This window comes from Orussus abietinus, unplaced genomic scaffold (assembly GCF_000612105.2).
Source record: "Orussus abietinus isolate OABI.00-Male unplaced genomic scaffold, Oabi_2.0 scaffold78, whole genome shotgun sequence".
Classification (NCBI taxonomy): domain Eukaryota; kingdom Metazoa; phylum Arthropoda; class Insecta; order Hymenoptera; family Orussidae; genus Orussus; species Orussus abietinus.
The window spans coordinates 346,854-481,029 of NW_019394353.1; the positions used below are offsets into that span (position 1 = coordinate 346,854).

General features: G+C 46.4%; 9 protein-coding genes across 18 annotated transcripts; 4 read left to right on the plus strand and 5 right to left on the minus strand.

Annotated features, from left to right (window-relative positions):
• Positions 1-60,176: 60,176 nt before the first annotated feature.
• LOC105703531 (locomotion-related protein Hikaru genki) lies at positions 60,177-88,749 on the minus strand. 3 transcript variants are annotated; one of them, XM_012431992.1, is made up of 10 exons: positions 88,533-88,749; positions 84,509-84,591; positions 78,655-78,817; positions 77,009-77,182; positions 76,329-76,463; positions 73,972-74,115; positions 73,170-73,379; positions 64,912-65,115; positions 61,193-61,282; positions 60,177-60,989 (listed from the first exon to the last, which is right to left on the minus strand). In XM_012431992.1, exons 1-10 carry the CDS (start codon positions 88,612-88,614, stop codon positions 60,964-60,966), a joined length of 1,311 nt encoding a protein of 436 aa, XP_012287415.1. In that variant the 5' UTR covers positions 88,615-88,749; the 3' UTR covers positions 60,177-60,963. The 3 variants fall into 3 exon arrangements, with proteins under 3 accessions (XP_012287415.1, XP_012287414.1, XP_012287413.1); XM_012431991.2 differs by lacking the exon at positions 60,177-60,989 and having other exon boundaries at positions 61,106-61,282; XM_012431990.2 differs by lacking the exons at positions 60,177-60,989; positions 61,193-61,282 and adding an exon at positions 61,297-63,358.
• A 4,620-nt stretch (positions 88,750-93,369) lies between these two features.
• Positions 93,370-97,643, plus strand: LOC105703465. Its single transcript, XM_012431884.1, has 10 exons — positions 93,370-93,469; positions 93,531-93,730; positions 93,836-93,940; positions 94,101-94,265; positions 94,964-95,212; positions 95,996-96,138; positions 96,280-96,426; positions 96,654-96,961; positions 97,169-97,336; positions 97,507-97,643. The coding sequence occupies exons 1-10, from the start codon at positions 93,370-93,372 to the stop codon at positions 97,608-97,610; spliced, it is 1,689 nt and encodes a 562-aa protein (XP_012287307.1). The 3' UTR covers positions 97,611-97,643.
• A 45-nt stretch (positions 97,644-97,688) lies between these two features.
• Positions 97,689-99,814, minus strand: LOC105703533 (39S ribosomal protein L38, mitochondrial). Its single transcript, XM_012431997.2, has 6 exons — positions 99,545-99,814; positions 99,282-99,437; positions 98,760-99,090; positions 98,491-98,649; positions 98,290-98,426; positions 97,689-98,209 (listed from the first exon to the last, which is right to left on the minus strand). Exons 1-6 carry the CDS (start codon positions 99,672-99,674, stop codon positions 97,917-97,919), a joined length of 1,206 nt encoding a protein of 401 aa, XP_012287420.1. The 5' UTR covers positions 99,675-99,814; the 3' UTR covers positions 97,689-97,916.
• Positions 99,815-100,057: 243 nt separating this feature from the next.
• LOC105703530 (pyruvate dehydrogenase phosphatase regulatory subunit, mitochondrial) lies at positions 100,058-105,594 on the minus strand. 2 transcript variants are annotated; one of them, XM_012431989.2, is made up of 15 exons: positions 105,496-105,594; positions 104,855-105,155; positions 104,449-104,661; positions 104,215-104,378; positions 103,952-104,115; positions 103,647-103,830; positions 103,274-103,479; positions 102,817-103,132; positions 102,491-102,648; positions 102,249-102,397; positions 101,832-102,039; positions 101,662-101,751; positions 101,053-101,232; positions 100,694-100,894; positions 100,058-100,565 (listed from the first exon to the last, which is right to left on the minus strand). In XM_012431989.2, exons 2-15 carry the CDS (start codon positions 105,100-105,102, stop codon positions 100,356-100,358), a joined length of 2,691 nt encoding a protein of 896 aa, XP_012287412.1. In that variant the 5' UTR covers positions 105,103-105,155; positions 105,496-105,594; the 3' UTR covers positions 100,058-100,355. The 2 variants fall into 2 exon arrangements, with proteins under 2 accessions (XP_012287412.1, XP_023287737.1); XM_023431969.1 differs by lacking the exons at positions 100,058-100,565; positions 100,694-100,894 and adding an exon at positions 101,516-101,567 and having other exon boundaries at positions 101,059-101,232.
• Positions 105,595-105,725: 131 nt separating this feature from the next.
• LOC105703534 lies at positions 105,726-106,642 on the plus strand. Of its 4 annotated transcripts, none has more exons than XM_012431999.1 (4): positions 105,729-105,903; positions 106,027-106,118; positions 106,208-106,406; positions 106,502-106,642. In XM_012431999.1, the coding sequence occupies exons 1-4, from the start codon at positions 105,763-105,765 to the stop codon at positions 106,511-106,513; spliced, it is 444 nt and encodes a 147-aa protein (XP_012287422.1). In that variant the 5' UTR covers positions 105,729-105,762; the 3' UTR covers positions 106,514-106,642. The 4 variants fall into 4 exon arrangements, with proteins under 4 accessions (XP_012287421.1, XP_012287422.1, XP_012287423.1 ...); XM_012432001.2 differs by having other exon boundaries at positions 105,844-105,970; XM_012431998.2 differs by having other exon boundaries at positions 105,726-106,118.
• Positions 106,635-109,167, minus strand: LOC105703532 (ADP-ribosylation factor GTPase-activating protein 1). 3 transcript variants are annotated; one of them, XM_012431995.2, is made up of 8 exons: positions 108,992-109,166; positions 108,643-108,924; positions 108,101-108,306; positions 107,923-108,037; positions 107,742-107,831; positions 107,543-107,602; positions 107,274-107,440; positions 106,635-107,182 (listed from the first exon to the last, which is right to left on the minus strand). In XM_012431995.2, exons 1-8 carry the CDS (start codon positions 109,049-109,051, stop codon positions 106,969-106,971), a joined length of 1,194 nt encoding a protein of 397 aa, XP_012287418.1. In that variant the 5' UTR covers positions 109,052-109,166; the 3' UTR covers positions 106,635-106,968. The 3 variants fall into 3 exon arrangements, with proteins under 3 accessions (XP_012287418.1, XP_012287417.1, XP_012287419.1); XM_012431994.2 differs by having other exon boundaries at positions 107,709-107,831; XM_012431996.2 differs by lacking the exon at positions 107,543-107,602 and having other exon boundaries at positions 108,992-109,167.
• A 343-nt stretch (positions 109,168-109,510) lies between these two features.
• Positions 109,511-111,903, plus strand: LOC105703548 (eukaryotic translation initiation factor eIF1). The gene is made up of 3 exons (XM_012432034.2): positions 109,511-109,692; positions 109,908-110,065; positions 110,907-111,903. Exons 1-3 carry the CDS (start codon positions 109,665-109,667, stop codon positions 111,051-111,053), a joined length of 333 nt encoding a protein of 110 aa, XP_012287457.1. The 5' UTR covers positions 109,511-109,664; the 3' UTR covers positions 111,054-111,903.
• A 2,278-nt stretch (positions 111,904-114,181) lies between these two features.
• LOC105703563 (la-related protein 4) lies at positions 114,182-121,654 on the plus strand. Of its 2 annotated transcripts, none has more exons than XM_012432054.1 (10): positions 114,182-114,259; positions 116,619-116,985; positions 117,231-117,480; positions 117,683-117,823; positions 118,188-118,412; positions 118,592-118,737; positions 119,565-120,464; positions 120,709-120,922; positions 121,129-121,232; positions 121,411-121,654. In XM_012432054.1, the coding sequence occupies exons 2-9, from the start codon at positions 116,630-116,632 to the stop codon at positions 121,222-121,224; spliced, it is 2,328 nt and encodes a 775-aa protein (XP_012287477.1). In that variant the 5' UTR covers positions 114,182-114,259; positions 116,619-116,629; the 3' UTR covers positions 121,225-121,232; positions 121,411-121,654. The 2 variants fall into 2 exon arrangements, with proteins under 2 accessions (XP_012287477.1, XP_012287476.1); XM_012432053.2 differs by lacking the exon at positions 114,182-114,259 and adding an exon at positions 114,767-114,788.
• Positions 121,655-128,013: 6,359 nt separating this feature from the next.
• LOC111673903 (laminin subunit alpha-like) lies at positions 128,014-132,614 on the minus strand (the record flags this gene model as incomplete). The annotated part of the gene is given in 7 exon segments (XM_023431960.1): positions 128,014-129,113; positions 129,598-129,825; positions 130,037-130,196; positions 130,285-130,527; positions 130,856-131,022; positions 131,164-131,379; positions 132,519-132,614. Coding segments are annotated over 7 exon segments (1,385 nt in total), but the record flags the coding sequence as incomplete, so codon positions are not given.
• Positions 132,615-134,176: the final 1,562 nt, after the last annotated feature.

Sequence of the window (134,176 nt, forward strand, 5' to 3'; positions counted from 1 at the left end):
GGGATTTCGGTGGATATCCATGGAAATCCAGCCGAATCTAAACCCATATGGATCTCGGTGAGGATTTGAAAAGGATTTCTGAAGTCCCTTTCGCAATCTGATGGACGCCGCCATTTTAACACGGAAATAATTTCCGACGTGGAGTTAACGCTTCATTATTAAACATGGCCTCACCACCGGAAAGGGTATGACTGAATTTAAATTTATCGACGTGGATTAAATTTCTAAGCGCCTTTCATGCCACCTTAAAGAGCAGCCGCGACCGAATGCATTACGCCCCGCTAGGAATCATAACCTCATTTCCGGTAACGAGTGCGGGGATTATTTTTAATTCGCCCTCGAAACCGCGAGATCTCCTTTTAACGCGTCCTCGTATAACCCGGAATGGCGGCTTTGAGGGCGTAGGAGTTTAATAAGACGTCTTTGAGAGGACTCGAAGACGCCTCGCTTCGTGGCTGACATTCGAGAGATACGGAACGGCAAAGAGAGAAAATAACTGCAACATTTATAAACTCGGGTGCACCTCGTTACGCCGGCAAAGCTTTGACATTTGGATCCCGTGTGGCAGAAATCAGGCCTCCCGTTTATTTTTCCCACCCCGTTTGTCTTTTCACTTCTATTTTTAAAGTTCCCGCCATGGCGCGACCTGGCGGCCGAAGTTCGAAGCTATGGGCGCGACACGCGTCGGTGGCCCATTAAAAGCCCGTCTTTATGGCGCGTTATTTCTTCTTAGTAGCCACTCTTCATCCTCGATATAACAGAATAAAAATCGAATGACACTCTGTTATCTCCCCGCTGATCCGAGACCCTTAAAAAAACGACGTCCATCTTCTTTCAGAGCTTGCTGGACTTGTTGGCGAAAGAAGCCGTCCTTTTGATCGTCCTGATATATCGACCACTTGGGGAAATCTAGGAAATTCCCATCCTTCGTAATCGGTACGTTTCCTACCGACGTAAATTATTATTCGGAAAGGTCGTGGCAGGAAAATATAAAAGTTTATACCAAGCTTAAGGCGATATGAATGGACGAATACGAGACTGGGTAAGATCGTGGGAGTATTTTAGCGGAAACGTCGAAGATTGCCGCTTCTTTTATTGCCGGGGTCTTCCCCTTCCTCCTTCTTATACTTACCTCAAAGTATAAGAAATTTCCCGAACCTTCAGCCTACTTAAGGCCGGAGGGAAGGCGAAAGAAGCGGCTGGAATTGACAAAAGTTCTCCGCGCAAACTCTAAACGGAAACTTGTTGCGAAGGAGCAAGATAGAGGGGCAAGAAAAAGCGGAAAAGGGGGAGGAGAAGCGATGCGAACTCGCCGTGGAAAACTTTCCCGTTGCTATCTTCCGGTATAGGTTAGGTATCCGCTTTAGATAACGCTGCCCCCCAAGTGATGCCAGCTAGAAACGAACGACTCAAATTGCGAGTGTAATCGACTTCCCGATCCGGTAATGGAATCGAATGCCTAGAGACCTGGAATTCTTCCTTTAAGGCGAGGTTAAACCCCGCTGGAAATTTCCCCCGAGATATTTTCATAAGTCTCGATGAATTATTAAATTTCACGGGTGTAGGGACCTTCCTTCCAACCTCCACATTCACTTTGTGAAGTGTAAAGCGATTCGGTACGGTCAGTTAGGAGAAATGTTTCACGAGCGAGACCTCTGGCGCCTCTTTGACATAACCTTAAACCCTCTACTGAGAGAAAATTGTATTTCCCGGCAAAAGACCAGCTTTGATTGGCCAGACGAGCTCGTGGTATTCATATCTAGGATATAAACGCGCTAAAACGAGTCGCTCTCAAATCTTATTTCATTCGATATCGCTTTGAAACCGCTTCCGCCATTTCTCTCCCCTTTCCGTATCCGACGCGGTCTTCCTCTTCCTTTTTTATTTTATTTTTTTCCCAAGCAGAACGCATTGAATATTCGAGCAGGATGCCGCGGTGATAAATCTATTGCCACGGAAGTAAGGATTCCCCTGCAAGCGTCCTTTCTTCCCTTCTGCTTTCCATCTCACTCCTTCTCTCGTTGCCCCCATCTCGCCGTCCTTCTTTCTCTCGTTCCTCCTCCATCCTCTAGTGCTGCCATCTCGCGGGAGAACCCTCCTCCTCGTCGCCCTTTCCTCGGGACTTTACTTCTCCCATGGATCTAGGAATAAAGAGATGGGGCATAAAGTTAAATTCTAGAGGGGACTGAGAGAGGTTAGGGGGAGACTATGGCGGCCATCTTTCGTTGCTAGGTCGAGAGAAAAATATCTTTAATTCCTAGGGTTAGTTAATAATCTCTTTTTATCTTGAAAATCCAAATTCTGAAAGTGCCGGGACACTTTTTGGATGATCGCGAGTCATGTGTCGAAGTTTCGGGCGATTTGGACGAATAGCCTTAATGAAAAGTGTCTTATTAGAGTCGACTGATTTGGGGGGGGTTTCACTTCGCTTTAGTCCGGCCCACTTTTCACCCCGTTCGATTCCTAGCTCCGAAATTCAGGCTGGATTAATTACATTCCCTCGTTTTTCCTCCCTTGCTTCCACGTCGCACCTTCTCAGAAGAGTCTTCCATCTTCCGAGTCTCCACTTTTCTTTCCACCGGGTTGGAAAGTTGAGGAAGGTTTACGATCGCCGGGGGCAGTCAACCCCGCGCCAAAAGTATTCTGCGTAAATTCGATCGACCTTCCCGAGAGTTAGGTTAGGTTCTCGTCGAGAGCCGATGCTTTCAGCCTGATTACAATTAAACTTGGACTCCGCCCTACATGCGCAAGGTGCATCGCTGATGCGACTGATATCCGGCATTTAGGTTAATTTGCGGCCCACTGGGAGCTGATAAGACGAGCCATCTCCTCCCTCTCTACGGATGGATTTGATGTTTTAATAATTACTGCGAAATAGCCCAACATCTCTGCTGCATTACTGCCACAGTGCATCGCGAACTGCGACCTAAGGCGACATTGAAGTACCTTCAAAGAGATCTACGAACCAGACTCAAAATGACGGATTTCCGTCGTTTGGAATTTGGTTTTGGAGATGCTGACGTTAAAATGCAAACCAGCATTTGAAATTAAGTGTGTGGTACTGACCAGCATTTGGAATTAAATGTGTGGTGCTGACCAGCATTTGAAATTAAGTGTGTGGTACTGACCAGCATTTGGAATTAAGTGTGTGGTGCTGACCAGCATTTGGAATTAAATGTGTGGTGCTGACCAGCATTTGAAATTAAATGTGTGGTGCTGACCAGCAACGAAGCGAAAGAGCCTTCAACGTTCATCCGCCGCGTCGGAGTGGCGCCGAACTAGCCACCCTGATCTAGGGTCCCCAGTAGACGATGGCGAGTGGCAGTCGTGCAGGATGAGCCAACCATAACGAGATTATGGTCCGCGTAGGGGAGGCCCGGTAGCTAAAAGCCGCGGGGCAAGTAAGGCCCGGAATTACCCGAATCTCGTTGGGGGATCCTCGCAACGCTCAATTCCGATCCTGTTAGCGAAGCGTATTTATGCAGGAAGCGGCTGACTCGGAACTCCCTAGGACCCGGGTGCATTCGGGTGGGCATTGATTACATCGGGTGGTCCCTTCTCAGGGATTCCCTGTTAAGATTGGAATCCCAGAGGATCTTCGGGGGAACGCGTCGCCCTGTTTGCGGAAAATATTTGCACGTGGGGAGACACTTTTTGTCGTCTCCGAGACCGTATCGACCGAACACCGCGTTCGCTGGGATTCCTTGAAACGACCGCTTCTAAACCTGAGCAAGAATCGCGGATGGGAATTCCCTCATGATGCCCTACGTCTAATTGTAAATATGGAAGTATGGAAATGTGACCAGATCACAGAATGAAGCCGAAGTGCGTGTCTTCATCATCAGGACATGGCAAATTCGTTGTGATAATGGGATTCGGTTGGTCCAGGACTCCTGGAAGGAAGAAGGTGCACCTTCTTGTCCCGCTGATGGTCCCTCCTAACGTACTTATGCTAAACGGAACTCTCCCAGCACTTTTGCTAGGGTTCCCTCGGGAACCCGGCACCGTTCATTGATTCCATGGCAGTCCGGTCCCGGTCCGGGAGTCCCGGGGAATCGGATGAAGCCCCCAGGACTCCGAGGTACGTGCCGCTTAGGACGATCCCGGGCTATCGGCGATGGGCCGAAGAGTCCCGGAAGGAGCGGTAACCCTCCGGAAGGGGGCTTCCCGTGTTCCCGGTGTTGCCTATGCAGGGGAGTCCCGAATCCCGGACATATCTTTCCCGAATTCGGAACATATTGCTCCCCGGGGAGGCTCGGTACTGCCGGCGCGAGATGTACGGGGTTGATTACCTCCGTCTACTCTTACCGACCCTTACTCCGCCACCCCCGGACTTATTTCCCTGTTCCTGGCCGAGTTGTGCCTCGCTAGCTTCAGGGTCTCGGGATGAAGGGTTGTAAGGGGAAACTAATGCCTTTCCCCGGGACGCTTTCTCTGGGTTTTCATTCCAGCAGACGTCATCGCTGGGGAAAGGGTTGCAACGTAAGCGAGATCATCACATTTATGTTGGCTTCTAGAACCAATTTTGACGTTTTTCTCGTCATATATTTCTTTGGTATGTCCGAAGATATCCCCAGGGAATTAAGTGTTAAGGATGAACTTCAGTTCCTTCGACTCTAAGGACTTCAGCTGGCATTATCGGTATATTGAAGTCTGTTAAGCAGGAAAGATTTGTGTGTCCATCAGCTTTGAACACTTCGGTTGGCACTCGATAGGGTCGGCGATGTTCAGTATTCAGTGAAGTCTTCCCAGGTTGATACTAACACTTGCCCAGGGTTCCTGATCACTTCCTGCCTCATCAGCACTTCACGTGTGCGACTCCCCACCATTCCGCCATTCATCGTTCATCCAGGCAGGTAATTTCGATAGTTATCGAATATTGCTCAAAGTTGCTTCGTCTGGAGCCTTACCAGGAGTTACCCGAAGTCGATTTCGTTCATTTCCCATTACCTATCGCTATACTCCGCAACTTATTCCGCCGGCTTTCTTCTGCCGCTCCCTTTGTCTTGGAAATCTTGCTTCACTCTTCGTCGTTCCTCCGCTGTGCTCTTTTCTGATGAAGCAACACACCTAAAATGGAATGGTCACTTTCGGATACATGGATGCTGGTCACTTCCTTTTCTCTATTCCTTCAGGACCCAACGTAAATGGGCATTTTGGGCATTTTCTTTCACTGACTAAAAATCAAGGAAAGGAAGGAAAATCCCCAACGAAGGACGCACATCCCTCAATCTTCGTCCTGCGGAGCAGTGAGGTATTTGTGCACTACGTACGTAGAGAAGTTATGTGTATTTTGAGGAGAGTACGTGCTCGGTACGGAATTGCTCGCCCAGACCGCGTACATATTCCGAGATTATGTATATGGTCCTACGAGAGGGGGGAGGCTCTCGGCCAAATTGTGTATGTACGCATGCGTGTACCAAGGTTCATTTTCGAGCCTGTTTTATTAGCACTCAAGCTGCTCGTATCTGACCCCAGCAAGGGTCTAGTGTCCCGAGTCGGCGACAATATTGTACATACTCCTCCTGCCTATACATACGTATGTACACACGTATGTACCTCCTGCCTTTCGTGTAATCTCTTTTTCCCTGGGAAACGTTTCGCGTTTTCCCTCCTGGAAATTATTTTCCCGAGCGCGGCTCGACCATTTGGTTAAGTAACACACGCCGGCTTGGTTAAGTGACTCCTCCCTGCAACCAGTGTACTTGTTGTGTACGTGCTGTATGGATGTACGGAGGTGCTTGTACGTGGGCTCTCGACCTCGACTCGAATTTAGGAAGCAGGATGCTGCCAGGATTTTAAAAAAGACGCTGCATGTGCCGCGGTGGCGTCCTTCGAAAAAGACGCTCCGAGCTGCTTCGTCTGTGTGGCAGGGAAAGAGTCAGCTGAGTTCCGCACCAAGTACAAATGTGAGGTTCTAGCTAGGTTTTCATGGCTTCGAAACCTCGGCTGGATATTAAGGAAGCAGCATACTACCAGGATTTTAAAACGGACGTCGACTCTTTCCGTGCCACACTGAGTTCCGCACCAACCACAAATGTGTGGTGCAAGCTCCGTTTCGACGTTCGCCGCCACTTTTTCATGAAATCTTGATTCTTGCCACACACGACAAACATCCGCACCTACAACCAAATCGAGTCCTTGGGCAAGTCCCTGTCCAAGAAAGAAAATGAAGGAAACACAAGTCTTCGGTTATTTCCGAAATTCGTTGAAATAACCTCACGTCGTTATTCCCTGAATGAAACGTTTAATGTCTACCTCCCGTTGCATTCCCTCGTAGTTTCTACGCCACTTAGGACGTAGGGACAAATTCGTTACGTATCGACGCGGCGTCAGAGTACGCAATTATACATCCGCCTCGTTTTAACGGGGACGACGAGCGCCGCCATTTTGTGTCCGTCTACACCTTCTGCCTCGCATGTCCCATCCCTCGGCATCGGTGCGTGATAATATTCTTACGACTGTCGTAAACTTTACAGTTTGAGTCTGCGTCGCGCTTCTCATATACCGAGTAATAAAAGCCCAGGGCAGAGGGGCTCGTCGGAGGAAAAGAGAAGATGTGGCGAAGGAAGGGACGATAAAACTTTACGGCCCTGTTACCCCATTATAACGGGGGAAGATTTAATTGCGGCTCAGTCGAGGCCTGTATATGAAGGTATCACCTCTGCAGCCCTTCGACGGCGCCTCTACGATTAATTATTTGGAGACTTTCCCGCGCGAGGGGAGCGCTATTGGTTCCGGGGCTCTCGGAGGACTCGGCCATATTGGATCTCGTCACAATGGACGCAGCCGATCGCGTGCGCCCCTAAAAACTCGATATTCTTCATCTGGTGATATTAAAAGACGCCACTGTAAGGGTTTATTCGATTGTTGGGTATTTACCGTCGTGGCTTTATCCTGGCGGGTCCTAATAAGTGTAATTAAAAGGATGCAGGGCTAGAGATTGATTCGCTAGGGCGGCCATATTGGATTTCGTCGCCCTGGCCGCGGTCGAACTTTCCACAACGAAAGCCACTTAAAAAATAGTTAATTTAACTGGATGTTCCTCTCGGTGTAGCCATAGTTTCCACGAGCTCGAGTTTCCCTAGTTTCGCAAACCTTCAGAGGAAAGCGACGGTACAAAGGAACAAAAAGCGCACTTCAGCGAAGCTGGAAACGTCGCGAGGAAATAAAACGGCGTAATATACAACAGGAGAATATCCGGGTACGCGAGAATATCTGGCAATACAAGAATCCCCCGGCGTTACAATCGGGGGCGGACATAACCTCGCTTTCCCACATCCGTGGCGCCCTTCGCCGGCCATTTGCGATACTGGGGAACATAACCTAACATAACCAGCTGGAGCCTGGAAATGAGGTCGAGGATCGGCAGGGGGCAGCACTGTTGGCCGAAAAGAATATTGGCACGTCCAACGGCCGCGCGGTTTATTTCCCCGGGCATTTTATCCCGCTAATAATTGTATCGGATGGCGTAACTCGCCTCGTAAATATTTTCCGATGCCTCGCGCCCATCCCCAACCTCCTCGACGTCCAACGACAAAGTGTTTCTCGGTAATTGAACGGTTAACGACCGATCGATCGGCACGTTGGGTCCGGGCTCGGGTTTTATGCGACGCGACATGTGCGCCTACGTAGGAAAAACGCCGACAAAAGCCCCGAAAGCTCCGAAAGCCTCGAAAGCTTTGCATGCGGATGCCCCACTTGCTCCATCCCACTCGCCGCTCGAAAAAGCGACGCCATTGGGCGTTTTTTCCTTCATTTGGGATATAGGGACCACGACGACAAACTGTTGGGGTCCCTTATGAGTGCACGTGTACGGGGAAAAGGATACGAAACATTGTTTAAATTTTTTTACCTAGGTGGAAATGCTAGCGCCAGGAAACCAACATTCTATAACGTTGGGTTCGTCCTCCTGGTCTCTAATCTTCATGATTTAGGGCTTCGCCTTCTAAATTGGCAAGAAGCGACTGTTCGCTGACGTCACTTTTAGTTCCCAAAGCTGCCACCGCTAGGCGCTGAGAGAATCAAGGCGAAGTGGTACCCGCCTCGAATCAGATGCCTTTTTTAAAGGATGTTGGACCGAGCTGTCCGAAACTTTGAGGGTTGCACTTCTGGGGAAATTACAAGGTTCTAGTCACCCTCTGCACGGGCACATAGTTCCTAGGATATGTGTGATATCATCTATATAATACCGAGTGCCACGTTCTTCCCGTGTTTACTTTCCTCCCCGTGGAAAGAAAGAGTCTGATTAGCCGGATAAAATGGAGGAAATAAACCACACCCTACGAAACGTGCCGATATTCTTCGAGGCTCTCGCCGTTCCACCTTAAACTCGTAGATCCCTTATTTCCCGGGTTAATTGAAACCGGTTAGGTCAAGCTGGATTAGGTTAGGTTAGGTCGGATTAGGTTACGCTGGATTTCGTTACACCGCCTTCAGGTGATATTAAAAATGGCTGCCGTCCACCGAGTCAGCACTTCGAGGGGGTCAGAGACGCTATCCTTACGAGGTCCCTGGATGCTCCCAGGAATAAAGGATCCTCTACCTTTGGCCTAATCTGATCGAGGACCTATTTCGCTTCGCTCGCTCGATGGGGCCGATGTCTACACTCGCATCGATTCCTCTATTATCTCTAACGAACCGGCTAATCGGCCCGATTCGACCCACCCAAACGTTTCCGGCTTTGTGTGTTTATGGCTGATAGTACGCGACACACATATCCCGGCATCATTTTCCTGCCATTGACTTTTGCCGCCTGGTAACTTTTGTGGTCGTGAACGCTTCTGGTTAGTTCCTTACTCCCTGATTTATAAGTGGAGGAGCAACACTAGGAGGGTGTGTGTTTTTCCGCTTGGAGTGGGGTTAGGGATCGGTTCTCCTCCCTGATTTCTGCCCCTTTGGAGCCGCTCCAGGTGACTACCTGCGTTCTTGTGTGTGTGTAATGGCCAGGGGTCTCTATCGAGCCATTCCTCGGATAGGGTGAGTTTCGTTTACGAGGGAATCACGTCAGGTGGCGTTAAGGGGCGACGAGTGTGCACGGATCTGTTAGATCCGGGAATTGATACGTCGCTCTCCGCCCGCGATAGGGCGCCACCGTCGACGGCGTTACGTGACGCGTTAAACGTTATTTAATTCCGCTCCTGCAGCCATGGGAGTGGAAAAACGTCCCTTCGGTGTCCGGAAAGTTTGTTTCCCCTCGACAGACGGGGGTGGTATGTGTCACTGTGTGGAAAAACACTTGAGTACACACCATGACACACACATTTGGACCACCTATGATGCCGACTCTCGAGTGTAAGAGCACACCTTATACAATCACTGTCAACGCCATTTCTCAAGGTATATTCCGGCATTTTGTGTCTATTGGGCAGTCGCCATGAATGATCCGGGGGATTCCTGACGCCGAGGCGCCACCGAAATCCGATTATCGAGGAAGCATCCTATCTCGCGTTACCGGTAGAGTTCCTGTCGTTAACTCGGCTTGTTTTAACCCAACTCGGTTGGGATTGTTTAATTGAGGGGCGCGAGAGCTCGGCGAAAAGGGGCGGAATAGTGATTGGCCGAATTATTGCCGGGTGATCACCGTGTACTTTACGGTGGGATTTGTGGGATCGAGTCGCGTTGAAGTGTGTCGTTTCGCGGCACCGCAAAATGTTGGAATTGCCATGCCGCGGAGTTGTGTCGCCCAACAACCATAGATGAGCGGGAAAACTAGCGGATGTGATTTGCGGGAGAGTGCCACTGCGCTGCCCCTGGCGGCAAACCTGGGAACTGTGGGCATGGCAGCACCGTCGACTGTCCTGAACACACTGGTTGGCAGAGATCCGAGCATTTCAACAATTTCTGCTATGGGGACTAAACATTCATAGGTGAAACTTTTTACTCCTGATGCTACCAGTGTTTTGTACATATTTTCACTTTTTGGTACGCACATACGTGGCATTTTCATGAGGATTTAAACGATCATTGGTACGCGATGTCGAACCACCGCCACTGGCTGGTTTGGAATGCATGGTGCATACCAAAGCTGCGGAAATGCAAGATTAAATGCAATGCCGAGCGGTGCGATGGAAAGCCGATCGTTGCCAGGGGCTGCTTTGTTACCGCGGAATTTAGGGGAATCTAGGGGAATCTATGGGAACGATACTCCCGACATGAACGGTCGCGACATTTGCTGCCGTCCGGCTCTGATATGGTGAAACATAGTCCGGTGATCACTGCGTCCTTTACAGCTCGCTCGTAGAACTGGAACAGTGCTCCATCATCTAGAATCGCACTATTTCCCCGCAGTGGCGCACCGTGCGGAATCCACACGGAAATATTTAAGGTTATATGAAAGGCGCCAAGAAATTGATCACACCCACCGTATCCTACAGTGCAACGCGTGAAACAATTCGGTGCACCCAATGAAAAGTTTCATAATAGAGACCTCTTTGATGGTATTTTCACATAACCTTAAAAGCGCAGCGCCACGTTACGAGCAGAAACCACACACCGAACTATATCGACACGTTTGAAATCCCAAAACCACGGGAATCCAAGATCAAATGGGCGGTCAAGCGAGTGGGAAGCCCAGCGGCCGCTTTGTTGGGGAATCTAGGGGGTCTGGGGGAATCTAGGGGATCTAGATCGGTGGTTCGCTAGTGTCGCGGCCTGCTGTCCCTGATTGGGCGAAATATTGGACGGCGATCGTAGTGTCCTTGACGTTAAGGCCGGGTGTGTTCGGGAAGGTGCGTCGCGGTGGACCGCGTCGATAGGGCGCCGTATAATTGCCCGTACATCAACGAGGTAATTCACTTGGTGATATTACCCGCAAGGCATGCCGCCGAGACTCAGCCTACAGGTCGGTTCAAGAGTTCACGTCCCAGCCTCCCCAAAACGGGGGCAGAGATCAATTCCCTAACTCGAATCTAGGGGAAATTCTAAATGCGAGCAATCTCGTAACTTTCACCGTGGTAGAAAAGTGAGATATTTCACGTGAGACTACTCGACAAGAAACCTCGCGTCGGACGAGATCTCGGAACTAGTTCTTTCGGTCTAGGGATTTCACATTTTCACTTGGAGACTCGAGCGAGTAAACTCACGTGAGATGACGCCCCGAGAAATGAATACTCTCGACAGAGATGTAAAATCGATCGCCCGGGTTCTGCCGAATGGACGAAAAAGGAAGGTTGCTCGTTTCGGAACACACCCCGTCGGATTACCAACGAGCTCACGAAATTCATCCGATTCGCGAACTTGTTTGCAGATCACGCGTATGGAAAATGCGGCAAATGGCGCGACGCGGTAAAGCCGAATTAATTAACAAGATCTCGTTATTCGGCAACTTTGTCCGCGCCATACGCGCTGTTAATAATACAATAACGACCGTAATTTCGGAAATTGTTTTTGCCCCGGCGTTTTCCGAAATAGAATTTTTAAGTAACGATATCAGTAATAACTAGGCAGGCTGATTGGATGATGATGGATTTGGTTCTACTTTTCTCCGCGTGGGCCGCGACGTGTCATTTGAAACACCCGATTGGGGCGACCGGAAAATTTTGGAAACACTTGTAGTTCGAACTAGCTCTATCGTCCTCGTTGCGGTTTCAGGTTAATTTCGATAATACGAAACGTTTCACTGGGTGCTTTGAACCGTAATATCAGTGGCAATCAGAGGGGGAGAGTAATATGTTTCTATGAGGTTTCTCATTGTTTTACTAATAACGATCATCGGGGCTGTACGTCATGCGAACGGGTGATTAACCTCAAATTTTGGTACGGACTGTAGACTGCCCATCTAGTAATTGAATACAAGATGGTGGCGCCACACGCGACATGGAGCAGTGATTTCCATTGTCTCCGAACGAGGCCTCCCTAAAAAAGCGCCATACTTGAATTTCAACAAAAGTTTAATAAATCCCATCCAGGCATTTTTATCGCGACAATTTTCCCTCGTAAATGCCGATACACGTGGTTTTAGGGGTTATGCAGTCCGCGTTTCTCTGAAATTTCACGAGGAAAGCACTTTTGGAGGTTAACAACATTTGTTTGCGGGGAATTCCACGGTGGAATGTTGATTAACAATCACCTAAATATCCTAAATTGTTCTGTTTTCGTCGCAACCGGATTTTTTCAAGATGGCGGAGAAGTCTTTCCTCCCGCTCGGATGCATCAATTATCTAGGGATAATTCCCCACGTGGGGTAATGACGGCCGGAGTTCCTAGAGGCAGCGGCGCCCTCCATTATCGCCTGCCGAAAAATAGGGAGCTCTCGGAGCCCGGTTTAATTAAACAAAGTGCGTTCTTAAGCTCGGCGCCGAGTTTGGAAGGGAGAAAAAAAAAGAGATGGCGCTCCAGTCGAGCATCACCCTCGAGATTAGGACGCCGATGAGGGCCCGGAACTTCCGGATTTAATTGGGCAGAGTTTTCCGCTTCCGGTGCGTTCGGATATTTTTTTCGCACCGAACAGTAGGCTTGCTTTGCATCGATCACTTGGTATGTGCACATGAAGAGCTTAACTTTGAACAAACCCTTAATATAAATAATGACGTATCAAGGCTTTGTTCATACAGATTACTTAAGGCGATATGAAAGGGTGGGTTTTACCCAACATTTACCACCAATTATAACACCGGTTGTTCTTAAACCGATGGAAGGGAGGATGTGTAAACGCACTCCTGCTTTGCGATAAAAGGACACAAATACCTTCGCGGATTAGCCATTCGAATGCGCTCTAGTATGAATATAGTTCAATGGTTTCCGGTGCGTCCGACGCACATCGTCGGACAAGATTGGCTTCCTCTGGCCGATAATGAATTTCCTCCGATAATCGAGTGTCACGCTCCGGCGGAATTCGGTGATCGAACTTCGGACCAATCACGAGCTCCATCGTCCCCTGTCCCGGCGCGTCCACTCTTTGAGTCCGCTTCCGGTGATGCCTCCGCCGCCGGAAGTGTCGATACTCGATATCCGACTTTTTGCCTCCCGTCGAGTCGAGGAAAAAGGGAAATTGAAAATCTCCTTTTAAGGTGATATGAAAGTGCGATACATGTATAAAAAGAAGAGCGCGCTGCCCGTGAAATTTTCACTTTTCCAAAAGAAAAAACACCATTTTTTGGTTCTTGTCCGAGATAAATGCAAAATTCTTTTTTTTTAATTTTTTAAAATTTACCACGTTAATGTGGAGGTTGCAAGGATGATTCCGGCGCCGATGATATTTTATTTTTCTATACAAATTTTTTTTAATTGATGTTCATGGTTGCTAGGACCTTCCTTATAGTCTCCGTGTTCCCGTGGTAAAGTTTAAGACGATTCGGTAAATCCAATTCGGAGAAAGGTTTCATGAACTAAACCTCTTTGACGCCACTTTCGGCCCGCCTTAACGTGGTGTAAAAAATTGCATTCTTTTTGCAGCTTCTTGAAAACCCCTCCCGTGTCATTTCCATCCCTGTCTTCTAAAAAGGTAAATAAGAACAACAAACGCGATCGTCTTTGTCGCTCCACCGTGGAAAACCCTGTAATGGGCTTTGAGTCAGTGCCGAAGCTATCGGGTGGCATACCCTTCGTCTCGATTCTTGCACCCCCACTCTTCCGTCAAAGGAGAGAAAAGGGTGGCGGGACCTTTGTTCCTTTTTCCTCCTCCAGTCGAGTCTATAATACATTCGCAAGGTACGGCGGAATTAAAGAGGAAAATTCTTTTCATATGCTGTGTACCGCAGCGTCCCTCTCACCCCTTCTGCCCACCACCCCTACCTCCACGTGGTAACCCTTCCGGTTCGCTTCTTTTATCGGTTTTGTTCCCTCCCTTTCAGTCATTGGTTACCGGGACTGGCGAGGGGAGAGGTTACGTCGATATCCGGTGCTTTAGCACGATGCGCGGAATTTTCCCGCACTGTCGTCGTTCCGGCTGCAGTTCTGCCGGAACGCTTGAGAAGCTTTTTCCGCAAGCCACGCGCGAGGGAGGAAAAAAAAAGCCCCACCCTTCGAGTGTCTGTCCGTTTCTCATCCCTGGAAGCGTCTAGGATACCGTTGTGTCAAAGACCTTCAGGGACACTTCAGGGTGACCCGCAGAAGCGGTCTTGGTGTTGGTCTTATGCTTTCTTCGGGTCTAGGACGGAAACCAATACCTGACCCCAACAATAAGATTTGGTCATGCAAGATTAATATTGTTGTGGTTTTGGCGTTGGTATGACATCTGCCCATCACAGCAGATGGTGATGGTCTTATTCTTTCTTCAGGACCAGACGGAAACCAAAGCCTGACCACAACAAGATTTGGTCATGCAAGATTAATACTGTTGTGGTTTCGGCGTTGATATGACATCTGCCCATCACAGCAGATGGTGATGGTCTTATTCTTTCTTCAGGACCAGACGGAAACCAAAGCCTGACCACAACAACAAGATTTGGTCATGCAAAATTAACACTTTGCCGTCCGCACGATTCGTAAATATTTATTCGCTTGGCGCCGGCAGCGCTAATTCGGATCACTTGACTTGTCGCTGGCCGTTTTTGACGTTATCGACACCACTGTGGTGTCGCCGGCCGTTGGCCAAAAGTTTGCGCACGTCACCACTGTGGTGTCGCCGGACGGCATAGTGTTAATACTGTTGTGGTTTCGGCGTTGATATGGCATTTGCCCATCACAGCAGATGGTGATGGTCTTATTCTTTCTTCAGGACCAGGATCGAAACCTGAGTAGGGATGAAAAAGCACAAAAGTAGGGATGGAAAAATCCGCGGGATAGGGACGAAGGACTACAGGGGAATACACGTCGCTAACAATAGACACCCTTGCACTCAGACGCGCCGTATTGCGCAGCATCCCCCGGCGTAAGGGATGCAACCCTCTCGGCACTCTACATAAATGTATTTTCATTTAATGATGAGATGTTTTAGGGCTCCGCTGCTAGCCTGCGGTAACGAGGGAGGGTTCTTCCAGGAGACGTGGCCCTATCCTCATCCACGTCCCATTGACTGCTGCCACGCCGCTGGGGGTGGAATCGAGTCGGGGAGGAAAGGGTTGCTCTCCTCGTAAAACAGAACCTTTCCCATCTTTTCCTTCATCCTTCACTTTTACTGTAAACCTCTCCTACCCCTTCTTTCTTCTGCTCTCGCGATATTACACACAACCCTGTGCACAAGTCGTGAATCCCAAGACCCTCGGTCAATGTAAAAAGGAATTCTCGAAAAGAAGAAACTTAGGGATGACGAATGAAGGGGGAAATTATCGGAAGGGATTAATTGAATTATCCAAAAATTATCAAGTAAAACGGATCCGATATTTCAGGGCAAAAGTTGCCTTGGGTAATTCTAGGTGGACTTCAATTCCGAGTCGTCATGATCGTCCGGGACGAAATTAACCGTCCATTACACGACAAGTACTGTCGTTTTATCTTCCTCATTGGCCGAGCGGCGGCGCTGCTGGAGCTCTAATGGAATTGCCGGAATTAATTGAATTAGGACAACGGGGAGTGGAAGGGTTCAGAGGGCCTATGAGAGTATATCAAAATTCGATATCGAATTCAACTTCTCTTCCCCGAGGTTCCGTTTCAATTCTCCTTGCGTCTCTGCCTTTTCATTTAAAGGAAATTCAAGGACCTTAGGTGGGAATTACGCCGACATGTCGATCGATGTCAAAGCCTGGCCTGTAATTACGAATCGAAAGGCCGATTATCGATGGCTCCGTTGAAATACGTCGTTAATTGAAAACCCGCTCAACCGAGCCTCCGGGATTCGAGGGAAAAGGAACCGATTAACCAGTAATTACGGGATAATGATTTGGGCCAGTGGGAAAGGTCTATTGAACGCCAGGTGAAAATTCTGGACAATCAATGGCCGCTCCGGTAACCCAATTCCCGGATTATAAGAAGGGAAGTGCTCCATCATTTTTTTATATTCACCCCTTTTCCCTAAAACCAATCGTATATCGTTTCAGGGTTGTTGTAATCGATGATTACCCCTTTTAACATAATTTAGAAGGTCTGGTGAAAGTCTAGGAAATGAGAAGGGTTTTTTAAACGTGTCGGAACGAAACGGGTGGAGGGTCTTATGTGTTGGGATAGAGGAAGACAGGGTTAATAACAATTTCACATTTTTTTTTTTTTAATATGTCAAAGGGAGGGTATTTCCCTTTTTATCGTGGATGTTGCATAAAAATAGAAGTCTGTCAATAAATCGTAAATGCGTTGCAAAAATGTTTTCGAATACGGTGTAATCGGATATTTCTCGTTGGTAATCCAGCTTTCCCGTTTTATATTTTTCAATGTTTACTCAACGCGCTGTGTAACAAAACAGGGTATACAAAATTACCCGTCCCTCTTTCGAATTGTTTATTTTCGTCCCTACCATTTTATATTTCAATTGGAATATCCTGGGAGGAAAAATTCCGTAATTTAGCCCGCCGATTTCGGGAAACAATGTAGCTTCTCTTTTGAGCCATGACCGACGTTGCTCATCACCAGCAAAAAATTCAGGGAACGATCTGCTATCACTTCCCAAAAGCCAATTTCTTCTCGTTGAACTAGATCTGCTAAATTTTGTGTCAGCTAACACCAGAAAATCGAAGCCGTGATTTTCGAGGCAGCACAACTGGAAGGCGACATCCAATTTGGCAAGGGACCTCTGTCTTCGTCCAATTACTTCCCAGTAGGGTCAAAAAACGAGAAACTAGGAGATAGCCTCGATTGTCCCAGAAAACCGCGAGCTCGCAATTTGGGGAAAAAACTCATTCGCGATTCGCCGCAATATTTTCCGCATCGACACGGTGGGTCGTATTCGGCGAACGAGAGAGGCAGAATGGCGGCACACGGGAGAGAGATAGGAGGATGATACAGAGAGATGGAGAGAGGAAGATAGAGAGTGTCCCAATTACGGGCAGGACCAACGAACGTCCCCAACGTTTACGGAGTAGCACCCATCAGCGGAGATGTTTCGTGGACGGGAAATTATCCCACTGGCTTCGAGTGCGACTGATAGCCCTGTCCCGATACCGTCCACGAGGGCGATAAAGAATCCGAATTCACAGAGACCGGCATCCGGTATCTTTGGACTCCACCAGACCCAGTCCAGAAGAAGCGATCCTTTCCGCAGGAAAAAAAATCCTGGAAGCCAGCTGATGGCGGCAGATTTTAGCCCTGGACCATTCTAGAGCGCAGGATGAGGCTTCTCGCATAAGCCGGCAATAAAGGGAGGTAAATAAAATGAAGGGAACTGCGAACAGTGGGTCGGCAGCGGGCACCAGGTTTGGCAGAATGCGACATAAAGCCCCGGTGTCCACGGGTTCGAGCACTGGACTCGTAAATCCGAGCTCTGCCCTCTTTCGGTGCGCCGAGCTCGAAGGTCCGGAATGGGAAAGAATGGATCGTTCCCCGGAAACCGGAGTGACCGGGGTCGAGATTCGATTGGGGCCTCCGACGTGAAAGGGAAACGAAGTTTGCGAGTTGGTTGATGAAGGCAGGGAACTACCACAACCGGTGGCAGCCCGCAACCACAACAACCCTGCTACAAGTAGGACGTCCCGCTTGTGCGCGAAAGGGTTGGCCTGCCCGCGGCGCAGCAAAAGGATATCCCGGGTAGTCGCAGTTAATTAGCTCTGGAACTCGACAAGCCGAAAACTGTATTACTTACAAGGTCTAAAGCGACCTCGCGCATCCCCTCGGGCCCTCTGGGATACCGCGGCTAGAAAAATCCGACGAGGTTATGCAAATCCTGACCGAGCGCCGGGATCTTGGGATCAGGATCCTCCTACGTGGGTCACCGGATTTCCTATGAAACGCCAAGGAAATGCGCCGGGGGTTGTTCACTCGGGAAATCGTGGCTTTTAATGTTCGAGATCGTGCAAAATCACTGGTGACTTTTTGGGAATCATCGGAATTCATGGAAATCCTGACCAAGGGTCGCTATCTTGGGATAGGGATCCTGCTAGATGGTTGATCGGATTTCCAGGCATTTTCCGGTAAACCACCAAGGAAAAGCAGAAGGGAGCGTTCACTTCGAAGCTTCCATTTTCAGCCAAGTCAATTTCCCCAGCGAAATGCATGAAGCAACTGCTGGACGCGACAACTGCTGAAGCCAACTACCGAACAGTTAATTTGTGGGGTGGGAGCTACAAATGTCGGGTAATTGTTTCGATCTTCTGTATCCATAACATGGAGTTACAAAGTCTAATGCAACATGCACGTTCCCTTGAGGTCCCCATTATCCTAGCATGGCAACAAATATCTAACGAGGTTATGTAAACGCTAACCGAGAGCCAGGATTTTGGATTCAGGACCCTAGAGCCCGTCTGCCCAGATCTTCAGGGATTTCGCATGAGAAAACTCGGAAAGTGGTTCTTTGGTTGTCTATTATTAGCAGTGGTCGTATTATTGTTCAAGAAGTCTTTACTGCAAGAGAGAAAAGAATTTCACAGACGGGACTAATGCTCCTTCACGGGACTGAAAAGGTAGTTGGCCAGACTCCATCTCTTCGGGATTTCGTTGGTGCCTCGATCAGGACCAGCATTTGTCTCTGAAAAAGGACCTTCTCCGTCTTCCATTGTCAGAGACGTTAGGAACTTCCAATGGAGGCGATTTTCAAACCCTCGGCAACACTCTATCGGGAAAACTTCAGTCATGGTTCCCGAAATTCCGTATCGGAGGGCCATTGCCAAATTATTGTGTTGGCGCGACAAATGGTGTCCGATAGGAGTAGATTGGCGATGTAGACGTCAGGTCCGATGGTGGTCGCTAGAAAGTCAGTTTATTAGGATCCGACTTGGAAGGGCGAAATGTCTAGAGTTGGTTGCTGTTGGTCGTCGGTCCAACATCGAAAACTGCTGACCAAGTTATTTCCTGGGCTAGGACTCTCAACACTGTCTCCTTGTTTTGTTCTCCCGTATCTAGGAAGAGTACCTTCCCAAGGGGCAACCAGAAGCAATGAAGCGTTAAGTGATCGCGATCGGAAGCTCATCCGATTTCGAGAAGCTCCCTCTTGGAAACCGAGGATGAGCTCCCGGACTCCATCTAGAAGGTGCCATTGTCGCTCGGATTGGGAATAGAGCTTGTCCCGGAGAAAGAACTTTCCCAGTGTTCCATCGAAGGAACTATCGAGGATCCGCCGAGGACGATTTTCGAACCGATCGACGCCGTTCAATTGCGATGAGCCAGGATACAGGCCGTCTAAATGGTCCTGGAACTCTTCATTCTCGTTGCTAAGCCTTCAGAAAGCGTGAAACATTAGAAACACGCACGGACCACGCTATCTTGATTCTAGTCCATGATAAATTAATCATCTTTTAGTACAAAATGAGGCCTGATGAGTTTCAGGACCTACTTTAGGGCCTCCATGTTCACATTGCAAAGTTTGGAACGATTCGCTACACCCAGTTCGGGAAAGAGTTTGAGTTTGAACGAGACATCTTTGAGGTCGCTTTCGCATCAGCTTAAGATTCGTCGAGGATCGCGAATGGTTTCGGGGATCATCTTCCACTGGGAAACAGCAGATAGAGGAGGCTGCGGTTTTACAAACGGGATTAACAGTATTAAGAGACCGGTTGGCTGTTCCGTGCTAACCACCTCGATGGTGGGTCCTTAGAGGGTAACCGACAGAGATCGGTTGTTAAATGATAGCGGCTCAGGGCTTATCCGATTTCAGCTGATCTCGGGAAGCTCCTTCTCAGCATCCGGGGAGCAGCTTTCCTGGCACTATCTCTACGCTCCGATTGCAAATAGCGCTTGTCTCTGGAGAACGCTTTCTCGGTCTTCCATCAAGAACATTATCAGGGATCTTCAGCCCGACCGTGATGGGCTCCGACGTCCTTCCCAAGATGTGAACGTGAAGGCTACAAGGAAGGTCCTGACCCCCATATAAAAAAACCTGTAAATGTTTATAAACATATGTTCGAAGAGTTGAAATTTAACGGGTGTCAGGACCTTCCTTAGAGTTTCAGGAAGAGAAAAAAAATTCTTTTCTCAGCCTTCGATTCATCGGGATGGCGCGAAAGAGAAATGCGACGAGTCCTGCGAGTATCTTCTTCAAGGGAGGCTGTTCGATCGATAGGTCCCTCTTCTTCTGGCCCGACTCCGTCTCGTTCTCACGTCTCCTCCACCTGGTCTTCACCCTCAGGAACTTCCTCTCGAGATCGCTAGCCCGAAAGGAAGATTGTATCCTCGGAAACTTCAGGGCAAGATTGATTTTTCCAGCATCCATCCTCGTTTCGCCTGACAATTATCCCTTGCGGCCGTCTTGGGGAGTCCGGCAACCCTTAGGGTACGGTCTTGGTTGGAATACGTGAATAGGTATTGCCAGCAGGTGCCGATGGGGATTTACTTTGAATAATTGTATAATTCATCGATTCTGCCTGGAAGAGAACGTGGCGTGGCTGGGAAAGTAAGGTTCAACGTTGCAACAAAGCTGGGGAACATTGTGCTGCCCAAAGTGTGGTCCTTATGACAGTCGTACCGGGCGAGGGCTCTATCTTCTCCTTGTCTTCGCGAATTTTTTCTAACGAACCATGAAAATGCCCCGGCCTGAAAATTTTACTTTACATTTATTAACATCTATACAGTCACTCGGAATTTTTTCAAGCGAAAATATTGATTGGAATCGACTTTGGAGCTGAAGTAGACAAAAGGGCGGTCGGAGATGAGGGACGAGACGAACGCTTGGTGGAAGTGGATTTTCCGGTGCCTTGGCATAACGTTGCTACTTGAAGGACCTTAGGACCTTCGATGCTCTCTCGGTCAAAGGGAATTCAATGATTCAACTAGGTCAGCATCTCCTGGGACTCGGGAGCCAAGTTTTTGCCGCTTAAATATTTATCCGAGAAACTTTAAACCTCTCTCTGCTACGTGGCACCCTGAAGACGGCGGTGGAATAGCCAACTCCACCGGCAGGTGGATGCGGACCCTGCGGATATTCCGGAGCGGAACGGAGTTACTTAATCTTTTAGGAGCTGGAAAAAAGGAAGCCAGGATGAGGGGAAGAAAGGAAATCGCCATTACCGGTCCAGAGGCAATTGCACCTCGAAGCTTTACGCATTTAGGGTGAAGTGAACCTCCCCTCGGATCAATTCAAATAAGCCGGCCTTTTTTAAGGGCGTTGGAACTGTCTGAAACATTGACACATGACTAATGAGCACCTAAGAATCATCCTGATATTTATAAATGCCAACTTCGGCAAGGTAGATGTTTGGAAGCATCCTTTTTACCGACGTCGATCGAATTTAAGGCGGGTTTCACTTCGCCTTAATGAATCCTCTTCCCTACTTCCACTGACCGGCGTCTAATCATTACTTGGGCACTCCTTAAGCCCTTTCCGGCGGAGTACTTGGAAACAATAGGAATGAAGATACTTTGAAGGACTCGGGCTGAATCTTAAACCCATCCAGACCCCACGGAAGTGCTGGAAAAACCGGAAGAACCGAAAATTCCGGGACTTGGACGGAATCCTAAGTTCATCCTCATTGAAGGAAGAACTGTCTTTGCCACTTTAAGATCGCCTTAACCCTTCGGCTACTAAGAGCGCCTAAAGGCTCCCGACGTCTGGTCCAATATTCCCTGCCTGGTCAGACGAATTTCGGCCATACGTCGAAATGGCTCCGTGTTCAAGGGGTTAACTAGATCTTTCCCTCGGGGTGTAATTCCGCATCCCTCAGCGTCGTCCCCTAATTTACAGATGCCTATGCAATGTTGTGTGGTTTTTATCGACCAGGCTCGGAGATGTCGTGATATAACATACCCTGAAGGATATCCTGCAGACATCTCGCCATCCCCCAGCCATTATGCATCCCTCCACCATCTTCTCGCATTTTCGTCCCTACCGCGGAAGCGGGGAGAGTTCCCAAGCTCAATTTCAAAGTGCACCCCAGAAGTGTCCCCTGGAGAGGCTTTGCCTCGCAAAAATGTCCTGGGGAGCACCCAAGGATCGACGAAGATTGAGAATGCATGCGGTGAGGGATGCATCTCTTGAGGACCATCGAGCCATCGGCGAATCAAATGCGTTCCTTCTTCCGTCTGCCTCCCGGTCTACTTTTTCCTCCCCAGGATCGATACAGGCCAAAACCAACACTTTTAAGGACCTTTCCCACCTGCCTGGGATTGTTTCGGAGCAATATACAGATTCGGTTCTCGTTCACATTTTCCTCGCAATTTCAGGGCGACCCGAAAGTTAGGCGACAGCGAGACACGTCCTTGCCGATACCGGGAGGAGCCACCTAGTTAGAGAGGGTGCAGGAAGAAGAAGAAGAAGGGGGAAAAAAAGAGGGTGAGAAGGGGGTCCTTTACGAGAGGTTGCCGTAAATTAGTTTCTGCAGGTGTTATCCGGGGAAAAGTTCTCCGGAGGAGAGGGACACGCGAGGAACAAAGTCCCCCGTGGTATCGGGTGGCGGGCAACTTTCCTCCCCGCGGTCTGGCGAGCATCCCCAGGAGCATCCCCTCCTGGGGGATCCCCGGGATACATTTTAGCGCCGTATGAATCCTTGTCGTCCGTGAGGCGCGAATTTCCCCGCGGGAGGTTTCCCGGTCGCCGACACCCCGTTTTACCCCCGTTTCACCCCCCGTTTCACCCCCGTTTCACCCACGCTTTACGGGGGAATCGACCAAGGGGATGCGGAAAGGGATTTGTACGCAGCCAACTTGAACATCTGTCGCTTGTTGTAGGATTCTATCATTTTGCAATGTTCTTCCACGTAAGGAACAAACGTTTCGGACTCGATGCCCGACCCTATTTTCCTACTGCCATTTTTCATAATTTATCATTTTATTAGGGAAAAATGTCTAAGACAAAAGTTGCACGTCGTATCGTCCACTACGGAATTTGTTGGACACTTTTTTCTCTAGGAAGCTTTGTTGAAACAGAATAGTCAATAATTTGAATCTTTGCGTGGTGTGCCTATGAAAGATTTCTTAACCTAACCTAATCTGACTGTTTGAAACATTAACACGTGATCGTGGATGTTCTAACGTAGGTCTTGAAACTCAGGAAATTTCATTTTATCATCACATATATATATATATACGTTAGTACACGTATAACGTATATACGTTGTGGAACAACTGTCCGCATTAAAGTTGCCGCCCAGCGCCAGCTTGCGACGAGTTAATGAACAATCGGGACGGCCGACAAGTGTCCAGGCGGCGTAACGGCCATTTTGCCGGAAAGTTGGGAGGAACTTCCCGAAAAGCTCTCGCAGGGAAAATTGTTCCCCCCCTCCGAGGCCGTGAAACGATCCTCGAGGGCGACGGATCCCAGGAGGAATCACAGGGAAGGCCTTGAATAACGAGGTGAGCAAGTGCAGACGACCGACATCAAAATGGCGCTTAAGGCCTGCGCTCCAACAGTCGATTGCCTCGTGTTAATTAAATCTCAACTCCTTCCCTCTTTCTCCGTTTCCCTTTCCTCTCGCACCCTCGCTCCTACGGAGGCTTAATTCTCGGCAACACTAGATATCCAACCTTGGCCATTTATTTCTTCGCTTTTCCTTCCAACTAGAAAGTTACTAACCTGCCGTGTATTTCAAATACAGCACTTTCTTCAGGGGAGATAGGCGTTTTTAGGCGTTTTTAGGTGTTTTCAGGTGTTTTTAGGCGTTTTCAGGTGTTTTTAGGCATTTTTTGGCGTTTTTAGGAGTTCCTAGGCATTTTAAACAATTCTAGACGCTTTTAGATGATTTTTTCTCATCACTAATCGTGTTGTCCGGTCCCGCGAATTCGACCATACCTCTCGAATATCCTCATTTCAGAAACAGTGATATTCAAAATGAGTTTAAGCCGAAGGTGCATGGGAAACGTCGGAATAACAGGGAATCCCTCGGCACTTAGGAAATTGAAGTAATCCCTAATTGAGAGGCCAGATAAATGGGGTAGAAAGTTCGGACTTGCCGGGTTTGGAGGATTTCATTAAGTTCGTTACGAAGTTGTAACATTTTCCCGTCACGGTGAAATATTCGGCTGGCGGACGTTGGATCTTGCCCCCCCTGTAATTCGAGTCCCCTCCCCTCGCCCCCAACACGTCCCAACCCATATTAAATGGGATTATTTCGTCCTCCGTTCTTTGCCCATGAGAAATGGCGGAGGATCGAGTAAACTCGGTAGTTTAAGGCGGGACGGAGGAAGAGAAATAGATGTACTTTAAGGGAAGGAAAAGAAACCCGAGGGAGGGGCCGAGGTAAAAACGGAAAATGAGAAGGGAAATTGTGGGCTTCGGGTGGAGAACGCATATGAATCTCTAAGGGATTTATCATTCCTCGTAAGATAAGGAGAGTTATCGCTGCTTTTCAAGTTTCCCCCGTTTTCTCACTTTCCCCTCTCACCGGATGTGTAAAGTATCTTAAGGCGATATGAAAGTGTCGTGAGATTTCATTTTCCAATATGAATGAACATATGGAGGCTATAAGGAAGGTCCTGACATCGGAATTTCACCTTTGAAAAAATTTCTTTATAGGTATCTTGGATAATTTTTGTATAAAAATTGAAATTTCACCTGTGGCCACACCTTCCTTATAGTCTTTACGTCCACGTTGTAGAGTTTGAAGCGATTCGGTACACCCAGTTAGGAGAAAAGCGTGAAAAAAAGATACCTCTGACGGCACTTTCGCATCCCCTTAACGAGCATCGGTCAGCTACCAAAACCTCCGCTTGGCCCGTCGAGAGGGCGCCACCGTATTCGTGTTCCCTCTTCCTTCCTCGGCGCTTTTGCAAATTACCCGAGGTACCGAGTCCCCTGTAAATTTCAATTCTCCCTTAATTTTATCATTGCATACAAATCTCTATTTGGCCGGTGGGCGGGCGCGTTCCGCGCTGCGGAAGCGGGGTTGCGTTTTCCGCGGTGCGGAAAAATCCGCCGTGCGGATCATAATACGGTTTCGCGGTGTTTCCGGCGCGGCCGATAGGCCGTAAAAAGCTGAGCCATTTAGTTAAGTGCGTTTCCGTTCCCGCAGCACCCTCTTTCCAAGTCTTCGACACTAGCGCCATCTTGCGCATAAGTTCCCGCTATCCTTGGGCCAGGGGGCGCGTGTATTATTTTTTTACTGCCTACCAGCTGGGGGGAAATCCCCCCCCCCCTGTAAATTACCTTTTCCTCGAGACATCTCAGTTTACAACTGCGCCTGTGCTACCAAGTGGCCGTGCCGAGGGGGCGCCACTGCAGCTTCGTAACTTCCATCGCCGGCGCTCCCTGGCGGCCACTTTACGACCTACCCGGTGCTTTAACGCCGTTCCCGGAATCGAATTCCGTGGACCCGATGCGTAATTTCTCGATTTTTTCCAAACGAACATGGCCGCAATCCTGAAGAAGTGGACCTCGAAAACGAGGATCAACCTCGAACTTCAACTAACCCAACTTTTTCAAACAACCAAGTCGCGATTAAGAGAAACAACGCTTGAAATAGCGAAAATGGAGCGAAATGAACGACTAGCAGGAGCTGGCCGGGAGATTTCGAAAAAATAAAAAAATGAAAAGCGCTCGACCCAGTTGCGTTTAGGGGAAAAATATGGCGGAGAACAAAAGCCGCGTGGTATATGACTATACCCGATGACTGGTAATCGATACTCGCGTAGAGATATGGGAAAATACTGGAAAATACTTGGGGGCCACCGAGCATATTCCCTCCCATCTTTCGAATAAACAAACGGCGGATATGACGTCTTTTGCGAATGAGGGTCTCTCTCTTCCGGGGAGTCCTCGAGTATCGAACACGACGAATATCGATTCCCGGTCTAGATGTCGAATAATATACGAAGGCTCCTCGTAAATTGTCGCCTAGTCCTCCGAAAAGCCAAATAAACAAACGGCGCCGAGCGCCGTTTACGAGTTTCCGAATTTTCGAGTTAGGAATTTTGAATTCCCCGCTTTTTCGCGCCCCTGAAGAAGAGCTTTCGCGCCCCTGAAGAACAGCTTTCGCGCCCCTGAAAAACACTTTCCGTCGTGCCTGCAGGATATATCCTGCAACCTGCTGCAGCTGGTATAAAAGGGAAAAAAAATCTGTGTGGTGGCTGGTATTTATATAAACGGGGGTGTTTTCAGGACAATTGCGACATTTTCTGTCTACTGGAAATATACACGCATATATTCGCCGCCTCTTTCATATCGCCTTAAAGATGGATAACAAACGCATGTTCTCGAGGTAGGTCCTCGATGTCTCGCCTTTCTTGTTCATCTAATGCACTTTTCTTGTTCAACTAAGTTCCACGGAAGTAATTACATGCAACGAAGAGTCTCGCGCGTGCACGAAAACGCCCAAAATGGCGGAGGGGAGCATTAAGGCTGGGAGAAAGGCACTGAAGGAGATGCAATTAGTGCGGACAAAGGAGCTGCATTTAGTTTCTCAGCCCTCAGCTCTAAAACCGTTATCCGCCGATCCGCAAGATCTCGCAGCTTCCTTTAGGTTATGTTCGGAAAATGGAAGGCAAGGCTGCTGCATAAGAAAATTCCCCGATAATCGCCTTTGGGCACGTTATCTGGAGCTCCGGCATCGGCATTCTCCTCCAAGAGCAATAAAACCCATGCTCATAATATATTTTTTAAAAAGAAGTCGCTAAATTTAATATTAAGGGGATGTGAAAGTAGCATGCGAAAGCTTAACCGGCCATGACACTTTTCTCCGAGCTGGGTGTGTAGAATCGCCTTCAAACTTTACGAAGCAAGCAAGGAGGCTATAAGGAAGGTCCGGGAATACCTAACCTCAAATGCAGGATGAAAATTGAACCACTCTGTACACGTATTTTGCACATTTCCGGCAGATTAGTCGTTGGAGCGAAATTTGGACAGGGGACGAATGCAAAACGCGGGTCCAGAAGAAAGATGGCGGAACGTGGGGGGTTTAATTTCGAAATTTGCAGGATTTACGACTCGAGTGCGATGTAAGCGACGGCTGGAGAGAGGATCTTATACATATGTATTAGCGTGCAACACGTGTTGGAATACATTTGGTCGTCTGAGGGAGAACTCGAGGTGGACGACGAAAGGTCAGGTGTAGGGGTAGCTAGGGAGGACCCTTCGTCGAAATTTACCTCGAAATCTGCCCAACACATATCCCTGTACCTACAGGGTGTCTAAGAATGTCGGCGGATAAATTAACTTAAAAACGGACACCATCAACAACCATTACCACACGTCTTCAAAATTCCTGACGCCAAACCACCCAATCCCAATAAGGCCTCTGTTGGGTTGTGTGGCCATAGCCCTATGGGTGTTACCATACCATGTGAAGTTTCCCTTAAAAAATGGACACGATCAAGAACCACCACCACACGTCTTCAAAATCCCAGCTGACGCAGGATTGAACGTTAAACCACCCAATCCCAATAGATCTGTTGGGTTGTGTGGCCATGGCCCTATGGGTGTTACCGTGCCCTGAGAAGTTTCCCTTAAAAATTGGGCACCTTCAATAAGCATCACCACTATGCCGGGTCACCTAGAATTGGACGCCAATCCGTCCAATCTCTACGTGCCCAGTTTTCGGATTTCCGCTTCCAGGGTCGAAAATCGGACTGTCCAAGAGGTGCGCGTGCCGAAGCCTAGAACACACGCACGGGTATCTACAGTTAGCTGGGGTAGACGGGAGCAATTCCATTACCTTTTTCACCTAGTTCGTGTCCGGGTAGAAGGAAAGGGGTTGGGAGGAGAGAAATCGAGAGCCGTTTCGGTTGTCCTCCAGTGCACGTTCCTCCCCTCGAAGGCTGCAGTAGGTGTAGGTCGGTGAAGTAGGTGGCAGTAGCTAAAGGTAGCTGAGGTTAGGTTGCCACCTACACCAACAGGCCTGCCAACCCATCCACGTCACCGTTGCATAACGATTTCTTTTTGATCCTCGCCTCTCCCGCACCTTCCTCGATATAGGATCCGTCGATGCCGCCCGAATCGAATTCCCCGATGTGCCCAAGGGACTTTCCAAAAGATCAGGGAACCCCTGTACAGGGTGATCCAACGGAAACCGAGAAACCAGACACTAGCCAAGCACTAGAAATAAATCTGCACCTACCTGTACAAGGATTATTATCTTTTTATGAAACCACAACAACCAGCAGAGGACTAACGACGTGCCTAGAAAGATTGGAGGGCCTCTGTACAGGTTGACGCAACACAGTTCGGTTTTCTATTAGGTTCATATCGCATCTTCGGGCACGTAAAAAAAAAATACTTCGACTTTGCGCACCCAAAGTGAAATTCCGTCCGTCTGTTTACTCGAACGGACTATACAGGGCGACGCAAGATCGTCATATTCTCCGCTCTTTCATCGGCAATTTCACAATGCACGTCGTCCAGCTGAAACATACCTCTTGAAAGGCGTTCCGGTACGCAAATAGTATACAGGTGGATTCAATATCGCAGTATTCCCCTCGTTTCCTTATTTGTCTCGAAATGTCTGAGTCCGTTCTATCTGCCGCGCCTTCCCGCAGAGTCTTCCGAGCTGCCTTATTTATTTCTAAATTTCTATTTGCTCGTCGGCAATATTCCCCGGAAATGTAGCCCGGAAGGCACCAGGACTAGATATTCGTTTCCGAAAGCGAGTCCTCGTTACGAGTGCGGCAACGTTCGATTTCCATATACGCAAATTTCCGGAAACTTTGCCGTCGCCCGACCTTCGTATCCATCCAATTAACCCGAATACGAAGGCCCAGAATGGGATTCCTCTATTCACGACTTTACATGCTGGATCCTCTCCTCTCCGTCTCCTTTCTTCTCTCTTTTCTATTTTTTTTTCTCTCATGCAACCCGCTCGAATCCGTCAGACAAAAGGATCTCATCCGGTCGAGAGTGGTTCAGGATACTCCTTTAATTATTCCTCCAAATTAATGGCTAGGGATCACCGATAAAGGCTGTTGCTTTTTAATGAGACCCCCTCAACGCCACTTCCACATCACCTTAAGGTGATACGAAAGGCGACGAGAGATTTAATCGACCTCGCTTCCAACTCATCAGACCATTGACAATTTGTGTACCAACCCCAAAGTCGTCCAGACAAAGGATCAGTTTCCCTCGGTAAAAAAAAAGAAAACGTTCTCCGCGTCGCGACGTCACGTCGGGGGATGATTCCGACAGAGGGCTAGAAGGCGTAACCACGTATACCAAGGTCGGTTTGTTTCGGGTCATCCCGGAGACATAGGAGCGCGTTTCCATTGTTCCTGCTCAACCGGGCGGCAATGACGAACGTCGTTGACGTCGCCGTTGGAAACAATGGGAGCGGCCGACGTCGACGGCGTCGCGACGCGAATCGGCTTTTCCGTTGGTGGCTCAGAAATGGCGGAGTGTCGCTAGCAAGAGCCGCATCATTTTCCGGATAGGGTGCGACCTCCACCGTAAAACCTAGGACCAGCAATTCTATCAGGATAGGCGAAGGTTCCCTCCTTTTCTTGTGGGATCCGCAGGGGACCAGATCCCATCGTAGACAGATCCGATCCCTATCACGACACGCACCGAGACAGCTATCATCCAGGATGGTCGAACACAATTTGCGACACCTTTCGCGAAAGGGTTGTCATCTTGAAGTGCTAAGGCCCCTAGCAGTCCCGAGGTGTTGTGTGGTTTTCGAATGTACCCTGGCGGTCATCAACGCATTATCTCAGGACACCTTGACCAAGGTGATTCTGGGGATCGCAGTTTTTAAAAGCGACGGATCAGCTGATGCCAGTCGCAGATCCGCCAGAACTGAATATTGCTCCACAAATAGTGAATGCGCGTTGGCCGATGGCGGACGTATCGCTCAATGCTCCGGGATAGGCTTTGCCCATTCCTGGGATACGTGAGCACGATTCAGCGATGGTTGCATGCCTGCATGCATGTACATTTGCATGTACAGGGTGTCCCAGGACCTCCCGAACAAGAAATGTATGGCAAAACTCACTATTTAATTACGGGAAAACGTATCCGACACAGCTTGAATCCGAATTGAAGTTTGGAGACTAGTAGTTTAAAGAGATATGAAAGGCGATGAGAAATTTAATCGACGTGGGTTAAATGCACTTCATCTATACCCATTTGTGTGTCCTGTTCCTTTGAACATGCTGAAGATCAAGCTAGACCTCTGACCGACAACCGCTGACAGGATCAATGTCAATGAGTCTAGTTTGTGTTGGGCATTCCTTTTCAGAATGAAATACAGATTATCGTCACGTAGTTCTTGTTCGCGAGGTATGGGACACCCTGTATGTATATATCCGCGGATTCGCATATATGTAGTGTCGCGTACACCCGGGTACACATGTCCGGGGATCAGTGAGGTGGATATGTACCCGGCCCGGTTCCCATGGGAGCACCATACCGAGACGTCTTCTGTATTCCGGAGTTCCTTTAGGAAGTCCTCCGGGAGTCTAGACACGCGCCATGTTAGCTACTTCAGGCGGTCATCTGTCTGGACGAATTAGAGGGCCGCGCTTTTCCCTATCTTTTACGGGGCACGTTTTCTGATACCCTCGAAAATTCTCCCCAAGTTTACGATGAAGGTATGTCAGGCGATGAAGGGGACCAACGGTATGAAGCCTTAAGGTGAAGTGACCCCCCTCAAAACGATCGATTTCAAACGGAACGCTCCTTTTTGAGGACGTTGGACCGAACTTCGACATATGACAGTCAGAAATCTAGTTTGATGCCCAGCATATTTGAAGGAACGATTAGGGCCCACACAAACTACATCCGTGTGGTTATTTCCCAGATCTGGAGAAGTCTGGTGAACACACATTGACCCCATCAGCGGTTGCTGGTCAGAGGTCTAGTTTGACGTCGCACAATGGATATCATTTGTCGCTCATGACGTTGACCCATCAGCTGTTGCTGGTCAGAGGTCTAGTTTGGTATCCAGCATGTTTGAAGGAACGATTAGGACCCACACAAAATCCATCCGTGTGGAGCTTCTTCCTAGGTAATTCGGTAGTTCAACCGTGAGCACGGCACGGATGCAAGAGTAATGGCAGTTTACAGGGTGAGGTACTTAGCAGAGAGTTTATCAAATGCTTGCCCACCCGCAAGTTGCGGCTATCGCCAGGACTGATGAATGTCCCCGATTACGGCGTCCAGCCTGCGAGGCATAATTGTTCGGTAATTATCCTGACGGACTCCGTCTCCGTAATGCGACTATGAATATGGTCTATGAATATCCACGGGCAAAGGGTAAATACCCATTCAGGATGTGCATGCGCATACATACATTAACGAGGGGCATTTAGTTGCCCGCTAAGTCGGATTTCATGACGGCCACTACTCACGACTCAGATCCCAAACGAAAAATGCCAAAAAGACCCCATCTAGTTTCGTTAAAAAATAAAGCACCACCTCTGGACGCGCATCAGCGTACAGGGATGTAGTGGCGTTTAGCACCGCGTTTAGTTTTAGGAGGTCATCCTTAGTAAGGTCGTTTTCATGGCTGCGACCGGTCGCACGCGACACGCGAACTCCATTAAGCCCCGACGACGGCGGGACTCGTCACGTGGAGGCGCCCTTCCGCGTCATATCTAGGGGTTAATGTTGCAGATGACGCGCCCTAGGCACGTGGACGTGGACGCAGCCAGTCCACCCAGAACGAGCGCTTTTCCCCGTTTATTCAGCCTTTTTGGGAAGGGTGCGCAAATCGTGCGTCGGTGCCCACGATTCGCCATCGCCTACGGCCGCGACATGCAAACTCCATTAAGCTGGACTATGCTGGGAACATAATCTCGCCGGTTTGGCCGATCGGTATGGCGGTGCCGTCGTTAGCCGTAGTCATTATCGAGGGTTTGATACCGATACCGTTATGGTTCGTATGGGACGCTGGAGGGGTTGATACCAGGACGTCCGTTGATACTGGGTGATGCGTGATGACGGAAGGGTAGGTGCTGATAGAGATATGATGACGTTGGGGAAAGGATTGATCTCGTGGGGAGGAACTAGTTTGATCCTTCTCGATGTTGGGATGTGGACTTATCAGTACAGATAGGATTCAGCGCTGATAGAGACATGATGACGTTGGGAAAAGGATTGATCTCGCGCAGAGGAACTTGTTAGGTCGTGCCTTTCTTGTTGGGCTGCTGACCGATACAGTTGGGATTCAGTGTGTTCCAAAGCTGATAACAGTTTAATCATGAGTGCTGGGCATGGAAAGATGCACATGAGCCTCGCACCAATTGCACACCTCCGAGATGCAGCTACACCTAATCGGACTGCCCAAACGAGACGGTTTCTCGTAGATCCCATCTTCCGTGATGGCTTTAAAGTCGCTAGATGAATTTCTCGACCCATCACGAGAAGGTTGGAATCCTCGAGCTTTCCCGGGATTTTCTGGATGAGGCGAAAAAGCGGCTCTGCGTCGTTACTGCAGGCGGTATTCCAAATGTTAACTGCACAATGGCGTGTGCCCGGAATGCGCCGCTGGAACTAAAAAGCCCATAATTACGGTCTGCGATTTTTCTCAACGGGAGACGCCGGAAAATGCCGCGTTCTCACGTAGGGACGTTAAGCTCCGCGGAAAGAGCGCGAGGAAAAGCGTGGGAAATCGTCGGCAGAGGTAGAACCACCCTCGGGTAATGGCGTTGAACGGCCCTCCGCGTTTCCGGATTCGGCCGCGGAAAGAGTTGCGGATTTTCGAGCCCGGGAAACAAATTTAACGAATCAAACGAAACTCCTCCCAGCCCCCCTCGCAGCTTACCGTCTGGTTTGTTGGTTAATTATGGAAAACAATATTGTTCCTCGAAGCCATTTTCCTCGTTTCTACTCTTCCTCCTCGGGGGAGCAGGATTAAAGGGGAAGGGATCCTTCGGATACGGATTTTCAGGCTTTCGAGGGGAAACTAGTTGCAATTGTAAAAACGGAAACGATGAACAGAATCCCCGCCATCTTTCTTTTCCGCCATTTCTTCCTTTTTGGCCAATTCCGCGTTTCGATTCGCAGCTCGCCTCGTTCCTCTCGTCTCCTGGCAGCTCCAGAGCCGTTAATTAAGCCGGAAGTGTAAAGTAACACTGCCTCGGAATAACGTGGAGCTTCCGGGTGGGAAGGAAGATGCATCCCCGATGCAGGCTGCATCGACGTTCGACGGACAGACTCGAGATTACGCCTCCACCCAATTAGCGCAATTAATTGGGAGTCTTCAGGTGCGCAGGCGTAAATGAATCTACCGTATCCTGATCCCCGGTAGTTTGTCGAACGTCCGGAAATTTCCGGCAAATCTCACCAGGCGCCAGGAGAGCGCTGTTTGCAGCCCACGCTCGGCGGGAAATTCGAATCTCCCGCCCGACTAGGCAAACTTGGAAACAAGCCTTTGTGGCCGCAATTCGAGCCGAATAAACTGTCTAAATTAATTTTCCCTTGGTGTATTTGGAATTTCAACTGGAATTGGTATTTTCACGGTGGCAGGTCCTGAAACCTCGAAGATAGTTGTTATTAGGCTCTATCCTCAAAGTACATACCAAACACAACTTTTGGGCGAGATTAAATCCTGGTTTATTATACAAATGGTTAATTAATAAGAGGAGGGAATTCCATTTTAGGAAAAAGCGCAGCAACGAGATTCGTATCACCTTAAAGTTCCGCCCAGAAGACAGGGGGAACTGCAATCCATTATAGTACCCTTCGTGTGGCGCTACGATCGCACATTCCCCCATTATTCTCGCATCGCGTCGAATAACCACCCACTCCTTGCACCTTATCGATGTTCCATCAGCTCTCAATTACTCCCACATCACCCAAGACAAGTACCTATTTTCTTACACTTACGGTCTTACCAGAGCTCTTCAAACTTTTACGGTGGAGGCGATCTTCCTCCAACTTTACACTGCAAATGTATATATCACAGTTTCATATCACCTTAAGGGGATGGTGGATTCGATGGAGCCATGCCTCCACCTTATAGAATTTTTCCCCGTTTTAGAAAATTAGCTACCATTCCATCTTTGCCAATTTGCATTTACAACAACAACCCTTTGGCGCCGAGGGAAAATCCCTTTGATAAATGTCGTTCGTTTAGTGTTCCGGTCTGTCGCTGCTGTAAATTACATGCCCCGCGGTGTAATAACGTCGAGCACACGGATATTGCGTGTTCGTCGGCCGTGCGTGCATCATGGAGTCGCGGACAACGCCGCCATGTTGTAACTCGGGACTATTTATTATTCCAAGGATGCGCAGGGATGGTTGCACCCCTCCAGGGGTGCACGAACAAAACTCGAGTCCCCTCCCTTCACCTCCGTGAGTCAAAACTGAGGCCATATGCAAATTTACACAATTATGCATGCCTTTCATAGAAGTTTAGGCTTAAGGCGATGTCAAAGTGCCACCCGAGGACACTTTATTTTTTATTCCATCTACCGATTCGATTGAAACTTTGCAACATGAACGCGGAGGATGTAAGGAAGGTCCCGACACCCGTGAGATTTTTATTCTCTGGTTATTTCTTTATTAGAAATGAAAGAAATGAAATTTCACGAGAGTCGCGTCCTTCCTTAGGGCCTCTATGATCGTGTGCTGAGGTTTCTATTAATTCCAGACACCCAGTCGGGAGAAATGCTTCATAAACGATTCCCTCCACATACCCTTAAGGTGATATGAAAGGGGAATTATATAATATATATATGTATTAGCCCTTTCATATCACCTTAACTCGCTTCATGAGCGATCTGCGCGTAAACTAAGGGTCGTCTGTCAAGTGTAGGCATAAAAACCCGCGACACGTCCACTCAGTCGGTAATGCAGGTTAAATAAACCCGTAGGGAGCAGGGGCGACACGGCGTCAGGCAGGGAAACTACGGAGAAATTACCGGCAATATATCTGCTCTCCCTATCGGAGCATCAGTTCTCGCGGCGGTATAATTAAAGGAGTCGGATGGATTAGGGGAATCCCGTAGGGGGGAGGGTTATCCCCCCCACCAGGGGGATATTAACCGGGAGGAGCAGCTCACAATGTGTCACTGATACGACTCCCTTTATTTATCGCGCCCGCCACCCTGACAAACTGCCAGCGCCACGAGGAAAGGGCGCCAATTTTAAAACCACCAACTACCCGGACGGGTCCCTCCTGAGGGCGCTACAACTCAAATTGTTAAATAATTTCACAATTAATTTCATAATTAATTACATTTCCCGAGTACCGCGCTCTTCCTTAAGGCCTTGATAATCTCGTGACGAAGTGTCAAATGATTCGGCGCGCCCAGTTTGGAGGAAAGTGTCAAGAGCGATTGACACCCGACATGACAGTTTCACACCCCCTTAAGGAATACCTCCTTAACGTCTTTTAGGCAACTTGGGAGGAGAGTTTTCGGAATGGAGGGTACCTCCAGGGTATGGGCATCTCTATAAGCTCGTAGAGTATTGGAAAGGAAAATGGCGGACGGTGAAAAAAGGGGAAAAGGAGTGGGGGGGAAGTCCAAGACCTTCTTTGCAATCTTTCCCGTATCATTCAAAGAGGATAACTCCCGTCCCTTGACTCTATGGCCGCGATGCGAAAGAGAGTACGAGCAGGGAACTGCCTTACCGACCCGCCCCGAAGCCGAAATCCAATAACGCTGCCCCGGCGCCGCGGCGACTTAAGACGCGGTCCAGAAAACTTTCCCGTTGAGAATTTTAAATACGATTTGGTATGCTGATACGTACGGCCCGCGTGTATCGCGAAACCTTACGTATTGTCAAGGCCTTAAAGTGGCGGCCATATTGGAAAAGTTTGCCCTACAAGGCGGAACTCGCGTGGAACCTCCCTCCACCTTTCCTGGCGCTGCTCTACCGACATTCCCACCAGCTGGATAAGTCGCTCTAACCTCTTCGTCGAACCTTAAGGCTATACGAAAGCGGCGTCCAGGAGTTCATGACTTTTCTCCGAGCTGGGTATACTAAATCGCTTCAAACGTCGGGATATAAACGTGGAAGCTATAAGGAAGGTCCTGAAACTCATGAAATTTCAATTGTTTAAAAATTTCCTTCGAGGAGTTATGGATAAAAATTGAAATTTCGTGGGTTTTAAGGGCCTACCTTAATGGCGTTTATGTGTGAACATCGTCGTGATCATCCAGTATATCAATTGTTTCCGAATAGTGCTTAATTTCATGTTAGGTTGGGTTAGGTTAGGTTAGGTTGGGTTAGGTTCACAATATAGCTGATTTGGGCATTTATTCTAATCCCCGTTGGGATTTCTAGTTACGTTTGGTGACGGAGACCCAGAGGTGATTCCGATTGGAAGTCCGATACGATTAGGGCCAACGAGGCGAACGGGCGTCTATTTTGTGCGGACGCATCAGCGAATGGACCCTGATGGAAAATTAATGCCAAGCGAAGAGATTCGACGAGATGGAAACGTGAAAGGCTTAGGTCGATACCCCCTCGATGTGGTTCGATCGAATATAGAAGTGCTGTTGTCCAGGTTGATTACAAATTAACCAACGTAGCGATATTATAGTTAGCGCTTATTTTCAGTGATTTTTCAGGTCGAGCATTTTATGTGCGTCCTGAAAATGTCAGTCTGTGGTTCGATCGAATATAGATTTGACATTTTCAGAACGATTCCACTTTATAAAAAATAATTTGTAGAGAGTTTATAGTTAGCGCTCATGTTCGTTGATTTTTCAGGACGAGCATTTTATGTGCGACCTGAAAATGTCAGTCTGTAGGTGGTCTAGAATCGAAGGCTCCTAACGTGTTAAAGTTTCAGATAATTCGGTGCACCCAGTTTGGGGAAAAGTTGTATGAATACTTTTGCACTTTTTCTTATGTATCCATCACCTTAAGAGGGATTTCCCTTGAAGAGATGAACAAATATGGACGTCCAATATGGCGGAGGAGTCGAAGTCGAAATGCGCGAGCCTCCTTTTGTCCCTTGGGGTGTTTTATCTCGCGTTATTCCCGTCTCTCGTTCCTCCTCGGGGAAGGAATGAGGTTTTCCCTCGGAATGGATTAGGTGGCCGCGTTGCGGATGGGGCTTTAACGGAATTCTGCATCGGCCATCCCTTGATCCTAACCTCTCTCGGACGTGCGTGCAATTACGCCAGGCTAACGTCTAATAGGCCAATATCAATTCCAGATTCCGAAGTGGTTTAACGCGACCGAGGCAACTGGTCGATTTTCATTAGGAATTACGGACGCGAGGGGATTCCCGTCGATCCTTACGTGCCCACATTGAGGTTAGGGCCGTCTTTCCATGATAGCGCTTCCATAACTCCTCCCGCAATTCTGGAATACCCAGGTCGCATATCTTTAAATTGATTTAAAAAGGGGAACCCCGAAGAAAGAACACACCTTGGTGATTTTTCTGGGGGAGGAAAGGGAAAGGTGTGTTTTAAAATCCCCGCCACTACTAGCGCCACCCGGCGGCAATTTCGTTAATCATGTGCAGAAATTCCTGGACAGGGGTCCTGGTCCACTAGCCTCCACTTCAGGGTCCCGGTCGAGCCTCCCCGGGGCAGAGGGGAAAAAAAATATATTGAAATGATAAATTCGCAGTCCGTTCCCGAGGCTGTCACGGCTTAATTTAGCCGGGCTCATACATACATGCATGTAATACAGCCTCTCTGTCCGGAAAACGCGTGGACGGTTTTCTCGCGCGATGCCACCCTCCTGCCCCATCCCCGTCGGCACCCCTCGACGAGGCGTTTACCCCACAAGAAAATTATTGTCGATTTTAATGTAAATCCCCGCTGGAAAGACCCGCCAGACAACCTACAATTGCAATTTGGAGCCCGGATGAACCCACGCGCACATACTAACCTCTTTCCCAGGAATCGTGCAGTCCTCCACTCGATTCTTTCCCCTATCTTTCGGAATTTTTTCTAGCGAACCATGGAAATACCCCATCCTGGATTTTTTACCATATGTTTACTAACATCTATACAGTCACTCTGAATTTTTTCAAGCTAAAATATTCATTGGAATCGACTTTGCAGCGAGACACACAAGTGCAACATGCATAAAGGCACTCGTCCCAGGTGGTGGCTCTGTTTTTTCCCTTTTTTGGGAATTTCTTCTAACGACCCATGAAAATTCCCCATCTAGGAATTTTTACAGTAGTTCTAGTTACATCTATACAGTCACTCAGGACCTAGCTCGAACAATTAGGAATACCATAGAGATGAAATATCACGGAGTCAGATAGGAAAATGTGCCACCAATAATTACAAGGGAATGTCCTGCAACTAAGACGTGTTCATAGAGAAAAAGTTTAGTTGTAGACTCTGTATAAAAAGTTGATAAGGTGTTAGGAACCCTGAATATCCCTCAGGTGAGTTATGGGTAGCCACGAGGGTGACTCCGGTAACCTGGGAAGAGGTTCCACCCTAACTTCAGCAGTCAACAGACGGGAACACCCTTAAATTGGACCTTCAGGGGTTTGCGCATGCCCCAGAGGGTGGAGGGCAGGATCGGGGACGCGGAATGAAATAAAGGATCGGAAAATTTAGGTGCACGGCCAACCGGAAGTCCATGGGGTGCGTGCTAGACCCACCCCATGGTCGTCTCTCTGGGGCGTGATTACGGATCCAACGTTTGTAGAGAAGGGTCGAACAAATATCCGCGGCTACTCTACAAATATTATCGTAATACCACGGGCATGTAATCCATATCTTTTCCGTCCTATGAGCCTTGTACGCGTTTTACCACATTTCCGGCAGACTGGGGAGCTTCCTCTTTGGAAATCACTCGCCTAATGCGGTATCTAATCCTCCGAGGTGGGATCTAATAAATGACCTCCCTTTGTAGCTGATAAGAGAGCTGATAGTCAATCTGGATATTCGTCCCATGATGATCTTCCAGCGTCAGTTTGGAAAAAAAAAATTGTACAAACATTCTCACGTCCTGAAGTATATAGAATGGCCCTTTCGTATCACCTTAAATATCGTTTGTTCCGGATGTGAACCTTCCTTTCTCTCCCTAGACCTTCTTCTCTCCAGAAGGACGATAACGGCGCGAAAAGGTGCGCTAAGGCGCCTCGTAAATCCCGAATCACTTTGGGAGGATCTTCTTCGACTAGTGCTCAATTATCCTGACAATGGGACCCTCCACCTCGATTAAGCTTCCCCAAAAAACAAACGACAGGTATTTGTGGGGCCATTACGAGCTGCTTCGGAAACATTGCAGATCGTTCAATAAGCTCCCTTATCACCTCCACAATCACGAAGTTTCAAACCATTGTCCATGTACACACGACATTTTCGTAACACCAAAGAAATATTTCGTTAATTCAAGGGAACAGTCGTTTAACTGAAATAAATTCTTTCTTGCAACTATGACAATTTCTTCGAGTTAACCGACATTTTTTTCTTTTTTTTTTATGGGCAAACCTAACCTCTTCACGGAACATTTGTCGAAGCGTTTGGCAGAATTTCTGGCCAACGACTGAGGGGAATCTCGAGATCTAGAAATTGCAGGGACGAGGAATACCTTATCACCCCTCGATCGGTGGATTATCAGGACTCGCGAGATCTGGAGTAAAAAAATGGCGGTCGCCTCTCCTAGGAAGGTAACCTCACTTATCAGGGCGGATTCGCAGGGAAGTACTTAGTCCCTAATCCCCCGAAAATCGAGGCTGGACATAAAAGGGAGTTCCCAAAAAAAGGGGAAGACTCTCCACCCCTCGAGGTGGACCATCTGGCTGGTTCCCGGTTTCCCTTATCGTGGAATCGGCCGTAAAAGAAGTCTTGTAAATCTTCATATTCCCTCGGGATAATGGCGGGAATAAAAGCGACCCGATCGCCTGGACCGGGATGATAACTCGTAATTTTTACGACTATGCCGGACATACGTGAGAGTGGCCATGATCCTGCGCCCGGAAAATGAAAAAAGCCTCGTTTATATACATCGAAATGTACGTTCAGGACTTTACTCCGTTATCGAACCGTCATTTTCCAGTTGATATTCGGATAAAGGTGAGCATCCGCTAAACTTTCGTCGAACGCCGCTGCGTTGTGCCAGCGGCCATTTTGCTTTTCAACGGATGTCTCATTAGGGCGGGATCACATGTGGGTGTACCGCCAGAAGCAGATGAACCGTCCCGTTGGTAAGTCGCAACATTTCCTTACTCTGTAGCAGGACGAAAAGTCCGTACCGGCACTGTGGTCGGTTGTATGTTACAATTTATTTTAGGGACCATAAGTTGATGGGATAACCTCTCACCGACTCGCGAGTAGGGATTTTGTTTATTTCTTATATGCGAATTTATACTAGGTACGCGGTAGGTTAGGTTTCACGTTTCTTTAACGTGCGCCGGGAAGTCGGACGAATTCGGTTGCTCCCAGTTTGGAGGAAAAGTTTTATATATATTTTCACGGTTTAGGTATATAAAGTGACCCTTTGATACCAGCTTAAATATTTGGAATAACGAAATCCCGGGTTATCTGCATATAGGAATTCTTCCAGAGTTTCATCCTCGTCCAGGATAATGGCGGCGACAAAAGCGCCTCTGCAGGACGCGGGGCTGGTTTTTCCTCCGTTGGTATGATAGCTCTCGTCATTTTTACGGCCAGGCCGGACATACGCGAGGGGCCTTTAATCCGGTTCCTGGGAATGAAAAAAAAGATCGTTTATACACGGCCGAGCTTGCGTTTCCACGACGGCGAAGCGGAGTCATCGTCAGTTATGGCGACTCTTTTCCGCCCTCGTAAATTTCCCGGCGTAAATTCTCGGCGTATGTTCGGCCATCGCCTGCAGCGACTTATGAGGACGGCCGAAAGCTCCAACTTTTTATCGCCTTTCCTCGCTTTAATGGGTATTGCTTCATTACAGCCTCGCTTTTTAGTTTCCTCGGCCCCCTCTTAAGGCTGGCGCCATCTTGTGGTACGTCGGCCATCTTCTCGCAATTATCGCAGCTTTATGCATTCGGTGTAAACGCAGCTTAAACAGGCGGATATTGGATTAATAACGAATGTTGAACTACCTTGGAGCATCGCTAAACCGGCGTTTTCGTTCTTCGTTGATCCAGGTCGGTTTAGCCATCTTTCTACATCTAATACCCCGTTGTAAACGCAGTTTTATACATCCGGTATAAACGTAGCTTAAACAGACGGATTTTCAATTAATAAAGTATATTAAACTGTTTTGAAAAACATCGCCTGACACTCAATTTGATATTTCTTAGGGCGTTTCCATCGCAGGGTTTCGTGACGAAGTAATTCCAGCCCCGATATCAGCGCCATCTTGGCGGTTTCTCGCCGAATGAACAATCGGGTCGGCCGTCTCAATTTGTCGGTGCAATAGCCGTGTCATCGTTACCGACGTCATTTGCTTAAATCCTAATGAATCCCGGCGCAATTAAACGGCGATAATTCCGTCTGTGGCGCGATTCCGCGTCCTCGAGGACGTCGATCTTCGCGACCGATTTTCCGACCCGAGCGCCGCCATCTTGAATCGCTCATTCTCCGATTCCGTTTTCATGAGCCACTAATTACTACTCCAGGATGTCAATCCAATACGAGGCGATCAATAATCATTCCACGAACCAGAAGCGTCGGTTGAACTTTTGTAAGTTGTAAAGAATAATTATTTTACTAATTATTATAAGCTGGAGTTAAATTGAACGCAACATTTATTGGGAGTTACGACAATTTCGCAGAACTGCCAGTACTCGTTTGCACTTCACTCATCGACAATGTCGTTGACGACCCGTTTACAATTTTTCTCGAGAGAGCAGAATTATCCATCTTTTGATAAGTGGGTGACGTTTCAGTTGCGTTGTTTAGAGATGTGGAATTTTTTCCCGTGTCATTTTTAATCAACAATTGACGTTGATCAACGTTATCGCCAATGCTCGCAGTCCTCGATGTTGTTGATGTTTGCAAAGTGCTGTTTGTAATGTCATCACTGACATTCTTATATCCCGAAGTCGTCCTTTCCGTCACTTTCGAGTAACTAGGAGTACTCGTTTGCACTTCACTCGTCAACAATGTAGTTGACGATCCATTTTCCACATTCCTGCTAACGCCAAAGTCATTCGACATTTGCACTGTGGTTGCATTAGTTAGCACATCAGTGAAATTTGATAAGTAACGAAACGTAGAGTCTTCAACTTCAATTCCACCCGGTCGCTGAAGTTGCACCTTGCCTTCCGTGACCCTCGTCGAGTTGTTCAACTTTTCTTTCAACATTGTCGCATTCTTGCCAGGAAGATCCTCATTAACCACCGTTGTGTTATCTGGACCGTGGACTTGATCATCCAACTTGGCTCCTGCCAACCTGTCAGTACTCTCATCAACACTTAGTTGCACCTTCTTCGGAGACGAAGTACTCAACCTAACTTCAGGTTCAGCTACATTTGGAATCCCCATCCCAAGCCCCGTCTTTTCCAACACCCGATTCGTAGTCTCATTCCTTTTGAACCCTTCCAACACATATTGGACATGTGTCCGATGACTGATCTTCCTGATCCGACCGTCACTAATCGGCAGGAGACCATTCAGGATCATTTCCAGTTCCTTGGAAGCGTTGATCGTCAATGTATTAGATCTTCTGTCTAACAAAATGCCACCAAATGCAAAGTCAGGGCTTGAGCCCACTTCCAGGAGCCGCGAAAGGGTTTCGTTGTCCTTCAGCGGCGAGACATTCATTTGTTGTGTTTTTTTCTTTTTAGGACTACTCGGTAGATGTGACCTTAGAGTTCCATCCACGTTGCATTCTGGGGTCTTTTCCGGGTACCTGCTCATTGCCATAGTGTACTCCTGTCCGAGCACTTTGTTCAACCATGCAGAATTGATCCCGACACTCGACATGGCCAACAGATGGGCACGAGTGTTGACTTTTGAGACCCGATGGACCATCCTGGTCTTCCTTCTCAACAAATTTCGGAAATCCGATTCCTCTTCCATTGGAGGCTCCATGCCCCACAGGAAATTTCGGTTTGGAGCTGGTCTAGAACCATACGACCCCACAACATTTGTAGGTTCCTGTACCCCATCTTGCGTTTGGTGTTCACCCTTCTCTGTTGGGTATTCCATGACTCTGGTGTTACTTTTTCGACATCCATCAGCTCTGTCCCTTGACATGTACTTGTACCAATCCCCTTCATCTTTCCCAGGCCCATCACTGATTGACATTTCTTCGTACATCCTCCTATGAACCCCATCAGATGATGCGTTGTTGCTGATCAGATCTTGTGTGGTATTTTCCACCTTCTCTTCAGGGTCGTAGAGATTTCTTCCCGCCCCGCTTAGGGACAGAAAAATTCTCAAAAATTCTTTATCGGAAGACTTAGCCCTCGAAACATTAGACTGACTGGAATTGTTTGCAATGACCGGTCCAGTTTTGGAGCCCACCGCGAATTGGACGAAGCAGAGTAAAACGAGAACTGGGAGGCGAGACATGGTTTTCTGAGTCGAGAACTGTTATCGGCATAATTTATAGACCCTGCTGGGCGATAAGGAAGTGGACAAAGGAATTGGTAAACCACAATTATCGGCATTTTCGCTCCTTGCTCTAAGCACTCAGAAATTCACGCTTTTCAATCCTGCGTTGTGGCACAAATCTCATAAACTCCAATTTGCCCGTTTCAGGCATTAGTCACTGTTAACGCTACAGAAATGAAATGCATTACAAATATGGAAAATTCTTTCATGAGCGATCGCAAGAGTATGTTGGCTTGTCCGATGGGTAGCGCGTGTCTAGAGGAGGAATTTAGTTTGAGCTAAACGCCACAGATGGCACCGCTGGTCCTTTAGGGTATCGAGAATCTTGAATCCCCGGGATTTGGGCAGTTTTGCTTCGATTTCTCCACAGTTTGAGGTGGGAAACGCTTGTCGATACGACATGTACTCCCTGAAATGACGGATGAGCGATTTCACCTAAGTACTTTGCCCTTGGAAACTGAGAAATATCGGAAACCGAGCGTTGGAATAGGGAAACCTTCGTGATAGATGCGGCAAGCGATAAAAGCTTCGCAAAAGCCGGCGGGCTTTCAATCATAGGGTTAAGTCGCTTTAGGCGACTTTTCGACGCGTGTCGATAATTTACCAGCCCGGAAAATATTCCCCTCGACTGATAACCGATCCCTGATAACTGATGCGTTTAATTTCTCCCACTCGTCATTTGCCAGGAATTTATCATCCCTGCGCGGGATTTTCAAAATGGAGTAAAAACAGCCGAGGGGGTTTCTTTAAATCTTCGTACGACGTAAAATCGGAAAATATGGAGGAAATCCGCTCTTCTTGGTGTAATAAATTCGTCCAGCGACGAGAGAATTGCTTTTCTTCTTCATTTTTCCCCCTTACGGATGACTTTTAATTAAAACCGAGGAACCGATGCCAGCGCCGCGCGGCGGCGACTGCGCGACCTAACCTAACCTAACCTAACCTATCTTCTCCTTTCTCTTGTTTCGACCGTCCACGTCGAGTCGGATTCCATTAGAGTTAATCTCATCTTCCTCGGTGCTTCGTTTCCTGTCGTTCTTTCCGGCCCCTCTCACCTCCGCACTTTCTCTTTCACCTGCCTTATTTATTTATTATACCCGCCAGCTTGTTTATTTATTAAAACGGAAATATAATATCCTTTCCTTTTCATCCGCCAGCTTGTTAATTTCTTGAAACGGGAATACAATATCCGTTCTCTTCCATCCGCCTCTTCTTTGTTCGCTAACTTATGTGTAGGATGCTCGGTAGAGTTTCGCGCCAAGTACACATAAGGAAAAATGATTAAAAAATAATCGGAAATCGTGGTTTCTATCCGCAAACGTCGAATTCGTTGTCTGCAGTTAGGAGGACCTAGGTGCGTTATTTCTGGCGGAATCCTTGACGGGTCCAGGGTAACAATTTATGCAGAGCACGTTTCAATCTGTCCTACGGTGGGGGTATAAAACTGCCCCTGTATTTTCCGAAGGACCGGAAAGATCGAAAGTGGTACGTGAGCCATAATGTAGTGGACTTTGGGCCCCCGAGAGGACTTAAGAGACCAGGATAATCCAACGCTTCGTATGCATCGATGCGAGTCCGCATTTCCCCGGGGATGGAGGACCAATAGGTTAGGTTTCCGGTTCCTGGACGGACGATTCAGACGTCACTCTAATTCAGGATAACAGCCCCTCCGCAAATCTGGCCTCCCAGACATCTTTAAGAGGGTCTGGGAAATTTAATCGACCTCGGTAAAGTGAAATTCATCTGTACCCTTTTTGGGAGTAATGCCGCATGGATTACTCAGGTGGTAAGATAGATTGGCACGTCCCATTACCGACGTCTATACTTATGCCCAAGTCTTTTACAGTCTACGTTCAGAATTATTCGAACTGAAGGGTCCCATGTGTCTTTTAGGGGATAGGGATACCATTTTTTATTTTACGACCATCAGGTCACGTTTTGCGAAACGGCGATTTGTACAACTCTTTACTATTTATAAAACGTGCACTCCGCTATTTCATTGCCTATAGGAGAAGGGGGGATGCAAAACAGCTTGGGAACTTTGCTCGGGGAAAGTTTGGAGGCTCTTTTCGATCGGCGTTCATCGAGAACAAAGATGGCGGCCGTTAAGAGAGAAGCATCCGAGAAGTTGCGGGCAGAACGCTGCGGACTGCGGTGTCATAAAAAGGAAATAGTAAAAAAAAAAGAAATGCCGTCCTCCCCACGAAACTTGGCGGATCGCTTTCCAGGGCTCTTGGAGACCTTTTTCCCTCTTTTTCCCGCTTTTCTTTCCCTCCGGCTGAAGCGCACAAACCGAAACGAGGACACCCGACGCTCGTTACATTCTTCCTCATCTGGCTCATCCACAGGGAAGCTCGTTTCCCCGGAAGAGTTTCTCGCACGTCTACGTCTCCTCATAATCCGTTGTTTTAATTTTCTCAAATTCTCCTCGAGCGTGCTCTTTTCAGCCACATCCGACAATTCCCGCGTATCTCCACGTTGGAAAAAATATGGCGCCCAGGAAGGGTTTAGGGAGAAAGTGATCAGTAAGTCTGGGGTAAATTGCAGTTGCCAAGTGATGACTGACAACTAAGTGGCACCAGGGATCACTTCCCTGGTTCCTGGGCACCAGGTCGGACTAGGGCCGGAGTACTCACGCCTACATGTACCACTCAAAGAGGTTATGTCTACTCCAGACTCATCATCAATGCTCCGCGAGGGGAAACAGAGTCCAAGAGGGATCGCAATTGAATCCAAGGACCCAATTGCGAGAACTAATTATAAGAAGTAGAGTTAGAGTGGCACCGGAGAGGGCTTGAATCCGTTAAGTGCCGATTGCCGGATTTACGGCAACATCCACGGGAACATGCACTCGAAGGTGTTCACCAACACGCGAGGCATGTCCCTTTGTCTCCCACTCGAGCCATAATGAAATCATAATCCGTAGTTTCCGCGTGGCGGGGAATGTTGGAAGGAGCTTCTCGAGGCGACCGGGGGCACGGGGAGTTTCGGCGGAAAGTGCGGCAAACGCTGGTGTGGCCCATTCACCAATTGGCACACGCCAGGAACTAATTAGACGGCATATAGCGGCCCATATACCAGGCGGAGCTTGGTTGCCTCGAGAGGAATCAAGGAACCCTTGTCGGGCCCAATGTTTATGATCCCATCTAGGACCCTTCGTTCTCTAAGATGGTCAAGGATACTTGCCCATTATCCTAGAATCCAAGGTATCGACTTGTGGTGATGGTTGATCAATTAGCACCTCCTGGGAATGCATTAGACTGCTCATGAGCCAGGTGAAGCTTGGCTACTTTCACAAAAATCAAGGGATCCTTATCAGGCCCAACGCTGATGGTTCCATCTAGGACCCTTCGTACCCTGGCAATGGTTTGCCATTTTTTAGACATGCTAGTGTCATCATTGGTACATAGGCAACATGCCACGTTCCTGGAGTCGAGAAACAGTACCCTATTGTTTATCCACCTTACGGATGAAACGGGCAAAAAGTTTCGGACAAATCTCTACGTTCCGTAGACCACGCCAGGACTTTGCGGTTTTTCTGCTGGGTCCTCTTCAAAGGACTCCGAAGGCTCTATTGTGCACCACGGAAGGCAAAAGCTGCCTCGCGGAGTCTTCGCCGGTTTTTCCACCGCCCTTGTTTCCGGATGCGGTCCATCCGGAAGCGGATGGGACTTCGACACTGTTCCGGGGATGATGTCCCTCGTAAACGAAAACGTCCGTTTCCTCCCAACAGCGGGGGCGGTATGTTGTCCTCGCTTTACGACGCTGCGTTACCTTTCCGCGAACCCCGGGCTGTGATTTTAGGTTATTTCAGATTTTTCGAAACCCGCCCTACGGCTGCAATCCCTCTGCCCTGGTTATATCGAAACAGTGGCCGAGCAAGACCGTTAAAAATACTCATAAAACCCACCAACACATTGTCGCGCCTCCATTTGCACGCGGCTTGCAGCGTCCCAAACAAATTGACGCAAATATCGGCGCGCACCCTCTTCGAGGGGGGCAGGGATGGTTAAATATTTGCGAATCTCCAGCAGAGCTTGATTAGACGGCTTGTTGGTGGTCTGGGAACGAGAGAGGCGGAGATACGGACGGACGTGGAGGAGCAGGAACGAAAACTGCTCGGTGCTGGAGGGCATCCCCAGGAAGAGGGTGCGAGGTCCGGATCGAAGGGGAAGCTCGAAGTTAGGTCATCCGTGATATTATCCCCGTCCGGAGGGTTGGCAAAGGAACGATATTTCAGGCGGAGGTCGTCGATCAGGTATTTTATAGCGAGAGCGAATGTAATCGGAGCTATCATGTGCGGAAAAGTTTCCGCAGCTGCGGATAGATACGCCCGTGCACGAACAGCCTCCCTCGGCGAGCAGGTTGAAAATCGGACCCAAACCGGGGGACACCTAACCTCAATCCTCTTCGACCTAACGCGCTTCAGGGACCTCCTGGGCGGAAATGTAATCCATTTCGATAGCTGTGTTCCCTTCCCCATCGAACACGCGTCATGTATTCCAATTTTGGGGGGACAAGAGGAAAGGGAATAAGCTCATCCTGGTCGGAGTCGGCTCAGCCGAGCTTTCGGTTCGCTTTCGGTTGTTCGACCCCTGCAACTGCGGTCGCGAGTTAACCCTTCCTGCCCCGAGCTCGGTCCACGGGCACAGCTGGTGCTTAACAAGTGTCATGCGAATGAATTATGCGCAAACCAGCAAACTCGGTGCCTTGGGAAAGCCTCCTCCTAACTTCGTCTAAGGCATGTAATTATCCCGGATAATTGCGTTTGCGGACTCCGGTCTTCGGGTCATCTTCTTGCGGCCCCGGCGCCACAACTTCCGCCGATCGATCTTAACTTCGACCATCAAAGTGCCCGTTGGTCGAGACTTCAATCAAGAATCGCCTTTCCCTGGATAGGGCGCTCAAAGTTGTGGATCAGGTCCTGAACTAGAGATGAAACGGATCCTAGTGGGTGATGTACTTGACTGAAATCCGATGTTCATCATCGCACTTTGGGGTAGAGCTGTTCTCTGGTCGTTGGGGTTGATGATTCTTCCTAGGGCCTTCGTAATCACGTGCCGAAGTCCCAAATGATGAGGTATTTCGTCGTTCCGATATTCATAGACCCTTTCATGTCACGTTAATCCTACGCAAGTCGTGACAATACCTGGTCAATATTTACGGACTTGACCAGGGTCACCGGAATTTGGTCGTGGCTCTGGTCCGAATAAAGGACACCGTGCCCGATCAGTCGTAACGATCCAGGGCCCCTTCAGCAAACGCAACTGCGGCCGGCATGCGGAATTGTGCCGCTGCGGCCAACGGAGCTAGTTTACGTTAAATGCCCCAAGTTTCGAGTTCCTGCCGGAAGCTGGACCATGACACATCGTTGGCCAGCAAGCAGACTACTCTTTCAACCAACTCCTAGCTCGGCTCGTCCCTCTAGTCTGCTCTCTGCTCCACGCAACAATGTCCGGACCAAGTGGCAGAATCTGGGAGTTGGTCCAGCTCTGGTTCAATCTGATCCCTGACCCCCCCTAACTCGCGCGTTTCATCTCGAACTTGCCCAGGGTGCCGATGCAGCTTCCGGTTATCCGTTTAGGAACTTCCAAACACGCGATGTGTTTCACGAGAGGACTTTCTACGAACTGCCAACTAGGCAGCAATAGTGTTGCTGATGGTAGCTGGATGGGACAGCTATCGCGTTGACACCCGACATCAATTTCTCTATAGACATTTCTAGTTTCTCTTTTTTTATAAAAATTGAAATTTCACGGGGGTCAGGACCTTCCTTATAGCCGCCATATTCATGTAGTAAAGTTTGAAACGATTTGGTAAAATTGGATGTGTGGTTAATTTGAATAAAAGCTGGGCAGGTCGTCGGGGTACAGAAATTCAATTATCTGGATGCACGCCACCCCAAACGTGACAGTTCTAGAACAGGTCAGTTTAGATCTAAAATATCTGGTAATTATTTCCAAAATAATCACTTCACTTTGGAAATTTAAGGGGAGATATGGGTTAATCGATGGAAGCTGTTTAAGATGCTCAGCACTTCATCTAAGTTAAACTGGAATTAGCTGTACCAGCGGACAACTATTCGCAAGTACAATCTAAGGACACGTTCCAATGGACCCGAGATTAACTTAAAGGAACTTGGTGCCTTCCAGTGGTTCGCCTTTATGCAAACCGGTCAGCTGAGTTACTCTCCATCCCCTTTAAGGCCGTAATTCAGCACGTTTAACCGCCCTCGACCCTTCAGGCCAATAGACTTTAATTACTAAATTTAAATTAATAATCACCGAAGGTCAGGAGTTTTCTAATGCCGAGGGCACGTACCATAAAAAGACCCGCAACGGAGGAAACTGAAGAACGGTATAACAGGACCGCTACCTAACCTTAAAAGCGGCGCCCTAGAGGAGGCAAATTAGGGCGACAATTAGACCTGCGATTATCCGCAACCGAGACTCTTCGAAGCCAAAGGGAACTTCCTCTGAAGGAATGCAGAAGAAGGGCTTAAATCGCGGTGGAATTACGCGGTGCAAAGTGTCGAGAGGCCGCAAGGAGAAAGGAAAAAAAAATGGCGGCCCTACCCGGGCTTTGAGCCGAGAAGGAAACAGGTCGGGGGAGAGAAGAAAGAGAGAACGTCGAGGAAGGAACTCCAAGTCCTTGACTCTACTGTATGGAAGGAAAGGGAGGGAAATTTTCCCAAAAGGAACGATCAACGGCGAAGAAGAAGTAGAGACCACGATGGCGGCGATCGGAGGGCCCAAGAAGAACCTGAACGTGGAACTTCCCTACCCTCGATTCTCCCTCCATCCAAAATTCCATCTGATCATTTTTTACAACCTGGTTGATAAAGAGTTAATTAAGTTAAGTTTCTGCTGAGGCTAACTCGCTTGAGTGTCTCTAACAGAAAAGTTCCAGGACGCAGTTTGGAGCTGGACCTCTCAACGAGGTCCGCCGAAATGGCGACAAACGGCGAATAGTACTGCCGAGATTTGTGGCGGCCATTAGTGGCTGGCTGAGATTCTCAGTTGTATCGCCTTCGTGTGGAATCCTGCCCCGGGGGTCCATTTCTCACGCACCCTCTTCCTGGTTCCTCCCACTTCCCACGCACGCGAACACGTTCCGGTCTCTTCGGGCCAGTTCCGGATCCTTCTTCTTTCCACTTCCCTCACTCGGAATGAGGGAAACTCTCGGCACCATTAATCCTGGGAGCCCCGGGAGCCAGGAGACCCTTCTTCCCTTGGATGTTGTCACTTGCACGGCGGGGGCGAAGTGTATTTATTGAACGAGTGGATGGGTGAGGAAAAATTGCCGATAGGTAAAAGATTGTGCTGGCTGATCAGGATGTCCTCAGGCCTCTATTTATTTTGTTGTGTATATCACGGGGACGGCATCTCTTCGGCAGAAGTGCGGATCGATTCCACATTCCTCTCCTTGCCTCGTTAAAATTCAAATCTAATTAGCAATTCCCTCCTCCCGCAAAGGAACGGAAACGACGCCGTCCCCATGGTCATTTACTTTTCCTTTCCGTTTTCCAGCATCGACTTCTGCGGCCATTAGCAATTCCCTGGGTTTTGCCCAAGCCCTAATTTCCGCGACGCGTTTACACCGGGACAAGAACGTCCCGAGAGGGCGCGCTTACTCGAGACTTTGCCGCCAGAGGACGCCACAGGGCGGCGGACAAAGGCGGTTCACTCCTCTCCACTCTCTCTCTTTCGCTCCTCCTCGTCTATCGCACTCTCTCTCGGCCCTTCCGGCGTCGAGTGCGGGATTATTACCGGGTGGCGGCCTACTTGTAAACAAGTCTCTTGGTTCCACCCCCTGGCCATTGTCGGCCGGCGTAATTATATTAAACCGATCGCCCGAGCGGCGTCGCGACGCCGTTAACGGGAAGAGAGGAGGGAACCACCGAATATCGGCGCCGCTATTGTCTTCGAGGATGCTGTCCCTGATCGTTCCTGAGTCACCGCCGAATGCCTCCGCGGGGCACCGCCATTTTGATGGCCACGGTTTAGTTACTACTAATATCGAGTAGACGCGGTAGGAAGTGCTGGTTAGATGGTAGGTTGGGTGGTGGTGGTCTCTAACGTCATCTATGCGCCTAGTTAGACATGCAGCATCTTCCTGGACGCCTTAATCCATTTTCGGAATCGTTGCCGCAGTTGTGGAGTTTGATTTGTCCCTAACACACATTATATTTCCGGGTGTGGTAGTTCCAGTTCGGTACCGAATGGATTCTCCATCTTATCCTTGACGATTGGACGAGTACTTGGGATTAAAGGCGACAGTTCAGGCTGAATTGCTTTAAGAAGTCGTTTCGTCCTCCAGTCCACCACTTGTGTGGTTTTTTTCTAACAAGGCGACGCCATTGTCCTCCGACCCACCCTCTGGCGGCGACGCCGCGAGTGAGCGAGCCCTCTCGGGGACACTTCTTGCCCCGGTGTAAACGCGCCACGAAAGCGCAGCCACAGGAGGGTCGTTAACGGGAAACGGAAAATTAGGGTAGCTAATTTCCAGCGGCGACATTAACGCACCCTTGCCCCGGGAAGTCGTTCCCCAAGACGGAGGGTCTCCGTGCGGTTTCCGGCCGACCCTTTTCCCTCCCTGACGCCGGAAGAGCCCTCCTAATTGTTTACGGCTCTGAGAATAATTTCAGCCACACCGCTTTGACACTTGTGTGATCCCTCTTGACACACGTACACCTGGATCCCGCTCTATTTCGGCAAGGAGGTGGATAAGATCGGAGGTTATGTCACGACTAATGTGCGTTCCACTGAGACAGGAGAGGAACTCAATGTGACCATTGTGGGAGGTTCTACTGCCACGAGGAATGACGCCCAGGGAACGCTCTAGTCATTCCTGGGAATGTATCTCCTCTGAAAAAAATCCCAGCCACTCGCTCGAGAGTTCAATTTGAAGAGAACAACCTTCCCTTCCAATGTACTGTGGTTGCAGGTGTAAAAAAAATTCAGCTGGGCACCCCGAAAACCCCTTAAGGGGATATGAAAAAGTGGCGTCAAAGAGTCCTCCTCCATGAAGCTTTCCTCCAAGTGTCCAACGATGGTCCCCACACGACCCTAACTAACCAGAGGTTGTGTCCCATCACCAAGGACAATTAGGGCGGAAACCAGCGCCAATCCCAAAGAGAGGAAGGCCGCGAACTTCGAGCCGAACTTCCGGGGGTGGAACCAAGAGAACCACCTCCACCCGCTTCGAAGACTGACGTGGCAATCTTCTCCGGGGCTAATCCCAATCCGCAGGTGGAGAGAGAGCCTACAGGGCGGGTTCCGGAAGAGGTGTCTTATCGCGCACTCAGCTCCTCAAAACCCCCAGCGGACAGGAAGTAACCCCCCAACCTCCACCCATTCCCATGGTAATCCCCCGGTCCCCCGGGGGTGGAACCGCGGAATTACCAGACTGATTACACACATTCGCTCCAGCTCTCGAGCCAATCGATGGCCCTCGATCGATAGGCCTTCCTCTGGGAAAGGGAGGGGGTCTATCGACGAATCGACTTCGACTTCGAGATTAGCGGCGGACGTGGAAGGATTAAGGGCTGAGCGAAGCCGAAGGGGTTAATGGGGTTTTACGTCGGACGAAAAGTAGGGCTTCCGAGCTTTATCACCGTTTCGTGTCGCGGACTGCATTAGGGGACATTGCCCCCCTCCCCCCCTGTCCTGACTGAATTTTCCGAATTTACAAGGAAGGGAGCTGATGACTTCCGAAGGCGACTTGGAGCTTGAAATTATTCGGGGCACCCTGTTTGGAGAAATGTTTTGTCAATATTTTGACGCTTTATGTATATGTATTAACCCTTTCATATCGCCTTAATGGCCGCGGGATTAGCGTTTCGTATTTCATCGGGGAAATTGCACTTCATTCGTCTCACCTCTGCGCGCAGTCCTGATGGAATAATTAATTGCACCCCGAACACCCGTCCTAGCGCCTCCGGGTGTCCTTCTCCCGCCCATGGCCCCCAGGCGACGCCGCTTAACTGGGTCAGCTGGCTTAACAACTTTTTAACGTAGCTCCAGAAATTAAACTTCGCTTTACGAGGCCGTTCCCGCTTGTTTGCGCATAATAGGATTATTATAGCCCGCCATCTCCGGCGCTTCATCAGCGTTAAGCCCAACCGGGGGCCTTCTGCCGGCGGCTACGCCACTGCCCGTTTTTCCCCCACTCTTCTCGACTACGTTAAGGCGATGTGAAAGAGTTCTCATTCATGAAACTTCTCCCCAAACTGGGTGTATCGTTTTAAACCTTGCAACGTGAATATAGAGGCCATGAGGGAGGTCCTGAAATTCTTGAAAAATTTTTCCATTGGTAGTTTTACGATTTGTTATGAAAAATGAAATTTCACGAGGGTCAGAACCTTCCTTACAGCCTCCACATTCACGTTGTAAGGCTTGAAATTATTCCCATTAAGAAATTCTTTCCTTAAATATTGGGGGGGAATGCAAATCTCGCCGATGGAAACGGAAGTGCATTTAGGTGGGCGCGTCGATGTTTAAAGATTTTAATCGGGGAAATAAATTCCAAGGTTACTTCCGCGCCGTTCTCCGTATATCCCCCGGCGAATTAAATATCCCCACAGTACTTTAAATTCCCTTCCCCCAGGAGGGAGACCACCCTTGGAGTTCGCCCTCCATTTTCGCCTTTCAAGGGAACAGACCAGCTTAGGCCCTTAACACGTCCCCCGAAGAGTTTTTCATTCTTTCCCCCGAAATATTCATACCTTGCCTCCTAAATCCTATCTAGGAGACAAGTCTATAAATTTAGGAAATTCTTCCCAATTATTTCCTCTCTTCCACTTGGTCCTTTCTCCCGGGATATCCTTTTTTACGCGTTTATATCTCAAAATCTATAGTTTAATATTCCCCGTTAACAATTATATACTAAGCCGGGACGATATGCACTTTTCTAGCAAACTACCAGCGCGATTGTTTACACCGGGAGTTTGATAAAAGCCCACTAAAAAGTACGAGTATAAATAATTTTTATTAACTAGAGCAGGGATGTGGATCGTTTACCCTAAAAGTTCCATAAAATCACGATTGATATGTACAATACGTGTAAATCACTCTAATACGCGTACCGAGGGTAAACCGCCGGTGTAAACGAAGTCTAAGACGTCTGCATCGATTTTCTCGCCGTCGGCTCCGAGTGAGTCCCGGAAAATGGCGGCACCACATTAGAGCCTCCTTCCCCGGCCGGAAACTGGAGTACCAAGGGAAGTGGAGAGAAGGTCTCCACCTCGATTCGCTTATAATGAACTTCCGGAAGAATGCCGCGCCCTTAAGGCTCCCTCGCCATTCCCGGAAACTCCCCGGGAGAGGTTAGCTCCGAAACAATTAACGCTGGGCCTCGCTGGAACTTTCCGCGTCTTCCGGATGTTGGTTTCATCCTCCCTCGCGCTTTCCGGCCCGATCTCTCGAATAATGCATCCTCGAAAAGTTGGGTTGCCTTTATTAAGGGGGGCCGAGACTCTATAGACGTTATGCAGTCGGCAGTATTAAGGAGAAGATGGCGCCACCGTATAAAATGCTCATCCCTGAATAGAAATGAGGACGCGGAATATTGCTCGCCTTCAAAGGAGATTTAATAACGCGGTTCATCGCGATTCTCTTATTGACATAAAATGCCCGCCTGGATTATAAACGCTGAAGACGTTAAACTGTTTTCCGGACATTGCGGCTCCAAGTTCCTCGGGGAAAAAGACTTGTCTACAAAAAAAAATGTTCCAAAGATGTCGCCAATTTTTCGTCAATTCGCAACGATGTCGCGCTTCATGGCACAGCCCGACAAGGATTTTTAAAAACCCCTGCCACTAAAACGGTTAAGGGACTGCGTGGCTCGGGTAGCTCATCCGGAATCTCCGTTACGCAGGTAGAAAAAAAAATGACAAGGCCCTGGTTTGACATTGGCTTGTTATTCCCCACGTGGGATGATGTTTCCAACCGAAGCGCTACTATACCTAACCCATATACTTAATCACCTGAGTTGGGTTTCTTTCCATTAACAGCGCATGGAAATGCGTCTGCGGGACTTCTGCCTTTTTCGCCGTTTGGGCGCCGCTACATAGCTTACCGCGGCACACCTCGCTTGCGGGAAACCTCATCGGCGCCACGCCGCAGCCGCTTGCGTTACCCCTGATAGCATGCGCCTGGTTGCATGTGTCCTGGCGTTGCGCGGTGCACGTCGGGTTGCCCTAGCCCTGGCGTCGGGCACTTGGCTCGTCACGCATATTTATACCAAGTGTATTCCAACGATCTTCCATGTAGCTCATCGATTTTATTGATTTTGGATATTATTCTACGCGAAGGAACTCGGCATGGGCCAAAAAGTTAGGTTACAGCCTGCTGCGCGTTACTTCTAGGGGAAAATAGGGATAAAAGAGAGTAAAGGGAGGAAGAGAGGAGGAAAGAGAGAATTACCGCGCCAGATAGCCGAGTGAGTTGCAAAAACTAGAGACGGAAGGTGCCGCGGGAAATAATGATTCGCCCCGGCCTTCCTTCTTCCTTCCCCTATTTTTTTTTTTTCTTTTTCCCCATTTCCGGCGACTCCCTCCACTCCGTGTTCCCCTACGGTCCGGATCGCCCCGACAAGAACTTACCGACAAGCGTCTATTAGTTTTTACGAGAACCAGTTCCCTGGACTATGTCGGACGGTTCCAGGGGATCCCTGGGAACCGGAAGTGCTCCGAGCACTTGCCCTATCACCTGTCCTTTGGAAAATCGCTCATTTCCCGTCCTAGTTATCCAAGATGGCGGCCGATGGGTGCATTGCGGAGGCACTTGGAAACTCCGGAAAGCCACCAGGTTACCAGGATCCGGAGAACACCCCTCAGGGGGTCGTTCTTCCTGGGTGCTAATTGTACCGCGGTATACCCAACCCCGAGGTTAACTTTTCAAGAAGAACCGGCGACCCTTAAAGATGCAGCATCCTTCCGGAAGTTCCTTATAAGAGTCCCCTATTAAATACACTAGTTCCTGGTCCCACCCTCACCGAGAGAAGACAATCTGACAAACTGGACCGCTAAAGCAATCTATGGTATGTAGAATTTACCTACATATTCCACCTGGGAATTAATTTCCTTGCTGAAATGTGGGTTTTCGCTTTCAGGGTACTTGGAAATCTCTAATTCTATTCCGTAAGTGGCATGCGGAATTTGGGGAAATCCCAGGTCCTGTGTAAGTGGGGCCTAAAGTCACGCAAGGTCAGTCGTGATGCAGGGACGCCTCCGCCAGACGGCGCGCCAGTCGAAGCGGATTATGTGGGCGCCAGCAGACACGGAGAACCCCCTGTCTCCTCTTATTGTTCCCACTGAGCATCGTGCGAACCGGCACACGTGTTTTCCCATATGCTCTCGCTTGTCCGCATCCAGAGAAATATTCTGCCGAATAAAGAGTCGCCATGCGCCGCCATTGTCAACACGTGAATAGGTGGCGTTCTCCGTTTAGAGGTTCACCAGTCGATTCGTGTAAAAGGTACGTAGTGATTCATTGTTAAAGCATCATTTCATTGTTAAAGCATCATTTCATTGTTAAAGCATGATTTTTATTATTATTAATTAAGATGAATTTTTTTTATTATCACCTCTTTAACGGGTGAGGTTCAGTAATGAATTCTCTTATTTATCAATTCCAAGGTCTGTGAAAGAAGCTCAGGATTAATCCCCTTCGCCTTTGGCAGACTCGCGACGCGTTTGATTTAATTAATCCGAGAGGATCCGACCTGTCCTAATTAAGCCTTTGAATGGTCTATTCAGCTTCGGGAGGGATTTCGTAGAGAAACGAAATACAGAAACTGATTGGCTCTTCTGCTCCTTTCAAGGACATGGGAATATCCTGCTGGAGACTTTTAGTGGCGTGCCTAGGGTTAGGAAGATCCCTTATATACAGGATATGTACACGTATATACGGGATATATAGTGGAACCTGGTACCCGACGTGCCGCTACGTACGATTTACGATACCTCAGTTGTGCTTTTTAGTACTCCACCTACCATTACCTAGGATTTAGGACAACTTACTTCAACCTTTAAGTATCCTGGCTCAGAACTAAGGGTTTCTAATTGAAGCGAATCAGGGGAATTGGCTCGCCCTTTAGTTTTATTAAGGCGATGAGAAAGGGGCCTCCACGTGGCGTCGTTTATAATACCTATCTCCGAACTGAGTATACCAAATCCTTTCAAACTTGACAATATAAACACAGAGGGTACAAGAAAGGTCCTGACACCCTTGAGATTTCAATTTCTTAAAAATTTGTTCATAGGTATTTTTACAATTTGTTATAAAAAATGTAATTTCATGACGGTCATCCCCTTAAAGCTTAGTAGCCAAAGGGTTAAGTTAGGAACATCATTTCCATCAGCAATGAGCACCAGCCCTTGAAAAGGATAAAAGGTTCCCCTATCGCGGTTTCGGTCCCCTAGGCAAGAACCATAACAATCCCTAAAGACCGAAGGGAACGTGGGGACAAAAAACCCTAGCGGTCATTCATCCGGACCCTGACCTACCCTCCAAGCCCGCTTGAACTCAGAGGTCTAGGACGGGTCTAAGAGACTCCCTCGTCCGCGAGAAGTGGATGAACCTCAGGATGATGAGACGACTGTTCCCCATTCCCCAAGTTTGGACCCCAACGAAACCCAATCCACTCCCTAGGAGGTTAGGGTGGAGGTCCGGGGAAGAGATAGGATTCGAATAGGCTAACTGGGATGAGATGGAAAGGGGGAAACGACTGGAGGACATCGGGAGAGGTGGAGGTCCTGGTCTCGCTCATGCATCCCAACCAGCTCATCATCTTCCGACAAATGTATTCAAATATATTTACCCCGCTTTAATAATGCCGGTCGCCATTGTGCGGCGTAACACCCTCAAGTACCAGCTCATAACTCGAGGCAATACCAACGATGCTCCCTCCACCCTGGAATGCCGTCTCGACCTTCCACCCCTCTGGTGCTCCCGGGGGAACGTGCAGTGCCTTCGGGAACTCCCGACAACCTCTCGACCAGCCTCCCCATTATCGAAGGGGGGTTTTATTACTACGGTTTATGCAACTCCTGGAGGTCGCTCGTCTCTCCCTTTCCTCGTGTCTGACTCTGCTTGAGAGGAACCCGAAACGAGGGATGCAATTTGAGCTTAATCGGACAAGACCCTGGGCCCTTGAAGATGGTAAAAATCAATTTCATTTGTTTATCTTGCAAACTACTCATTATATGCAAAAAGCCTTTATACAAAAGTTGTAGATCTACTAAAAATGTGCATTTTATTTCCCATAAATTTTTCTTCTATGTCTGACTGTTTCCGAGAAAAACTCGAGGAAGCACGTCACGAGACAGGTATCTCGCGAAGACTTGACTCTTTGTTACGATAGTTTATGCATCTCTGGAGGTGAGGCGAATCTAGTCCCATCCACTCGTCTCGCCGGCAGAAAGAACTCAAAGAGCGGGGAAAGGGTGATGGAGATGGAAATGGAAATGCAAGCAGTGAGTGTCATCACCTAGAAACGCAGATGGCGTCTCTCCTTTTGCCCCTCTTCTTGCACTCCACCCTCTTTCACCAATATTTGTCACTTCGCCGACTCCGTATGTCAACAGTTCCCTAATTTCGACACATTCCCTGGAATAAAATCAAACCCTCATCGAAAAAGGTGGAACCTCATAAACACTCCAAGGTTAATCCTTTAATCCTTTGGCTAAAGGTGCCCGGGCGGGTACGAGAGGGTACGAGAGGGTACGAGAGGGTACGCGCTGATTAATTAAAAAAAAATACCTGGCAGGTAATTCGCGTATCGGTGCCATCTTTAGGGGATCTAAACATTATCTAAAAGTTATATTAATGTCACTTAACCGTGTCTTGTGGATTGTTACAGTCGAAGAGGGATGCCTCACGGAGTTTCCAGAGAGGAGCAGAGGGAATCCTTACCTTGGACTCTACATGGAGCACCCAGGAGGTGGCCGGATACTCCACGAGGTCTCAACCTGAAGAAACGAGAGAAGGAGCTGACGACAAGACCGGACAATTTGTTAATATTCTTTTAAACTAGTTCTAGAATGTATGTATTTGCGGTACCTGAGGTACAATAAACTGTAAAATAATTATTGCAATAAAGGAACTTATTTCACGATAACAATGTGTATATTTAATTAGACGAGCGTGTCTAGCGAACCCTCTAATCACCTATTCCTGATCTAAGTTTTGTGCCACCTCCTCGGTTGTCCTATGATCCTGTTAGAAATCGAAAATTTCAACCCTCTAATCACCTATTCCTGATCCAAGTTTTGTGCCACCTCCTCGGTTGTCCTATGATCCTGTTAGAAATCGAAAATTTCAACCCCTAAAATTTATGCCCGGGAGAAACTCCGTGCCACCTCCTCGGTTATCCTATGTTCCTGTTACAAATCGAAAATTTCAACCCCTAAAATTTATGCCCGGGAGAAGACCGTGCCACCTCCTCGGTTATCCTATGTTCCTGTTACAAATCGCCAGTGATGGATCAGGATCATAGGACAACCAAGGAGGTGGCACGGTCTTCTCCCGGGCATAAATTTTAGGGGTTGAAATTTTCGATTTCTAACAGGATCACAGGACAACCGAGGAGGTGGCGCGGTCTTCTCCCGGGCATAAATTTTAGGGGTTGAAATTTTCGATTTCTAACAGGATCACAGGACAACCGAGGAGGTGGCACGGTCTTCTCCCGGGCATAAATTTTAGGGGTTGAAATTTTCGATTTCTAACAGGATCACAGGACAACCGAGGAGGTGGCACCGAATTTTGTGCCTTAGATCTACGAGTGATGTTCAAGGATTAGGAATAGGCTATTAGAGGGTTCGCTAGACATACTCGTCTAATTAAACGTACTCATTGTGATTGTTCAATAAATTCCTTTATTACATTAATTATTTTACAGTTTATTATACATCAGGCACAACAGGTACATAAGTTCTAGGGCTCGTTTTTAAGTTACGTTTGCATTACCACTACCAGGCTGCGCCATGTACACGAGGAAGTCGTTCATGACTGCCATTGCACCTCTGAAAATGTTATTTCAGAGTTAGAATCGATAATTACTGCCATGGTATCGATTCAGGTCGTGATTTATTAAGATATGACCGCACTTAGAGATATGCACTGTGCGTGGAGGGTGGCCAGTCATAATGATTGATCGATTGATTGCGCAGTGTCCATCCATCATCCAGTGGATGTGCATCTTCCATTTCAATTCCGGACTGTATAGAGTAAAGGGGCGCCCACGCAGAGAATAGAAGATGATCCAGAAAGAAATCCATGCGAATCCCCCCCAGGAAACGTAAGATCCATCCTTAAACCCCACTCCGAACATAACCTAACTCTCACCGACCAGAACATTACAATATTTCGTTCGAGTATACATTAACAACACCTTAAACATCGAAAATCAACGAGGTGAGTATCCTGCACTCTGTCCGAAGGGTGTGTTAAATCTAACCTAAAAAGCCATGGTATAAGGCACCGTTAAAAAGAAATTCATGCACCCTTAGTGCATAAGGCTGCAGTGAAATTACAAATTTGATGTCTTAACAGTGAATTAGCATACATTTATTATAAAATTGTAAGTATAATTACCATTTACGTTGCACATTCGGTGGGTCGTGGAATCCAACCATGGCCGGAGGGTAATTAAATTACGATACAGCACCAGCCCGAAATTTGGAACGACAGAGAAGCAGCTTAAGCTTCGTTAGGTGTGTTTTACATCCTCCTGTTACATATTTCCCATGGCAGCGACATCTGTCGGTCGATGCTGCATTTAATCATATGTAACACTTCGTCGCGGTGTAAATCCACCCTAACGATCGATAAGCCCCACCAGAGCCGCCCATCGGGATTATTAGTTAGTTCATGGCGTATATATCCTTTTATTAAATCCTAATTCCCATACTAAACTTTCCAACAATTAAGTGGAACTCCTGGTAAATAAGAAAGTGACTTACTTAAATCGAGTAGTCGTAGACGGTTGCCCCTCCACCTTGGCGTACGATCAAACCCTTGGCCAGACATACCGTTTCTAACCTCACTTTCCGCTGAAATTGAGGAAAACGACGGGATGAGTGAAAGAGCCATGATTTCTTAAAGAATAAAGAGTACCTTTATTATACCTACATCGATATGAAAGGAAACGCTTTCTAAATACGTACGCATCTCTTAAGTGACGGGTTACGTTCGTCTAGTCGGGCTAAACCTAGGACTAACCTAAATCGCTTCTACTAACCTAAAACCCCGTCCGTCTAGCTCCGCCGTGAGGGCAGCCCGACGGGGGCGGCTAACTTAATTTATACAAACTAACGCCACACCGGAATTATATTTACACGACGGACTGAATTAATCTTTCCACGGATAAACACGACGGCAGCGCCGCCACGGACGAGGCGGCGCCGCCCCGAACCACGTCCACGACAAACAGAAGACAGAGGAAAGATCTCGCAGGATCTGATCAACGCTAAATTTACACCGGTCACTTGACACCAAGTATATTAAAGCCGCGGTTTTATTAAACTGTCAGTGTAAACAATGATATCCCAAGAAGGGATGATTGGTGGTCTTCTAATGTACCGTGTCAAGGCGATATACGGTCGTTTACAGTGACGGTTTAATAAATCCTCGGGTTTAATACCCGTGCCGAGTGATTCCAAGACGTCTCATTTGAAAAGGGTATCTATTAAAGAAGTGTTAACGATGTAACGTTGTTGCGACACCTGCCAAGGGTTCTCTCGGGGGTTTCCACACGTCGTGGAAGTCTTGGCAACGTTTACGCAACCCTCGGCGAGATGTCGCGACGTTACATTGGCAGAAGTTCCATAAACCAATTGGTTCCCATCACTTCTCCGAGTCCTCGAGTGCATACTTAATTGCGTCACGTAATCCCAGGGAAAATGACGTCGGATCGAGGATTTCGTTACGCGATGGGATCCTAGGGAAATTTCACTAGAAAAGTAGTCATTCTCATGGAAATAAAGCCAAGCGAACGAAGATATTCGACCATACGGCCGCGGTTTACATAGAGCCGGGTTTTCAAATCTGGCTGCGACGCGCATAACCTCCAATTTTACACAAGGGACGCCATTAAAAATTTTCACGGCACTGCGATAGCTTTGCAACTTTCATTCCCAAATATAGGTCCTCCATGTTATATCCGAGTCTCGTCCGCGACATATGTTAGGTTAGTTCCCGCAAAGTGATGTGCGGCCGAAATGGCGCCACCATCGCCACCTCCGCCATCCATTTCCCTATTCCCCTAGCCATGGCACCCTGCCCGATAAATCAGATTCCCTAGCCAACATATCGGTGATTTTTCTTTTTTCTTTCCTCGGACCTCCTCGCCCACTTGGGTTTCCATCTCTTCCATGGACTCGCCAGTGATCAAACCTTCTTCACCCTATACGTCCACTATACGTATACCATACGTATACGTCCATCAGACACAGTCCTTTAAGGTACAGTTTCTCGCGTCCAAGTATCTCTCTTGTAAATAACCTCAAAGTGGTCACTTGTAGGCACGAACTCGACGCGAGTTCGCGAACTACTTCGGCGTAATCCTCGATTAGTGCTGGGCCCTTAAGGCGGCACGAAAGTGGCGGGACCAATCGTGCGCGACACTTTTCTCTTAACAGGACGTACCGAATGATCCCAAACTGCAGAATATGAACATAGAGGCTACAAGGAAGGTACCGACGCCCATGAAATTTCAATGTTCATGGGAAATTTGGAAAATCTCTAAGGAGAAATTTTTTTCTGATCCTTCCAGGACCTTCCTTATACCCTCTATGTTTCTATTGTGAGGCTCGAAACGACTCGGTGCGTCCAGGTCGGAGGAAAGTCACGTAAACAAAGCGCTAAAGCCAATTTCATATCACCTTAAGGTAGGTCAAGTCAGCACGACATGCCAGGGATTTATCACACGTCCTTGTAGGATCGACAAGGGGGCGGTGGGGCACTCCACATCCCGTTTTCTCGGCAGGTGGGTTTTTTCACCGGCTCCAGAGGGGTCACGTACCCTGGGGAACAGGTCACCTGGATGTTGTCACCTGGCTTGTACCAAAATTTAAGGGGCGCTATTCTTCCGTGGGGCGGATCACCTGGATAGGGACACCTGACTTCACCTGCAACCCATTAAAAAAACGGCATAAACGAGGAGGCACTATTAAGGGGATCTGGAACTGCCGTCAGATACCTCGTCCATGAAACTTTTCTCCTAACTAGATCTGCGGAATCGTTCCAAACTTCACAATATGAACACAGAGGCCATAGGGAAGGTCCCGACACTCATGAAATCCCAACGCTCATACGGAATCTTGAAAATATCCGCAAAGAAGTTTTTTCGTAACCTCTATCTTTATATCGTGAAGTGCGTACAGTTCGGAGGAAGGTTTCATTAATTGGTGCCGCTTTCATATCACCTTAAGGATTTTAATTAATAGTAAAATGTCGGTGCAACGGCGTTAAAGTGAGGTTAAAGTGGGAAGCATTGTCATTTCCGAGGCAGCGACGAAACGTAGGCACTGGGACTCCCTTAATCCACGGGAAGAGCTAGACTGCGTAGACGAGATTCATGTTGATGCGGTAACTTTCTGGAGTTTCAGATAAAGTGCCCAAAATGGATGGCGCCGTTAATAAAGGACCCCAGGAAAAGGGTTAATAAATAACGGTTTGTCGCTGATAAAATTAGACAAGATGGAGCGACGCGACAGACCCGTCGTTGGTATTACTCATTAATTCGTCACCTCGACAGTCTGGGGTCTCCTCGGCGTCTTCCTGATATTACGGGGAAGTTTTAACGATCGTCCAGGAGGAGGTGCGTCCTCGAGGCCGCCATTGACGATCCGTTAAACTTGGGGAACAGCGATCGTTAATGAGCTCGGAATGTACTGGTGGGGTGTTCCGCAAGAATCGCTGTTACACCCAACTCATTCCTTTGTTATGCCCGCCCTTAACGCCGACGGGACACTTTCGGAGCCAATTACGTCCTCCCGGTAATGAGTCCCCTCTATTCTCGACGGTTTCAATCAAAAGTTACCACAAATTTCACCCCTGCGTATCGCAGTTTTTTAAACGTTGCTGGTGCGCAAGAAAACAAATCAGATGGGTACCAGGAATAGTTGCACCCAACACAACAATTTGTTGTGTCCGGTCTTAGCGCTTTTGAAATTAATTGCGGACACTAGGTAATGAGTCCTATCTTCAGCAATGTCAATCAAGAGTTTCCAGAAATTTAACCCCTGCGTATTGCAGTTTTTTTAACGTTGCTGGTGCGCAAGAAAACAAATCAGATGGGTACCAGGAATCGTTGCACCCAACACAACAATTTGTTGTGTCCGGTCTCAGCGCTTTTGAAATTAATTGCGGACACCGAGTAATGAGTCCTAATTTCAGCAATGTCAATCAAGAGTCTCCAGAAATTTAACCCCCGCGTATGGCGGTTTCTGATCGTTGCTGATACTCAAGAAAGGAATCTTGTGTTAAGGGTCGCAAGGGTCGGGAAGATCCGCTCTGTCAACAAATTTCTCTCGCGCAACTTAACCTAAGAAGCTTTTCCGACTGAATCAACGATGCCTTTGTCAGGCGAGCCTGTTGATCTCCGGACGCAAGCATGGTAATTGCCGTCCATTCAGTTGGAAAAGCGGCATCAAGGATCTTAACTCTAAGACGGACTTACAGACTGGCGTCTGGTGGGACCAAGTGCCGTTCTCGGTGCAGATCACGGAAGCTTCACCTATGAGCTGGTGTCCAGGGAGGCAGAGGAACCTCACCAAGGCTCCCACCTTCCTGGACCCACGTCCACCACGTCTCCTGGTGGTGGGCCGCTCGTTCTCCAAAATGCGACCACTCTTCGGGGCTATAGGGGATGGGCAGGTGATCTCTGCAACATTGATAAGGAATTCAGAGCCATTAGTCCGTGTTATCTATCCCCGCCCCATCAAAGGGCCATCGCAAGATTAGGTACCCCAAAAAGGTCCAGCGGACTCCTTGTCGCATCTGAAAATTGTTGATCAACCCCGGTGACCTCGCAACCATCGTGATGGGTATTGTTTACCCTAGAGCGGTTCTTCTAGGGGATTTCAATAAGACAGAAGACACCTAACCATCGCAAGATTAGGTACCCCAAAAAGGTCCAGCAGACTCCTTGTCGCATCTGAAAATTGTTGATCAACTCCGGTGACCTCGCACCCATCGTGATGGGTATTGTTTACCCTAGAGCGGTTCTTCTAGGGGATTTCAATAAGACAGAAGACACCTAACCATCGCCATCGCAGGATTAGGTACCCCAAAAAGGTCCAGCGGACTCCTTGTCGCATCTGAAAATTGTTGATCAACCCCGGTGACCTCGCACCCATCGTGATGGGTATTGTTTACCCTAGAGCGGTTCTTCTAGGGGATTTCAATAAGACAGAAGACACCTAGCCACCCAAGACAACTACTCCCCACGTCCCCAGGTGCTTTCGCGTCCCGATCGATAGCGACCCTAGACCAGGTCCAACGTGGTGGAAGGCCGCGAAAGAAATTGTCGCCAGAGTTAGCTCGTCGGCAGGTCGTGCACCCGGCGAGGGCGGTAGATCTCCGAGTGGGTGTGCAGTCGGCACGTAGACCCACCTACAGGGTCTACAGAGTCTACAGGGTGGTTCAGGACGTGAACCGAGTCGCCCGTGACAAACGACTCGGGGTGACGGCGGCGGCGATGGGTCGATTTTCGCGAGCGAATCGAGGCCGAACGGGGATAGGGTGAAGTTAAACTCGATTAGCATATCGCGACGAGTTTAGAATGATTTCCACCCCCCTCCAGGGCGGGGGGAGGTCCCCCAGGGGGTGAAACGTGGAGCCGGAGCTGGCGCCTGTATTTTCGCGAGCACGTATTCCACGGATTCCGGAAACGGTTCCCATCGTCTCCGACGAGATTCCCGGGGTGGTTTGGGGCCAGGGGGAAACCGGGAGGCGAGGGGCGAGGAAGAGCAGCTTAAAGTCTTCAACGCTGCCCCGACGAAGGATTGCCCGACTTATGTGGGATTGTTATTTTTCACGGTTAAATCTCCCTGTCTTATTCCTCGGGGGCTCCCATGTTTGGGGGACGTGGATCACTTCCTGGGGATGTGGCCCCGTCGACGGGTGTCGTGCCAGATGGATGCCCGGTCACCCTGGGGGAAGTTAACTGATTCGGACCCCCCTCCTAAACTGTACAACTGCATTAAGGGGACCTGAAAGGGTCAATTGTTCATGAAACCTCTCTTTGACGCCGCTTTCATCCCAGCTTAACCCTTTTAGTGCCGGACAACTGTGTAGCGTCGTTTTACAAGTGACACGACCTCGGCCGGCACTAAAAGGGCTAACTACCGTGAATGTTACTTTTCCTCCCTTCGGTTACACTAGAATCCAACGGGGAAACCTATAGGGAAATCTCCCTAGCAGATTCCCTTTGCCTCATTCGAATATTTCCAGACCCTTGACGGGGGGGACGGTCGCATCGATTGTTATCACTCCGGGGTGTTAGTTTTGAGGGGGGGAGATACTTTTTCTCCATATTCATTAGGCGACCAGGGGTTGATCACCTCGCTCGTTGCAGGGAGTCGGGAGGGTAATAACTCCGCTGCCGTTGTCGGCGAACTTTCGACTAGTGGGGGATTTTCCAACTAGTGGGGGAAGTTCCGACTGGTGGGAGAAGTTCCGACTAGTGGGAAATTTTGCCGACTAGTGGGGGAAGTTTCAACGAGTGGGGGATGTTCCGACTGGTGGAGGTAGTTGCGACTAGTGGGAGATTTTCCGACTGGTGGGAGGAATTGCAACTAGTGGGGGATGTTCGACCAGCAGAGGGGAAGAGTACAGGAAAATGCACGCCGGAAATTGAGAGACTGTTATTTGTGATTACAAGTGTTTTCACAAGTTCCCGCGAGACCCTTCCGAGCTCCGGTTACGGGGCTGATAAGGGGTGGCGGTGCTTATCAACGGTGGGGGATGATTTATATCAGAGTTTCAGAAATAATCCCCCACAAAAGTAATCTTGTTCGTACTCAAACGAATGAGCGATGTGCAGCTTTGTCGTTGCCGAAGAGCAATATTGCAACTATGAATGGAATTTCTTGCGTCCTAGGGAAATCCTCGTTTTTGTTTCTTCCTCTTTCTTGTCAATATATCAAAAAGTTTCTTGCTATGGCCGTGGATTATTATTTCTTCCGCGGCAAAACGTTATTATTCCAGGGAAATAAATAATGTAGAAGAAGAAATCATTTCTCTAGAAGGGAAGAAATTTTTCTCCCGAGGAAATTTAGATGGCCTCCACCCCATGTGCGGATAATACCGAGAAAGGGGCGAGGAAAGGAGGAAAAAGAAGAAAAGAGGTTTCAGGCTGAGTAGACGACCACTCTGGCGTTACCCCTCTCCCCTTTATTAATGTTATATAATGCAATAGGGTGGGCTTTACGGTCACCTCGACAGAAGAAGCAGCGGAAGCAAAAGGAGCGAAGGGGTGGCAGCGGGAAAAGTAGATGGAGCAAAACGAAGAGGGGGATTTGCTGGTCTCGGGAAGAAAAAAGGTAGGAATGGAGGAAAGCTAAACGGCCTAGGGAACTGGCGAAACAGGGTAGAGGGAATTCTCCCGACTTAGAGACAAGAAGATGGCCAGAAAAAAAAAAGATACGCTGACTGGAATTGCGAGAGGAAGAGAGGAGAACTGCAACATGTCCTGGAATTGAGAGGCAACCGAAAATTCCAAAGAATTAAGAAGCAGCCGAAAACTCCAAAGAATTAAGAGGCAGCCGAAAACTCCAAAGAATTTAACGCGTCCCCTGTTGAGTCTGAATGTCTGATATTTAAATATGTTTAAAATAGTTTTTTAGAAGCAAGAAACGTATACGAATTAATAGAACGTTAGAGGGTTTCAAAGTGAAGAACAGTCGTCTTATTATTCATCCGTCTAGGGTGTTACGTCGATAAAAGATGGTTTTACCGCGAGGCTACCGATAGGCGGCGTTCAACGGGCATTTATATGCGAGCCAAGATGGCGGCCGTCCAGGACGCTCAAACCGCACCTGACGCCCTACGAGTTTATGAGGTTATGTAATGCAGGCGTCCGGACGCGACTGTGGCAGAGTTATGGTGGTGATAACGCCGAAGAGGGGTCGAGATGACGATAGCGGGTATAATAAATCGTTCTTTGTCGTAATTGAATTAGGTGTCCGCCGGATATAAGCAATATGGTGAAAAATACAGCACGTATCTCCCTAACCTCAACAAAATTCCCGATAGCAAACTGCCAGGGATTTCTGCCTTTTAGGGTTAAGTCGAAAGAATGTAGAACACAAGCGTCGAATTAATTAGTCCTTAAGACTGTTTACGTGTTTATGCCTGCGGTAAAACAGGGTTATAACCTAACGGATACATGTATCGACTAATTCAAGGATCGTGAATTATTTCGACTTGTGTGAAAATTAACTATAAGTACACTTGGGAAGGCCCCGTGTTATGTAATATACGTTAAAAACCTTCAGGATATTACCTAACCTTACTTTTCGGTCCTGCACCTACGGGGTCCAGAGGGGAAATGAGGAGAATCCGAGTTTTTCATTAAGAACCGTGCACGCACAATGAAGTCTTCCCTCGGCGAGACGCGTTACAGCGCCACGGCGGACGCGATCGTAACTTCCCTCGGAACGAGTTCCCCCGTCGATAATAAAGCAACCTGCCGTATCGCCGCCGCTTCGAAAGGCGACGCTCGTTAAGACCATTACACAATGGCTCGCCATTAAACGCAAGACTTAATTTATGCATCCGACCGGTTAATGGCGTCGTTGCTTAAGTCGTGAAAAAGGAAAACCGAGCAATGGCGGACCTCGCCGAAGTTCCCATATTTGAGGCTGTTAAAAAAAAAATACACATCGACTTTGTAAGCATTACAAAAGTATGTATAAGTCGGGAAAGACATTGATTTCAAATGGCTTAACGAAGGGAAAAGAGATACCGAGGTTTGAAAATTAAATTCGGTGATTCCGCCGCCATCTTAGATTTACCAACTCAAATCTCCGCGTCCCGATTCCGATCGTTTAATCCTTTTCCCGTCCATTTTGTTAATCCCGTCCATTAAGCGATCCATTAGGTGTAAAATTGACCAACGACTCGCATAATCGGATCCGACCTGTGCGCTCGACTAAGAGTTAACTGAAAAGCGGGATTTCGCCCCATTAGCTTGGAAACTTCGGGAATTCTAAAATTCCATTTGGAGTATTCGAAATGCCGAAGTATAAACTGTACCATTCATTAGTTAATACTTTTACGGGACTGTTAATCCATCATAGGTATCGCGGCATGTGGTTGGGTTTCCCGTATATACTTTCCAAAAAATGATTTCGTCCCTCGTTTAGGAAAATTCAAAATGGCGCCGCTTGAGAGCGTCTCGCCGTTTGCGTTTCGCAGATTTCGCTCCGATATTCGACCCCGAATGTCGCTCGATTTTTCATGCCGGACAAAACGTTTTACAGCTCTTCGATCCGGTGGTTGGAAACGCAATTCCTGAGTTTTCGATATTCCGGGGAAATGCAGTTACGCGTTTATACCGACCATAACCGGATGTCAGCCAACGACATGTACGTTTAAAACGTCATGTAACCGGATGTAGACGAACAGCGTGTACATTCAGAACGTCATGTAACCGGATGTCGACAAACGACATGTACGTTTAAAGCGTCATTCGATATATAAACAAACTGAATGCACCAAATAATTTCAAGCTTTACCCCATAATTATAAAAGTCTTGAAACTCATGAAATTTGATTTCTGAGACCTTCATTGAGGCCTCCATAATTCCGTATTAAAATTTGAAATTATTCCGTGCACCCAGTTTGGAGAAAAGTTACATAAATCTTTTCTCGTTTTGTGTATGATATAATGGGTATGATAAAATGACCCTTTGATGTCACCTTAATATTATTGATTATTTAGCCTACACCGAAATAATGAACGGGTACGCCGCAAGGGCCGTTTCAAAAACCGTTTCCCCTAGGAAACGACTGACCCCTCGGATGCTACTCTAACACCCCCTTAAAGACAATAACGGCGACAATGGTCTTGGGCCTGTATTTATCAGAGGAAAGTCGAAACACGAAGGAAATAAAAAGGTTCAGTCTGCAGTGATTCACTCGCAGGTTATTTTCGCCTCCAACATGGAGTTCAGGTGGCAGGGTGGAGCCTGCGAAGCAGGAAAAGTGGAAAGCAGGTTCCCGGGAATCGTCGCACGCGGAATACATATTTATATTTATACGCGTCGGCCGCGTTAAATATTTACGAGGTCGTCCGGGAGGCGTCGCGACGGAGGAAACTTTCCAGAGTGGCGTCGCCACCTCGACACGGAACTGTGTGGACCTACCAGGGAACTACCAGGATCTCCACCGGGAATCAGGGGGAACCAGAATGCACTACCAAGAACCACAAGGAGCCACCAGGGATCGGGGATCACAAAGAACCACGAAAAACCACACAACCATAGGATTGTGTGGTCGCATTAATGCGATAGGGAGTACCCACTCGATGGTTAGACTGATTCTGGTATTATCAAGAACCCAAGGAACCACCAGGAACCAGGAATCACTGAGAACCACCAAGAACTAGCAAGAACCACCAAAAACCACACAACCATAGGATTGTGTGGTCGCATTAATGAGATAGGGATACCCTAAGGTAGGTCCCTAGACTCGCGAAATTTCAATTGTTATTAAATTCGTTGGAAATGGGTATAAACAAATTATCTTAAAATTGAACATTGTCAAGTTTCATGAACGAGTGACTCCTCCGATGCCAGTTTCACATCCCCTTAATCTCCGCCTTACCGAGTGACAGGACGGGAGATAGGGAGTGCGAAGGCTCCTGGGGAACTTCCGAAAATACCCGCCATAAATCTCCCGCAACTCGGCGAAACGGGGCTGCGGAAGAACCGCGACTAGTTCCCAACTAGTTCGAGACAATAAACCAGGTTTCGCGTGCGGTTTCGCGCGGAAAGAAACCCTTGTCTTCCGTTTCGCGGTTGTCTCCGTTTTCCGCTCGCTGAAGATTCCCGAGGGAATTCCCAGATCCTGGAATCGATGGGCAGGCATTTTTCTTTCGCCACCAGTTGCGGCGGAAACGGCAGTGCAACTTGAAACGCGAACCGCAACGAGTTGGCGAAACTCGCGTGGTCCTATACAGATGGAAAGTCATAGATTCCCTTCGAGGGGAGCCAACATGGCGGAGGCAACATATGGCCGCGGTCAAGAGAGGGAAAATTCCCGGATCGACCAGCCGAATTCTAAGTAAATGTAAACTAAGTGCATGGCCAGAGTGCAGTATTGCGGAAAGTCCGTCGAGGGCCGAGAAGCGTCCTCCGCCATTTTGGGGAAAACCGGCGGATCCATACAACGCGATCCCCGGAGGAGGGGAGCCGCATACCTGCGGCCGACTTGCGGAATTCCGCGGGAATCGCTACGATTACACGAACCCCCAACTCAGACCCTGAGATGTAGTTGCGTAACAGTTCCACCGATTTTAACAACTTCGGCGCACTTCCGTTCCAACATGGCGCCCGAGACGCACTAGTAGGATTTGCGGCCGCGTGGCCATCGAATTTGGAGGACTCCCTACCGTCGCAAATCTCTGCCCAGCGATTTATTAACTGATCAGACCCTGTGCCAATGTTGGACAACGCCGAAACAACACAATGTGTAACTAAAACCTCCCAAAAAATAGACTGGCACCATCATGATATCGTATCGGCCTTGCGGCGACCGCACCTGGAGGGTGAGCCTCCCTATCGGTCCCCCCATTGCTGGGGGGTTACACTCCCTACCCCACCCGGCAACTCCACCGCCAAAGGGGCCCGAAGGCCCAGGACGGGCTGGAAAAACCCGAATGCTCCGGACCGATCGTTCAAACCCCGGGGAGAGACTGGCACCATCAGAGACCAATATGGCGGCCGGGAGGACGAAGAAGATGAAGTATCCCCCCATGCGTCGCCATCGAGAGACTGGGTAGAGTCTCCTAGCCAAGTACACTACCACTACAAACAGGATTAATACAGATGGGGAGCTTCGGCGCCAATCGTCAGCATCAGCAATTATTCAGCACCAATCGTCAGCACCTTGTCGAGTTTCTAGGGGACCCCTGAGTTCCTCGAGTTGGGCGTCTTGTTAGACTCCCAGGATTAGATCTTCAATCAGGAAGAGGTGGAAAATGCCGGCGGCGATGATTTTGTGTATTCTTTTGAGTACACACGGGGGTATTTCTCGATTCCCCTCCTGCAGATCATTCTTCTCCCTGCAGGCTCTCCGCCTCGTCGCCGGGCAAGGAACTTTTCATTCAAAGTCCAATATTTGCCAGGTCGTCTCTAATACCCTGGGCGAGATCCCGTCGTAATTTCGATGGTCTATCGGCATCCAGGAGTCCCTCTGCGTTCGACAATCCTCGGAAACTCGATTCTCCCCTAGAATCTCTTTGGGGGCATTCGAGCTTGTGAAACTTTTCCAGCTCGCTTTCTCGTCCCCTCCCCCCTCGTCGCATTGAGAAAAAGATTTCCTTCATTCAAAGATAATGATTGTTTTTAGAGAGAGAAGGAATTTAGTTCCAGCTACCCCTAACAGATGGCGACGTCGGTCTTAAACGGTCGTTGGAATAATGAGTTCGCGGGATTTCGACGGTTTTCCGTCGATCTATTCGTCATCACTTTACTAAAATGACATACGAAACGCTTAAGTTCGTATAATTATCTACGTGGACTGTAAAAGACTCCGACGTAAATATAAATGTCGGTAACGTGACGTCACTACTAGGGTATCCAAAATGGCGTCACTACCGAATGTACGGCATAGCGACCCTACGGGTCTTTGCGCAAGACTTGCACCCTTCCCAAGTGGATGTAAAAATAATATAAATTATGGCGGAGAGTAGACGAAAAATGGACTCACCTGAACAGGTCGGCATGGATCCGTTCCAGACCCCGTCGCCTTCGCATCTTATGCTCTGGGGTCCCGAGAGCTTGTGGCCCCACATACAAGCGAACACGACTCTGCCCCCGTAGCTATTGTTGTGCTCCATCACCTGCAGCTTCGCGTTTTCCGGCTCCACGTTGGGGCAGACGATGGCGTCGCACCTTGGAACCTCCGCGGACCAAACGCCTACCACAAGAAAAACCCCCCACGTACGTTATTTCCCTTCTGCTCTAAAGTAACACGCAGTGTTGCCGTCCGCCATTTTGCATTTTCCCAACCGAGCAAGAAAAGCCTTAATAACCCAAAACCCCCGACGCCATCCCTCAGAAACAATTAATCTGCAAGCAAATCGATCAGTTCCCAATTCCGCAACCGACAAAACGCGCCCCGGAAATGAAGAACCTATAAATTAAATTAAAACCAGTGACATTGCGAAACCAAAGCCCTCAAAATGGAGGACGGCTCGGGCCTGCATTTCCTCGAAAGCATTAAACTCTTTCAGCTCGCAGTTGCAGCTGCGATCCGGAAACACCCTGTACACGTGTTGGCGGAATTTGTCCGGGACGCGGGTGCGGAAAAATCGCCCGGTCGGTCGCGTAATAATTCAGCCAACGGAACGTAAACGTCGCCGCGGAAAATGCCGCTTTTAAATGCAACATGGCGGCCGGGGGAAAAAATATTTATCGGCCGCTGCCTTCGGCGAGGGTACGTCTGTAAAAAGCCCGGCTGTTTGCAGTATTCACGGCCGACATTATCGGAAATTTCCTGCTAAACTCACCGTTATACTGACACGTGATGCGCGAGGCGCCCTCTAGCCTGTGTCCGAGGGGGCACTCGAAAGCGGCGCTCTGTCCCATGCGAGCGCCCTCGATTTTTCCAATCAGAGGAGGCGCAGGTGGGTTTAACGTGGGACAGTGGACGTCTGTAACATATTACGAATTCATCGATCAGGTGCACCTGCCAGTCGCTCGCAAAGGCCGGGCATCGCCAATGTTACGAGCCTTCTCGAAACCTTCGATTCCGGGACAAAATGGCGACGCCCGTTCTGGGTTATATTTTTATTCCCCTTTCCCTTACGTACGTAAGGGATACGATCGCAACTGGATCTATTGCGCATGCGACAATACTCCCCTTTCCCTTACATACGTAAGGGATTATGATTGCTACTAGGTCTATTGCGCATACTTATAAATAAATTATATATCTAATAAATTAAATCTAACTATCCTAAATCCTGTCCACCCTGTCCCACTTACATGTCCCGCCTTAGTCTTGATTCTGCTCGACTATCTGACCGATTTTAAGAAGCTTACTGAGTTTCTCCATTTACCACTGCATGCGGGAGCATCTCCGGAGAGACTGCCTATCCCACCGTTTGGGCCCCCTTATATACCCGCCGCGGGCCCTCTCGCCTGCGGGAGCGCAACACGACCGACGCCGCGGCGCGACCGCTCGCGGAACTAGGCGGGAGTTTTAAACCCTCTCGCCAGTAGACCCGCGGTACCTTGTACAATAGTCATTCGCTTATTACCAACCCTCTGCGCAGACCATAACCTCAAAGTGAACCCTTATCTTTCAGAAACGAGATGAACTCGGAATTTAAAACTTCGCCCTCTCGCCAGTAGTCCCGCGTCGCTCTGTATAATCATCATTCAATATGCCCAGGGCAAAAGTACATCCAGAGAGAGGACACTCATCTCTGCTGAATTTTCCGGAAGTTCCAGAGCGACTCGGGACGAACTTTGAACCGTTCGGGGAGCGCACGTCAGCCGATTAAAATGTAAAGCCCCCTTTAACGAGGCCGCAACTTGGAGAAAAAGCGAAAAGTCCGCGAAGAGGGACGATAACGTGCCTGGGGGTGCTTTTTAATTTCCGGTTAATTTCGTGCTACCGGATGTCTTTAAAGTGAAGCCTCCCGGAAGACGCCTCGCCGTCGGAGGGGGGGTTTATTAATTGAGAGGATAAAATGTGGGTCGGCTTATGCCGCGACGTTCTAGATGAGAAATACGCCTCGCGGTGGGAAATTGCACTCCGTCTTTTCCATCCCGAGGACAAATCGGGATAATAAATATTTCCCGGAGACCGCTCCAGAAATGGCGATCCTCCCCCCGGGACCGGAAGTGGATTTCCCGCCCCCGGAATACCGGATGCTGGGGACCCTTGCTGAATATTTTACCGGCCTGGTCAAATTTCCGATGTTTATTAATTACTTAAAAGTCAGAAAAATATCCACACGGTCAATTCCGACGGCTAAAAAACCCTGGGGAAAAATTAAGGGCACCGCGACTTCCCTCTGACGGCGATCGGCCGAAGTTGTAGGAGGGTACTTAGCGCGAAATGTCGAATAAATGTTACTGTCACGTTCCTCGCCCAAAAAATGTCCGAAAAATATCCACACGGTCAATTCCGACGGCTAAAAAACCCTGGGGAAAAATTAAGGGCACCGCGACTTCCCTCTGACGGCGATCGGCCGAAGTTGTAGGAGGGTACTTGGCGCGAAATGTCGAATAACGAGGGGCCCTCGTGTCGGCAACACGAGTGCCGGCCACTTTGTCATGTAAATCCGACGGGCGGCGGCACTTGGAAAGCGAACACCCTCGAATTTTCAGACTCGAAATTCGGGATGATTAACGCCCCCGCGACCGCACCGCCCGGACCGCAATTGCCGAAGAGTTCCCCGGGTATAAATCCGCCGGCCGACGAGAGGAACGGCCGCAAGGGGAGAAACTTTTTCGGGATTTCTTCCGGAGAGAATGGATTTCCAGGGACGCCGTAAGTTTACCGAAACTCTTGAGAACTTTCGCCCCCGCGACGTGTTACCGAAATTCCGCATCTATTTTAATAATTATATACTTTATTCATTTTAATTCCCTCCCAATTATCCGGCCACCCCAGTAGACGTCAACGAGGGTCGCTAAAACGTCGAACGTTGTTATTCTATGGTTTAAACCCACACGATAGGTATTATATACGTATACGAATGTATGTCATGCGTTAGACGTTCTCTGGACAATCGCAGATATCTAGGCTTGGTATATGAATATCCATGGTTGATATATGCCCTGTTTCCAGTAACAAGCCCTTACTTAGGATCGAAATAATGAACAATAAATGCTTAATTAGCATTATTCTCACCTATTACGTGAAGACGGACCGAGTTGGTGAGACCACGAGGCGTGGTGCATGTGTAAACTCCAGAATCCTGAGTTTTGGCGTAATATATCGAAAGCCGATACTTCCAATCCCTTTCCGAAGCTGCGATGGCCCATCCTGGGAATAAGAAAAAAGCCACATCAACCATTTTCCTCTAAACTTGGGTATTATTTCTTACGGTATGAAAATGTCTTGATTAAAAAAGACACTTTCATTAGGAAACAACTATAAGCCACCCCCGAGGGTCGATTAGCGATTCGGTAACAATGGCCATTAGTTCTCCCTCGTTCCCGGTTCCGCGTGAAATATTTCCGGAAGGCCTTTTCCTTGTCGGGACGACATACAATTGCAATCCTGCGAGGGGTGGACTCGGCCCATTATATGGTAATTAGTCTAGGAATGAATACAAATGTAGTACATAAATATAGTGGCGTTAGCAGGCCGAGGGTGGATCGCTCTTAGGGGTTGCCGGGCTCAAGTCCGATTAGTGAGGCCATTTTCTGCTTAACTCTTAAGATACGAGGGGACCAATTACTCCTTATCAACTAATAAACTCCTAATAAAGAGCGCGTTACCCCCTTAACGCGAAACCTTGATGCCTAACATTTTTTCAAAATGGCGGAAACGCGCTCTTTAGGGGGTAGAAGGAAGGAAGGACTCACCGGTGAGGTATTGTCGAAATGTGGACGTCCAGGTCCATTCCGGGTTGCCGAAGCGCCTCTCGAAGACGCACTCCAGGTGAAGTATACTCCCCGGGAAGACGGCGAAAGCCCCGGAAGGCTCCACGGCGGCGGATCCCGCAGGAAGTCCGAAGACTATCGTCGGCGGGACGTCCTCTGGAAGAAGAAAAAAAGAGACTAATGTACCCGCCAGTTCTTACAATCCTCGAAAGAAATTTCAATTTCCTCGCCATCGTGGAATTCACCATTCGGCATCATCATTTCCGCCGCCAACTTAGATACATGATCCCTCCCTACCTCCCCGACACCGGTTTGCAAGAATTTCAACATACACCTCATAAAAAACCAGATCCCGGGTGAAAAACCCATTCTGGATATTGAAATTCAACTTCCTGACAAGTTTTTCACATATTCCGGGGTGAATTCCTGTCTATTAGGGAGACGCGATCGCTTTTTGTAGGGAATTTCCTCGGCGTCCCCGCCGCCATCTTGGATACACGATGCCTCCCTTAGAGTCGACAATGTTTCGCAAGAATTTCAAGGTACACCTCATAGAAAACCAAATCCCGGGTGAAAAATCCGTTCTGGATATTGAAATTCAACTTCCTGACAAGTTTTTCACATATTCGTGCCTGTTGGGTGGACGCGGTCGCTTCTTGCAGGGAATTTCCTCGGCGTCCCCCGCCGCCATGTTGAATGCGACGACGCAGATACGCTACGTGTTTTTCCTCGCTTTCCCTTTCTCCATGGCATTATTCCACGAGGGAGGCCAGATTTTTAAAGCTCTCGACGTGTGCGACGGGAGATATACGCCGGCTTTTATTTACCCTTCCTTTTGCTCGCGTTTTAGGACCTCCGCCATGTTGGACGCGTAGGCCTTTGTCGCCGCGTCTACTTTTATTCCACCTCCCCGCCATGTATTACTCTCTTTCTCTATTTACACTACGCTGTTAAAATACAGACGCCCCTGTTCGTTACAAAAGACGTCCCCCAAAAATCCCAACAAACGCGTGAGGTCCATAAACAAATGCGCCATTCCGCGCTTCGCCAAGTAACTCCATCTCGCGGAAGCGGCAGAAAATGGAAGCTCTCGAGTGTTCCAAACGGGCGTATAATATATTTCCACGATGTGATATATGTATTAAAAATCCGAAAATGGCATTCCCGGTGGCATGCCTTTATCGCTCAGCACCGAGATGCGAAGAGGAACCTCCCCAGCACGAAATAGCTGTCGCTTTAGCCAACCTTTGAGACCGGCAACAAAGCAGAAAATTCTCGCCCAAGAATGCGACGCGACGCTAGCGCCAGCGGCGAAACTCGGTACCCGAGACCTCCGCTAACAAAGCGCTGCCGTCGCACACATGGAAAAATCCATCATCCACCGACAAAACCATCCAATATCAATTTTGTACAAATTTGTTCATAGATTTGACAATTTTTTAATAAAGAAATTAAATTCCATGAGCGTCGGTACCTTCCTTATAGCCTCCACATAGACGTGGTAAACTTCGAAACGACTCGGTGCACTTAATTAGGGGAACTTTCGTAAACGACGAAGTCCTAAGGTTCCACTTTCACATCCCCTTAATCCCAAGGTGTAAAAAAAAATCCAATGGACGGAAACTCACCCGTGAAATTGGAGATGATGGTTGTGGGGATGCAGGAGGGCAGCTTCCCGTTCCATCCGCCATTGCGACAATGCAAAAGAGGATCGCCGATGAACTTGTACATGCCGATCTCGCGACATCTCACCGCCACCTTATCGCCGTGAGGCACCGTGATTTTATCCACCTGAAAACAGGAGATCCCGTTTAATAACCATTTAATACCCCTTCGCAATTACGCGACCGAGGAGCCCCTTAAGGATCAGACGGGTCTTTTAAGGCTCCGGGCACCCCAGGTACCCGCAGACCTTAAGGGACCGAATTTAATAGCCATTTAATTGTTGGTAATTGCTAATATCGACCTAGACGTCGAGGAGGGGAATTTTAATTACAATCTTTGCAACAGTGTCCATAAAATGGCGGTGCTTCAGTCCTCTCCTAGTTTCAAAACTGTCTGGCATCGCGTAGTCTGTACCAGCCTTAAGGTGATACGAAAGGGCCTGTATGTACGAAACGTCAACAAAATCTCATCAAAATGGGTACATCTAATTATCGGAGACTTCAACAAGACCTTCATTGTGGCCTCCATACTCCCGTGTTAAAGTTACAAATTATCCGGTGCACCCATTTAGGAGAAAACTGTCGTAAATATTTTTCCGCTTTATATATAATACAATGGGTATGATAAAATGACTCTTTCGTGTCACCTTAACATTATTGTTTATTTAGCCCACACTAAAATAATGAACGGGTGAGCCGCAATCGGCGTTTCAAAAATCGTTTCCTAGGGGAAACGTCGGGAATTCAATGCACGTTTCCAATTTCCGGGATTCCGTTAATTCTAAGTCGTTGCAGATCGGCGCAAAGCCCTCGATGGAATCGTTAATACCTCTCCGAACAAAGAGCAGAGCCATTCGGGCAAGAAGCCACGGCGAAACGCCACAAAGAGGTCCGAGACAATCGTAGCGGCACTTCGACCGCAGCCGCGAGCGGCTTTTACGTCGCGGCTTTTCCGACGATCAGGGGAATCCCGGATATATCGGGAAAGGTTCGATCGCTTTGACGACCGTAATGGCGGCCGCTAGAATCCGATCGACGGGATTCCGGAAGGGAGCGATTCCTTTGCCGCGAACTTGGATCGAGAAATCCCTGCGGGATGCTCTGCGGGGGTTTCCCCTCACTCGGAGAAAGAAACGGAAGTGCGGGAATTACCGAAGGAGTCTGCAACTTCCGGAATCCGGATAACCCGCTTCCATAGCTGGATAAACGTTTCATCGTGATTCATTCCCCACTACGAGAGAAGGATCTAGTTAATTTAAATAGTTCCTTTTTAACGTTTTCAACGTTCAAAAAGGACCCTGATAATTTTCTACAGTGAAAGTAACTAGGAAATCTAGTGACAGTTACTAGATTATTATTTTCTAGGGAGTACGAACATTTCTACGCCTTATGTAGTTTAATTTCACAGCAACGAGTGGTATCTGCGTCCTTCTTCATTGCCCCTTATTAAACAAGGACAGATATACCACTCGCACCGAACTGCGTGAATCCCAGGAGTTTCGCTGCCGCTTTCGGCATTTCAAAGGCAATCACTTCAATCTGTAGTATCGGGAAAAATTAATCAGTAACTCTTAAGTAGATCCCTTCTCATTTAATAATTCACCTTAATAGAAAGCAAACACGAAGGGAAGAGGAAAAGCAACGAGCGGTATCTCCGTCCTTCTTCATCGCCCCTTATTAAACAAGGACAGATATACCGGTATCGCATCTCGTCGCGAACAGCGGGGAATCACGCGAGAGTTTCGCCGCCGTTTTCGCGTTACCTCGAGGAGATTAATGCGCGGATAGGAAGCAACGGAAAAGGGGAAAAGGAGGAAGGAACCATTGCCAACCGGATATGCCCTCCTTCCTCAAGAGTACTGCCGTGTACGAAACTCGTTTCGCCGGAACGCAACCGGAACTTCGGGGCTTTCAATTTCAAAACAATTCCCGCCCTCCCGGGGGCGTTAAAAACTATTTAATTTACGGGTTTTAAATTTCCCGTGGATTCCTGTCGAGGCAATAAGCCCGACTCGGCGGTTATTCCCCCTTTCCCTCCCACGCCTTTTCCAAGTTTTCGCCTTTGAAGTTTCGACGCCGGCGCAACCCTCGACGGTGGCGCCGCCCGCGGCTGCCTCGAGAAGTGGAACGCAGTCGCGGTTTTTCAAAGGAGGTTAAGTACTCCGAATTTCCCCGACACCACTGCCTTGTCGCCACGTCGAAGAAGGGAAATACTTCATATTATTGAATTCCATTAACGCGTTTGCGATTCCAAACGAATTTAATCACTGTAAACGGATTTTGAAGAAGAAAAGGAAACGCTACAACGTAATCCTGCTCTTCGGAACGTTCTTTGTATAATTATCGGCTTCGGCAGTGATCGGGATTTTGTTCTAGAGAGTTAACCAAATTCTGACTGGCATTTGGCAGGACAAGAGAAAATCGATAGCCGGTTTTGAAAATGACGTAAAGCCAGGTTAACTTCCCACCTCGCCTTTGGCTCTCTCGGAAGGTTCGCCTTTGAAGTTCGTCGCAGCCACCGACGCCAGCGCCGCCCGCGGCGCCTCCGAGAACTATAGGGCCGCGACGCTACCGGCTTTTCAGAGGTTAAATGCCTCCAGGTTACCCAAACTTGACGAATTTCCCCCAAAGCCGCTTGGAACTTGCGCGCGCATACACTGAGAGTGGGGAAAAAAAATCACTAGACAAGAAAAAGCGCCGCTAGATGGCGAGTGTTTCTCGCAAGCGACGCGGATCGCTCGCTTGCGTATAAGACCCTTAACTGACGCTACATTTTAATATACAGTTTTTCATATCACCTTAATACAGTCAACAGAGTTAATAAACGTAATTAGTGGAAGGGGTTCCCCAGATAAATGGGAGGCATTACTCTACAAACGACTCGATACTCGGTTCGGACTTTTTGTCCCCGTAAAGCAAGTCTAGGGACATAAATTGACATTAGAACGCGACTCGGGTTGTTGACAACGGCCGATTCGCTTTTTGCGTCTCTCGGTCTCTGCCCGGAGAAGTTCCTCGATTAATTTCCCTTTTCTTTGTTTGCCAGACCGTCTGGAGAAACGGGCGATCCCAGGAACCCCCGGAGACCTGGCAACGCCGGGCGCGTGCGCGCGCAGCCCTTGTAGTCCTTCTCTATTTGCACACTTCATGGCCCAAAACGACAGTCTAGTTTTTCACCCCGGGTTGGTTGATTGCTGCGGGAATATATTTTGCTACGAATCCTAGTAAGCTTGCAGAAGAGTGGCCCGACAGTTGTTCAGTTTCCCGCCTCGAATTTTGAATCCGGACGCCATCTTGAATTTCAGAGATCCAGGAAGTGAGGCCCGTTTGCTGCTCTCAATTGACGCATTTCCCGGTCTCGGATGTCACCTTAACCGTGATTCTTTAATCCCGGTTAAAGAAACTCCAGTTAACCGAGGTTTAACAGTTTCCTACGCGGTTTACACCTGCGCGCCCCGCTTAAACTCCGGTTAACTCGAGATGTGAAACGGTTTAAGCCCTACCGTTAACTTGTTAACCGAGATCCTTCAGTGGCTTTTGCACAATCGTCCATTTAAATATTCTCCCTTTTTTTTAGTAAAAATATCAGGGAATTTCCACTCTATCCGAGGAATCGACCGTATCGGTAACTTGATTTTTGGTAACCGGAGAAGTCACGGATTCGCTGATTGGCTCGCGGAACTTCGTTACTTTTTATCAAATTTCCCTCCCCGGAATTTTATCGGAGTCGTTATTGCCGGGAAAATTGAGAAGAGCTCGCTAAAAACTGACTTTCGACCCGCGGAAGCAGAGCTTTCGCTAACGCGAACTCAATTCTCACATTTTCCTGCCCAATTTCGAAATTCCCGCCCAACAAATGGACACTAAAAGGGAAAAAATGGAACGCGATTAAGTATTTCGAAATGTATCGGAGCGCACCCCGCGGCAAGAGCGGTAACTACACGAATCAGACGTTAGATTCAGTTGCGGTCTCTCACTCACCAGTGGCGCTAGTGTACATAAGTTCTTCTAAGTTAAGTAACTTTAGTTTCTTTACTATATCTTGAATTACGTTACAGTATCGAAACTGCATCAGTACCACTTGAAATATAAGCTCCAGCGATCGAGTACTTATGTATACAAATAACCTAAAAAAAAAAGTGAAATGACTGTAATCAGCAGTTGTTCGACATTAACTTTTTCCTTTTAAAGGAGAAAACATAACCTGCAAACGGCCCAGGTAATGGAACATCTATTTGAGCTGGAACTTTTAACCGTAATTATGTTAACCCTATTTCATGAATGAACGCCGTGTAATTGGTAAACCTAACAGGAAATGGAGCACTTCCTCTTTCGACTGCTTTTTATCTGTAATTACATTAACCTTATTCCCGAGGTACTCGATACGAGATGAGCCGGAAAATCGTGAAGGAAAGACGTTAACCGAATCTTCTGCAAACGGCTTCATTTGGTTCCGCGGACGGGGGAACATAACCTGCAAACTATACCGCGAATGGAGTACTCCCTCTGTTTTAACTGCACTCGAACCTCCTTTCGAGCGTCATAAAATCGACCTAGTAGGTGCGATACTCGATACGAGAAAAAGACCCGACATCCGCCATTCGATTCCATAAAAAGAGAACCTAACCTGCAAACCGAGATGGATTACATTCCACATACCCTAAAAATTGTCTACAGCGTACAGGACCCCATTGTTACGGGGCTGTTTCGGTTCTGTTTCTTTCCTAACCTAAAAGGAAAGAACGACCCATAAGTGTGTTTAATCGGACTTAACCTCAAAAGAATCGGAAACAGAAGAGGATTCGGATTAACCGTCGAAAGGACGCAATCTAAAACCGAATTAGAAGGATATAAGGGTGGAGGCGACACCGAAGGAGGGAAACAATTCATCCTGGGGGAATTCGACGGAGCCATTAGGGGAGATTTGCAAGACAAGGAGGATATCGATCCGGGCTGTACAAAAGGACGGAAAACGCCGGAGGGAGGAGGAGGAAAAATTAAGGAAATGAGCAAGCCGTGCCTCCCGTCCCTCGGGCGATCCTTCAGGACGAATCCTAGACAGAGGAGGAGGAGGAGGAGTCGATACTTTCCCTCCCAGTTTCTCCAGGATGAGCGATGGGAGAAGGAGCCGGGGGATATCCTCGGGGAAGGACCCGGGTGGAGGCGCATTATCCTCATGAATATGCGAGATTAATGGCGCCTTCGCCGGGGGTTAACGTCGACCGGCGGTTCCTTTTGTGATGGCCGCTATCCCGTTTCGGGATCCTTAGGGGTCACTCCTTCCCGCGTTCGATCAACCTGTCGATTCGCATTAATCCGGGTCCCGACCCTCCCGATCGTTTCCCTTGGAGGGATTATTCCTACCGATGTACACGTTCGCCGTCGCTACTCGATAAGGAGGCATCTACGTTCTAAGGACACCCAATTCCAGGGATGTTCCCCTTTTTCTAGGGGATTTTACTCGTGGTTCGTCTTAAGAAGGGATACAGGACAATGCTAGGTGAAATCCTTGATTAGGGAGAATTTTCTTATCAGCAAGGAATTTTTTTTTAGGGTAATCTAGTATAGAGCCTAGGGTAATCGAGTATAGAGCCTCCGTCACTAAGTGTGCTTGTCGCGGAACGCTACCGAATTTTTTCTTTTTTTTTTTCTAATCGGTTCCCCATTATTAATGGAGCTTTCTCCAGATGGGTTGCTCTCACAAATCACCCCAAGATTTTTCTGCCTATGTAGATTTACTACCCCGGGCTTATCGGCGCCTCGGGGCCGTTTGAAATTCCCGCGCTAATGATATTCAAACGCTGGATTAAGAACTTACCGATATGGTGATGTTCTTGTACGTGACGACGACCAACGGATGGAGTCCCTCGAGTTTGCAGCCTCGCTCGGGTTTCTCCTTCTCTGAAAGGGAAATTTTTATTAATTGTATTAGATTTATTAGACTTTTTAGAAGAATCGCTTAGGTGGAGTTTTCTAAAACCTTAAATCCCATGGAGGTATAAATGCATTGGTTGAAATGACCGCTAAGGGGGCTTGTAATTAATTCCATTGTGTCTCTTGTTGCCCGATTTCAATTAGATAATATTATTTTGATAACCCCACCCGGGGAGGTTAATGTTCTCCGATACGGCCCCGCCATTTTCCTAACAGAGCAGGCCGCCATTTCGCGATACGTTATCGATGGTTAACATCGCCACGGAATAAAGGACCTTTCGTATGCCCAGCTAATTACCGCAGTTCTGTAATTAGCTCTAGCCCCGCCCTGATTGTCGGGGAATAATATAACCGAAATGCCATTTGAAGCCATTTTGGTTACGGTGACCACCGACGGCGTCCAAAATGGCGGCCAAAATGGCGGGGATTTCAAACCTCCGCGGATGGAATTCCCAAATCGCTTTCAATTAGCATTAGTTCGTATCTGCTCAAGCTTAATTACTGATTTTGGACGACGCTCGTTTACTTCGGGGTTTCATTATTGCCACCAATTAACCGGAGATTAACAATCCCGCATTTAATTAACAACTGCGAGCTCCGCCATTTTGAAACGCGTTATCGATACCGCGTACTTGAAACTTTTAACTGGCTATTTATTTAATATACCGTGTTTACCATCGTACGATAATTCCAATTGTTGCCGGGAATCTAAGCAACAAATTGATTATCGTTAAAATGTCGCCGACGGACCTAATGGTATAAAGAAAAAAATAATTGTACGATAAAGTTTCCCCAGAAAATATCGCAGAAGGAAGTAATTTGGTTGCACTTGTTAAGAACGAGTTGCATCAACTTTTCTCGAGTTTGCAACAAATAAAGAACTATTAAGTGGGCCAGTAAAGTCAAGTTAAAACGCAGGCGAAACTAATTAACAACCATTGTTTACATTTTGAAACTCTCCTCTCCGCCGTCGAGCCCCAGATTTGCATACCCAAAACTTTAGAAGAAAAAAAGAAACGACGAAACATTGTTTGCAATAATAACGCCAACAATCCCCTCGTACACGTTCTTTCTTTTTAATGACAATTTAACCGACGAAATTTCTTAGACAATGGCGCCATTGAAAATACAATTTGAAGGAATAAGGCATAAATGGACATTAATGGACAATAAAAAAAAAATAACCGCAAACAGCGATTATTTATTATACAAAAGCCTAGCCCGCACCACTGAATGCATATTGCGAGCGTCATTAATTATTTCTGGCCGCGGTGATTTGAAAAGCCCGCCACTTTTGGCCCCGGGAATAATTAACTGGTCCCCGGAGTTGCAAATCGGCGGTTATATTGTTTAACCTGGAAAGTGTCATTCGGGGCACTGTGTCAGCATTTATTATGAAGATGTGGATTCGTTAATTGTTCAGGACCCTCTAGTGGAGTTAATCCACTTTGAAGGGTCCGCCATTTTGGTGCTCTCAATTATTAATTACTCTCCCAGCAGAAGTTAAGTCTGTCGCGCATTTCAGACTGCTGGTTTCTTTTTTATACTCGTCTGGAAAACTAAATTATAATGCCGATTTACAACTTCGCCATTTTCACACGTATATACATAAATATCACGTTTTGTCGAAGATTTTGTACTACGGGAACTGCGCTCTGAAAAATCAAGATGGCGACCTAGGGACGCCTCAAGTCGGCGTCGTTTTTCGTCTCTTATAGGTGTCCAGAGCCTTTTTAATTATTCCCTCAGGCCGAAAGTGGTAAATAAAAGGATCCCGGTTTTTTTAGTCGTTTCAAATATACATAGTTCACGCTTTGCCAAGAATTTCGAAGGCCGAATTGCGGACCGCGACTTAACCAACTTTTTCCAACTTTCCCGGGGGGAATTTCCCTTTTTATCGAATAGCTGGAGGGGAATTTCCTTTTTTATCCAATTTCCCGGGGGCAATTTGCGTCGGGCTCCGGCATTATTTTCTTAGATGAGTTTCTTCGCGAGGACCGACACATGCCATCGCGGTCTTCGGTCGGAAAAAGCAAGATGGCCGCCGGTGGCGCCGCGGCTCGGAGTTCGGGGCCAACTCGAGGCTTCGGCGGGAAATTGGATTTAAAGTTTCTCCTTGGTAGCCACGGTCCCTGGCCATTATAAGTTTTAACGAAGACCTAAGCCGAGGCTTGACCGATATTACGGAGAACGCGTCAGAGCTCTTTGTGTTAACCCTTTCGGTATTCGCCGGACGTCGGATATGGCTAATCTCGGATTAAGTTATCTCGCATACGCAATACATACGTGCCGCATAATCACCGGTAATCCCGGGAACTCAAACTGATCCTCTTGGAATTCCAAATTCGACTCAAAATAATTTTCGTTATAATTCAAATTCGACTCAAAAAAATCCTCCTTAAAATTCAAATTAGAGCCAAACTAATCTTGAAATTTCAAATTTGACTCAAAATAATTCTACTTATAATTCAAATTCGACTCAAAATAATTCTCCTTATAATTCAAATTCGACTCAAAAAAATCCTCCTTAAAATTCAAATTAGAGCCAAACTAATCCTGAAATTTCAAATTTGACTCAAAAAAATCCTCCTTAAAATTCAAATTGTACTCAAACTAATCCCTTTGAAATTTCAAATTCGACCCAAAACAATTCTCCAGGAATCGCAGATTCGACTCAAAATACTTCTCCTTAAATTTTACATTATCAAATCACTCTTCCGTATAATCGAGTTCGCTCAAACGACGAAATTTCTGGATTTATCTCCGAGTCCTGAGATTCGCGCTCCAGTAATTCCTCGGATTCCACCCCGAAGATGCTTCCCGCGATTCCTGGAGGAATATGGAGAGGAAAAGGGAGACATATCGGGGATGCAGCGTAATCGCCGGGCTTAAACGTCGGTATGCACGTACCCTGCATTACCGCCTCCAACCATTATGTAAATCGAATCCCGCGAATCGCGTCTTGCGAGGTTAGCTTCGGGATTTCGTTCTTCCTCAAAAAAAGGTTAGGAAACCCGCGGAGAGAGATATATTAACGAATTAATTAAATCTTTAATCGATTCAACGATAGAATATGATCATTAAGGGGATGTGAAAGTGGCAATTCGAATCATTTGAAACATCCCATGATAAAGAAACTTGATAGAGTTTCGACGCTCTCAGGATTTAATTTTTCGAAGGAAAAAGGAAGAAAAAAAAATTCTTCTCCCCCGCGATAAATATGAAAATATTTCTGGAAAAAATATAAAAGAATTCCTCACTCTTAGGGGAAGTTCAGAAGAGATATAGATTCGAGGGAAGATTTTTTTCGCGGGGCCGAAACGCTGGACATAACCTGTACCGGAAGTGGACGGTAACAAAAGGAAGGCATACATTATGTAACGCTTTGTCCGGACAGTTTCCTTTTTTTCCTCTCTCGGAGTAATTTCCCACTAAGCCAGGAGCATTTTCCCTCCGTCAGTTTCAACCTTTCTGTCCGTGACGACCTCATCGCTCTTAGAATTACATCTCGGTAGGAAGAAAAATGGCGAAAACGTTTGAACGATCGATAAGTAAGCATTCCCGCAACGTCGACGCACTTTCGCATAATCGGAGAATTTTTTCAAGTATTTATTAAACCCTTTCACATCGCCTTAACGCTCCGAATATGGATTTTAAAATCGACGCCCCAAAACACTAAAAATATTTTGGAGTATTTATTAAACCCTTTCATATCGCCTTAAGGCAGCGGATCTCGATTTTAAAATCGACGCCCCAAAACACTAAAAACGTTTTATATAAATATTTTGGAGTATCGATAAATGTAATGACCCTTTCACATCGCCTTAAGGCACCGAACCTCGACATTAAAAATCGACGCCGCAAAAAACTGAAGATAGGAAAGCGTAAAACTAATAGATCATACACACCTTGCTTGGCATGGCCGAGACCGGAAGTGGCCAGTAGCAAGAGGAAGAAGAGCCGAGCCGCATTCGGCATGTCATTCGTCATAATACGGTGTCACCTGTTTGGCACGCACTTCCACCCCCCCACGTCACTCAAACCATCGTCGCTTCCGGCAAGCCGGAAGTCGGCGAGAATCACCGAAACGAGACACCGTCGAGACACCGCGAGACCGGTCTACATGTTTCCGGGGGACCGACTTCCGGATAGCACGTCCGACCTCGTGGGTGGCCGCCGCGATACTAAGCTCGAGGTGGACCGACACCACGACGGTAACCCCCGTTCCCCCTGGTGGACGGGGTGGAGTTGGATCCTATATTCCGACCGGGTTTGGGGGGCGCGCGCATGCGCGGCGGCGGCCGGCCGAGCCGTAGTGGGCGCCCCGCAGCGCGCGCCCCCGGAGTCGTGCGTGGACCCCCGAGGGGGTCGGACCTGCGCCCAAGGAGCTCCGCTGGATCCACGCGTTCCTCTTCTCCCTCCTTTCCCTGTACGTCGCTACCAGAAGACTGGTAAGAGATTATGAAATTTAGACCTTGATATCTCGATAACCCCATGGCTTCAATTTCTTTATTAATATATAAGGAAATGCCGCATCGACAAGAGCCCCTGGCGAACGACCAGGAAATCCCGGCCTTGATTTCTGTAATTCCACTGTATCGATCTCATGTCCCACCCGAAATATATTTACGGTGTACATCTATAAATAAAGAAGTACAACTACACCTCCGGTACATTATTTTTTATGCATCCCATTTATCTGCAGCGGAACGAATATGGCGGCGCACGAAGCTACGCTCAGCGATATGAATTTCATATAAACGGCCACTGTGGTTCCATTTGAGCATCAACGCAGATCATTTTTTAATACGAAGCTTTCGTTATATAATATATCCCATGCGTCACTGAATGCAGTGAAATGCCGCATGATGCCGACAGGCAGCTCCAAATGGGTCCTCGAAAACGATCGGCCATCTTGTTCGCCGATTCGCGCGGGAAATTTGAAATAGGCCGCGGCAACCCATGATCACTGGGTCGCGGCGATTCGTTCGAAAGGGGGAAAAAAAGAGGAGGCAAAGAATGGAGAGGACGGAGAGACACGTCGATAGGACGTAATTTGATTGGATGGGATATTTCGGTTTGGGTTGGGAGCCGCGGCTTAACGAGACTTCCGGTCTTCGGGTCCGGACGCTGGAACCGGGAAATCGATCAGGACAGCTCGATCTGTCTCGGCCCTTCCCTCGATTGACAATCACCCGACAGAATTGTACTTCCGTCCCGACGCCCGACTCTTTTCTTTTCCCACGGGTCCCCCGAAATTCATCCTTCCCCGAGAATGGCCGCGAACAATGGACATGACCCTTTCGAAAGCGTCCCGACATTTCAAACACCTTCGAATATAAATATAAACATAACAGGAACTTAATCGACGCGAATAAAATCAATTTCATCTATATACCCTTTCTGGCGGCGACGCCATTTTGGATACTCAAGCGGTAACATAAAATGGATATTAATATTCATATCGAGGTCTTCTACACTCTACGTTGAGAATTACACGAACTTAAGGGTCCTATACGTTATTTCGGTAAATATTAAAGTATGAGTACGGTCCTAAAAGGGCCCACAATGAAACGTCTTCAATAGAACGCACTTACTGGGGGAATACTTTCGATTAGTTGCAGTACTCCTCACCAGAGGGAGAAACGTCGTTGCGGCGCTAGAGGGACCGCCGTGCAAAACAGTTAACGTCCTTATTACATTCCGTAGTAATGAATTCCGCTCGAATGGCCGCCTTGGCGGAAATTTCGAGGTTAGGTTAGGTAGCGCGAGTAGACGCGACAGTTAGGACAGAGGACCAAAAAGAGACGGATGGATCGACGTAGAGAAGAGGAGAGAGAGATAGAGAAATAGGAAACCCTTTGGAGGAGACCCACCGACATGGGGAAGGTCCTTTCCTAATTCCTAACCCGAGCAATAAGACCGCCTTAATGCACCACGCTCGAGAATCCGGAGCCCCGAAAACTCCAATTAACCTCCGAGCTAACTTCGGCGCAGAACTAACGCGACCCACTTCTTTCCCGGTCCTCCCTGGAAGTGCAACTCCCGCGTTCATTTCATTAAATTTACAGGTTAATTGGAAAGGTAGAAATTAAGTAATCGTGAAAAGAAAATCCGAGGTGGGGGAGCGCTCTCTACCGCGGGGGAAGATGGCCGCCGCACGCGACCCGTCACGTGACGACCCCTGATTGACAACTTATCCCTGAACACATACGAAACATAAGAACGTCTCTCTAGAAAAAACTGCTTTTTCTTTCTTTTAAGACACTTCCAGTCTCTTTTGGAAACAATTCCCCTAGAAAACTTCGGATTCTCCGAACTATTACTTTTCCTACCGGCTTAATTAACCGACAGGAGCGCGCGGTGTCTCTTTTTATTACTCCGTCTTTTTTCCCCGCGTCCTTTTCCTCGTGCAGAAAGGAACAAAAAGGGGGAAAAAGTCCGGCTCTCCGCGGGCATAATCCGATAAATATGGCGCGCATCTCGCGCGGCGACACGCCGGAAGAGAGAGAAAAAAGAAAAAAGAAGATGGCGCCACCCGGGGCCACGGAGTGCTCTCCGGACGAAAATTCCGCCGGATTGTCCGCCCCGGACGTATGTCCGTCCGCCGGGGAAAGATTCCCAAGTATTTCCCCGCTGCGAGCATTAATCTCACCCCCGGGTCGCTAATGGACGGCGAGAGGCCCGAGGGTGGACATTTTGTTTGACGGTGGCGCCGCCGTTCGGCGAATTTTTCAAATTAATCCACGGATTTAATGGAAGACTGGGTTTTTGCGCTCCAAGATGGCGCTGGCTTCGAGTAAGCGCACGGACTTTAATGAAAATGGCCCATAAAGTGTTCCACTTCGCCAGGAAGTAATCCAACCAAGAGAGGACGTTCTTGTGTTAAAAGGAAAAAAAAAAATGTCATTCACGTTAACGTTAACCTATACGTTACGCTAGCGTTAACCTATAGCTCAGTTTAGAACCACGGATTAACTAATCCGAAGGAGCGGTACCAATCGTGACGTAATTGAGCGGTATGGTCATAGAGGCGGATATTCATGAAGCGTCGAAAAAGACACCGTTTCCACTAAAGCGATTCCGTTCGTTTCCCGGAGAGACTCGGTTAATGTAACGGCGCTCTTCTTCGGATTCTCCGTCGAGATAGGAAGGTCCTTAACGAAAGTTTTAATAACTAGGATATCAGGAGCACTGTCGTCACGTCGGACGTTGAACAGACGCCGGGTAAGATTTATGTCGGTTATTGTCCCGACTCATTAAGCCCTCTAAGTAGTCGACACTAACGCCACCTTTATGCTGATTTATGGTAACGAGGTACTAGCTCCACGGAGCATAGTTCGCTCTGCATGTGAGTTTCTATGCTCACGTGAACCGAGCGCGAAATATCCCTAAAAACTAGGGGAAAAAAAAAACAACAACGAAGAATTGGCAAAATTCAAAGTAAAAATCCCGAATATTAAGATATACGACGATAAGCTCTGATGTTAATATCCTAAAATTGAAATGAGCCTATTTTATTAAATACCCGTTCATCTGCTATAATAATAATGAAAAAGAAAATAAAGAACATGACCCAAATTAAATGGGAAAAGAGCGGTCGGTGAGAATTAAAGCGAGAAGCTTTGAAGTGTGCCCCGGCGAATTAAAATAAGCTGATCTTAAAAGGCTCATTTGTCTACCATCACGCCGCCATATTGCCTGAGAGGAGGAACATAATGGCGAGATATTCCTAAAGGATAATAAAAAGGAACAGGGAGAGGAAGGACGTCGAAAATTGGAAGGAAAAAATTAAGGACAACAAGGACCAGAACGGGGCGCACTTTGATGTTTGCCCTGGTAAATTAAAGTAAGTCCTTTAATTGCAGACCGCGGCCCTGCCTTTCGGAAAAGCCGCCATTTTGTCTGGGGGAATAATACCGCGGGAAGAAATTCCCAGAAGGTAAGGAAAGAGATGAGAAAATGAAGAATGGCACAAAATTACGGATGGACCACTTTGACGTATGCCTCACTTAATTAAACTAACCCGTTCAATTAAATACCGCCGCCATTTTGTCACTTTGCATTGGACCCTGGAATTATTCGTTGCGTTTATTAATATCTTCCACGTAGAATGACCCTTTCGTGTCGCCTCAAGGTGACAAAGGTACAAAAAGGATAAAGACCCTCCTCTCTAGCATCTCGCATCGGAAAAGTACGTCGTGCTAGTCATTTCGAGCTCTTTAAAGCGATTACCTTTATGCCCCTTTGGAAGAAACTTCCACTGGGTCTAGGGACCCTATCGGGTCCATTAAACTTTATCGCCAATAACCGCGAAACAATAGCTGTTGGGCCAATAAAACTTACGGACCCAATAGCGATGTTTCGAAATCCGACATTAAACTTCAATATCCCGATAAACTCGTGTAAATAAAAACAAATATCACCATTAAATATACTATATCACCACTGGTGAATTTTCACCCTAAGGCACTTAAGGATCATCCTACACATAATTGCTTATTAATTACATACGGAATACCGCCATCTAAAAAAATTCCAAATATAATTCCAGGCTGCTGTCGATATGCATACGAAGGTGGGTAAGGTAGGCATCTATAAGAATCCCTTTTGCCGACGTCGATAGAATTTCCCACCGGCTTAACACGCCGTGTACATTCATTACAGTCGATTGTTTCCCCGTGACACTTTCCTTCGCGGTTCCTAAAGTAAAGCCCCTCTAACTTTTCCAGAAAATAGGGGATAATGTTATCAGTCAAGCATATCAAGATACACGGCATGAAGGACGACAGGTGGACGATAAAGGACAAGCTGCATCAATACCGCAGTGTCCTCAAACTACACGGTCAGTGCCCGAACCCCTCCTCTACAAACAATTCCAATTGTCCCCCGGTAATTTTCCCCAGCTCGTGACAAAAACCTAGAAGCAATAAATGCGACAAACCTGAAGAGAAAATTATCCCGGGATTTGAAGTCGCTGACAACGGACGTAAAGACTTACAGGGGCATCATCACCGACGTCCTCGCCGGCGACAAGAGGAGACTGCACACAGTTCTCCAGGACCACCGAGACTTGCAAATGGCTTACCAGGATTACAAACCGGCGGTAATGTTAAAAAATACCCTCCTCAGATTTGTCAAGACCCTGCGAAGTGATCCGTAGGTCTGATTTCCCTCAAAACCCCAAAAACCAAAGCCCAACCCTATTCAGGACGTCTGCACAGCGGTGGATAAGGACAACGACAAGCGTCGCAAGCTAATCGACAAGATGTACTACAAAAAGAAACAAAAAATCAAGATATTCTTCGAGCTAAAAGTAATCCTAATGATAATTCTTACGGCGTTGATTTTTTTTTTTTTTTAACTAAAACACGATTTTTACCAACCCAACTTCGGAAATGTCCTGCGAGCGGCTTTTAGATATACGAAGCGTTGCAAATGGGAATAAATGAAGTTATTAATTTTCCGTGAGGAAGTTGGAGAGTGCTCTGCTGATGGACAAGCAAGAGCAGCAACGCGAATGCGAGCCAGATTACGAGCAACAACGATTAGTGACGCTTTATCAGCAATCGGTCGCTAAGGAGACTGCAGCCAAAGCGATACGTGGGACTTATTTCAGCATGTTGACCATCTTAAAGAAGGCTGGTGGATTTTATATAATTTATTAAACCAAAGTTTGGCTCCTTTGCCTCCTAAGAGCGTTTTGGTCGAATATCGCCTGCACGGTCAGAGGAATTTCGCCCATATATCGAGATGGCTCAGTGTACAGGGGTCAAGGTGATATGAAATGGTCATTCTATATAAATAAAACCTTTCTCAACGTGTTTCACTTCACCTTAACCCTTTTTTTTTTTTTTCTAACTTATTAATCCAAAGTTTAACTCTTTAGCGCCTTAGTCGAATATCGCCTGCACGGTCAGGGGAATTTCGCCCATATATCGAGATGGCTCCGTGTACAGGGGTCAAGGTGATATGAAATGGGCATTCTATATAAATAAAACCTTTTTCAACGTGTTTCACTTCACCTTAACCCTTTTTTTAATTTATTAAACCAAAGTTTAACTCTTTGGCGCCTTGGTCGAATATCGCCTGCACGGTCAGGGGAATTTCGCCCATATATCGAGATGGCTCCGTGTACAGGGGTCAAGGTGATATGAAATTCATCATTCTATATAAATAAAACCTAAAAGTATTGATAAAACCTTTCTCAACGTGTTTCACTTCACCTTAACCCTTATTTTTTTTTCTCTAACTTATTAATCCAAAGTTTAACTCTAAAAAGGGAAAGGCTATGACGATGTTACGGCGCAAGGTATAAATAAATATCTCGTTCAACCAGGACTCGATATTCTTCGACGCCGTTTTAAGCCAACTAAGGACCGACCAGAAAGACCAATGCAAAGTAATTCTGCGGACGACGATAATGGGCCAACTTGCGGCGGAGAATCTCGACGACACGAGGGATAAATACAAAAGGATGAAGCAGGACGTTTTGATTAACATGAGGGAGAGAGAGCGCACCCTGAAGACCGTCCGCGGTCAGGTCGACGACTTATGGGCGCACGCGCAGTCGCTAGTCCGAATTGAGGTTAGTATCCGCAACCTCCGTTCGAAAGGAAGGTCTATACGGGATTTAAAACGGCCCGTTTAATGAAACTAGTTCTCTGTCTTCTCGCTCAAAAATGTATCTGGCTCGAAACTCTACCGAGTTTCTTAATTGCATACTAACTACGACTCACCGCGTCCTCTTCGGGGTAAGGGCACCCTTTTGGAACGTGGTGGAGGCTCTACGAGCACCTGCGCAACACTGCATATCAAGTGTTGCGCACACGTATAAAAAGAAATGCTTCATATAAGTATAGGGGATAGAGTAGAAACTGACTCGTGGCGCCATCTTTGAACGAGAACTATAAGGTATTCGCAACCTCCGAAAGGAAGGTTTACGCGGGGTTTAAAATGGCACGTTTAATGAAACGAATTTCTTAGTTAGATCCTAAGAACGTATAAAAGAACGTTCAAATTCAAAATGGCAGGTTTAATGAAACGAATTTCTTAATTACATCCTAAGAACGACGCGCGTGTAAAAGAAAATGCTTCATATAAGTATAGAGTAAAAACTGACTCGTGGCGCCATCTTTGAATAAGAAGGATAAGTTCACAACGCAACAACCCTTTCTCACCCTTTGACGGAACTTTACCGACAGTAGTTCATACATAAAAAAAAGCGGCACAATAGATAGAAAACCAGAAAAATATTTTAAGTACTTGCCTCCGTTTAGTTACAATGCTTGGACGTCAATAATCGCGTAGTTGTTTTCTCAGCATATCGTCAGTTGGTAATACGAAATAAAATATATGTTACGTATTTTAGAGCGACGCGAATTTTGGGGAAAAGAAACTTTCAACTCCGACTGACGAGAAGGCTCTAGAAAATCAAATTCGTCACGTCGAGGAAATTTTTGACAAGATAAAGGATTCGATGCTTGTACGCTCTTACGAGGAACTACTGCCCAGGTAACTTTGACTCGTGGCGAATCGATGGGATATCATTTTAATTATATGAAGTTCTTCTTAAATATATCTCTCTTAAATAATCAAATGAATATATGAATTAAGTAAATAAATGCATCTGCCAAGTTATGTACATTCTTTCAGACTCGAGGAGCAAATGAGACAAAAGGCTCGTCTAACGGAACAGTATAATTACAAATTGAGGGAACGAGACTCCTATTTAAATAAAAAGAACCACGCCCTTCTGAAACTTGCGACATTGGAACATTCGATGGTTTCCACTACTGGCCAGTATGTATCGTCGATATTTATCGATGAAACTTACCCATGCTCTTCGTTTCCATTTAAAAAAACCCATCGGTCTGTAAAATCCCTTAAGAGCTAGTATCGACTCATCGATTACTTTCCTTTTATTTCTAAACAAATTTTATATGCAAGTTGATTGCAGGGACTGCGATACACGAGGGGAAATTCTTTATCGATAAATGATCTTATGAATCATAAAAGATACTGCTTAGGTACAAAATGGAGAAGAAAACGATGCTGCAAGAAATCGAGGAGCAAAAGAAACGTGAACGCGAGTTAAAGGATCTGAGAAAAGTGCGGGGCGAATTGTTGATGAAAATCAGAGCTGCGCTGCAGAACATGGCCACAATGTTAGTCTTCGTAAAGGTCGATCCAAAACTTGGAAAGAACGTGCCGAAGGACAGTGGGAGAAAACAAGACAAGAAAAGGGCCAAAGAGGAAGATAAAGAAAAGGAAGAAAACGAGAAAGTGGAGAAAATGGAAGGCGAAGGGCCTCAACTCGAGAAAATGGAGACTGACGGTAAATCCTGGAAAAATGATATATTTCAGTTTAATCCACGAGGGAAATATTTTCTTACGTCTGAAGTGGAAGCGGAATACAAAAACCATTCTCAATTACTTTTATCTAAAATGTACAGAAACATGTATCGATTGCTGTTAACCTATAACATCAGGGATTAAGTATTTTATTTAACACTCTGTAAAAAAAGATGAACCAATGTTTTAGGACTAGCTCTTTTGTCACAAGTCACGAAGAAAGTTAGCGTCCTCTTCAACATGGCTGGTTTCGAATTGGATGAGGAAAGAGAAGCGAGAGCTAGAGATTTATACCAATCCTACATATCGGACTACAGATCGAAGCTGATGTTTGGAAACGGAGAACCAGAACAAATCGGTTCGTCATTCTACGCTATCAAAATTAACATTTACTGCATCGATTACCAATAGCACAATCGAGAAATAATCTTAATAGATTAATCTGCTGAATTATCCAATATTTAAAGGAATAATCTAGTGGAAATTGCAAACGTCACAATTCCATGACATTGTTTAACAATCTTTCAGGTATATTTGTGGAGCACGAAGTAATCGACTCTGTGGTACTAACTAGAGCGGACATCAAATTGCAAAGCCGACAAATAGTTGAAGCAAATTTGAAACCCGAGTGACTAATGATTTTCTGTATTTATAATTGGCACGCCACTAGCAATACAGAATTTGAATAAAACACCATTCCCAGTTAAATGTCAGACTACGAGCACATTGTACAATATATATTTTCTCGATACATTTCGATTCTTCGGAACATTGAAAATAGATATCAGTTTGACGAATCAAAAAAGCTGGACAATAAAATCCAGAAAAAAATGGAAGGGAGAGGAGCGGCTGTGAAATTTATTATATAAATTGTGTACCTGTGAGACTACTTCTGGCATGACTTCTGCAACGGCGTTGGGATGAACCTCGGAAGACCTTTATGATAGTTCGTTGATTCGTCCCCATCTTAACCTCTCCTTCTTAATTTCAGTTCTCAGCCACGAAGGAATCTCCTCGTTGAAGGGATGTGCATTCGGATACTTCAAAGATGGTGGCGGAGCTTTAAATGGATGAACTTTCTTCATCTTCCTCAGGAAGAACTCCTTGTTAATTTGTTTCTGATCGCGATACCTGTCAAGGTATAGGTTAAAAGCCTGTTTCAGTGGAAACCAAGTCTGTGGCTTGAGATAATGCTCCGGAAAGTTGTACTCAAACACAGGCTCCATCATTTCTAAAAAGTAGTGTTAAGGAGTACGTTAAGATTCGTCGATTCTCTATTTCACATCAAGAAAGTATGTAGCGAAGACTTACGCAGGGTGTTGTGATAAAAATCTGTGAGTGAATGGTCCCAATCTGATTGAAAGAAAGTAAGGCCTGCCGGAGTTAGATAGTCTTGGTGCTCTCGATAGAAATCTTGCGTACTCCAGTTGCGCTCCGTCAGGGATAAACTAAAACCAAATAATTTATAGGAACTTCCTTCGCATCACAAAGAATGAATATTACGATGCTCACCATGGAATCGTCTTCTTGTACTTTGAATAGTCCATTAATTTATCTTGCTTGTAAAGCACAAAGATGTATCTACAGTAACCGATTCCACGCGCTGGGAAAGGCCTTATGTAGTCTAATAACAGTTCTCCCTTCTCGATACTATTGCCTGGTATGTTTCCTCTAAAATTAATACGAGTCTATTATATAGCGAAAAATATAACCTGTCTAAATTATTCTGTAAAACAATTCCTTCGCATTCCTTTTTTTTTATGCAAATGAATCGAACTTACATGAACCAGTGACAATATTCCAGATCCTTGCTAGTCAAATTACCATCAGGAGTCGTGAGCAAAAGAGTCCACAAACTATCAGGATCGGCCTCGTAGGACACTTGAGGAACATTCTTTGCTTCGTTCGGCTTAATTATATTTCCCGTGTATACTTTTGCATACAAGTCTTCTTCCTCGATGTTGTACCCAACATTGAGCGGAACGACAGGGACAAAATATGCGTCGCCATAAAGATCTTTAAAGATACCAAAATGCTCCGCAATCCTGTGTATGTGACTCGGACCGATTGTTTTGCTCCAATCTCGCCTCACTTTATCCAAATCAACCGATACTACGAATACGAAATGATTTTTGTAAAGCGATTGCTTATACCTTAAACTGTTCTTGCTTAAAAGTGTCATCCTAAACATTTCTTAATTTCTAAAAACTGCCTAAATAACCGAATCGATTAATATACAAATTAAGGCTAATCAACAACTCCTTCAAAATTACATCGCATTCAACCGTTCATAAGAAACGTACATTCTTTTCGCATCGCCAGTTTCTCCAGCTCTCGGTTCGCTTTATTCGCTTTGATTTCATCAATCCACGCAGCTCGCACATCCCTCCTGACAATAGTGGGTTGTGAAAAACCAATATTAATTAGTTTCGACAATTCGAGATCCTGAGCGTTCACCTCTGAAAAGTGGACGCAAATAATCACATCTCAAAAAATCTCCATCATTAGGAGTCAAATTCGAGGTTAGATAAAACCTAACCCCATATCACACGTTCCGATTACGTACCCTCGAGCCGCTGTTTCAAGTTCCTTGCAACCGTTGGATTCCTGCCTCTCAAAGTTCCAGTATATCGCACATCCTGGCACTTCGGCAATATTAAATCACTCGAAATTAACCTAAACAACCTCACCGCCATTACGACACGTGCACGGGCAGCAGAGGTGAAAACTCTTTGTCTTTCGATGGACGGGGGATAGCCAGAAAAAAGAGGAGGTATCTGCGTCCTTGTCGCACTCACTCCATTACGTACGCATTAGTGTGAGAGAGAGAAAGCGATAGATGGCTCTTCGTATCTTCCACTTCCATATACTCTATATGTGCATCCTTGTCGCACGCAGTACGGTACAATTTAAAGAATAACAAAGCGTATTACGTTCTACGTTTATACTACGTTAATTGAAACTAATATATCTCAAAAAGTGACGGCATATTTGTTCATAACGAGGTTATGGGGAGGCTCCGAAAGTGGCGAGATAGTGTACGCGCAGTTTCAGTGTTCCAGATCCAGACCAAACCAGATTCAAGATACACGTGTAAATAATTATTTTTCTTGTTTTTCCACCTGAGCGAAATTCAAATTAAATAACAATGTTTAAAACAACATTCTAATTTCATATCTACAATTCTGAGACCACAGGGACATTATAGGTTAAGACGACTCGAAGAAATAATGCAACGAAGCAGTACAACGAAATATGAATGACAACAATTAAATGATCTACGAAAAGTTTCCATTATACGTGGTAGTTAGGTAATGGGGAACCCACCAGACGGTTTTTGGAATTTTGTGTGAATATTTTTTTCCCTTCAACCAGCATCAGGTGGGCTGTTGATCGCGTGTCGCATGATACGAATCTCTCTCCGTGTCAGGAAACTTGGTCGGCAAGTTTGGGCTGTGTAAATGGCACTTGGCGTGATATTTGATTCCCGCAACATCTACTTCGTAATCCCCGGAGCGGATGTAATCGTTCGTCACTTCCTGAGGGCAATTCTTCGAGTCCAGATTTTGGACAAATCCCAGACAGACCTGAAAGTGTAGAAATCATCGCGATGAAACCAAACCTCCGATTAATTTTTCCAGGCCTTTCCTTAGATACAGGCTTTAGCACTAAAGTGGACCAAATATTCTTAAGAAATGTTATACAGATGATGTACTTGTGTCTTGAAAGTGAAGCCATATCCTGTCGTCGTTGTCATCCCACAGTATTTACCATTGCGATAAATCGGTTCTCCACCCCAGCACCAAGGATCTATCTCCACGTCGTGATCTTTCAACAATAATTGTACGTACTTTCGCTTAACGCCTTCCTCCCGCTGCTTCAAAAGCGCGTCGCGTCCTATAAAGTCGACGCCTTTCTGTAAAATTATGGTTAAGAAATGTATTATTTTAGCACAAAACCATTTTGGGGAAATTGAAAAGTTAGCTGCAAATTGAGATATAACATGTAGATATTTTAAGCATGTCTGTTATGATTTTTTTTTTCATTTATATAGTAAATTTGTGGAAGTATTACATCAAATTTGACTCTCCAGGAACGGCCACATTCCAAAGGTGTGGTGAAGGTGTCGAGATCTTGGCCCCAAAAAGCGTAAAATTTCTCAACTCTCAGAGCTCTCGTTGCAAAATATCCAGCATGTTTCATTTCATATTTTGCTCCGGCCACAGTCAGTTTGGTGTACACATGCGGTGCGTACTGAAATATTTCGGTGAGAAAAATTATGATTGCCAACATTTTGTGACATTCATTCCTATTCGTGTAAGATTTATTTTTCAGTACTTCCCGATAGCTTGAAAATTTTGTAAAGGTTTCGATTTTAAGTGGTTTTAAAATTGAGTAATAATACGAGTTTCTGTGGAGTATATGTGCTTCATTATAAAAAAAAGTGACATAACGTAGGAGTATTAACCTCACACAGTGCGTATTCAGGGAACATTAATAATGACTTCCAGGTGAATTAAGGTAGGGTTATAATTACCAGAGGAATAACAGATGGGGGATTCAGCATCGGGAGAATGCCATTGTATTATCTGGGATAAAAACACGAGATGTATATAGTGCTAAATAGAGAAGCTTTGTCTAATAAAACAATGTCGCTGTATCGATTAAAAAATATGAATCTACCTCATTCGGTATATAAAGAACATATCCAAGTTCTCCGGTGTGAGTTAGGTTCATCGTCCTAATTCCAGTTGCAAGGCCAACGTCTAATTCCTGTGGAATAAACACGACGTTGATTCAAATAATAATCACGAATAACAGAATTATTATTTATTATTCAAATTGGAGCTTACCTTAAATGTAAAAAATGGGAACTTCTTTGGACTCACATCGCTGTCGGTGAGCTCGGATAAGATTTGTCTAGTAGCAGGTCCCATGATACAAATAGCGGTATAAGCCGATGTCACATCTGCCACTGCTACCGATCCATCGGTTGGCAAATGTCGCCTAATCCAATGTTTACACCGAGTTTGTTGAATAGTAGGTGCGATCATCATGTAACTATACGAAAACAAAAATTAGAGCATGCAATCTGTACGTTTGTAAGTGTTAAAGTGTGCACATGTTAAAGCTACGGATAGTTCCGTGCACTGACTTAAAAAAATAGCGAGAAATTAGAACGGAGATAACCTCAATTCGTCAACTGACAGTTGTTTCAAATCAAATTAAATTTTAAAGTGAAAAGGAAATCAATGCAAGTGATACCGTACTGATTTGGCGCGATTCGTGCCAAGCTGCAGTCATTTTCATATCCTCCTCGAGCATTTTGCATTCCGCTGTGAATAATACTTCCAACGGGAACATCGACGTCGTTTGAGCATAAATACTGAAGCAAATCCACCACCTCCATGCCACCGGACTAAATAAAATATTTACGATTAAATGATTCTTTAATCTTACTTTTCACGATTCGTATAGAAATAACATTTTTAATAATCTGTAATTTCCATACCCATAAATCAATTTTAGTAAAAGATGAATAATCACTGAGTCCCACAGTCTCCCTACATGCAGCGTATTCTTCAGCTACACAATCGAACCATGGTGGTTTACCAAAGGTATTGGTATTCGCTATCTTGTAGCGCTGAGTTCCATCTACTGGATCTACGTCTGTACACAAATAATAATTTGATAAACAAGTTACAATATAAGAGTCACAACGGTATTTCTTAAGGTTATAATGATTGCATGCAAGGACTGTATCTCTATAAGTAAGGATTAACTAGTAAAATTTTAGATTTCATAGTTATAAATAATGTGACATCTGTAGCATAATACCATATTCTTCATCTGGATCGAACCAGGAGGGTCTCTCGTAGCCCATAACTTGGCCCAGAACGGCACCAGCTTCCCTCAGTTTTGGATAAATCGGCGACATTCTCAGATTTCTTCCAGTCTTGAATTCGAGATGAGGATATTGCAAGGCATAATGCATTCCAGGGACTTCCCTTACGCGATCTCGCAGAAATTTGTGATTATTGTGCAGTCCCAAGAAGCGGGAGACGTCCAGTTCGTACATGTCCAAGGATGTCGAACCGTTCACTATTAATTCTGCAGTGGCTCGGCCTACGCCTCCGGCAGCAGATATTCCTATCTAAAAACGGGACTTGTGAATAGAGAATATCAGTCAAATCTAGAAATTTAATAATTTAAATGAAAGACCGCAACACAAGCTGTACGGCTTTCAAAATTATTCACCATGGGAAAAGAAAAAGTTCATGACATTTGTACTCACAGTCTTCATGCCAGCTGCTATATAGTAATTTCGGATTTCAGGAGCTTCGCCGATGATCCATTTGCAATCTGGAGAAAAGGCCTCGGGCCCATTGCACAGTCTCTCCAGTTCGGCATCTCCAAGACTCGGTATCCTATGAAGCATTTGTTCGAATAGTATATGGAAATGATCCCAATCCTCCGGCAAGAATCTTTCCTTTGTGCTTTCTACAATAACAAATTCACATCGAAAGAGAACTCTACGAGTATGTAAAAGCAATATCCACTTTAAATTCCAAATTAATTGTAAATAATATTGTGATAGAATAATTACAATTCTTTTATGAAAGTAATTTTTAAAGATAAATGCGATTGAAGAGAAGTTTTTAACTGACCAGGTATTACTGAATTTTCAAAAGCTGGTTTTGCCACAGGCTCGAAGCCCCCTGCTAATATTCTTCCATCGTTTTCGCGGAAATATACATAACCATCCAAATCACGTACCACTGGGGTCATCGGGTCTAAATTTTTAATCGGCCTGGTATGCAAGTAATAGTGCTCTACTGGATGCAATGGTACCTGTAACAAAAAAATTCTGAAAGTATTGTAAAACTGAGATACCCTTAATCTCATTAGTTAAAGAATTAGTTTCGAAACCCATTCAGTGATTAGCCTTTAGGTAGCGGAAGGAGACACTAACTTTGACAGTTGGATCGCTCATCTTTCCCACGTTACGAGCCCAGAACCCGGCACAATTTATAAAATGTTTACACTGTATTGTTCCATTTGTAGTTTCCACAGCTTTTACAGACCCATTTTCATTAATAACTTTTGTCACTTTGCAGTTCTCCAAAATGCTTACGCCTAAGGAAAAAAATAAATAAGTTACAGTAAACTATTAAATATCTTAAAACATTTATGTAGCACCATGTTAAATATGTAAATTGTATTTATCGGTTGTACCAAGTTGTTCAGCTTCTGACATTAAAGTCAAACATGTTCTGTATGGGTCACCGACTCCATCTCCAGGTATCCAGAGTCCTCCGACAAGATCGTCTACTTTGAGCAGCGGGCACAGCTTTTGCATATCTTCAGGGGATACCAAATAGCATTCGATATCTCTTGATCTATAATTTTATTTTATATTAAATGAAATTAAGAAATTGATAAAGAAAATACTACTTCCTTGATACTAACACAGATTGTGCATGCATTCTGCGAAATAAAGTCATCCTGTCTCTAGTTCTCGCTAAAGAAAGACTACCGCACTGTTTCCATCCTGTCGACAACCCTTTCTTCTCCAATTCTTTGTACAATGCGATACTATCTTGAGCAAATTTCACTTGCGCTAAGCTGGGCTTGAAAGCCCCGACTAAGCCAGAAGCATGCCAAGTGGTTCCTCCACCTATTCTGTAAATTACAATTAAAATTGCTTGGCTTATTCTTTACTTTATTTTAAGATGACATTTAAATTAAATAGGGTCAATGTGATTCTTAACCGATTGAACTTTCCCCTATCGGCATAACTTTAGCTAGGAGTAGAGTGAAAATGTTGTGGAAAATTCTGGGACACAAATACTTTAGCGATATTATTCAGACGTACTTGCCGCTCTCGACGATTACTGTTTCACAGCCGAGTCCCATTTGTGCCAAGTGATAGGCCACTGCGGCACCCATTACTCCTCCCCCACAAATAACAACACGCGTTTCTTTTGGAAGTGCTTTCTGTACGGTCTCCGTCGATATGTCTGTGGCTGCCGAGCTCCTTGCAGACATTTCTCTCGTATACTTCCAAAACCAAATTGGTTCCATCGTCTGTTGACCACGACATAATTTTGGAAATTGCCACATGTTTCATTTATGTCTTTGAAGTCTTACACTCTTCAATCGAGTTCGCAAATGATCTGAAAGTCATTTCCTGAAATTATTCTTCAACCTCTGTATGGACGATTAATCCGTGTAACATTGATCCGTTAGAATCCTCAAAGTTATTAAGGACTGAAAAATCACATTCTTTGCGTTTTTTTCCATTCGTTAACCAGATTCTTTGTTAAATTCATTATGAAAATTCTACGTTTAGCAGAAGAAAAATTGATGCGTAAACGCGATTACGTTTAGGTTAGTTTTAAAGAGGTTAAGGCGAGGTTAGTTTTCTTTCGGTATATTACAAAAAGAAATAAATAACGGATGAATTTCGGTTGTTTTAATGGGATAGCAGCAATTATCAGATTTTTTTCAACGAACCCTTCTATGAAATGTTTTCAGCATCGGAACATACTAAAAATTATGTGTAGTTATCAGAGATGAGTTGGGAGCAGATCTCTCCTTTACCCCCACTTCTGGTTTGTTAGCCAACTTTTAGAGCATCAAGAGCTAACATAGGATCTGGACTTCTATGAGACTTCTGAATTGTTCCGAATTATTTGGTACTCATTGGTACTGGTGGTTGAAGATAAATTAAAAACAGGCAGGAATTCTAAAGCCATCGTATAATGTGTAAAATAGCTCGAAATGGGTAAGAAACGGGAACATAGGTTAAACGATTTCTTAGATGATAATTCAGGGAGAAAACCGTGGACTGTGAAAGAGAAGCAAAAGCTGTTGAAAGGTCTGCGTAAATATGGACATATGGATATTCATGGAATGTGCAAGGTATTGCCTGGAAGGACTCCGGGTTCGATAAAAGCTAAAATCAACGAATATGCTAGTCGAATCCGAGGCAAGGGTGACGATTTGTCTCCACTAGAGACGTGGCTTAAATCCGACATATTTCAGGAACGAGACAGCATTATTCCGCAAGCTCTGAAATTGATACAGCTCTTCGAGAAACATCCACCCTCTGAAAAGTGTGCCGGATGCGATTTCAGGTTCGCTTTGTAAATTCCGAATTGATGTTACTATTAGCGCTTTTATTTTATTGCATATCTGCTCTTAGATTATTTAATTCCGTTTTCAGTGAGGCGTACAAATTTCTATATGACTTAACGGTAGGCAATAACTCCACTGATTGTCCATCCGCAACCAAAGAGATGATTTATTGTGTAATCGCCAGAATAAAGCGCGACATTTGGCCTTCGACGAATAAACAGATACTCGATCAGCTCTGCAGACTAGATTCTAAAACTAAGGCAGTTAAAGTTTATCCCGGGAAAAAGGTATTTCAATCGTTACTTGATTAACATCATTCGTCTCTAGTTATCTGCAATTATCTAGCCAAGCATTGTAAATTTTAAATTCTTTTTATTTCCAGAAAGGGGACTAAGATAAATATGCAACGAAATACTTGTAAAAAAGATGTATTGAAAAATTGCTGCATAAGCAAAAACTGGGATCATTGGATCGACTGCTCTAAGGAGTAAGAATATAAAATGACAAATCATTAGTGAACTGTGGTTGTGTATTCCGATATGAGACTGTATTTTAAATAACATATAGTGCACTCGAGAAAAGAATAATGCCAGGGACCCCATTTACACAGAAATTGATAAGTGATATTGTTTGATATCATGATATCCTTAGTACCTGTTAGCCAAGAAATGAGTTTTAGTGCCCTTTTTTGAAGATACTTATGTACACATACATTGCACTGTACAATAACAATAATACAACCAACAATTCATAGAAAGAACGTACACGTTAATTACTGTTCTCGATAGACATGATTCTTGTCAAGGATTTAATTACATGCCAGGGACGTACTGTCCCTGATAGTTTGAATTAATTTTTCAGTATCTCCCAGGCATCTTCCTCAAGCTTTGAGTTCCAGTCGGAGGCCTTACTATCTGCCTCGAAGTTTATCAGTGCTTTCTCTTTAGGTGACTCGTTGGCTTTTGGCAAGTTTGGACTTTTTACTTCGGTCGATGTATTGATGGGTTGCTTCGAGCTGCCTCCCCAATCCCACTCCTGGCTGGAAGAGCTTGATAAGCTAGATCTGGGAAGACCGAATTGATTTAAAAGCAATCATTTTTGTACAGCCACTCACCAAAATGGAAATGTTTAATTAAAACTCAACTTGTACTCACTTTACACTTGAACCAGAAACTAGTGACGACTTTTCGTTGGAATGTACATTGGATGAATTCTGATAAGAATTGGAAGAGCTTTGATAATGTCGATCCACATCGTGACGTTGCTCAGACGAGTTGGTGCCACTGATGTCACCCCAGCCTCTTCTGCCTATATCTCCCACCTAAGAATAGTAATTGTTATAATTAGACACAACTGTATACTGTACATTTTTAAATTATAAATTAAAGTCAGTTATTAAAAATATTTGAACTAAGTTTTCTACCTTACAGGCTAGATTATTGACCTGAGCGCCTACGTCTTCCAGCAGGGTACCTTCCCGAACCTAATGAAAGAAATAAACTGAAGAAAATGGGGTGCAAACTCAAAAGGGGAGGGGGTAACTAAAAAATGAAGGGCTTTGTGACTAAACAAACTGAAAAGAAACGTACCTTGTCGGTCACAGAAACAGAAATCTCGGATACCTTTTGCGTAGCTATTCCTCCGATCTTGATGGCATTTTCAGTTGCTTTGCTGGCTATCTTCGTCGCAGAGGTGGAGAGTATAGACCAGCCCTGGAATGGAAAGTAATTGTAAACCTATAAAAAGTATAATTTTCCACAAAATAAAAACTTTTTATGTAAATTAAAGCTCAATGATCGTTACACTAGCAAGAGACGAAACAGCAGTGTCAAAGAATTCTTGGGAAGAGCTTCTCGGTGGTGGATCCATTTGATATCCGAAACCTCCATATTTGCCTCCCTGATTTGGTGGTAGATTTCTGGAATATCATTTTATAGAAAATATAAGTTAAACAAGAAGTGGACTAAATATGCTTGCTTACTCAGGTCGGTCTGCATTTTCATTTTGTTTCCTAGTGAAGAATGATTCTGTCTGGGATTTAAAGCTAGGAGAATTGATATTTTGATACGAAGACTGTTCGCCTTGGTAAGAGTTGCAATTTTGTCTATTCTCTTGATGTGAACTCCCACAATCCTTGGCGTTAGAAGGTATAGGATTCCATTCTTCGCCTCGAGCCAATGTAGCTATCTTAAAGAACAATGTAACTTTATTATCATTCATTCATAAAGTGATCTCATTTCCTACATCGATAAATTTCTACAGATTAAACTATTTGCTTCTAACAAGTGAAAATGGAAATCCTTGCTGTAAATTTTTGTAAGTGATCATCGAAAAACATTCAAAGGAAACACTTAATTTAAATACTGCACCGAACAAACGAAAAAAAAACTCTAAGACCTTTCTTGAATACATAGAAATAATTATCATCCGTCGATACTCCAAACGATGCAAATGAAAAATGCATCGTACAAACTTAAAGTTCACAATAGAAACAGAATGAAGCCTAAAATAATTTTCGTATACCATATCTCTGTACATAGCCGCAGATCTCGTATTGTACTTTTGTAAAAAGGGCATCCTGTCGTCCCAGTCCGGCTGAAATTCAAAGAACTTCCGGGCCTTCCGGTTGCCACCAACAGACATTTTCTGAAGCTCCAAGTCCTTCCACTTGTCCATCGATGTGGAGCGAACGAAGGAAAGATGAACTCCGAGTCCTCTGTGCTTTCCGGAGCAGTACAGACAAATCCATATTCCATATGTAACGGAGACCCACTGGGGATTCGGGACTCCACACTCGAAGCACCTCTGGGAATTAATGGTAAAAATTATAATATTTCAAGTGACTGGACGACATAAGTGTAATTATACGCACATTGTTTTCATTCTGAGTCTTCAGTTCCCCTAATATCCGTCGAGTTCGGGGACTGGCCATATCGGAGGCTAATAAACCGCCACGAGTCACCTCGCCACTTTGCAAGACTGCGAGATCCGAGATCCTGCCGATCACAATCTCAGAGCGGCTTGAACTTGCCCTAAAACCCGAGAGAAATGTCAATTAAGAGTCGTTTACATCGTCCGAATTGAAATGTACACTTTCTAATCGCGTTTATACCGATAAATCATTGAGACGGCTTTACTTGGACTACGTCTCCATCGTACTCGAAATTCGAGATTTATCGGGTCGAATAAATCCCGAATTAAGGAGAACGATGGAGACGTGCTTATTTTCGATAAGGATGAAATTCCATTTTTCAAACGACGCGCCAAATAAAAGTATGGGGTGCGTCACATGACCGCGAAGACACTGGCGTTTGGCGCATGACGTCATCCAGGACGCGCTCGAGAACGCATGCGCGCAACCCCACCCATCGGCCATGACAAATGCAACTTTTACTTCCGGCTAAGCTCGGCCTCCGCGTAAGGTTTTTCGAGTTTACCAGTATCATCGCGTAGTGCTTCTGTTATCCCACGTCATCCGTCACTTCCCCGAGCAATAATTGCAATTTGCAGTCGTCTAACTACGAGGGATATATTTTGTTTGTCGTATGTCCATCCAGAATCTCAACACATTCGGTAAATATCAGAGATTTCCTGGGGGAAAAGTCGTGCGAGGACGAGAGGCGAACTTGGACAAAATGGCGGCGGCGTCCCCGCTTGGGTCCGTAATGCGCAGTGGATACGTTCCGTCCCGATATTTGTTTCTCGGGCCTTTCGCGCGACTTTGGCTCAGAAATTTGAGCTTGTGCTTAAGAGGGTCTCTCTTTTAATTTCCCGCCTTTGTTTCGTAGACCCCTTTGCAGATGCAATCAAGGGTTCCGACGATGATGTCCAAGACGGACTCGTGCACATAAGGATCCAACAGCGGAATGGTCGTAAGACCTTAACCACGGTACAGGGGCTCTCGTCTGAATATGACTTGAAGAAAATTGTACGAACATGTAAAAAGGTAAGGGACGGCCCTCTTGGAGTTCTCGGCGGTCTTCCGGACCCGTTTTCCCCTTGTGTCACTTTCTGAGAACATGGCTAATTATAGATCGCTGACGTGCGGAATGGCTTTAATGCCTTGAACCTTTCATCTCGATTGGCACGCGTTTTATCAACAGAATTTTTATTTCATTGGTTCTTGCATTCAAACTATCATTTCTTCACATTTTTTTTCATCGACGAGCAGTTTGATGATCGAGGAGAATTTCGTTTACCGTTCAAAAATTCAAGAATTTGTCTGGAATTTTTCTGGAATTTGTTAAACGTTTGAATCATCTAGAATCTTTTAGATAAAACGTGCGTAGACAGAGTATCTTGTAAACGAGAACTGTGTCGGAAGCGATCTTCGCTGCAAAGGTCTATGCCGGGCATCTGTTCTGCGTAACGTACATACGGCATGGTGCTATGTATAGGTCCGACCTTGGCCTCATCGGGCTTGCCAATGCAAAGTCTGGACACCATTATTAAGAAATTATACTGCAAAATGGCATCGTAGCTATCGATGCGTTCGATGCATGAAGATCTATTTTCAATTTTGGATAGATTTTTATCTCCTTGAGTCCTTCATTTTTAGATTTAGATTTAAGGTTTACACAATTTTACGTAAAACGTTAATTAGAATTTTCTTAATTAAAATTTGTCTTTGTGTCGCATCAGAGGTAAGAGAATTAATAATTGAATACTTTAATTCGTTTAAACGAATAAATGAATTACCTCAGGATTATAATAAAAAATACCAAAACATCGATAATGGTAAAATAAGATAATTGTACAACGTTGATACGAGTTGACGTCATTTACAGGAGTTTGCATGCAATGGGACAGTAATCGACCACCCGGAGTACGGGGAGGTGCTGCAGCTGCAGGGGGACCAGCGAGAGAATATATGCCAGTGGTTAACCAAGTCGGGTCTGGCAAAGCCTGACCAGCTGAAGGTCCACGGTTTCTAATCAACAAACACCACCACTCATGCCACTTCCTAAGGCAACTCCACTGTCACCGACACCCCGCCATCTGAAATTATCTGCACCAGTCACTACTACTCGTCGACACTTCGTGGGACACCCCATTATATATGCATATATATTTCAATAAAAAAGAAAAAGGGAAAAAAGAAACAGGATATATATTACAGTACCGCGTAGGCACAATATTCTAATCGGACGTTTTTTGTAAGACCGTACAGGAAGAGCAATACTTTGCAGCCTTATGTTAGGCGATCCACAGAACGCTGTCAAGCCCGAGGCAATAGTCGATGGTAGTGGTCTGAGAGAGTGGCAGGTTAACGAGAGATAGAAGCGATACAAGCAAGTAACAGCAGATGGCTCCCTTCGGAAGCAGATAATATGTATCTGGGAGCGATAGATGTATTCAGAGAGGACGAACTAGCAACCTCCTAGGTCTCCGAGTGGTTTCGCACTGTAACTATCCGAATGCTTTCTCTCTCTTTTAACCCAAGTATACAGTAGGAACAACAAACTTTGGTTTGAGCTCTGCTATGTCAGTTTGTCTGGCTTCCTTCTTCTTTTATTTTTTTTTAAATCCGATTTATCTCCGTGCTCTTTTCTCCCTTTATCAACTTTTGTGCCTTTGATTCCACAGACACAGCACACATAACACACACACGCCAATTGTATTATTTATTAAAAGTGTAACGTTTTAATGTACTGGCGCTCGATGGGGGGGGAGGGAAGAGGAACTTTTCGTTATTTCTCTCCTTAACGCAGTATTGAGACAATTGAATTATTTGCAATTGAAAAATGTGACTGTTCTAGATAAATAAACGGTGATCCGACAGTTCTTGGAGGTTATTGTATACCTGGCTCGAAGTCCCTTGGCCCAAGAGTTTAGATCCTTTTTAACCCTTTTAGTGTCGGCTGAAGTCGTTAGCACTTGTAAAACGACAATATATCGTTGTTCGGCACTAAAAGGATTAAACAATTGTACGTGTTTTATGTGGTAACTTTGCTATAATGGTTTAGTGTACGTTTTTCTCTGAGGATATGATTTGTAAAATACTCTAAATGTAAGAAATCAATATTACCTTTGTGGAAATGTTTGTCATTCTTGTCAACACGCTTTGTCAATGCTTATCGAACATTCGCAAAGGTCGTAACTAAAAGTGATTTAATAATTTGCATATTTTTAATATTTGAGTGCAATAATCTGGTTATAGTTTCACAATTACACAGAATTATACAGATTTTATGTAAAGTGTGTGTGAGTATAACAAATGTTTAAGAACAAGATGGGGAATAACGAGTGCAAGTAAATATTTACCATATAAAGTAAAGTGCTGTGTCTTTGTTACAGTAATTGTTATCAGTAACGAAGACCAACAATTGTAATTGTAAATTTCTACGTAAGCAGATGAAGGTGGAGACATGGGATTAACGTTATATATTTCTTTAAAGTTCATTTAAAGAAGCCAAGTATTAATGTTGCTTTATATTTTATAAGCCTTTAGATTTACATTTATTTTAATACAACTATAACGTTATAATCTAAATACAAAAATTTGCTTACAGATGACAATGCATTAGAATATGAACAACATTAGCGTAACTTACATAAAAAATTATTGTTCATTAAAATACTAGGTACAATACACAGTTATTCGTTACATTCAGGGAAATATTATTCATCTAAATAAGGCACCAGTCATCTCATTTGGTTTTTTTTAATTTCTAACATTTGCAGCTTCTGAAGAGCCATTGGAATGTTTCAGTAAAAATTCACACAGAGTCGGACTCGACTCTGCCGCCACTACATCCAAGAATGTTTTGAATAATAGGATCGTTAATTTAGAACTATTATTCAATTCAACCTTTACGTCAGTCTCCAATATATTTATATTCAGTCGTTCTTATTGCTGCGAATACTTCTGTGAAATTTTAAGTAAATGTGAAAAGTAACATACACGATTCCATGTACAGGGTGAGACAAGTTATTCGGGTGAACGCTCCCAATGGTTCCGAAGAGTCAGAGGTTTTGCAAACAATTCCTCCGCTTAAGGCAATATGACAGGGACACTCTGTATATATAAAACGTTAAAATATTTATAAAACTTTTCTTCAGATTCATACATTACGTAAACCACGTAGTTTACCGTAGAAAATCTAAGAAAACCAGGGACTGCCGTAGCGAAAGGGTTAAATTCCTTCCTGGATTTATTATTTCAATTTAAACATAGGTTGTAATATAGAAACAAGCGTAGAAAACAAGGAACGTATGTATTGTAATTACGCGTAGAGGAGCATGTACATACGTTTAGGTATATCTACCCAACCCTAACCTCAACTTCTAAGTCACCCGGTGTGTCGACGGCGCTCGTCGCGGGATAAGCAACTGGTTACTCGTGAGCGATAGCCCATCGGTTTGTCTCGCGACAGGACGCGACAGGACGCGACACGCGACGCAACGCGCTCCCCAAAATGGAGTCGCGCATTCGAGGCGGCGCAGCGCGCGTTTACGAGGGTGATCGACCATCGACGGAAGGTTCGTCGGTCGTCCGGTAGGAGAAGCACGCGCCGTCCAGGCAAGAGTCGTCGACGGCCGTCTTCGTGGCGGCGACCGACCGGTCTACGAGGCTCCAACGTAACGGTGGCCCGCGACCAACCCCAGCCACGGTGCGTGGAACACGCGAGACTTGCCCGGGCCGCGTGCGCGCGCAGCGCCGACGGCCGCTCAGCCAATCAGCGCGCTCGGCGTAGAGACTGCGCACCGGATTGGCCCGCCAAGTCAAAATGGCCGCCGGCCCTGGCGATTGATCGGCAATTCCTCTTCAACCGCCGCTCCCGGTCTCTTTACGCGATGACTCCCCGGAAATCCGATGTCCGAGGGTCAACTCCTCGTCGAGGAGTCGAGAAGTCTTGATGGAAACGCTGGAAAGCATTCCAGAGAGGGATAAGGGGACCCGGAAGTTTCGAGGCGACCCTGTTCAAAGCTTATCCTACTTCGCGGTAGAGATATTAGAGTAACGGATAGGTTGGCTACCCTGCTGCCGCGGAGCGTCTCTCGGCCCGGCCGGTGATGGCGCTGCCGGTGGCCGCATACCTCTGGCCCAGAGTGCACCGGGCCACGGCATGTGCCTTTCTGCGTCGGCCATTTTGTAGTTACCTCGAGAAATCGTGTGTCGAGTCGGTTCTTCTACTCGGTAAGGACACCCTCGAAAATTCTCCAAGGCACCCGGACGCTCGGGGCGTCGGAGCGGAGAGCGGAAACTCGGGAAGGCGCGACGGACGCGACCGCGCCGCGTCCGGCCGCCCGTCCGGAGCGCGCCCGGGCACTCGGGCCGCGCGGCCAGGGTGCCCGACGGACCCTCGCCGAGCACTGGTGCCAGCGGTCGCGAGGACGGCGCGTTCCCGTCCGCTCGGGGCGTCCGCGCGACTCCACTGGGACGCGCGGATCCCGCGACAACGCCCGGGTACGACGCCCGCGGCCCGGTCGGCCTGGCCGCCGCTATATTTGGCCGGGAGCGGCCGCGCGGTCGCGACCGCGCCGACATAACCCCTAAGGGCGCGCGCCCGTCGACGACGGCGAGAGGCCCCACTCGTGGATACGTGGAATGCGTGTGTGCGAATTGCGGAGCGTAGACCTGGTGCCTGCTCTCGGGGAAGATGGAGCAAGGGCTGGGTTAGGTCGGCGAGGAGAAAGGAAGGATTTAACTCTGAGAGGAATGGATGGTGTGTGTGGTCGAGTCGAGAGGGTGTTGTCCTAGAGCATCGTTTAAATGTTTGTTGGCTTGCATGAGATTACAATGTACAACGAATCGTCGGCAGTAGGTTGCTTCTAGGAGTTATACAGGGCTTTGTATGGTAGGGATGGAACTTTGAAGGAATCGGAGATAATTTCAAGGGACGAGGCCTCGACTCGTAAGCTGGGGGGAAGGTATAGATCGTTACGCTTCAAATACATATTTTTATTGTTTTTTATCATTTCATTGCACCCTCGTCGAGGGTGGGATGGAATGGTAAAAAACAATGAAAAGTATTTGTATTTGAATCGGAGATGGGGAAATGTCTTAGGTAATATGATTTGGCACTGTTAAACGTGGACTGCGTAGAAATTTGGAGAACGTAGGTTCATTTGTGGGTTATCAAGATTTGAGGGAAGGAATCGAGTTTCGGGGATTGCGATCTGTAAAGGTGGATTGGGCGATCGATGGACATCCGTTCTGACATCCATTTCGTGAAACGGATGTCGGATCTTAAATATCGGAAAGGCCTGACAGTAGATATATTTTGACCAGGAATTCGGTTTAAGTCGTTAACACTCCGTCGGAGCATTTGGAAGTTTGTACGTGAATTTTCATGGAATAATCAGAGGTGGGCTACAAAAGTAATTGTCGAGAGTCCTACTTATTCGTGTCTAGGTGGCTAGAGTTAGAAACAGATCGTTAAAGATATTACAGCTGATTATAAAATACTGTAAGGTGTCGGCTCATGCGTCTGGGTTAATCGACTATGTCAAAGCTCGGGGTTGGCATAATTGCGAAGCATGGTGATTTAAGAAATCAATGATGTGTGTGTATATATATATATACACATACAAACACACACACACTTTCACCAGTGTTACAGGATTTGAGACAAAAGCAAATTAAGGAAGAGTAGGTTTTTAATGATCGAACGATCCATTCATGGATTTCTTGTAAGAAACCACATCCAAAAACAATTATTCACAACTCAGGGCATTGACACAGTAGTTATCTGCGTCTGTAAATTCCAAATCGATTTTTGGAGTAGAATAAAATCTAGAGTAGACGATCTGTATCAAATGTTCCGTTACTTCCCGTCTGCTGATTAACTTTTGCATCCGGTATGTTCCAAAGTTGAAGATAGTTGCTCCAAGATTTCTTGAATACAGGTTTTTTTGTGACGTAGTACAGGGTTTGAAAGTACGTTGCTAGATTGGCCTTTAATTTTTCCATTTTATAGGAGAAATATAATTTTGACAGTGAACTGTTAAAAAACAGCACTTGACCTAGGTTAGAAAGTCCTTTCACTATCTGATGCAACAAAACTCTGCATCGAGAACATTCTCTTTGATGCAGGTACTTTAGTGTGTTGTCCAAATTCGTTCGAATTAAATGGGGTCTGACGTATTCTTTTTTAATATACATATTATTAATGATTATTCTAATAGATAGTTGTCGACTACTTACACATTTTACTATAAGTTGACTTTTGATTTTGTGAAGTTTATTCGAGGGAGAGAAAAAGAACATTGTAATTGCAATGCGAGTTAATTGTTTTATAATATTCCACGTGAGTCGTCTGTATATTGCTCGCAAGCTCGTTTGCAATTAGCCGATGTACATTTTTATAGAAAGGAGGAGTATATCTCTTAAGTGAATATACATTTATTTACCACGTTAGAGGTGCTCAAAATTGAGTAACGTAATATTCTTCGGTTTCAAATGTTTCGTTACGAGCGAAGGGAAATAAAGAAAGCTGAGCTATCGATACTTTTTAATATCGTATGCCAAATGACAGCAAATTTCATTCTTGCAGGGTACGTGTACATGAATGGGGACATTGGGAAGCTCCCACCAGGGGCGGTTTACCCAGCCACCCCTGAACCCCTGGGCTCCATCGGGGGTGCAGTCGCCAGCAGCGTCTCTGGTCTAGACTACGCCGTCATGAACGGAGGACCGAGCGGAAGCGAATTAATGCTTGAAGCCGGGGTAGGCACCCTGGAACCTTCGGCTCAGCATGTCATGGGCATGGGAGGAGCCATCGGTTACGGTCCAGTGGACATGGCCCCTCTGGGCGAAGTGCCACCTCCGTCTGCTCCGATGGCCGACCTTTCCGTGCCTGGCATACCTCTCGAACAACTCAAACAGATGCTCTCTTCCCAACTCGAATACTATTTCTCCAGGTGGTTACATTCGCTTGTGTTTACCGTGGGGAAAGTGTGCGTGTACCTTGGTTTGTGTATATTCAGCTGGGTGTACGTAACAAAGGGGTGCCAAACCTAGTGCAATAGATAAGGAATTAAGAATCCGTGAGGGTGTTTCTAAGTTTTGGTGCCGTTGAAAATTAAATGTGACGCATGTGTGTGCGTGTATTTGTGTACATGCAGTTGAGTAAGACGGTAGTAACGGTTATGTATTTTGATTTCAGAGAGAACTTAGCCAATGATACATATTTATTATCTCAAATGGATAATGATCAATATGTACCTATATGGACGGTAGCGAATTTCAATCAAGTGAAAAAGCTAACGAAGGATATAAAACTGATAACGGAGGTGCTGAGAGAGTCTCCGAACGTTCAAGTCGACGAGGAGGGCCAGAAAGTCAGACCTAACCATAAACGATGTATAGTAATCCTACGAGAGATACCGGACTGTACTCCGCTGGAAGATGTTAAGGTTAGCCAAGTTCCTTGAGGTTACATTTCATTAACCCGTTACACCGCGAAATAATACGTAAGCACCTTGTCCAAAGAAAAGCAGACAATTATTCTTTGACAGCGTTTTCATGGACGTCCGTGCGTTTCTTCCCAAACTCCTATTTCATTCGAGGTATTCGGAGTTAACCTCAAACATCTCAAGAATTATTCCGTTTTTCTAGAATTTATTCTCAGGGGAAGGATGTCCGAGGCTTATTTCCTGCGAGTTCGCCCACAACAGCTCTTGGTACGTGACATTTGAATCGGATGAGGATGCTCAAAAGGCCTACAGGTTTCTACGAGAAGAAGTTCGAGAATTTCAGGTGACTGTTCGCATCGATGCTTGGTCTATCTTAGAGATATCTTCTTCGTAGAAGGTGTGCAAAGCGGTCTCATTATTGTCAAACATGACATCCAGATTTATTGCACGTAAATATTCAATGTGAATTCCAGAGGCGAAAAAGGCGACGATATTTCTTGTTTAAATCGTGGGCGCGCCTATTATACGCTATAAATCAAGTTTAGACTTTTCCCGATTTTCCTTCCGGCTTGGCAGACGCGGATATGAAGTCGGATTTTAATTTAAATTTAATTTCATATCACAAAGGAAATAATATTCACAAGTCTATGTAGGCATGTACGAGGTAACTAAGGTAATGTTTCATGTTTTAAAAATTTTATTTCCAGGGAAAGCCGATAATGGCGCGCATCAAAGCTAAACCAATGAACAGGCTACCGATTCCAGCGGTGGCCGGCGTCGGTGGGATAAAAAATGGCTACAGGACTCCTACGGCGCCCCCGGTTTATGACCCGAGTACCTATCCGCCTGGCCAGCAACGCTTCCTATACACAAACGGCACGACGATGCCGCAAACTACGATACCGCCATATGCGAACCAGGTCCACGTCTACGTGAGTAACCTCCAAAACGTGTTCCTTATACTCTCATTCCGAACGAGCGGAAATTCATTCGCGTGTGTAAGAAAGGAAGAAAAAAAGAAAATGTTTGCAATGTGATTTTCCTTTTAATCGAATCCTATTTATGTTCGTTCCTTCGTCCTCTGGTTGACTTCTTGGACCTTTCTTTTTAGCATCAGCCGTTCTATCCGACCGGGATGATGCCCTGGGGACCTGCGAGTCCGGCATACTTCGACATGTCCGGAGTATTTACCATGAACGGGATCACGCCCCATAATACGTTCAAGCCACACAACACGAGATACAACCAGAGAACCAGGTAAAGGACAGTGGGCAACGCATACGTAGAGAAAACCAGAAGGTTAAGGTGAAGTGAAACATCCTTCGAATCGGTCGATTAGAATACAACAATTTTTTTTAAGGGTATTAGACCAAACTGTCCGAAACTTTGACACGTCTAAGAATCGTCCTGACGTATTGAACATTTTTTAACTCAGTCCAGACCAGAACCAAAATGGCGTCGAGCTCTCATATTTCGAACAATACACAATTATCGAAGGCTCTGATATGAGAATCGAAAGGGTCAGGAGAATTTTACGAGAATTTAGAACACTCTGGTAATCGATAAACTCGCATTTGAACGGGATAAAGGCAAAAAAAAGTGTTGTATGCGCTTCTTTGCTAAAACGATGGTAATACGAGGTCTCGGAGTGAAAATTTAATTCACCTGGAAATCACAGATGGCGCAGAGGGTCCCTCCGCAGTCAATTAGGGCCCCAGAAATCATGAATCCAGAGGATTTCTTGAGTTATACTTGGATTTCTTAATAATTATTGTACGAAAACGACAGGTGGAATATGCCATTTGGTACAATACCCAATATAATTGGATATAGCTGTCAATATAAAAACCAACGTCGGCAACGTAGGCATTTAGAAAAATCATCTTTATCAACGTCGATCAAGTTCCTCGACGTGTTTCACTTCACCTTAACGCTACAACTACCGAACCAGTCGAAAGGACTGGTATAAGGTGGCCCACCAGGTAGAAGTAGGGTTGACCGATCGCCTTCGTCGCAAGAGGTTAAAGACGCGGGGGGCGATGGCCTCGAGGAAGAGGTGTCTAACCGGGTCGGGGTGGTTCCAGGAACAAGCAGCGGAACGGTTCGGAGCGCGGCGGCTCGATGGACGGAGGCGGCATGTCGGCGATGTCGCGCAGCGGCCACGTGGCCCCTAGTGGGGGTCCGCTGCCCCCGGGGACGGGGGTGGGGTCGGCGCCAGGTCTGCCGACGCCGAAGCCGGCGACGGCGGCGGCGGCCTACGGCGGGGGAGCGGGGCCGAAGTTCCACTCAGCGCACCTGGTCGCCTCGGGCGGCGAGCCGACGTACGTCGGGGGCGGCGGGGCCGGAGGCGGCAAGCCGGGCCCCCAGGAGGCCGAGGGCCCGGGCGTGGACTCGCCGGTGCAGTTCCCCCGGCACCGCGTCCACCGCCGGCCCAAGGACCAGCAGCAGGAGGCGGCCGCGAAGGCCGGGGCCCAGGGCGGCGCGCCGCCCCCGGGCCGCGAGGCCGCCCCCGGCCCCGGGGCCGGGCCCCCCCCCTACGGCCGCGGGGTCCAGTTCGACCTGGAGGCGGCGGCCTTCCCGCCGCTCCCGGGCCTCGACGCCGAGCCCGCCCGGGCCCCCGGCGCCGCCCCCGAGGGCGCCGCTACCGATGTCGGCCCTCCCGCCCAGAATCGCCTCTCGGACGTCGTCAAGGGTACCGCCAAGCTCAAGGGCTCCAAGGAGAAGGACCCTTCCGTCGCTGCTGCCGCTGCCCCTGCTCTCGCCGCCGCCGCCGCCGCCGCTGGCGCCACCGTCGCGACTGCCGCTCAGTTCCACCATCCGCCACCGACCCAGCAGCAGCAGCACCAGCCTGCCGCATGCAGCAGGTCCGGCAGTCCCGCGCCGGCCGGGCTCGGAGTCGGACCTGCGACCTCGGCCGGCGCCGAGGCGGCCGACAACGCGCTCGGGTCGTCCGTCGCTCTCACTCCCCCGTCATCTCCCGATAAGTGAGTGCCAATTCTTTTCGTCCCTCTCGCGCCGATCTGTAATTTATATATTTCTTTGGTTCGATGCGTTCATTTTTTTTCCTCGGTGTACGTGCACTGGCGATACTCGATTTTGCATCGCTAATCGATCTAAGATCCCAGAAAGTAAAAATGAGTTGCCGGTTTTTTCGGGTTAGGGGTGTAAAGTATCGCCAGCAAGAAAGGGCTTGTCGGCACGTTTTTAATCGAATTCCTCCACGGACAGGTTTAGTCGTTTACCAGTGAAATGCACCGCTGACAGATCTCTAAAGACTGACGACTCGAGCTTGGTGAACGGCGTGGACGAGGGCACGAGTACAAACGCGCACATCGCCGAGGAGACCGAGCCAGTGACCAGGTGCGACTGCCCCACCGATGTCCCTACTGCCCCTCAGGGTAATACCCAGGCACAAGCTGGGGCGGCCTCCGCCTCCCCTCTAGTAAGTTGGCCCTCTTCCTTTCGATCTACTCTATGCAGTTTTTTCATTCGCTGGCTCGAAACCTCCTTCGAGTCGATCGATTTGATCGAGACACTTTTTTTAACTCTCCGAAACTTTGACACGTAACTCGTGGGCACTTTGAGAATTACTCCGACACTTTCCGAGAGTAGATTTTCAAGAATAAATATATTCAACTCGTTCAACAGGATCTTACCAGGCCAAGCTATGCCCAAGTAGCGCAGCACAGTCGGGAGTTACCTTGTACAAAACACAAAACGGAGGAGAGGGATGGAAATATATAAGCCGACACGTAAGTCACTACATCAAAGATCTTCTCAAGTCGGGGGCGTTTCTCTTTTACTTTTCGAACGTTTAACACCGTACCACTCTATCCGCGATCGTTCGCGGTTAACCCTGCAGAACTAGAACCTGAGAAGAAGGTCTCCGATCCTCTGCCTCCCCCGTTGTGACCCTGAGCCCTTTTGCAGATACTACTGCGATCGACTCTCGGTAATTAGAGGTTACCCTTCAATTGGATCGAGTGGAGAGAACGATCACTGCTGCTTTTATCCTACGAAAAGAGGGAAGGAAAGAAAAGAGTTTGCGGTGTCGTAGCGGGGGCACGGAGGGAACGTTTTTACATTGTACAGTGACTTCGCCTACGACTAAACGCGGTATATATATACATTCTATATGTACACTGGACTCCATCGATGGCTTGCTCCTGGTCCACCCTGCCCTCTCCGGCCGCGCAGCGAACCAACGTCGGGAGAGGCGCGGAATTTGAATCGCTCGAGGGGGCAGAATGGATTTCCTAAAGAAAATAAATATATATANTCGAGAGGCAGAATGGATTTCCTACAGAAAATTATATATTTATGAACATAAACAATTAATGAAAATTACTTTAGTATTACTGTGGAGCGTCCCTGACCCACCTAACGTAGTTTTTGTTAAATAATAATTTACAGAATTTTATAAAGAATGTAATAGAACATGTTCTATATTCTGTAAATTATTATTTAACAAAAACTACGGTAGGCGGGTCAGGGACGCTCCACAGTGATACTAAAATAATTTTCAGTAATTGTTTTTGCTTATAAATATTTATTTTCTTTAGGAAATCCATTCTGCCCCTTGGGCGATTTAAATTTCGCGCTGCTCCCGACGGTGGTTCGCTGCGCGGCCGCAGAAGGCAGTGCGGAGCAAGCCATCGATGGAGTCCAGTGTACACATCGATCGACGGCCGATTAATTAGCGAGAGAGAGAGGCACGCATTTGCGTATACATATATATGTGCGTATGTACACGTATACCATGTAACACCCCTCGGTGAGGGATGGGATTAAATTAGAGGGGTGGATCTCGCGCCAAGGGTTATATAAACAAGAGAGAGAGAAAGAGAGGGACGGACGATTGGCGGCAGATTTGAATGAGACGCGCGGGAGGGATGTCGATAATTTTTGGTTATGTGATTTCGGAGACAGTTTTGCGTTACCCTGTAAAACGTCGAGCCAATAAGGAGTCGGTCTTTTAATTCCTCTTTCTCTCTCTCCCCCTCCTCCCTCCCTCGTGATCTCTCTCCGCGTTACTTTCGTTTCTTTCTTTCCTCAGGGCCGTGACTGACACGTTTGTCTTGTGCCAAACCATGCCCATCCATAAACTATACACCACCACACTCACGGGCATCTTGTTTCTCATTTTATATGGTTTTACTCGCGACTGTTTACACCGACGGTTTAACAAAACCACGCCTTCGCTGATGAAAATCCCCGTGTGAATTTACACACTGAATCGTTGGTTATCTCGACGTCACGGTAAATTGCCATACAATCACATTGTTCCTCTAATATCGCATCCGAGTTAAATTATAGAAAATTATATGATATGACGCTTTATTAAATTCGAGAAAAAAAATTCAATACGGTGAATATACAAAGTTAGGGGTGTTTATATATTCTGTAATTTGTAACTCTTCCATTTTTACGTTTTTTTCTACGCGAAAGTTAAGTTAGAAAGTGTGTAACAAATGTATGTCAATTTCCATCGATTTTTGTCAGGGTGGGAAGAGGCGACGCCATTTTTAAAAAGGTCGTTCGAGAAACGCGCATGACGTATGCACACGTATAAACACACACAAACTACGGCGCTGGGATTTTTAACGCGATCGAACGAGATCGGACTTTCTTATTAACGAGAGAGAGAGAGAGAGAGAGAGAGAGAGAGAGAGAGAGAGAGAGAGACCGGTAATTTTGAGCACAGAATTAAGTGCCTCAAGTGTTGTGTATATTACAGGAGCTTGGCTTTAGATGTTATACGATTAATATGTACCTATATATTGTAGTAAGAGAGCGCATATGATATATTTGTTACTGGTATGCGCCCGACAGGGAGAGAGAGAGAGATGATTAGGTCGCGTGGGACGGAGGGGGGAGAGAGTAAGAGAGACACGACAAAAGGCGCGACGAGCGAGAGCCAATATGTATGTACACGTATGCAATTCTCTCCGGGATTTCTAAAGGAGCTATCCACGTATATGTAGTTAATTAACTTTTAAGTTGGCAGTGCTGCCTTTATCATTTTTTTTTTTTTCTTTGCTCTCCGATAAGGGTACACCCCCGGCCGCCCCGACGTTCGAATTTAACGGGCTCGCGGCGCCGCAAGATGGCCGCCGGGGTTCCATGGGCGCGGCCATCTTGGAATTCAAGATGGCCGCCGGGGTCCGCTGGGCGCGGCCATCTTGGACGAGGCGATGCCGCAAGATAGCCGCCGGGGTTCTATGGGCGCGGCCATCTTGGAATTCAAGATGGCCGCCGGGGTCCGCTGGGCGCGGCCATCTTGGACGAGGCGACGCCGCAAGATAGCCGCCGGGGTTCCATGGGCGCGGCCATCTTGGAATTCAAGATGGCCGCCGGGGTCCGCTGGGCGCGGCCATCTTGGACGAGGCGACGCCGCGAGCCCTCTCGCGGCCAGTCGCAGGCGAATGGGGCGATGCGCGAGTGGGGACTTAGGCTCTTTTTCCGTTTTTATTCGTAAATCCCGTATATAATCGCATTCATAATTCATCCCCCCATCTCATCATCTTCGCGTTTGCGTTCAGTTTAGTGCGTTAGCGTTTAACTAAACGGGTTTAAAGCGTTAGCGTGTACGCGCGAAAGGGTAAGAGGTTTATTCGTTCTGGGAATATTGTACAGTTAAAGGAAGCGGGCCGCGAATGCGTTTTAGCGGGCCCCCGTACTCTCCTTGTAGACACACCTCGAGGCGCGAGGACGATTGCGGTGGAAACGGAGGAGAAGGGAAATTTGTATGCGCATGCGGATCTAAGTGCGTTGTCAGTCGCTCGATCGTGCCGAAAGTGACGACGACGACGTTCCGCGTCTCTGTGCGTGTCCATCTATGGCGTGCAAACTAAACGCGTGGTTTTATTAAACCGCCGGTGTAAACGGGTGGTGTAACCAAGCGACACGATGCGCGCTTTTCCAGCGTGTCGTACCAAGGCGAGACACGGTCGTTTACACCGACGGTTTGTTAAATCCACGGGTTTAATTCGCGTAACGAGTGATCGGTTTAAACCAAGCCTAGTTGGCGTGCAAACTAAACGCGTGGTTCTGTTAAACCGCCGGTGTAAACGGATGGTTTAACAAAGCGACACGATGCGCGCTTTTCCAGCGTGTCGTGCCAAGCCGAGACACGGTCGTTTACACCGACGGTTTGTTAAATCCACGCGTTTAATTCGCGTAACGAGTGATCGGTTTAAACCAAGGACCCATGGTTAGGTGTTCATACATAGGGAATACCTGGCGAGCGTGCGACGGAGAGGGAGAAAGAACCGAATTCTTCCTCTCGCGAGTTGACGTTCTCCTTTTTGTCGTCTTTTTTTTTATCTTCGCGATTTATCGGAATCCGAACGACGAGTCGCTTCGGGGTTTCGAATTTTATGGGCCGCTCGTTTTTATCGGATTACCTTTGCTCACTGTGGACTTCCTTTGTTTTCTTGAAAACGAGCTTTAGGTTGGGTGCAGGGCGACTTCATTTTCAAGATGGAGGCGCTCGAGGGTAACATGGTACTTGTAACAAACGTCGTAGATCTCTGCACGCGAAAAACCTTCTCAGAGGGAGGAAGATAACGTTTACTACGTCTCCATCGTGCTCCTAAATCCGGGATTTAGAAACATCGAGCGGATCGTAAGGTCGAAAACTCGAAGTACGGAGGATTTCTTTAAAGGGAAGGGATATAGAATTCGGAATGTTCTACCTCCTTTGCCGGCAACGATGACAGAAAGGACGAGAGAAAGGTTCTTCCGGTTTTCCGGTAAATCACGGAACGGTCGTTTCTTCCATGGTGGGCGCCATCTTGCAAGATGGCCGCGGTGCCGGAGCGCGCGAGTAACTTTCCATAGACCTTGGGGAACCACCTAGGAGAAGGGGCGAGCACTAGAGCGGAAGCCTACCGAATCGCGTCGATGCGTCGTCTCGAAGGGAGCGCACGAGATGGCGTGGCGGCCATCGGACCTCTTAGACGTGTAACTATGTAATAAAGAGTATAAGCGGAACGTGTGCCGACAGCTCGCGGTCTTCTTTTCCGCTCCATTTTCCCCGATTTAGAAGGAGAAAACCCGCGGTTAATCTCGAAAGTACAGACGCTCAAAGCGCATTTTAAGGGCGACAAAAATGCTGCTTGGTGCATTTGTATATTAAGTTTTTTTTATATTGATATTGCCATTTGCCACACAAATACACATATACATACGCGTATATATATATAGAGTATATGTTAATGTAGAAATGTGAGAATTTGTATAAAAATTTGGAGGGATTTCATCGGATAATTTAAACGATTTTTGTCGCCCTGATGATGCACTTTGGGATTGCGCGGCGGCTCTTCCAAGATGGCGCCCAAGATGGCGGCCAAGATGGCGGCCCCCAGGCGCTTATGCGACCGGATTAACCTGGATTTTCGGGGATATAGACACAGTCCCAGAACGGAAATTCGGAGCCCGAGGTGTCGGTGGCGATTTAAAGTCGATATTATGTAAGAGGTAATATCGAACACATGCGCGGAGAGTATATAGACGACCTTGCATATTATATGTCACACACACACGACACACGCGCATATCGTGGCTGGTTTAGTTAATCGTCGGTCAGCGTAAACTGGGATTAGACTCGAATGCCGAACGAGAGGAGGGAATGCGGGAAATTCAAAATACAATTACATGTGTGAGAGAATGGACACACGCTCGGACAAAGTACATATATACACATATGTACACAGAATATAATTTCATAGACCGCGGGCCTGAAAAGTCTGATTTTTTAACCGCTGTGAGAAATTTGTATTATAATGTGGTCTACGACGTTTGTTTATTACTCTGTAAAATGACAGATTTCAAAATTAAACATTAATTACTGTTAACTCGTTCTTTTTCTGTCTCTGGTTTTTCATCGAGCGATTCGAATTTGAATTTGGCGGGTTTAAGGTGGCGCGTTCGTCGAACCGGAGAAATGTTTCTTTCGTTCAAGGAATCATTATTTCAGCCAAATAATTTATTCTTTGAATTGAAAATATATAGAGAGAGAGAGAGAGAGAAAAGATAACGCGCACGGAGCTACGGGAGGGGAGGAAGGAACCAAAAAGGAAAACGGAAAAAAAGATTATATATAAGAGAGGTAAGAAGCGCGCGCTTTCGGCGAAAGTTGTACACTTAAGAGAAGAGAGAGAGAGAGAGAGAGAGAGAGAGANACCAGGGAAGGAAAAGACGTGAATTCACGTCAGCGGTAACCAGGGAAGGAAAAGACGTGAATTCACGTCAGCGGTAACCAGGGAAGGAAAAGACGTGAATTCACGTCAGCGGTAACCAGGGAAGGAAAAGACGTGAATTCACGTCAGCGGTAACCAGGGAAGGAAAAGACGTGAATTCACGTCAGCGGTAACCAGGGAAGGAAAAGACGTGAATTCACGTCAGCGGTAACCAGGGAAGGAAAAGACGTGAATTCACGTCAGCGGTAACCAGGGAAGGAAAAGACGTGAATTCACGTCAGCGGTAACCAGGGAAGGAAAAGACGTGAATTCACGTCAGCGGTAACCAGGGAAGGAAAAGACGTGAATTCACGTCAGCGGTAACCAGGGAAGGAAAAGACGTGAATTCACGTCAGCGGTAACCAGGGAAGGAAAAGACGTGAATTCACGTCAGCGGTAACCAGGGAAGGAAAAGACGTGAATTCACGTCAGCGGTAACCAGGGAAGGAAAAGACGTGAATTCACGTCAGCGGTAACCAGGGAAGGAAAAGACGTGAATTCACGTCAGCGGTAACCAGGGAAGGAAAAGACGTGAATTCACGTCAGCGGTAACCAGGGAAGGAAAAGACGTGAATTCACGTCAGCGGTAACCAGGGAAGGAAAAGACGTGAATTCACGTCAGCGGTAACCAGGGAAGGAAAAGACGTGAATTCACGTCAGCGGTAACCAGGGAAGGAAAAGACGTGAATTCACGTCAGCGGTAACCAGGGAAGGAAAAGACGTGAATTCACGTCAGCGGTAACCAGGGAAGGAAAAGACGTGAATTCACGTCAGCGGTAACCAGGGAAGGAAAAGACGTGAATTCACGTCAGCGGTAACCAGGGAAGTAAAAGACGTGAATTCACGTCAGCGGTACCCAGAGAAGGAAAAGACGTGAATTCACGTCAGCGGTACCCAGGGAAGGGGTTGAAATTCTCGCTTTCTAACAGGAACATAGGATAACCGAGGAGGTGGCACAAAACTTGGAACTAATTAAACATACTCATTGTTATCGTTCAATAACTTGTTTTATTACATTAATTGTTTTACAGTTTATTATACATCAGTTACCGCAAGTACATAAGTTCTCGAGCGGGTTTAAAAGTATATTAACAAATTGTCCAGTCTGGTCGTCAGCTCCTTCTCTCGTTTCTCCAGGGTGAGACCTCGTAGAGTATCCGGCCACCTGGTGCTCGACGTTAAACCCAAGTCAAGGATTCCCTCTTCTACCCTCTGGTAATTCCCTGAAGTCATTACTGTACTCAAGATTTAAATGGGAGGTTATGTGCGAGTTCCAAATACACATACGGTCTAAGATAAAAAATTTATTACGGCGAATGTAATTATCAGGAACATTAGGGACGGGGAATGAACAATGGAAATTATTAATTTCTACCACATAGAATAATTTCCATACCACAAATCCTCCTTAGGTCCCCCATAATCACCTGTTAATATTTAACATTACTCGGTGCACCCAGTTCGGAGGAAACTTTTATAAATATTTTGAGGTTATGAAAAGCAGGCCGGTGGATATTAAAATTATTTGACGTTAATTGCGGATCTGTGTACGTTTCGCGTCGCTTAATGTACAGCGCAAAGTACATTTTTTATTTCAACGTAACGTGGACACGTCGGTGGAACCCTAACCTCACTAAAAAATTGTTATTTTTGGTATAAGTCCCGCCCTGACAGTCTTAAAAGACTAGTTCCGCGACGTGCGATAATCTAATTACTTAATATCGATGTAAAACTAGGGTTAAAGATAGAATAGTCGCGGCGCCGCCATCTTGGATTCTCCTGGGTGTGTAAAAATATTCACGCGCTGCGATAAATCCATCGGACGTAAACCCGGGCAAATCCGATCTGCGCAGATTAATCCCCTACAGGAAAAACTGGATTTAACTGCGTAGATTAAAAATCCCATATTTATCGCTGCATTTCTAGCCAGGTTAGAAACGACGCACGCCATTGTTTCCTCCTTTGTTCTCAGAAGTTCAGCCTCTTGGGAAATGAGGTTAATCGTGGAAAAGGCTGAATTTTGAGGAGGGGGTTTGTGTTTTCAGGGAAACTGTGGCGTGCGTCGGTCAGGAGGTTCAAAGAGTCCCCAAATTTGAGGTTAGGTCCGGGTTTTCGCTCATATCGTCGGACAGACGCTGGATGTAACATGGCCGTAGGCTCGTTCAGGGTCCAGGGCGACTGGTCTTTGATTTATCATTATGTTGCTTATGCATCCGACGTATTGGGACTGGGAAACACTTCCTCGAAGTCTTCTGCCCAACATCGGATGGCCTCCGATGAACAGGGGATGTTTAGAGAGAACTGGTGCCGCGTTCTTCCCGGCCTGGCCCACTCCTGGTGGCGCCGCCTTGTGGTCGACTGATAAAAGCAACGCGCTCTTCTGCTTTATTGCTGAAACGTGGAAATAAGTATTAGATACTAGGGATAAAATGGCATTTGAAAGGACATAGATGCATCTTAGATGGTAGGAAAGGTCCGCGGTTGCGTCTCGACAAGATCATGGCATCGACTACCGAGTCTCTTTACGTTAACTATGGACCTGAAGGGCTTCTAAGTTTCTTTAAACACTCAGTGCTGCAGTAAGAAGTCCTTGGAAACTTTTTCAAACACATGAGGGGCTTTAATTTCTTCCCCTCTTTCGTTTAAGACCAAGATCGGAGGAATCATTTAACGCTTTCAGAGGTTATGTTCAGTAATTTGCGTTTCCAAGTCCCTCTTTTAATTCCATATCGTGGATTCTTGTCAGACTATGAGAATCAGATCTTGCAGGACGTCAAGTTAAATCAAGTTAAGCTTGAATTAAGAAACTCGGTAGAGTTTCGCGCCAAATACATAGTTAATAATCAAATTCTTAGTATTAAGAAATAATACATACCGCGGATGTTGTGCCAGTTTCCATCGCAAAGCGCGTTGGGCATCATTTGCTCGAATGACGTCTCGATCTGCCCTTTTATCGTCTTGACAACAAATCTTATCGTCCCGTTGATCATTTCCAGAATAAGGAAATCCCGCTTCCCGTGAATGGACACCAAATGACCGGAAGTCGACCTTGGCTTTATATCCATTTGGATGTCCACGGTACGGCCGACGGTGAATCTGTCCACTAAAAAATATAGAAATACATTCAAGACCGTAAACAATGATCCAAAAGACCGTAAACATTGTCTACAAAGCCGGAATTTCAATTAACAACCCGAGTCCCTTATAGAGGACGCGCCGCCATCTTGAAAAGTCTTCCCTCACTAGCTTAGAAAATTAGAAAAAAAATCCCCGGCTCTCGCAAACAATTCCCGGATTGTTTATTGACTACTTACGGGCTTTGAACAAATTACTGCCGTTTCCGGGATAAAAGAAAAGTCCAGGCTCTACTCTCTTGGAGCAGGGAATTACTCCGATCTTCTCGGCGGGTTCGCCGATCACCTGGCCGTTCATTTTGAAGCTCGTCAGACATCCGGTAAATGTCTTGTTCAGGCCCTGGGTGCCATACAAATACATGTACACTGGTTAAACAATAGATCGGGATTAGGTAATTATGGGAATAATTTTCAGGATTTTTTCTTACGATTTTTTCTAATACGTTCGATGACTTTTCCGGCATTATTCCCCCGAGGTAAAATGGCGGATTTACGTTGATCGATGTTGTATGTCCTTCCGAATATCCGGAAACCGAATTTGAATCGTCGATTATTAATTCCCCGTAACTGCCTTCTCTTTTGAAATTAACTGTGTGCCATTGATTATCGCTGACTTTGTCCTCGCTAATTAGAGTCGCCGCTCCGCTTCCGCAATTAAATCTGTAGTGCACCTGAAAACAAAAAGAGATTGCATTTTGCATTAATTATTTCACATGAAAATCATGCCGGAGATTTTTGAAAAAATTCCTGGACAATTATAGGAATGAAAACTGGGGGATTGTTAAATTGAAATGAATTTAGATTAACCTAACCGCATTGCAGTTTGCATTAATTAAAAAAACTTATTTTACATGAAAAATATTCTGAGAGATTTTTAAAAAAATTCCTGGACAATTATTGGAATAGGGGGATAGTAAAATTCCTGGACAATTATTGGAATAGGGGGATAGTAAAATTGAAATAAATTTCGCTTTAAGTGTTGAGACATTGTTCGAGTACCTTGCCGTCTTTCAGGTACACTGCAATTAAGTCTTGCTTGTTCATGTCCGATGCATAGAAGATTATTCCTTCTCTGGACATTGTTTTAACGTCGATTTGGAAGTCGTAATCGTTTTTGTATCTTCCTTGTAGAGAACGATACTCCAATCGGCTGTACTTTGTTGCTCCTGGATAATATTAAAATTAATACATAAGATTAATAATTAAATGAAAAAAAATATAATATAGACGGTAATGGTGTAAATAAAATTAGCGCGGGATGGAAAGTAATTGAAATGGCTGCCTGAAAATTCCTGGAAATTATTTACCAAATCTCCAGGCATTTTCCACGTCAGGGTCGTCAGCTGGGAAATATGGTAGTAAACAGCCGTCAACAGTTGGAGGTGGAGTTGGTTCTGGGGTAAATACTTCTTGAAGGGTTGTCTTCGCTGTTGAAGTTGTTGTAATTGACCCGCCAATGTTGTATCGACCCTCCACCTTGACCTCCTCTTCACTTCCGGTCTCTATTTCCACGTTCACGGTGTCTGGAAAGAGAATTTTGATTTTGAGCGGAAATTTGATTTGCGATTTTGCAAAATGAATTTTTGTGAAGTCAAAAATTTGATTTTGAGCGGAAATTTGATTTGCGATTTTGCAAAATGAATTTTCCGAAGTCGAAAATTTGATTTTGAGCGGAAATTTGATTTGCGATTTTGCAAAATGAATTTTTATGAAGTCGAAAATTTGATTTTGAGCGGAAATTTGATTTGCGATTTTACAAAATGAATTTTGCGAAGTCGGAAATTTGATTTGCCATTTTGCAAAATGAATTTTACGAAGTCAAAAATTTGATTTTGAGCGAAAATTTGATGTGCCATTTTGCAAAATGAATTTTCGCGAAGTCGAAAGTTTGAGCACGTTTAATTTCCAATAGTAGAGGCTGCAAAGAAAATTTTGCAAAATTGAAAATATTGAAAAAAGATTGAATACTCTCACCGGGATTTTCGTTTCCTCGACACTGAAAACCACTTAATGAAAATCCGAATACAACAACGAAAAGTAAAACATTAAAGCCTGCCATGATTTCTTCTCCGAGCGCTTTTATAAGACTATACTGAAGACTATACCGAAGAATAGAAGACTATATGCCGTTCCTTGGCGCAATCAATTCTTGTATTATTGGAGGTTAAAGTTGGCCCCTAATCAATGGTAAATATCACTAAAAGATACGCAGACAAAGACCTTTTCTCGCCCACTGTCGGAAAATGATAAGAAAAATTCAGAGATTCCCTGTAAACGTCTCAATCAGACGAGCTTAACAATAACTATCTGATAACAAATGCTAATCAATCCCTTCTTTAATCCACGTTATCGGATTTATTGTATTAATAATTAATTATCATTTTTTTCAGGGGATATTCATCGAAAATAATCATTATAAAAATATTATGTTCACTAATGCAAATTCCCAGAGTGATAATACAATTATTTTTCAATATTGCGATATAAAAAAACTCCTAGTAAAATAAAATGAGATTTTTTAAGTGATCGTGGGACTTCGAAGCACAATTTAATTATTGTGTCGGATGGTTAATTATTTTCTTTTAATTTGTCGGGCCAATTTTTAACTTTATTTTGTTCATCGGTGCACATGGGAATTACTTTATTACTTGTCATTACTTACTGTTAGGTGAAGGTGGCAGTGTAATGTCTTCCAAGCTCTCCGTAGGTGGTACCGGAGGATAGTTGCCAGTTTCTGGTTCAACGACAGGTGAGATTGCTGAAAAAAAAAAAAAATATCCATATATTGTAACGAAGTTTCATTATTACAAATCCTGAGGACTCAATGACGAAACTAGAGCGCACCGATGATGGAATAAGTCGTTCTTACTGAGAGTCAAATTCCCATCCTTCCTTCCCTTCTAACCAGGATCAGAAGACCGGAAACACGATAATTAGATCGAGAGTACACCTAATTTAATTAAATAAAATGAAAAAAAAATAATATCCTGAGTTAGAAATCTCCACCGAGGAAANCGATATTACATCAGTGTTTTAGAAATACATACATACATCTAGAGCTTCCTGTGTTAATAAGAGGGGGGAGTGTGAAATAATAAAAATGAAAAGGAGACGAGCCAATGAAAAGCTTGTTACGCGTGCCGATACAATATATTTCCTTCCTCGTGATGTAAACAGTTTTAAGCAAATTAAAAGTAACCTACGCGCCCTCGGGAAGTCCGAAGGACGTTTCACTTCACCTTAAAATGTGAATTTTAAAGCCCAAGTTGTTTATATTCTCTATGTCTCTCTTTCGTTTGATCTAAAATCTCGGCAGAATATTCGGATCGCGATGCTAGGAGTAAGATAAAACCGTGCAGCGGTTTTTTTTTTTTAAATTCTAGGATTTCGGATATATGTGCCCATAATTATGAAAGTGGTCTAACTCATATATTTTCTGTTTCGAGCTTACGTTGAATTAATTTCGTTTGAAATAATATCGCGTGAAATAACTGATAAACTGATTTTTCTTTCTTAATTTTCACTTAGACCACTTTCATAATTACGGGCGCATATCGGACTCCTTCGAAGTGGAAAAAAGATGTATAAATAAATAATGGAGCACAGCACCCGGAATTAAGTCGTGTCGCTCCACTGGAGGAAATAATAAACAACGCACAGGGAGTTGGAAAAAGACAATTGTACAATTAGTTTCGGCAAAGGGTTGGATTATTAATTAAAACTTAGATTGGGCTGAACTTGCGGGGGAGAAAAAAAAAAAAAATCAGTAGAAGGAAAGTTGCACTTGCCTTACACGGAGATCCGTTTTCCTTCCCGTTTCCTTTTTCCAATTATTTTCCCTAATTAATTATCGAAGAACTGGTCTTATTGGATGTTCAGTGCCTTTTCATTGATTGACTCAATCTCAAGATTCCGTTGTTGCATTAAACTCGGATTAAGGTGAAGTGAAACACGTCGAGGAACTTGATCGACGTCGATAAAGAAGATTTTTCTAAATGCTTACGTTGCCGACGTTCGTTTTTATATCGACAGCTGAGTCGAATTATGTTGGGTATTGTATCAAATGGCATACTCCACCTATAGTTTTCGTACAATAATTATAAAGAAATCGAAGTAAAACTCCAGAAATCCTTCGGATTCATGCTTTCTGGGGCCTTAATTGACTGCAGAGGGACCCCCTGCGCCATCTGTGATTTGTCGCGTCAACTAAATTTTCACTCCAAGACGTCGTATTACCATCATTTTGGCATAGAAGCGCATACAACACTTTTTTTGCCTTTATCCCGTTCAAATGCGAGTTTATCGATTACCAGAGTGTTC

What these genes read in the sequence shown, in the direction of transcription:
- LOC105703533 (XM_012431997.2), bottom strand. Translation starts at nt 99,674, where the DNA reads ATGGCGGTGAGGTTGTTTAGGTTAATTTCGAGTGATTTAATATTGCCG. An exon ending in CTTGAAACAGCGGCTCGAGG is followed by an intron (nt 99,438 to 99,544) that starts GTACGTAATCGG and finishes TCCACTTTTCAG; the next exon opens with AGGTGAACGCTCAGGATCTC. An exon ending in ACTGGCGATGCGAAAAGAAT is followed by an intron (nt 99,091 to 99,281) that starts GTACGTTTCTTA and finishes TCGTATTCGTAG; the next exon opens with TATCGGTTGATTTGGATAAA.
- LOC105703530 (XM_012431989.2), bottom strand. Translation starts at nt 105,102, where the DNA reads ATGTGGCAATTTCCAAAATTATGTCGTGGTCAACAGACGATGGAACCA. An exon ending in TCCCATTTTTTACATTTAAG is followed by an intron (nt 101,752 to 101,831) that starts GTAAGCTCCAAT and finishes TTTATTCCACAG; the next exon opens with GAATTAGACGTTGGCCTTGC. An exon ending in GCTTCACTTTCAAGACACAA is followed by an intron (nt 100,566 to 100,693) that starts GTACATCATCTG and finishes CTACACTTTCAG; the next exon opens with GTCTGTCTGGGATTTGTCCA.
- LOC105703531 (XM_012431990.2), bottom strand. Translation starts at nt 88,614, where the DNA reads ATGACGAATGACATGCCGAATGCGGCTCGGCTCTTCTTCCTCTTGCTA. An exon ending in GGTCCGTCTTCACGTAATAG is followed by an intron (nt 74,116 to 76,328) that starts GTGAGAATAATG and finishes AATATGTTACAG; the next exon opens with ACGTCCACTGTCCCACGTTA. An exon ending in CATCACGTGTCAGTATAACG is followed by an intron (nt 73,380 to 73,971) that starts GTGAGTTTAGCA and finishes TTCTTGTGGTAG; the next exon opens with GCGTTTGGTCCGCGGAGGTT.
- LOC105703563 (XM_012432053.2), top strand. An exon ending in CTCGAATACTATTTCTCCAG is followed by an intron (nt 116,986 to 117,230) that starts GTGGTTACATTC and finishes TTTTGATTTCAG; the next exon opens with AGAGAACTTAGCCAATGATA. An exon ending in CGAACCAGGTCCACGTCTAC is followed by an intron (nt 118,413 to 118,591) that starts GTGAGTAACCTC and finishes CTTTCTTTTTAG; the next exon opens with CATCAGCCGTTCTATCCGAC.
- LOC105703548 (XM_012432034.2), top strand. Translation starts at nt 109,665, where the DNA reads ATGTCCATCCAGAATCTCAACACATTCG. An exon ending in CCAGAATCTCAACACATTCG is followed by an intron (nt 109,693 to 109,907) that starts GTAAATATCAGA and finishes TTTGTTTCGTAG; the next exon opens with ACCCCTTTGCAGATGCAATC. An exon ending in TTGTACGAACATGTAAAAAG is followed by an intron (nt 110,066 to 110,906) that starts GTAAGGGACGGC and finishes CGTCATTTACAG; the next exon opens with GAGTTTGCATGCAATGGGAC.
- LOC105703534 (XM_012431998.2), top strand. Translation starts at nt 105,763, where the DNA reads ATGGGTAAGAAACGGGAACATAGGTTAAACGATTTCTTAGATGATAAT. An exon ending in TGTGCCGGATGCGATTTCAG is followed by an intron (nt 106,119 to 106,207) that starts GTTCGCTTTGTA and finishes TTCCGTTTTCAG; the next exon opens with TGAGGCGTACAAATTTCTAT.
- LOC105703465 (XM_012431884.1), top strand. Translation starts at nt 93,370, where the DNA reads ATGTTATCAGTCAAGCATATCAAGATACACGGCATGAAGGACGACAGG. An exon ending in CAGTGTCCTCAAACTACACG is followed by an intron (nt 93,470 to 93,530) that starts GTCAGTGCCCGA and finishes AATTTTCCCCAG; the next exon opens with CTCGTGACAAAAACCTAGAA. An exon ending in ATGGTTTCCACTACTGGCCA is followed by an intron (nt 96,427 to 96,653) that starts GTATGTATCGTC and finishes GATACTGCTTAG; the next exon opens with GTACAAAATGGAGAAGAAAA.
- LOC105703532 (XM_012431994.2), bottom strand. Translation starts at nt 109,051, where the DNA reads ATGGCCAGTCCCCGAACTCGACGGATATTAGGGGAACTGAAGACTCAG. An exon ending in TCAATAATCTAGCCTGTAAG is followed by an intron (nt 107,441 to 107,542) that starts GTAGAAAACTTA and finishes TACTATTCTTAG; the next exon opens with GTGGGAGATATAGGCAGAAG. An exon ending in GTTTCTGGTTCAAGTGTAAA is followed by an intron (nt 107,183 to 107,273) that starts GTGAGTACAAGT and finishes CGGTCTTCCCAG; the next exon opens with ATCTAGCTTATCAAGCTCTT.